This window comes from Pygocentrus nattereri, chromosome 28 (assembly GCF_015220715.1).
Source record: "Pygocentrus nattereri isolate fPygNat1 chromosome 28, fPygNat1.pri, whole genome shotgun sequence".
Lineage (NCBI taxonomy): Eukaryota > Metazoa > Chordata > Actinopteri > Characiformes > Serrasalmidae > Pygocentrus > Pygocentrus nattereri.
In genome coordinates, this window is record NC_051238.1 from 12,496,745 (window position 1) to 12,640,923 (window position 144,179).

At 38.5% G+C, this 144,179-nt stretch overlaps 9 protein-coding genes across 14 annotated transcripts in view; 2 read left to right on the forward strand and 7 right to left on the reverse strand.

Moving 5' to 3' along the window:
• The first annotated feature begins 7,072 nt into the window (after positions 1–7,072).
• c28h1orf174 (chromosome 28 C1orf174 homolog) lies at positions 7,073–10,423 on the forward strand. Of its 3 annotated transcripts, none has more exons than XM_017723207.2 (4): positions 7,073–7,193; positions 7,675–7,743; positions 7,900–8,283; positions 8,973–10,423. In XM_017723207.2, exons 1-4 carry the CDS (start codon positions 7,179–7,181, stop codon positions 9,072–9,074), a joined length of 570 nt encoding a protein of 189 aa, XP_017578696.1. In that variant the 5' UTR covers positions 7,073–7,178; the 3' UTR covers positions 9,075–10,423. The 3 variants fall into 3 exon arrangements, with proteins under 3 accessions (XP_017578696.1, XP_017578695.1, XP_017578697.1); XM_017723206.2 differs by having other exon boundaries at positions 7,074–7,193; positions 7,897–8,283; XM_017723208.2 differs by lacking the exon at positions 7,675–7,743 and having other exon boundaries at positions 7,106–7,193; positions 7,897–8,283.
• A 388-nt stretch (positions 10,424–10,811) lies between these two features.
• dffb (DNA fragmentation factor, beta polypeptide (caspase-activated DNase)) lies at positions 10,812–15,134 on the reverse strand. The gene is made up of 7 exons (XM_017723189.2): positions 14,883–15,134; positions 14,679–14,805; positions 13,435–13,629; positions 12,506–12,585; positions 11,721–11,894; positions 11,487–11,587; positions 10,812–11,234 (listed from the first exon to the last, which is right to left on the reverse strand). The coding sequence occupies exons 1-7, from the start codon at positions 15,117–15,119 to the stop codon at positions 11,024–11,026; spliced, it is 1,125 nt and encodes a 374-aa protein (XP_017578678.2). The 5' UTR covers positions 15,120–15,134; the 3' UTR covers positions 10,812–11,023.
• A 1,287-nt stretch (positions 15,135–16,421) lies between these two features.
• ifrd2 (interferon-related developmental regulator 2) lies at positions 16,422–31,994 on the reverse strand. 2 transcript variants are annotated; one of them, XM_017723209.2, is made up of 14 exons: positions 31,737–31,994; positions 31,494–31,631; positions 28,855–28,917; positions 24,423–24,536; positions 24,158–24,239; positions 23,903–24,027; positions 22,173–22,330; positions 21,163–21,216; positions 20,864–21,042; positions 20,613–20,721; positions 20,064–20,198; positions 19,715–19,843; positions 19,359–19,451; positions 16,422–17,942 (listed from the first exon to the last, which is right to left on the reverse strand). In XM_017723209.2, exons 2-14 carry the CDS (start codon positions 31,537–31,539, stop codon positions 17,862–17,864), a joined length of 1,368 nt encoding a protein of 455 aa, XP_017578698.1. In that variant the 5' UTR covers positions 31,540–31,631; positions 31,737–31,994; the 3' UTR covers positions 16,422–17,861. The 2 variants fall into 2 exon arrangements, with proteins under 2 accessions (XP_017578698.1, XP_017578700.1); XM_017723211.2 differs by lacking the exon at positions 28,855–28,917.
• A 1,537-nt stretch (positions 31,995–33,531) lies between these two features.
• On the reverse strand, positions 33,532–46,531 carry amt (aminomethyltransferase). Its single transcript, XM_017723212.2, has 9 exons — positions 46,313–46,531; positions 41,866–42,033; positions 41,409–41,489; positions 41,006–41,137; positions 40,003–40,081; positions 39,632–39,777; positions 37,875–38,055; positions 37,600–37,755; positions 33,532–35,916 (listed from the first exon to the last, which is right to left on the reverse strand). The coding sequence occupies exons 1-9, from the start codon at positions 46,424–46,426 to the stop codon at positions 35,738–35,740; spliced, it is 1,236 nt and encodes a 411-aa protein (XP_017578701.2). The 5' UTR covers positions 46,427–46,531; the 3' UTR covers positions 33,532–35,737.
• Positions 46,532–48,179: 1,648 nt separating this feature from the next.
• si:dkey-20d21.12 (uncharacterized protein LOC556245 homolog) lies at positions 48,180–54,155 on the forward strand. 2 transcript variants are annotated; one of them, XM_037535607.1, is made up of 5 exons: positions 48,180–48,420; positions 50,047–50,118; positions 50,244–50,381; positions 51,266–51,478; positions 52,279–54,155. In XM_037535607.1, the coding sequence occupies exons 3-5, from the start codon at positions 50,249–50,251 to the stop codon at positions 52,413–52,415; spliced, it is 483 nt and encodes a 160-aa protein (XP_037391504.1). In that variant the 5' UTR covers positions 48,180–48,420; positions 50,047–50,118; positions 50,244–50,248; the 3' UTR covers positions 52,416–54,155. The 2 variants fall into 2 exon arrangements, with proteins under 2 accessions (XP_037391504.1, XP_037391503.1); XM_037535606.1 differs by lacking the exon at positions 50,047–50,118.
• A 375-nt stretch (positions 54,156–54,530) lies between these two features.
• On the reverse strand, positions 54,531–59,588 carry hyal3 (hyaluronidase 3). Its single transcript, XM_017723213.2, has 3 exons — positions 58,689–59,588; positions 58,212–58,301; positions 54,531–54,803 (listed from the first exon to the last, which is right to left on the reverse strand). Exons 1-3 carry the CDS (start codon positions 59,586–59,588, stop codon positions 54,531–54,533), a joined length of 1,263 nt encoding a protein of 420 aa, XP_017578702.1.
• A 2,151-nt stretch (positions 59,589–61,739) lies between these two features.
• Positions 61,740–69,087, reverse strand: naa80 (N-alpha-acetyltransferase 80, NatH catalytic subunit). Its single transcript, XM_017723214.2, has 2 exons — positions 68,908–69,087; positions 61,740–63,052 (listed from the first exon to the last, which is right to left on the reverse strand). Exons 1-2 carry the CDS (start codon positions 68,919–68,921, stop codon positions 62,170–62,172), a joined length of 897 nt encoding a protein of 298 aa, XP_017578703.2. The 5' UTR covers positions 68,922–69,087; the 3' UTR covers positions 61,740–62,169.
• A 1,893-nt stretch (positions 69,088–70,980) lies between these two features.
• Positions 70,981–100,731, reverse strand: prkar2aa (protein kinase, cAMP-dependent, regulatory, type II, alpha A). The gene is made up of 10 exons (XM_037535826.1): positions 98,943–100,731; positions 79,054–79,089; positions 77,637–77,773; positions 77,434–77,540; positions 75,502–75,655; positions 74,925–75,026; positions 74,012–74,086; positions 73,363–73,428; positions 73,016–73,154; positions 70,981–71,982 (listed from the first exon to the last, which is right to left on the reverse strand). The coding sequence occupies exons 1-10, from the start codon at positions 99,193–99,195 to the stop codon at positions 71,858–71,860; spliced, it is 1,194 nt and encodes a 397-aa protein (XP_037391723.1). The 5' UTR covers positions 99,196–100,731; the 3' UTR covers positions 70,981–71,857.
• Positions 100,732–107,996: 7,265 nt separating this feature from the next.
• The window catches only part of mgll (monoglyceride lipase), a 42,321-nt gene continuing 6,138 nt past the window's right edge, over positions 107,997–144,179 (reverse strand). For both annotated transcript variants that reach the window (XM_017723216.2, XM_037535827.1), the window contains 6 exons: positions 129,638–129,744; positions 126,771–126,907; positions 118,130–118,240; positions 115,829–115,918; positions 113,175–113,390; positions 107,997–108,899 (listed from right to left, as the gene is read on the reverse strand). In XM_017723216.2, the coding sequence (XP_017578705.1) occupies positions 108,783–108,899; positions 113,175–113,390; positions 115,829–115,918; positions 118,130–118,240; positions 126,771–126,907; positions 129,638–129,744 (778 nt within the window). In that variant the 3' untranslated portion in view covers positions 107,997–108,782. The remainder of the gene's footprint in view (positions 108,900–113,174; positions 113,391–115,828; positions 115,919–118,129; positions 118,241–126,770; positions 126,908–129,637; positions 129,745–144,179) is intronic.

The window sequence follows — 144,179 nt, forward strand, 5'->3', positions numbered from 1 at the left end:
ATAGAACACATATCAGATGTTGAAAGTGAGACATTTTACCATTTCTTGAAAACATTAACTCATTTAGAACTTGATGACAGCAATGCATCTCAAAAGGTTGGGACAGGGGCAACGAAAGGCTGGAAAAGTGGTATCAAAAAAAACAGCTGGAGGGGCAATTTGCAACTAACTTATATAAAAAGAGCGTTTTAGAGAGGCAGAGTCTCTCAGAAGCAAAGACAGGCAGAGGTTCATCAATGGGCAAAAAACTGTGTCTAAAAACTGTAGAACAATTTCATTAAAATGTTCCTCACTGTAAAATTGAGAAGACATTGGATATCCCACCATCCACAGTACATAATGTCAAAAGATTCAGAGAATCTGGGGAAATCCCTGTACACGATGGACAAGTCCGATGGTTAGTGTGGGATGCTTGTGATCTTCGGGCCCTCAGGTTGCACTGCATTGATAAAAGGCATGATTCTTTAGTGGAAATCACTGCGTGGACTCAGGAACATTTCCAGAAAGCATTGTCTGTGAACACAGTTTGGTGTGCAATCCAAAAATGCAGATTAAAGCTATATCATGCAAACAAGAAGCTGTGGTCAGATTTATCAAAATTCCATAAATTCTTTCTGGAAACCATGGACGATGTGTCCTGTAAACACCAGAGGAGAGAGACCATCCAGCTTTTATGTGCTCAGTTCAACAGCCTTCATCTCTGAAGGTATGGGGTTGCATTATTGCCTATGGCGTGGGAAACTTACACATCTGGAAAAGCACCATCAATGCAGAACGGTATATAGAGGTTTTAGAACAACCTATGCTCCCATCCAGACAACGTCTCTTTCAGGGAAGGCTTTGTATATTTCAGCAAAACAATGCTAAACCACATACAGCATATCACAACAGCATACCTTTGCAGAAGAAGAGTCTGGGTGCTGAAATGACCTGCCTGCAGTCCAGACCTTCACAAATAGAAAACATTTGACACATCATGAAACAAAAAATCCAGCAAAGAAAACTCAGGAATGTTGAGCAGCTAGAATTCTACATATAACAAGAATGGGACAACATTCCTCTACCAAAACTCCAGCAGTTGGTCTCCTCACTTCCCAAATGTTTACAGGCTGTTGTTAAAAGTAGAGGGTAGACGTCGCCCTGTCCCAGCTTCTTTGAGATGTGTTGCTGCCATCAAGTTCTAAATGAGCTAATGTTTTTCATGAAATGGTAAAATGTCTCACTTTCAACGTCTGATATGTGGTCTATGTTGTATTGTGAAGAAAATATGGGTCTGTGAGATTCGCAAATCATTTCATTCTGTTTTTATTTACATTTTATTTACATTTTACACAGCATCCCAACTACAACACAACAGCAATAGGAGAAGGTTGAATACTACGTTGAATACTACACATGGGCATGTAATAAATTTATTAGCAGTGAGAGAACATGACACTGGTACAACATGCCTTTTGTGTGCAAACCTGGAAACTAGTGAGTTGAATTTATTCTTGCTGTTAGTTTAGTTGTTGAAATGTTGTTTGATGTTGAGAGAAAGTTTACATTTTTAATGGATAATTATAATAAATGTGTTCTAATCTGCTCTCCTGAGCACTCTAGCTTTGCATTTGTGTGCTGGTAACAGTCTAATTGCGAACTTTTTGTTGTTTGTTGTTTAAATAGATTATTTACACTTGAGTTTTTTTATTGTTATTTAAAATGGACATATGTGCCATTATGTTTTTTTTAAATTCCAACATATTAAATTGAGTTCTTCAACTGTGCAGATTTGTTTTGGTTAAGATTATGTTGTTTTCTTTATAGCTTTATCCTTTAATAGTAAGTTGAGGAGAATATTTTCATTGATTTTGCATTTCATTTTCCTTTATCTGCTGGATGCAAATCCCTTCTTTTCTTTTTGTCATTTACAGGGAGTAGTCCGCCAACTGTGTCCCAATGCATGGTTGCCAGACCAGACTACATTTTGCTGTTGTTTTCTTCTTTCTTTCTTCATTTTGATGATTTTTTTTTTTTAGAACACAGTCATGTTTCACTATTACAGCTTTGGCTGCCAACAGCTATAGGGTAATTTCAGAAGCTCTGCATAATTCAATCATGAGTAAAGTCATTGAAAGTGATGTGAAATGTGTCATTCCAAAGAAACTCAAGCCAATATTGTTTACAAGAATGGTAATAATAGCAATAGGAATCAGATGCCCGAAGTGTTTAATGCGCACAGCCTGATGACATTTTGCAGTAGTTTTGAGTTTAGTTAAGGTTTCTGTCTAAAAGTTTAAATATATGCAGAGGCTTGTATGACAAGTACCTGAGCATTTTTTTTTGGATTCGCCACCATTTTATTAACCATTTTAATTTCAACATCACATACACAAACCTCAGACAGACAAAGGTGGTGATATTTTTATATCTCCTTCAGTTCATCCCCTTGGAATTCTAAGTTTCTGTCTGCATTCTGAGCAGTTTTGAGACACTGAGCTTCAAAGATTTTGCATTCCAAATAGCATTTGCATTCCAGGCATTTGCATTCCAAATAGAAAACTGATACGTGGAACAAGATTCTTTCATATATGACAGATTCGCTAAAAGCTTACAATATCAACATCCTGTCATATTTGTAAATGAGTTTATTTGGAACAGGTCAAATGCAGATAGAACACTAAGGACTCACTTTCTGCTTGGAATTATAAAGTTCTGTCTGGCAAAGCATGAAAAGAAGCAATGATTTCAAATAGCACAAAAAGTTTAATCGTAATTGGTCATAAATCACAAGTTGTGCCAGAGTGTCTACGTGTATCAGAATGTTCAATTTCATGCTTTCTATGATGATCTTAAGACATTTGTTTTTACTATTTATTCATTTTTATGAATGATTAATGTATTTCTTGTTTTAGGACAAATCATATTTTTCCTATTTAAAAAAGCATTAAATATAAAGGTCAGTGATAAATATTTTGTCCAGTGCAGAGGTCAGTTTTAGGTAGGAACCATTAGTTTAACTTTCCTTTAGGTTAGACAGCAATCAGCTACTGTAATAAACTGTCCCAACAAGTAAGTGTAACAGGTCAGTACAAAGGCAGTGTGAGGTTTTGTTTGATATTGGGAATGTTGACTCTAATGCACAAAATGTCTTATTTTGGAAGAAAGAAGAAAAAGAAAAGACAGATGAATGAATGAAACGAATATTTATGTTGTAATTAAGACCCCATCAATTCAAATATTCACTATTTGATTACCTTTAAGGTGTAACATTTATAAAAATTTAAGACAATACAACTTTTTAAAGAACTTTTATAGAAGACCGGCAGAGTTGCAGCAACATGTTTTCATGTTTCACGAAGTTTTCTGAACTTTTCCCACAGTCACTGAGCAGAGCAGCGACATGACAAAGAAGCAGAACCTGATTGGTCCACTCGTGTGTATGTAAACTACTGATTGGTTTACAGACAGTACCTTATAGAACTAAGCTAGAGTTGGACTTTGGAGATAAAACCTTTTGGTTTTCTACATAAAGAGTCAAAAAATATATGCAAAGTAAAAAAAAAAAAATTAAAAAAAAAAACACCTCATATAATGTTAAGAAGCTGTCACACAATAAGAATATGTAAATAACCCAGTTGTGACAATGTCAGATAGAACCTTAGAATCCAATGGGATGAGTTCTCTGTGCTTTCTGTCCAATGTAAGGTTTAAATATCTGAATAAAAATAACCAACCTCAGTAAGATGTTATAGAACATAGAACTTATAGAATATTTGAATAATGTAAGTTTGGCCTTAACAAGTCCTCATTAAATATTAGACATATTAGTAGCCAATGGGGTTAAGATATATGATAAAGAAATAATGGTCCCCAGAAATAAACAAGGATGACCTAATTGACCCCTCCTTTATATAGACAGTTTTAAAACCAGGTGTATATTACAGACTGTAGGTCTTTGTTTAATGAGCCCTGTTTGCGTTTCCTTTATGATTTCATTTAGGCCGTACATCAGTCTTTTAGCATACACAGCTGCCATTCATTTGTAGTCAAATTTTAATAAGTTAATGGGTCTCCATTTGACAGCTGAGGATATGGTCTTGGCTTAGGTTTTGGGATCAGTGAAATTTAACCTTGTTTCACTGCGGATGGCATTTCACCGTTGTGTGGGCCTCTCCAAAATCTATCAGAACATTTCTAGAGTCAATCAGGACTTGAAGACTTTGCTTTTTTCATTGTTTTCCTTACCACGGCTTGTACATTTAAGTTTGATTCAATTGATTTTTTGTAGCCAACTTTTAGGCAAAATTGTGATTTCTGCTATTTCTTTTCATCTGAGCAGATGTGAGCGAGTGCAGACTGAAATGTCCCCTGTGTGGGCCATTCTGACACCATATTTCTTGAAAGTAAATCCAAAAATACTTTAAAACATTTATCAAAACCTCCTCACGATTAAATAAGCACCTACGAAGGCTGGTGGCAAGTGTACATTTATGAAAAATGTAAGTTTATGAAAAGAAAAAGTTCACTACTGATTCCAGAAGTCATGGAGAACATCCTGGGTGTCTTAAAGAAACTTGTGACAAAGTTTCAGGCTTATGTAGCTGTGTGAACAGAGGCATTTCTGGTTGTTGTTTTTAAGCCTTCCTCCTGTTCTTCCTTTTCCTTTTTATCTAATATAAAGTTATAGCTCACTATTCACCATCACTTGGGTGCAGTATTTGCATGTTTCACTGAAGCTGTACATCGGGAAGGGCAGGATCATTCATTCAACATAAAATTTAACGGAGGCTGTTGGCTACTAATTTACAAAAACTAAACTACAGAGTTAGTAATAAGATCACCAAAAGGGAACTGCGCTGAGCAGAGGTGTGTAGCGTAGCTTTATAAACATCCTGAGGTAAAAGTGTTGTAACTTCAGTGAAGTAATGTCTCAAGAAGTAGAAGGAGCTTAAGCAAGTAGGAGCAACAAGCCAAAAAAAACAAAAAAACAGGTGAAGCAGGAATTCCCTGTAGAACTGCAGTGTAATTTATTAGTACATCCAGCATTTAATAGCATGTGAACCCTGTTTGATTAATAAGGCTGTTAACTGCTGTGCCATTTAAGGTGGCATGGGAAAAATCTATCAAGTAGCTGCTGAAAAAGAAGTTGACTTCAGAGTTGAAAGGCATGACATGAGCGGGTAGCTGTCTTTCTGAGTAAATCATTTCAGTTACATTTAGTTACCTTAAGTTAACTTTAATTAAATTAGTTTAAATTAATCAGAAAATAATTGAAAATGCTAAATTTCCTTCAGGATCAATGAAGTATCCATCCATCCATCCATCCATCCATCCATCCAACCATCTTCAAACTAGAGCTTAATTACTTTTCCTGTTTCACAGAACCAAGAGGTCATTATTGTTTTGTCTTGTTTGCTAATGTTTTTGATAGCTAAGCACAACTACTGAATCATTTAAGGTGGAACAGGAAATTTCAGACAAGAAATTGCGAAAAAGAAGCTAAACTCAGCTTCGTAGTTTTAACACTGGTAGTATTTTTGATATGAAGTTGTAGGCTATTGAAACATCCTACTTAGATGTTTTATTTACAGGTATGCCTGTAAATATGTGCTACAGTAGAATATTTTGATAAGATAGCACAACGTGTCAGAACACCATGCTACAGCCATGTAGCTTAGAAATAATTTTTCTTTTGATATTGATCAATTGACATGCTTAAGAGTGTGTGATATCATTTGAGCCTTTAGCGGAGCAAAGTTAATAAGCTGGCTATTTTTTGGTAAAAAAAATATTTAATCAACCCAAAATGTTGAAAAATAATGCTGTTAAGTACCTCAGTTAGGCATTAAGTGTTTACAGAATAAGAATATATGTGAGGAGAGGAATCTACTAACTACTCACTTCCAATTTCACATTAAAAACCTTCCTTTTGCTTCGGGCAAGTGTGCTCGCTGCCCCCTAGTGTGTGTGTGTGTGTGTGTGTGTGTGCTCACTAGTGTGTATGTGGTGTTTCACTGCGCAGATGGGTTAAATGTGGAGGTGAAATTTCTCTGTTGGACTGTAGGTTCTTAATCTTAATGATACATTAGTATTAATAAATATTACCCCACTCCTAATTGTTTATTGTGCAATGGTCATTGTTTTTTCAGCAGTATACTCACTGGTTATCAACTTTTACCCATCAACAAGCAGGAACTGATAGTCAGTTCACACTAAATCACATATAGTAAAAACTTCCTGCTTAGCTGCTTTTTTGAGGTTGAAACTTTCAAGCATGTCGCTGCTCTAAAGGACTTAGAGCGATGTGGCCTTTTTCATATATATGGTTCTTATGTAGACATGAAATAAGTTGTTGGGCCACAGCTTTTTCTAAGATCTTAGATATAAATGGTAAGCTAGAAATAGGCCTGTAATTTGACAAAACGGTGACATCAAGGTTTGGTTTCTTGATCAGAGGTTTGATAACTGCTAGTTTAAAAGCTTTGGGTACATGGCCCAGAATAAGGGACAAGTTTACTGTAGTTAAAAGAGGGTTTATAACAACTGGCAGTACTTCTTTGAGTAATTTTGAGGGAATTGCATCGAGTGTGCAGGTTGTGCAATTTGCAGAGCAGATAATCTTCTCTAGCTCTAGCTGTGGGAGTGGGTAAAACGTTTTCCTTTTTCTACAACTCTGTTTTGTTTTATATCAGCCAAGTCAGATGACAGCCAAAGAGGCATTTTAATCTCCTCAGACGTCTGGTTCCTATTATCACCAGTCTGACTCTGTAAGTTTGTGTAGAGGGAGCATTTCAAACCAAACCACTCTGAATTATTTTACTTATGTGTTAACTATTTAATTATGCACACATTTTGAAAAAATTGGTGGAGTTCCCCTTTAAGGTTAACGTGTATGTATGTTTCAGTTTTGGGTTTGTCCACATTTACTGGTTATTTACTACAATTTTTAACACATATTTTATGTGTTAATGAAGACCTTTTTATGTATCCGAGACGTTTTTTAAAGGTGTCGATGTTGCGGTGTTAGCTTGGTACCGGACCGGAAGGCGTCGCCCGTCTAAAGGTGAAAAGCCCCTCCAGACTGTTCTGCGTCATGTCGTGTTTGGGCGGGGCTTCAGCTTTGAGGGCGCCTGGCAGCAGAGCCCCGCCAGCGGGAGAGAAACAGAGCCGCTCCCGGTCAGCACCGCTTCTCACAAATGAGGACTAAACAGGTCATTTGACGCAATTCAAACTTCAAATTTACTTATAACTTGTAATATGATTAAGTTAGTTTGTGAGGACGTTAATGCGGCGTGTTGGCTTTAAACAAACAGTCTGATTCTTTGTCCTTGGTTTAGCTTCTGTTTTGTAAACTAACGTAATTTTACTAACGCGAGGTTATCGCGCTATTCTCCTTTTATGTATGTCGTGTTGGCGTTTTTGTTTTTTTGCTGTGTTTTGGGAGAGCAAGCAGGAGATTTAACTAACCTGTGTGGGTCAACGGGTAAGCTTTGTGTTGCGTTTAATGTCAACCAGCTGTAACGGAGATCATGTAGTTAGCCGCGGCTACGCAACTACCGTACGCTAACTAACTAGCTAACCAAAACATTGGACTTATGCTGTTAGTTTTCTGTGCTTTAAACAGTTGCAGGGATTCCAGTAAAGTCCTGGTAAATTAGTTATGTAAGCGATCTGTTCTGTTTTATTGTGTAGGGTTACGGGAACCGGAGAGAAGAGCGCACTGTGTCTTTAAACCGGCTCGGTGTGAAAAGTTCAAGCGAGGTTAGTGTCAGAGCCAAAGCCCTCCGTCTGTCTCCTCCTCCTTCCCCACAGTTTCCGCACGTCGGGGTCTTATCAGCTCTCGCACACTGTAAACACGCTCTCTTTAACCCGAGCCACACTCTTTAACCCCCTGCTGGTTTCTGCCCTCCGCAGCAGCACTGCGTAAAGAGGAGAGCGCTGCGCGGGTTACGAGCCGTCGGAGGAACCGAAGGCAGAAGGCAGCAGATGGCCGGAGAAAGCGGGGGGAGAAAACGGCTCCCCAAGAGGCCAGTTCACGGCGGAGGAGGAGAAGAGAAATTAACAGGGAATTTGAGCGATAGTGTGAAAACTGAGGCCGGACTGATGGCGCCTAAAGAGCCGCGAGGGAAGGAGAACAGTGCGGGGAAATCAAACCCTGCAGCGGGGAAGGGGAAGATGAAGATGGAGGACGCGGCGGTGAGCGGAGCCGCCGCGCAGACGGACCTCAGTGTTTTCTTCGATGAGGACAGTAACCACATTTTCCCTGTGGAGCAGTTCTTTGGGAATCTGGACTCAGTTCAGGCAAGAAACCGTTTTTATTTGCACACAAAACAGTGAAGAACATGCATCGTTAATTATACAAGTGTACGGCTGTTCATTAACATTGAATCAGGAACCCAGTACCGATTATTTCCACGATTAATTATGTCCTGTCTGTTTTTTAAGCCAACGAACAATAAAAATGGGAGTAACAACTACATTTTATTAATGTCCTTTCAACGATCCAAGCAAACCCATACAAGACGCCTTTAAAAGACATATGAAGTGTTTGTCCATCAGGCTTTGGTTCTTTCTGTGAGAGAGACTTATATAATCATGTAAAATATAATTTATCCTCATTCAAATTGTGATCTAATCATTCCTGATTCACTGAGAAATTACTCTTGACCCTTTTTAGTTGAGTAAAGTTTAAATCACACAACAGCCCCAGTTAGACCACCATCTTCATCATTATGATTTATCATCATCATCATCATCATTATTTGACCTTTAGCTGTGGTAAACCGGTATCTGGTCAGTGTCTAGAATTTGATAGTGATATGCATAATTGCAGGCAATTTCCTTTCCACCAGAGAGGTCTCCAAATCCCTGAAATTTACGTAGTTCAGCTTTAAAAAGTGACTTAATAGAGGCCACTAGCAGTATAGAGCTTTAGAAAGTCTCATGCAGTTGGTTATAGGTATTTGATTAATGCTTTTATATTTTTGCAGGACTTCTCACGCAAAGCCACATCCACAGAAGGCATGAGCAGACGAGAGTACAGGAGACGTCATTACTACGCCAAAGAGGACAGTGATGAAGAGCAGACATGACAGACACACACACAGTGGCTGAGTAATACTCTGATGCATCCACTGTAAGTGTTTTCTTTAAAACAGTGTTTTACTAGGGTTTTGTATTGTTTTATATATTCACTAACCCAACCTGGCAAAAAGTTCCCTTTTATAGCATTTTGCTATTTCTGTGAGAGACTTCTGTGTGAGCTCAGTTATGATTGTAACAGAATTATGAGGCTACGAAAAAGGTTAAATCAGAGAAGTACTCATAATGTAATTAGAATCAGTTGTTTTTTTTCCCCCCAGTTTTATCCAAAGTCTTTCAACAAACCAGTGTGTCTACAACTTTCCGTTTACTAACAAAGTGACTCAAGGCCTTGAGAGTGAACGTGTTGGAAATACATGACATTGCAAAAACAGATTAGAAAACTCGATGCCTTGTTCTATTTTTGTAAAAGGAGTAAATGTAAATGTTTTAATGACATTTATTGTTAACATGAGTAGTTTTGGGTAAACAAGGCAAATATACAAACTGCTATTGCATCATGTGATCTGTGTTTGTGCAGACAGACAGCTGCGCGATAAGGGAAACTTGCTGGAGCAGTTTTACAGTCCAGCAGTTTTACACTAGGCTATTCATTTTTTTTATGCATTCTGTGACGTCAACCATGGTAAACACGTTTTAACATGGACAAGAGGTTAATTTTACTAATTTTTACAGAAATTTCCAGTGAAATTTCATTTAAGTGCCTCAGTCTGACTTTTTTTTAACTCCAAAGGAAGATGATCTTTTTTTGTTATTGTTTCTGTTTCACATGGTGCATTTTTGATAGTCTCGGAAAAGCTAAATAAGAATGAACACTTGTCATGGAGGCCTGATGCCTCTTTTATGTAATGGATAATATAATGCAGATGGTTTATTGTTTGGATTTTTGGCCTAATGACACCTGTCCCCTTTATATCTGTTAACCTCTCAAAGGTTTTGATGTGTATATAGTAAGACTTCTAAAGGTTGATTATATTACCAGCATTAATTATATTGGAAATCTGCAGTTGCCAAGAGATCATTTGTATAGTTTTTAATGAAACATTTGCACTAACTTTATATTCAAAGGCTTAACATTAATTTATTTTATATTGGCATGTCTGTATAAATTGTAAGACATAAAACATTTAGCTAGTTTTGGTGTATGACTATAGATATTTGTATATTTTTGTATTAAAATGAAAAGTGCTACTTTTGCTAACAAATACTTTGTAAGATGGTCATATTTAATGTTAAACAATCAGTGTTTTATTCTATTTACACTTTGCAAACATACATTTTTGGCAAAGCTACAGTAACTCCATCCAGACAAAATAAACATGTACAGAGTTCAAACGTGTGCAATTATTGTTATGGTTTAAGGTTAAGAGCATCTTTGAGGACTGTATTAATGTAACTTATTGCAAGTGATCAGCCTTTTTTTGGCTAAACCTTGTGCTGCTTTTTACTTTGAATACTTGGCTCAGGGCTGAGAGAGGGTGAAAACCCAGTAGTATCAGTTGTCATTCAGGAAATTACATTTAGCTTCAAGTAAATATACAAAAACACACTGGGCTCTCCATGAAAAGCAAACCAGTTCATAAATTAAACAAACGTAGAGATTATATTCTGAATTCCTTACGCAGAAGAGTTTCATCGGGATCACTTTAAAGTTGATAAGTTACTCAACAGAATCTGAGGGTGTGTAAGAAATTGAATTTAATAGTTCAAGTTCATTGATGAGCATCAGTGCACACAAACTCCATGTAAAAGTAAAAAAAAATAATAATAAAATGTTTTAAAAAGTACTGGCCAATTAAATAATCACAAGTCATTATGAAAAAATAATTCATAATTTATATAAAAAAAAATATATATATATATACCTGAAATGTACCTGTTTTTTGTTCTTATAAATGCCATCTATTGAATCCATGAGGTGATTATATTGCATGTCAGTTCACTTCTGAGTCTTCTTGGCCCGTTTGTACACTTGGCGTGAATCACATGTTAGATCATGAGCCCCTTTTTTGTGGCAGACAATGTGAACCAGTTTAAGGTTTTCTCGAGTGAACAGCAGTTTGTAGAAATAGTCCAGGTTTATGTCGCTGCTCTTCTTAGCATGAAGTGCTTCAACAAGAGTCGGTATGATTGTTCTCTTCTTCTCAATTCTGAAACAGGAGTTTTATTACTATAAATATATGAGGTAGCTACTATGATTAACCTAAGAAATGTGGTCAGGGCCTTTATTCATGAAGCTTCTGAGATTAGGAGTGCTGAATTAGGGCCTGTTCCAGTCAGTAAAGTCAAAAATTTAACAAAGGAATCTAATGCTGTATAAGCATTCCTACTCTGAAAACACTGTCGCCTGAAAAACTTAGTAATTGATATTTAGAATAATTAGTCTGGGCCATAATACTCACCTGTGGTCCAGATTCCAGGTGCTGAAGAGTATTCTGCTCTCACGGTTGCCGTATGGATTTATTGAATGCAGAGACTCGCACTTCTCTTGATCAAAAGCACCCTGTCAACATAGTAAAAGTCTAAAAGACTGAAAGGTTTATAGTCTCTCGAGAGGTACATATTACTGCCTTAACAGACAAAAATAACTTAGGCATCAAAATATAAGGCATCAAAAAGTCATTTGTTTAGCTAACCTGACAAGAGAACCAGCCTTCTTTAGTGCAGAGTCGATGTAGCCCATTCTCCGTCCTATCAAAGTAATTGCCATTATAACGCACAGATTTCAGCTTTTCGGCCATGCTCGCCACCACCTTCTTATATTCACCTTTCGTCCTCACACTCTGAATAGCCTGAGCATGACCATCCACCTGTAAAGACATGCACAGAAAGCAGATTAAATCTATGTCCTGTACTACAGATCTGCCCAACCTTCTACAATAAATAGAGAAAACACACAAACATATATAGACCTATAAATGTGCGCACACACACACACGCATCCCATTCTACATCCATAGGCATTAATATGGAGTTGGTCTCCCTTTTGCAGCTTTAATAGCTTCCAATCTTTTAGTGAAGCTTTATACAATATTTTGGTGTGTCTGTGGGAATTTTTGCCCATTCATCCAGAAGAACATTTGTGAGCTCAGACACAGATGCTGGACATCAGTCAGGTTCTTCCACACCAAACACACCCAGCTACGTCATTAAGGACCTTTCTTTGTGTACTGGGACACAGTCATACTGAAACAGATAAGGGTCTTCCCCAAACTGTTCCCACAAAGATGGAAGCATAAAATTGTCCAAAATGTTTTGGTCTGCTGAAGCATTAAGATTTCAATGAGATTGTGAGGTGTGTCCCATACATAAGTGTGTGTGTGTGTGTGTGTGTGTGTGTGTGTGTGTGTGTGTGTGTGTGTGTGTGTGTCTAAAACCTGTCAAATAATAGATGGAACAGAAAATAGAGCACAGTCCTTACCTCTTTCAGGTACCCCCGTATCCTTTGTTCACAGTTGTATTTCATATATGCTGACTTGGTCTTAAACCTTGTGTCAATCCCTGGAAATGGATATTTAAGGTAGTCATTCACTCAAGAGTAAACAAATAATCCTTTCAGAAACTAACATTATGTTTCAGGAAAAAAACTATAAGGATAAACTAAGGATAACTACGAGAAGAAAAAAAAAGTAAAGTAAAAAAGCGCTACAGATAAACCTTTTTATAGATTTTTCTCTTTCTTAAAACGTGGTGAAGGTTCAGTAGGTATGACCTTTTTTCCCCTAATGTTTTTTTTTTTTAATTGTTTCTGCACATCAGAACAGCTCAACAAAGAGGTTTATTTCTTTGTACTGACCTGAGCATGCCATCTTATCATGTACAAAAAAGATTGTGACTGACTGCCAATAAAAAAACTGAGTCTGAAGGATCCACTGTCAAAATCATGATATTAATCCGCACAGTGTTAAATGACAATGATATTGCTCCTCTCTGACTTCTTCCTGTGGTCCTAAGAAAAAGTCTGTCACATTGATGTGTTCTTAAACCACAGAATTGTTTGTTTTTTGAGTGTGTGTAGATACTGTTCTTACCTAAGAACAAATCCCAAATAAGAAAACACTGGCGAATGTCAGACTCTTCATGAAAACTGCGTAAGTGGGTTTTCTTTATCCTTTACCTTCAGTTTTAGCCTCCTGTACCCCTCAGCTAATTACTATGGTTATAGTGTCATTTAAGGGTGGGTGATCAGACAAAAATACATGATAATACGAGACATTTTCATGGTACACAATATTCATCTTTTATGAAGTTGACAGAATGCAGCAGATGAGCCACATTTGAAATAACTTTCACATACTGTACTACACTAGATCTACTCAAACAGATAAAATACTGTAATACTGTTAGTACCTTCAAACCATTCCTCATCATCTGCTCTGCCCTCCAGATCTGCCTTGTCTTTCAGATTGCACAAGAGATCCCCCAGGAGTTTTCTTCTTTTAGCAGGAAGCTCTTCATCATCCTGCAGCAGGCTCTTGGCTGCCCTGATGAGCTCGTCTGCATGTCTGTCCAAACACAGCACCTGGCCAAGGTCATAAACCACAGCTGGAGAACGAAAGCAGAGATGCACTCATTCAGTTACATGTGCTCATGTTAACTTTTGGTGGACTTGTACTTTCTTGAGTATTTTCAAATATTAATGTTTTTACTTTTCCACAAGTATTGAATCCCTTTCATCGTGTTTATCATGTTACATTGGTGACAGCAGCTGTGTAGCTTTGCGACTGAATGCCCCTTTTATCATTTGCTTTTAGACCAAGAGACCATCAAAAGAAGAACATATTCCGTTTGGGCCCCATTAGGGCTAAAACAGTTATTGGACATTATCAATAAGCGACTGATTGATCTGTTGATTGATTATTTTCAAAGTAGCATCCAACCTGGAGTGAGTTAACGACTTCACCTGAAGAGGGCAGCACTACACTTCTACTGTGGTACCAGAGGAAAAGAACAACTGCGGCTCAAAGTTTACAAAAGTAGTAAATTCTGGGACCGTGCTCTTAAAACGAAGTCTAACATGCAACATGCTTTCCATGGAAGTGCAGTACTTTCAACTAGCTCATTAAAATGACACCAACATAAAAATAAGCGATGCTAATCTACATATTTATTATTATTATTATTATTATTATTATTATTATATCACTTATTTTCAGCTGTTGCTGATTATTTACTGTAGCTCAAAATGAGGGCAAAGCACCATGTTTTTTTTTCTGTGGCGGTACTTTAACTCTTGGTGAACAGCAGGCATTTACAGGCTACAACGAATTAACGTTAAATTAATCAATCGATTGTAAGACGATTAACACGAATAATCAAAGCGGTGGTTTTTTGCAGTCCCAGTTTCTACACAGAGCACCCAGTACTTTGGGAATGCTGCGGCTGCTTTTTACTTCCTCCTCAAGCTGCTTTTTGGGAAAAGACTTTTACTTTAGTCATTTCACTGAAGTACCAATACCGCCACTTAAACTCGAGCATGGGATTAATCTACACCTCTGGTTTAAAGCCAGAGCAGTGCGTTCTGGGTGAAATGGCACGTCTGAGTTAGTATGCAGGTTTTTTAACTGACGTCTGTTGTCAGGTAAGTTCCTCACCGCCGCTCCAGCTCTGCCCAGCAGAGAGCAGGACCACCTCTGAGTTCTGAGGAACATGTAGGAAATACTCTTCTGTTAACAGCGTCCCGTCCTCGTACAGACAGCACTGCGCCCTGGACGGAGACACCTGCAGACAGAGTCGGCGTTACTGAGTAAACAGCTCCCATCCGCGAGCGAAACACGGCAACCGCCAACTTACCGCACCTGAAATACATCGCATCCTTTCTTGATCAGCTCTTTCAGGGTCGACGCTGCTACTCCAAACTTTTTAGACTCTCCTGTTCTCCTGATTTTAAAAAGTTTCGTCTTTTCTTCTTTTATTTCTCGTCTCGGCATTCTGGCTCTCCGGCTCCAACTGTTCTTTGGCTGATACGGAAGACTGAACCGAAACCGCTGGTGCTGCCACCTCCCGGTGTCCACTGGAACTACAACCACCGCCATATTTACATACGGCGCAGCTAACTTGTCTTACCTTCAGAAATAACGAAGGGCAAATGTTATTCAAATTAGTAAAAAAAAAAACAAATAAGCTGATTTAAACATCACACGTTAAACTTTCACACGTAAGATCTGCATTTTACCAGTGTGAACTGAAGGCTTTGTGTTCAGGTCAGGCGTTAGAGAATGCAGGCTAATTTAGTGAGAACTGAAACCGCAGCTGTTACCCCAGAAAAGTTGTTCCGCTCATTAAAGGGTGAATTCCGGCCTAAAACCAGTGCTTATGTTAATCGCCGTGTTAATCGTCCCTCAGACTCATCGATCTGATAAAATTCACTAATTTTGTCCCCTTTTTGTATTTCCATTTGTCGGTGTTCTCACTACAATACCCAATATGCATTACGCAAATACGTCATACAACCGTTGTAGCCACTTACACACGTCATGCATACTACATTTTCATGCAAGCAATAATAATAATAATAAAATAATAATAATAATGCTGTACTGTGGCCACTTATACACGCACACAGTGTGTATACTATATTTCCAACCGTGCCCATAACCTGTTAAAAATGCAAATATAACAGCACAGTGACTAATTGTTAAAATAATTACACGTTAACTGGATATTTAAAGAACGGGTGTTTGTGTGCAATGAGAAATTAGTGTGGTAATAGTAAAGGTACAATAGGAAAGGTTTTTACAGGTGAAAACACACAAAGCATAAACATTTCTTTCTAAGAACGAGTTGAATTCAGTATATAGCCATACTTAATGTGTGCTCTGTGATGGAAAACCGTGGTTAGCTAAAGACCGCGAGGCACGCTGCCTGTGAAGATGCACGTCGTGTACAGTAAGTTATGTACTTGAATTTCATTCACCGTGAAGACCGAGAGGAGCCCGGGGGTTTGTCCTCCGTCTTCCCTTTCACAGGGCTGTTACACCCACACAAGATCTTTTTAATTATGCATCGCACACAATAAGCATATAAAGTCTGGAGCTGTAGACGAGTCACATGCTGAGAAGTCGTACTGACTATATAGTGTAACTTACCCTCCGATCTAACGACCGTCTCACATCCCTGAGCGAGTCTGATGCGTTTGAACAAAGCAATATGTGTAACAGACGGTCTCCTAGTGTACTGGTAAAAACTGCAGTACATTTCAGAAATTCTGTAATTACAACCCGTGAAAATCATGTGTTACAACAACCATTAAATTTCTACTTCCTGAACATCACTTTCTCGGCATAATGTGTGCTTTTCTCGAGTTACATAAAGCACAAAGTGAAGAAACAAACATCTCACATTTTCAGCGTTTTTATTAGCCATAATTCATTGCATTAGGTTTACCCTTTGGGTGCAGAAGCATTTATGTCTCATACACTTGAAGGACAATTCAACATTTTGGCCTTAATGTAATTATGCATTTAATTCCCTACACTCTATCTATCTTAGGAAAATAGTAAAAAGGTTAATTGTAAAACTATTTAATTATCCCTTTATTTTTGAGAAAAGGCATATTTGGGTTTTCTGTTCTTATTTCAAATATTTCCATGACAGAAAAAGGAGAAAAAGGGTAGATAGCAGCTGCACCATGCAAATGGCTCTCTCTCCTATCCAGACCGCTAATAGATCACCTCTAATAAAAGAAAGGAACGTTCCTCGATGAGGAACAGGATCCAAAGTGTTTTAAAGGAATACTCCAGTGCTGATCTGCTGCATCTGTATCAAAGGGTCCATTTCTGTGTTTATTCAGGGATGCATCCACAAATGTCTGTAGAAACTGACCATATGATACAGACGTGGAAGATAAGATAAAATAAGACTGAAGAAAGCTGAAATATTCCTTTAAAACCTTGCGCTACCAACAGCATCAAACGCTCCTCCAGCACACGACTGGTTTGACAAATGTGCATAATTTGACAAAGGATTTTAAAACTATTCAGGCTGGTCCAGTCAAATCACACAAAGCCAGATGTCAGCATCTGGATGAGAGAAAGAAATGATTTGCTGGCAGTGAGACTTTAATATGATCGTTATCCTATATCCCATGTTCAGGATTAGATTGGAGATGCACGGCCAGTCTGTGTATAAAACATACATAGAAAACTAGAAAGGTTTCCATGGCCGTTTCCCACTCTGTAGATTTGTATACAGCTCATAAATTTCAAAATGTTAAAAAGGCTTTTCTGTTTTCCCAAAACTCAATAAATTAGAAATTAAAACACATTTTAACAGAAAAGCTGAATACAGCCATACGAGGTCATTACAAAGGTACAATATTAAGTTGTTTGTTTAAACCAGCAATATGCAGCATTTTCCTGTTTTGCTTGTCAGCTTAAGTTACAGGACTCCTGCTGGCCACAAGGCAAATTCATGGAGACCACCAAGAACCATCGCTGCACTTCATCATAGTAACAGTACTTTATCTTTTTTTCCTTTTAAAATTGGGAAAATTCTGCATATTGCATTTGTCATTTTAGGCTTTCTGTTATTTTATTCAGTATTGTTAAATAAAACTGAGACATCATACACACATTCACTCATCCTGCACGCACGCGCACACACACACACACACACACACACACACACACACACACACACACACACACACTTTGCATTGTCATGTCCCTGGTTTGGCAGTCGCTGTTTTGTCATTTCAAGTGAGCTGATAGGAGGGGTGTAGTGTTCCTCTCTCTGCATCTCTTTATCTTCTCTAGCGTCATCATTCCAAAACTTCATCACATCACATCCGCTCGTTTGTCCCTCACTTTATTCCGTAGTTTTGTCCGAGCTTTGAAGGCAGCAGAATTGAAAAGATGCTGCAACGAAAGGTGAAAAACACAATCACCAAATATGAGCAGGTCTACAATGAAACAATGAACAATATTATGATTTCTTTTCTTCAGCACTTCACATGATGAATTATGTTCATTTACTTTAGGTCTCTGAAATATTCAGGCTGTGATCAAAATAACTTTTCTCTTGGTGTCCAATTCATAACATGGAATTCTATTTTAAGGGCACTACATTATTCCCACAGTGCACTTGGGATTTGTAGTGAACACCACAGATCACTAAATCAGCTAAATGTATACCTGCAAGCAATGCATGTTTCGTTGCATTGGAAAGGAAACCTAACAGACTCTCTGTGGCAAAAAAACATAAAAACAGTGTTTTTAATGATGCAGAACTAAAGACCAACATTTTTACTGTAGGGATACACTGAAATTTAGGCCACCAAGCATTCCTGGAAAAAATAAAAATCTGAACTGAAAAATAATTATATCACATCACAAAGAATTTTAAGACAAAAAAAAATTTGCAAAACGTCAAAAAAAAAAAAAAGTCAGCCGAGTAGAACTCTTCACAGAGACAGAATACTAACTAGAATACTAGAATGCTAGAATACTAACGCCATCTGTAGCCAGATTTCGAAATTCACTAATTACACATGACGAAGTTTAACAAAAAATGCATCTGATGATGAACTGTTCTCTGTTGTTGAAGACAATGGATTTCATGGCACATACAGTAGACAGTAATAATGGTAGTAAGCTTATGTAAACTTTTTATTTGTCAGTTTACTTCTATTTTAAGCCTGGTGTGCCTGAGTTTTCATTTCAGTGTATCTATAATTTGTTGCCTGCTGTTCATCAAAAATACTGACTTAACCCTACTATTATCTTCGGGATCAAATTGTCCCCATTCAGCCTTTTACATCTCTAAATAAATTATTGACAATTTCTGTTGCTTTGTATTAAATTTCCTAGTTTAACAGGGACAAGTAGGTAAACATTAAATGAACACAATGATGTGTTTTCAATGTCCTGTAATCATTTTCAATGCAGTGACGTCCTTTGGGGTCAGTTTGACCCTAGGCTGTTTTAGCTGTATAAATCATAAGAAATCTCAACATTTTTAATACATTTGTTTTGGATGATATTAAGGTCACTATAACATATATATATATATATATATATAAATTTGATAAATTTAAAAAACTTCCATCTGCTTTAAATTCCAAAACTGTAGTAATACAAGAATCAGTAGTTCACACAACATGGGGGAAAGGAAAACAGAATTTCCACCAGAACATTCTGGAGGTTTTAACTGCTGGGGTGAAATTGATCCCAAGGATAAAATATGTTAGTAAATTGAAGAATAACAGGAGGGATTAGAAAACAGGAGGGACAAGAATTAAAGGTGCAGCCTAGTTCATTTTAGTGAATGGTTACCCTCTCTGTGCGGGAGATCTTGATGGCTTTGACAGAAGAGTCCAGAATGAGAGGAGCTCCGAGTCCAAAAATATCTCTCAGCAGAGGGTTAAACTACAATGAGAGGAGAAAAAGAGAGACACACAATCACATAATCGGTAAATAAAATGGCCAACAATACACAAGACATAAGAGCTGAAATCAACCCTCAAGTCCCATTCATTAGCCTCTCCAATACACCTGACGCAATTCACAAAGGGCTTGATACTGACCTGAAGATGTTTCATCAGTGCTTTGATATAATGCACATGTAATGCATTACTGGACTTTTTAAACACAGATCAGAGTTTGAAAGACTTGCAATGAGTCCTCCTCACCTGTAGATGGTGGCTGACTCCAGACTCAAGCACTTCTTTAAAGGCATCATAAATCCGGCGACGCATCCAGCCATCGATGTAGATCACCTCAACCCCAAAACGGATCTTCTCTTCAGAGAACTCGTCATTCTGCATAGACAAGAGAAAATAGGGAATTACAGTACTGTATTCCTAGCCACAGAAAACAGCAAACACAAAGCATGCCACTCAGGTTATCAGATTACAGTGTTTATAGATTACAGATTACAGGTTATCAGATTACTGACTTGAACTGATACCAAGATATAGGTACTGGATGTGTTTCACACATGCTGTGAGAAAGTCAACTGCCACAAAATCTTTGGTTTACCTCAATGTAATGCAGGACCTCACGGAAGATAGAGCGCTGTTTCCGGCGGTCATTTTTGGCCCGATATTTATTGCCATCTGTAGCCAAACCCTTCAGACTCTCACAGAGCGCGTCACAATCCTCATACTCAAACTCCTACAAACAAATAAAGACCGTACAAATAAAATGTGCTGTAAGCTTGGAGCGAGCCACAAAGTAATGTGTTAAATTTAAATAAACAGTACATAACTTTGCATTAAAATGCAGTCAATGATGTCCCCTGTAGTTGTGCTGGGCAGTATATTTTTAATATTTTCAAACAAATAGTATCTAAATATTACCATGGTAGATATTACCTTGGGGGGATGGGGGGGGGGTGTACTTGGTCAAATAAGCATTTCAGAAGTGGAATAGATTTTTAAAATTTTGCAATACTGTCATCACATAACTATTAAAAAAAAAAACTATGTAAAATCAGTTATACTGCAAAACCCTACTCTTCATAGGACATGTACTTATTTTCACTTAGAAAATCGACACGTAATCTGACCAAGACATTGTGAGGCTTACCTGGTCAATGTCTCGTCGCAGTTCATACAACAGAGCGATGGTCTCTCCCACAGCAATCCGGAAGTTCACCTCACTGCTGTCTAAACAGGCCTGCAGCAGTGGCAAATGACTGGAGTGACGGAGGGAGAAAAGGAGAGGGGGAGGAGAGAGAGAGAGAGAGAGAGAGAGAGAGAGAGAGAGATGAAAACACTGTTGTGTCTGTACAGGGTGCGTTAAACTTGTTGCCATGTGGATTTCTTTGTGTAACTCACTAGTTCACCATGCTGTTAATGCGGGATGCTGGGCACAGGGAGCAGAGCAGAGCCCAGGACTGTAGGGCGGCGCTGTGGAGTGCAGGAGTTCCAGCTTTAACAGAGGGTAAACTGCCATCACCCAGTGGATATGCACCCACAAACAAACTCTCTAAATGCCCCATGCACTTTAACAAGTCCTGAAAGAAGAGAGGGGAAGAGAAGATTTGTTTATTATATTTATTTTTACAGACGTGTCTTTTACAACTACTACATAATCTCTCTATAAGAGATGAGCCTGTGCTGAGACTAATACTTACTTCAATATCGTCTGATGCCGATACATAGCAGCACATGCCCAATGCACGGGCACACTAGAGTAGTAGAATAAGAGAAAAAACAACAAAAATATATATATATGTGTGTAAATCTGAGCCCAGACAGTTTTTTCTTTGTTTTATTAAGTTTTTATGAGTTTTATAAGTTTAAAGCATAAACACATGAGAAAGGATGTTTCACCTAACAGTTTTAACAAAAACATCAAATGTATACAGTTTTCCTCTTACCTCAAAACTACTCAAAAGGCACAGAGACACATTTGGAGTGCAAAGATTCTTTGGTTTGCACTGGCGCTAAGATGCTAATGTTGCTAAGTTACTTATGCTTATACTCTACTAGGAGTGGGAGATTTAGCAAAAATAAGATCACAGCACTTAAAGACAATTTCACCAAACTGCTAAATATGCATCTCAATACATAAAAAAAGTATATCTAGTTAAAAAAAAAAAAAAAAAAAAAAAAAAAAAAAAAAAAAAAATTATGCTGTCTCTAATGAATCATGCAGTACAGTGTTTAAGTAATCACGATTTCTATGATATGATCAGAACTGCATATTAAGACAAACTAAATTGTTTTGCCCACCTCTACTACTAACTAGCTCTGTGCAAACTGTACACTTAAATTACGATACTCAAAGTTTTTAATCTCAGAGACATCTGCTTGTGTTTTTCTTACATGGTCTCTAGTTCTATATGAGTACTACATGTATATAAATAAAAGATACAAAACCTTCAGGATGGCTATGAATTATTATTTTTAGCTATGTAACGTAAATGTTTTCTTCCTTTCTACAGACTGAGCAACATGGTCGGGACTATTTATCAATTGGTTGATAATTATTGTTACCAGCTATGAAATTAAAAGTTGAACGTGATTTTTTTTCCCTTCCCACATGAGCATTTATACTGAAAATTACTGTAATATACTTAGTTTTAAAAAGTATATTGTGTATTATCTATCTATCTATCTAAAGTTGTGGGACGCAACTCACATGTTGGCGAGCTGACAGGCTAGCACAGCTGTCAATCAGTATAGAGCTGAGAATGGGGCGGAGCATCTTGAAGCCCTCCTCCCCTTCAACTCCACCTCCTAGCTGTACACAGAGGAGAGCAAACAGTGTAGCTGCTGCAGCCTGCTCCTCCCCTCCACCTACAGAAAAACAACAACAAAAAAGGCAAAGCATACAAAGTCAATTCAATACACTTTGTCAAATTCAGCGAATATCTCCTCACTGTCTGTTAGCCTACCAAAAAAAAGTCTATTGTTTGTACACAGCCCTGGCTCTGTAATTGTGGAAACAATACTGGCTTCCTCTTTGCATTTTCCTGTTCCACCTTAAATCCTGCAGCAGTTCCATTCTGGCGCATAAATTCTACCGCTGCACCAATAAAGGTGGAATGGGAAAGTTCTAACAAGAAGCTGAGGCACCTGAAGGATAACTGCTGCACCATTTAAGCTAGAACGGAAAAATAAAAAACAAAAACCTGGCGAAAAAGAGTTGAAAGGCATGAAAATGTATGATGAGGTTGTTTCTGCTTGCCAAGTGGGCAACATTAACTTATTTTTGCTGTTTCACTGAACCAATAGGCCAGTACTGTTTTTTTGTGATAGCATTTGTGTGAATGTTTTTTGTGATAGCTACTGGTGAGCTTCACAGCAACAATTGTAGTTTTGCTAGCTCACAATCTAGCTAACATTAGTTATATTACTTGCTATGCTGCTGTTTGTGCTGGGGTTATATCATGGTGTTTGCCTATACAATGTTTGTGAAGAGTATTATGGCCACAAAGATCTTCTAAAACAGTTTGCCAGCTAAGTGTTGTTCCCCTTGGCAATGCCAAGAATTTGGTGGGGCAAAGCTTCTGAAGGGAGAGGTGTATTTCTTTTTCTGTTCAAACAACAACAATCGTTCTCCAGAATTGTATATTGCATCTTTAAATGTAGGGATGTCTCAATCTCAATCCAAAGCCATCCAGGCATATTTGAACTGATTGGCTATGTTAAGCATGATCCGGGTCCAACTTTGTGTCTTGCAGCACGGTCATAAACAGGCATTATAACTTCATGCCGTAATGCTTCTGGTTTAAAACAGCACAAGCAGAAACAGCATATTCAATACTAGGAGAAAGGAGCAGGCTAGTACATGTACTTTAGAGCAATATCAAAAAACATGTATTTGCAGTACTATAAAATGGTCATGTCATATAAAAGTTTTGTTCAAGTTAACGCATCCTCTACAGAAGACACACTTCTACATATTTTACTGCACAATTACTGATTATTAGCTGAATGTATCATGCAGTAAAAAATAAATAAATAAATAATGAAATGTGACTACAAAAGTTAAGGCATATTTTTTAACATATATTTTTCCAACATGGCAATTTTAGCAAATAAATTGTAAATACTTTGTATACTAATATGTGCAGTAAATGTCAGATTGCTCTCTGTAGAGAATGTGTAACTTAAGTGAAAACCAACTAAATTTAATTTGAAACACTAGTGGTGCCCTTTTGCATACAATTATAACTGTCAGCCAAATCAAGTGACCAAGCCAATTTTGAATACACTATAAATAAGATCAATAAGGGTCAATAAGAAGAAATATGCCAAAAAGTAAAGACAACAGTTCAGAATACCACTATAAGCAAACAACAAAAATGAAGTGATTTTTTTTTGCAGAACTAAGTGGCAGCTTAGCAACTCATTTCTAGTTCCCACCTTTCTTCAAGCTCCGCTCCAGGCAGTCGCTGATGGTGAGGCGCCTCTCCAGCAGGAAGTCATACAGAACTCTGGACGAGAAGGCAGAGCGCAAACTCTCCAGTGCCGCCAGACGCACCTTAGCACTAATGACAGAGACAGTAGTTTACTGAGGATTAACAGTTGCATGGGGCTAATAAAACCTGTTTCAACATGTGTGGCATTATTTAATTTGATTTTTTTAGTGCTCATAGTGGTTTAGTGAGTATGTGTCACCTCTTGTCCATCAGGTTGTCAATACATTGCTTTAGTTTGTCTTCTGTTTCCTCCTGAGCAGTCTGTTCATCCACTACCTCACCTGTTCAGCAGGGCACAGGATTAGAGCACTTATTACTAGTTAGTAATGCACAGTTCAGTTCTTTCTCTACTCCTACACAACTGATTCAACTGACTGGCTTAAGTATGTTCTAAATCAGGTGTGCTGTAGCAGAAAAATCAGCACTTAAATGGTACTACTGTGGGTGCATGTGTGTGTGAGCACCTGTTCCCTCGTCCAGCACTGAGGCACTCTCACTGGCACTGCTGTAGTGACTGAGTACGTCGGATGCCAGATCATCATCACTGGCTCCAGATTCCCCTCTCCCTCCGTTTTTTCCTGAGAGAGAAGAATTTCAAAAAAAGAATGAAAAAAAATTCAGAAAAAGAATTTCAGATTATGCCAAAATAAATGGCATAATAATGGCAGGAATAATAAAGGGAAAAGTGGAAAAGCACAAATGACATGAAGAGATGACATGAAATAACACAAGAGTAGGACTATCACTTTTACTAACTGAGTAATCTACATTATGTTGCCGCATCACTCCAGTAACAGTTTCTGAAAAAAGTCAAAGAATGAAAAATGTTTTCAAAGATTCCAACTTCAATTGCAAAATCATAAGACACTATATTACTGTAAGACAGTAGACAGCATTAACTTCACTGTTTTTTGTACATATACACAGACACTGATGCCTGCAACACAATCCAAAACTAAGTTGGGGCAGGGTAATTTGAGACTAGAAACATAGTGAAATGTTCAAAACGTCTTAAATGAGTGAAGCAATGATGCTTGGGTATAAAAGGATATCTAGGAAAGGTTTAGTTAATCACAAGCAAGGATGGGTTGTGGCTCACCACTTTGCCAAAAATGTTTAGCAACAATATTTCTCAATTAACAACTACAAGGATTTTAGGTATTTTGCCCTCTGCATAACATGAAAAGCCAGAATCTGTCATAGTATGAGGAGTAGTGTCCATGGCAATGGGTAACGTGCACTACTTTGAAGGTACCATTAACACGGAAAGTTATATGCCCATTTTGGAGCAACATATGCTGCTCTCTGGGCGATATCTTTTTATGACAACGCCCAAGCACAGCCTGCACGTTAAACAGCATAACTGTCTAATCAGAGAGTGTGGGTACTAGACTGGCCTGCCATACCTCTTGCTGAAAATGTGGCACATTCTGAAGCGCAAAATACAACAACGAAGACCCAGAAGTCTTGTATAATGGAAAAAAGGCAAATCCGTGTTAACAAAAAGGATCTTTTTTTTTTTTAATTTCCAAATGACTGATGGCATTGTTAAAAGGAAAGGTGATAATACAGTGGTAAACCTGCTCCTGTCCTAATGTTTTTTAAATGTGTTACAGGCATCCAATCTGTTTATAAAAGCATATTTCAAAATTGTCTGTTTATCAAAGCCTACATGAGTGATAACTACACATCAGTGCCTCAATGTAAACAGAACACAGGCTATTCTGTCCCCATGCTGCACATACATGCCCCCCATATGCCACAAGCACATGCACTGCCACTGTGCAGTTAAGCTGCTGGCATAATGTACCTGTTGCCCTCTACTTAGCAGTTCTGAGAGTCCACTATGCAATTGTCATTCAGTCAAAACACTAAAATGTCACTGACATAACGCAATCAACAGATGTGAAAAATCCACTCATCTACAGTAACAGCTGAGACATAGAGAAAAACAATCAGCATAATAGGCTAATATTTCAGATTTCTCTTTAAGGTCATAAACTTGTATGAACCAGCTAACCCCTGACACAATAGCTCAGCACACACACGATGACCCCCTCACCTTAATCCTGAACACATTAGAAAGTTCTGAACAAGCAGTAACATTCATACAAGCCCTCTGTCTGACAAACTCCATTCACTACCATTGCTGCTCTCACATGCAACAAACTGTCACCTAGACAACCTTTCTGAGCTCTACCAGCTGCTTTATCAACCATACAGCACTCAGTTTAGCTTATAATGACAAAACTAGATCAACTCCTCCGCTTTTACTTATGATTACAAAACCACACCAGTGTGCCAGGAAATAACTTTAGTATTAGAACTGTCTGATATTGATCAAATACTAGTGACACACTGAAATGAAAATGCATGGCTGAAAGTGAAAGGCAGGACACACTCAGCTGAAAACCCCAAATAGCTGATTATAAATAAATAGTTTACATAAATATTAACTTACCGTTTATTTCTTATGTATGTATGACTAGCAAGTAGACTACAGCAACTACATCAAATCATACTTGACAACAGAACAGCTGGTCATCTGCGGCAATGAATTCCATTTTTTTTGGTTATCCTTGCTCTTTGATCATTTCATAAACTGTCTACAGATGACATCGGTGAACTGGGACTTTCCTTCCTTTGAGCGTATCTGTGCAGATCAGGTCATTTTTCTCTTTGTACCCAAACTGTGAGTGCCATTTTGGGCTGATACGTTTTGACATTTTGGTGTCCAAAAAAAAAAAAAAAAAAAAAAAAAAAAAAAAAAAAAAACTTCACCTCACCTGTAATCTGGTCTCACACATTCAAAGTTCAATCACCACCAGAAGACAAAAGCTTAAACAAAACAGCCTTTTCTTACACTGCTGTGGCTACAAAATTAGCCTATCTATATGTTACTGTTTCATCATGTTTTGTCAGTACAGCTAAAAGAGATCGAGAGACCGTGTGATAGTTCACATTTCAGTATGTTTTCAACTTTCCTTTATCGATTTTTCGATATCGTATTGAACGCGTTACACAATTACAAGTGTACACTCATACTTTTGGACACCTTCACCCTTGAGCGCTCTTAACCTCAGTCTCTGACCAGGCACAGGGCTCCAATTTAGGCCAAAGTTCAACCTTGCCTCCCCTATTTGAAGCACCACACACACAATGGACAAACTGTTCACCACAGGAGGCCTTTCTACTCACAACAGAAGAGATAAACATGAGAATGCAGCATAATGAAACTGTGAACATGAGGTTAGAAAACAAACAAAGGCAGCACAGCTGAGAAAGCTGTTCATCAAGCGTTCAGCTGATATAAGATTTGAGCAGTCTAAAAACTCCACAACAGTTTCCATGGTTACAAAGGGCCCAAACTCTCTAGGACACTACTTCAGTCTGATATGAGGACAGAAGACTAACAAGGCTCAGAAAATTAAATATATTCATTAATTACTCTGGTTCATTTTGTGATATAATCAAAAAACATTCAAAGGTCCAAAAAACACATCAAGCATTCTGAGGTACAGCCGGGATGAGTTGGAAGCTCCAGTGGGGTTAGTGTCAAGTGAACGGCATGACAGGGATAAAACTGGTATAGTGACTTAATTATAATTAGACACAATGTTTACACAATGTGGACCATGCACAGAGTTAGTCCAGGAAATATGTCATCATACAGTGAGGAAAAAAGGATTTAGTCAGTCACCAATTGTGCAAGTTCTCCCACTTAAAAAGATGAGAGAGGAATTGACATCATAGGTAGACCTCAACTATGAGAGACAAAAAAAAAAAATCAGAAAATCACATGTCTGATTTTTAAAGAATTTATTTGCAAATAATGAGTTTACTAGATTTAATGTCCGTCTTGGAAATTAGCCCTGTAAGAAAACTCTCCGCATTAAGATTTGATCAGGGGTTTAAAATGCATTGATTTGAAGGCGACAATTCACCTGCAAAGTCTATACAATGTTGAAGTACTATATTTAATCAGAATAATATCCAAAAATATGCACAGACCTTGAGGTGATTTTGAAACTTAGAAAGAGTTTTGTCTATGTTTACATTTACATTTATGGCCTTTGGCATATGCTCTTATCTGGAGTGACATGCAGTTCTTAATCATACTACAAATTTAGTATGAGTGTTGCCAAAGGACTCTTATTGGTATAGCATGGTGTTCATGCCTGAGCAGGGAACCAAGCCCCTGTCTACAGTGGTGTTACCCACTATACTGTAACAACTGCTGTCTATATATTACATTTATATATTTCACAACCGTAAATAGTCCCTCCCGTCACTTTTCTGTGTTCAGTGCATTTTTTTTTTAAATAAACATTTTGAATTATAGGAAAGCAGCCGACTCTTTGACAGGTCAGATATTCCCCCTGCTAATGATCCAGGACAAAAGGCCGAAGTAAAAATATTCAATGCTGTAACAAATATTTCTCCTTCACTAGATCTGATCTAACAGCCTGGATCAGGCAGAACAATGCAGCTGCCATCTAGTGATCACTCATCCAGTGCCTACAGCAGCACTCTGAAGTTTCTCTCATAGGACAAAAGGTAGTAGTGCATGGTTCTGCAATAATGTTCAAGATCATACATCTGATCTGCATTAATGCAACAGCACATCTTTAAGAGAAGTCTGGGGGAATCTGTATTCATTTGGTTTGTGCACAATTTAAATATTTCCAGCAAACACTGTGTGAAGATGAGCGGCCATCTTTAGGCAGATTAGGCAGCCAGGAAATATTCACAGACAAGCATGAGGAAGATGAACATGAATGGACAGATGGCTGGTTTAGGTTAAAATGCATTGATGTGTGCCAGTATCTTTGGCAGAGAAGGTGTGAATGAAAGCACCAAGTCATGATGAAATCCATACATTGGAGGTCACGCTACCTGGACGTGACAGTGCCGTCTTGGCTGACAGCTGCAACTGAAGCACTTCTTGTCGAAGCGAGCCTATTATAAGGCAATCAGAGAAAAGAAAAGAGTCACAAGACTAAAAGCCCCAGGACAGGAGGGTCTTCCACAGTGAACCTGGTGAATTGACATTTTTGTGCCTTAATAATCTGACAATCCATGATCAGTTACCAAATGTCTCCAACTGGGATAGAACAGACACCCATTACTATGATCATTAGCATTTACTTACAAGTCATACAGCAGTCCCCAGAGTAGAATAACAGCACATATTGCTGAATGTCTATGCTGAAAAAACACTGGGCAACTATAAAATTGTGTTTTCCCATATTAAATAAGACGACTCTTAAGCTGAAAGGGACTTAACAGAAGAGCACTGCTGTAAAAAAACAAAAAAAACAAAAACAAAAACAGAAGGCTTAAACTAGGTTTAAGCAAGATATATGATTTATTATCATTTATTTTATATTCTAAAAATTTGTGTTTTACTCTCCTTACACATTCTTTAGAAATTTCAGTCTTGAATAAGAAGCAAGAATGCAACCCAGTCAGAAACAGTGTCTTAACAGGAGCTTGCAATTTGCAGGAAAAGCCATGTGGCTGCTTGTCAAATTGGAGCCGGTGGTTTTACAAGTCCTGCACAGCACCAAGAGGGGCGTGATAACTGTGGATGTAACAGGCACTACTAATATCACAGTATACCAAAAGTAACTCTTAAATGTGCCACAGAATGGAAAACCGCATTTATATTGGCACTGTGGAATAATAAATTTGGTACAGCGAACAGAAATACTCTGAACCTCAAACGCTGTTGCCTCCTCCTTCAAATACAAATCCTCCAATTGCAAAAGAGGGCAGTAAAACAGGCCAATCCCAAAAACCTAAACTGCAGCATAAAAATCTTCATTTATTAATATTTACGCCCCCAAAATTTACATACACCAGCCTACATTTTAGCCCATGAGGTATTATGAAGAACGAGAAAAGGACAACGGCACATCAGCAATGAAACCTGCAGACTATGTGCAGAAATACAGCGTCCCAGGCTGTGAGGGGATGTCGGCACTTTTCCTATCCTTCCCAAGGAACTAAATGCTCAATGTTGGTGGATGTCCACCTTTAAACAAGAGTGAATTTGTTTTCCTAATCACCAGCTTCTTAAACGAATGTTCCAGTCCACCTTAAAGGCTACAGCTTGTATAGGCGACAGAGTGCCACTCTAGCACCATTTAAGATGGAACGGAAAATTTGTTTAAGAAGCTGGTGATTAGGAAAACAAATTCTCACAGTCTGGTGAACTGGAAGCCAACTTCGGCTCCCACATCTTTAACAGGATCCCTGACAACTTTAATTCAAAGTTGTTAGTTTCCTCTGCGCATTTCACTCCAGACCTTGGACGATTTCCAGGAGGATTCGCTCAGCGTTTGACACCGAAGAGAGGCGCAACTGCAACTTCATTGGCATCACGACCACAAATGTGACCTGTGTTTAACTAGCTGTACCGCAAAAAACCCAGTGAAGCCACATCTTCTTAAAATAAAAACAATAGTGAGCCAACAACTAACAGGCCAGTAGCTAGTACAGGTAATGTTAGCTACTAGTAAGCTCAAAATAACTAGCATAGCTAAATTATTTTAAATAGTATGACGAGCTTATTCATTCACACAGAGGTTCATTTTATTTCCGAGCCTGTTTCTATTTTGACATGTTGCTTTTGTGTGAGACACCAGCACGGCTCATCACATCACACATAAACCGACCAAAAAAGGGACGACAGCTTATTTTCATTCTAGGGTCAAATCACAGGGCTGGGCATGTAAAACCACGTAAAACTCACATACTTTCTATGTAGAGATCAGAGGCCAATTTAATAATACTAAATAAATGAATTATGGCACCTGTAAATGCAAATAAACTTCAAAATAGCTACATCAGTTAATAAATAGTTAGATTTTTATACATGTAAGTAAACGGGAATTATTTATTGACTTACAGCTTTGGGTGTGCGCGTTTTATTTGCTTCTGTGCGCTTGTGTGAGTTTTTTATTTTAAATATCAGGTACAATGCAAAAAATGCAAGGAGAAATTCTAATGTATAACTTACTATAAATTATTTAAAATATCAAATATCTTTCATTCTTAAGCAAACAGTCCCTTGATCAGACCCTAGTAACACGTTGGCCTATATTAGGAATTAACCACAATTTCTTTATTCCTGCCGATTTCTAACATAACCACGTCAGCCGGCCGAGGCCTGGGGTCTATTTCAGTTTGGGGCGTCTAAATATAGTCTGAATGGCATGTGTTTTACCTTGCACAGCGCACTAACAGCTGTTAAACGTCATCTCCCCTCTTCAAACTTGAACGTGAATGGAAAAGAAACAGATGTAATAAACATTATTTTAGCACGGCAGCTGCATAAGTGCTGAGGTGACTAGCGGCAGCTGACAGCCGCTGCTCTGGACTCGGCAGCGTGAACGGCGCCTGTAGCTCCCCAAAAACCTACGTTTCCTTGTTAAAGACCGTCGAGCGTCATTCATTTCTTAGCTAGTGTCGCTGTGAAGGCAGATCTGACCGCACACCGGCAGGCTAACGCTCCCAGCAGGTGAACTTACCTTTGCCTGAACTGCCACCACGTTTCCCCTTTTTGCTCCGCGGCATGTCGTCAGTCGGGCGATCCTGAAGAAGCTACGGCTAGCTGCCCGGCAAACCCAGCAGGAGCCCCTTTTATGGCGCCAACACAAACCGCAAGCCTCAAAGATTGAACAAAAACAAGTGTCGACTAACAGTCAACGGAATTTTCTATCTCCGCACCGTAGAAAGCCGCCCCTAAATGTGTGAAACGACGGACAACTCACAAACTAAACCAGGTTAATCTTGAAACTTGGTCTTCACTTCAGCTCCACGTTGTGGCACCATTAATCTCCGTGTGCGCCCCCGACAACAAACCGCGCCTGACCGAGTGCTTCTCTTTAGGGTGTATTATCTGTGTTTGTCCCCGGGTAACCGATATCTAATGCCAGGCTGAGATGGTAGACTTTTCTCGAAATGTTTGGGACGGAGTATCGTGCACGTTGCAGCTGCAGATTCCACCATCTTCTCCTCGATAGCCGCTCTCAGACCCGGCACCCTCCACCTCGCGTGAACCTTTATGGGTAATGTAGTTTTCGCCTTTTCCCGTTACTATGTTTGAGCCAGGGCAGGCAGTGACCATAAACTACGGTTCCCAGAATTCCGAGCAACCATCAGCTGTTTGGAAATGTTTGGGTCATGACGTAGTCTGGAAACACAAGTTATAGTTTATGTAAACGAGTTTGTCACGATGAGAAACACTGCTGTGATTTTCATGATCGCACTTCAAGAAAACTATAAATAACAGTTATCTGGATTCGTTTAGCAAGTTTTCAAAACACAGTCTTTATGAATGCCCTTTAAAGAGGAATGGAGGTAAAAATGCACACGTGACCACATTTTAACCCAGAACACGGACCAAAACACAACCGGACTAGTAACACTAAGATACTGCACGTCTGTGCGGGACTATAGGGTCATTTCAGAGAACAGGGTCTCTCTTGCTTTTGTTAACTTTAATAAGATTTTTGCTCTTTGATTCTTGCTTTAGTCGACTTCAAGGTCCTTAAGGGGATTCATTCACTAGCTTGAAGTGATGCTGCATTTTCAGACAAACTTACTGATTGTATTGTATTTCATGTACAACTAACATCTGAATTTTTATATATTCTGTTAATAAAGGTAAAATATAAGTCAATCGGTAAAAGGTTTTAGTACCTCTCTTCTGTATCTAACATCTGAATTTTTATATATTCTGTTAATAAAGGTAAAATATAAGTCAATAGGTAAAAGGTTTTCGTACCTCTCTTCTGTATCTAACATCTGAATTTTTATATATTCTGTTAATAAAGGTAAAATATAAGTCAATAGGTAAAAGGTTTTCGTACCTCTCTTCTGTATCTAACATCTGAATTTTTATATATTCTGTTAATAAAGGTAAAATATAAGTCAATAGGTAAAAGGTTTTCGTACCTCTCTTCTGTATCTAACATCTGAATTTTTATATATTCTGTTAATAAAGGTAAAATATAAGTCAATCGGTAAAAGGTTTTCGTACCTCTCTTCTGTATCTAACATCTGAATTTTTATATATTCTGTTAATAAAGGTAAAATATAAGTCAATAGGTAAAAGGTTTTCGTACCTCTCTTCTGTATCTAACATCTGAATTTTTTTATATTCTGTTAATAAAGGTAAAATATAAGTCAATCGGTAAAAAGGTTTTCGTACCTCTCTTCTGTATCTGCACGTATTTAAAATGTTTTGAATCAAAGATGTATCACAAAACTACTGTAAGGCATGTCTGAGGCATCAGGTTACATACCCACAACACATTTCCTGGAAGCTTTACCTGAGGTGGCACTGAGGCTACGCTTCAGATACGATCCTATCACCAGCACTGAACTGAGCCGGACTGTGCTTCCTGAAAGTGTCTTAGGATAAAGATGGTTCTTAAATGGTATAGAGAGCATCACACTGAACACTCTGTGTATCAGTTAAGATGATCTGCTAAGTTTTTCCTTAACATCACACACAATTAATTAATTAAATAAATATATAAAATCTCAAGTCACAGGACAGGTTTTATTTTATTTTATTGTCTACTTTTATCTCTGGGGTCATCTCAAACAAATCGTGTATGCTGAGCAAATCCGCAACAAACACCACCTTCAACATCGTGGAGGCTTGTGACAGCTCTTGTGTGCATATTGCAGCATATATCGATATCAACATTGCAAAGGCCAGTATTGCAATAACGATTAGCAATGTATTGTGCAGCCCTAGTGGTGTGACAGCTGAAGAGGGATGAACAGAGGTTTAACTAGAAGGAAGCCAGCAAGAGCTTTTTAAGGTCAGCTCTGTGGTTGTGATGTCTGCCAACACAGGTATTGCACACAATCTGGTATCCACCATCTCAAGAATTCCAGTGTTGTAACCACCAGAAATAGAGGTCTTCGTGAGTGCCCTTTTACTAGTTTTTGACTAATCAGATCATGTGTTGATAATGATGATGATGGTGTGTGTCAGTACACTTATTTGCGTATGTTTAATCATGTTATGCATGTTGAAATTTTCAAAAGACAAACATTTGAACCAACAGGTTCCAATCTTAAAATAGTGTTAAATGAAACACGACTATCATTAAAACAATATCATTAAAGACAACAGTTTACTGATAATGTTAAATACAATGTTATTGATCTTATTCTCATCAAATATTATTTACTATGTTATCAGTATCCTAAAATATACCTAAGCAAAGATTCATCATGACAATACAGTACTACAAAAGTTTCTAAAGTTTTACTTTAGACCCCCTTTACTTTGGCCCCCTTGTTTGGCTTCACTGTTCAGGATAACACAGGATATGCAAAAAATACAGGAAGTTAAAACTGTAATAGATGCCAAGTCAAGAGATGAAGGTACTGATCCAAAAATAAACAAGTACTTTTAACTGTAAACTGTAGGGTTATTTTACAATTATTCAAACCAAGGCACATTTTACAGGAAACTATGTTATATGTACTCACATTAATGTCAGTGTATTTAGCAAATGTTCTGGTCATTATTATTCACAAAGTTGTGAAGGTAAACTAATATTCTCATTAGGTATAAATGAACTGTGTTCAGTCAGTGGTTGGTCCATGGATAGCAGTAATGATCACTGTATGAAAAAGTGGGTTAAATAGAGTGTGTCCTTCCAAAAACATGTTTCAATTACTCAGAGATACACACTTAAGTGCAAACAGGAGTATACTGCAACAACATTTGTTTTTGGTTGAGCAAGTTCACAGTGCTGTATAAAAGCCAGAGACCAAATTTTATTTCATTTCCAGTCAAAATGGATAAAAATTATTATTGAACGATATAATTAAAGCTAAAATTGATTAAAAGATACATAGAAAATGAGTCTGCAAACAACTGTGCATGGCCTGGTAGACCAATAAACTGTCACCATTAGATGAACAATACTTTCACTAAGCTTCTTTGAAACAAAGGAGAAAAATCAAGCTCCACTCTTGCTTTAAATCTGAAAGAACCCACAGGTGCTTCTGTCTGACTTTACACTGTGAGAAGACTCACCTCATCTCTATGGGCCTGAAAGGATGTGTAGCTGTCAAGAAGCCTTACTGGAAAAAGGACACATAACAGAAGACAATCTCCTGGTCAAACAAAGAAGCCAATGGTGTTATCATAACACTGGACAGACAAGAAGTATAAAAGTATAAAAACTTCTAAGAAATCTAAAAAATATATCTGCAGATTGAAGAAAAAAAAACTGAAAACAAGTCTCACAAAAATGTTATAAAAAGCTACAAAATACTAAAAACTGTATATTATATTTAGTTGTTGAGTCCTCCGCTTAAGTTTGTGTTGTGTTTTAGAATTAAAACGTACTTTCCATTTTTACTAGAAATGAAATAAATAAAAGGGTCTCTGACTTTGCCCAGTACAGTATGTCATGGAATTTAGGTGTGTCATGGAATGTCAAGTGAGATCACCTGATACTTATTCAGCATGTTGGAATCCACGTGTTTCTCTTTGAGAACATAGAACTGTGACAGATACTCCAAAACTGACCGCCACTTCTGAGATGCAGTGTAAATGTGCATTTGGATGTAAAAAGTCCTTGTATGTCCTAAGCATTCACTCTCAAAGCGTAAATTATTTTTAAAATCTGAAATTCAGTGGTTTTGACCTTAAGTATTAGACATCAGATTTGTCTGAAATCAATCACTGACCAACTTCATGTCCAGTGCCTTTCCTTATGATAGGCAAAGATCAGCTCTAGCATCCAGTGTAATAGTTTGTGGGCACGAACGGCATCTTGCTGACCACAGCTGGTGTCATCTTCTTTCTAACCTCCACCTGAATGGGTGTTCCCACTTTACTAAAGCTCATCTCCACATAACCCATGGCCACATTCTGCTTAAGGCAAGGGGAGGGGCATCCACTCGTGACCTCACCTGAAAAGGAGAGAGAAATGAGAATCTGAATAAGACATAAGACAAATCCAAATAAGATGAAATAAAGCACAAAGCCAAAGCTCTAAAAGCAACTGAACAATGCAAAGTTTTGTAGCCTGTCCAGCTAAAACTGTAAATTGTTCTTACAAGCTATGGCTACTTCATCTTAAAGATTCTAGTTCAACATCATGTTCAGATATTCTAAAGAAAGCTTGCAATAACTAATGCAATGGTGTAGCAAATCATATATTTAGCACAGTTAGGTTTACAAGTTTGGTCCCTATAGGGGCATTTCTGCAAGATCTCTGAGTGAATAGGATAACTTAAGTTCTAAGTTCAGCTTGTCCAATAGGAAAAGAGGTAAGGTATATTGCTATTGGATGGTCCTTCTATCGGGCTTAAATTATCATCTTAAACTGAGACATATTGTGGAAATAAAAAACACATACTTTCAGCTGGCACAGGCTGACAATTTATACCTGTATCTTTACAGGCTTTTTCTTACAGTTGAAAGCCTATTAACATTAACATGACTGAAATAACAGATGAACTGATTTCAACATCAATTATGCAACGTTGCATTGAAACAAGTGCCTGCTGTAAGTCCTGGGTACTGCTACACTATATAGCCAGAGGTATGTAGACACCTATCTTAGTTATTGAGTATACCTATTCCTAACAGGTATATAAAATAAAGCACATGGCCTTACAATATTTCTAGACAAACACTGGTAGTGGTAGGAGTTGTGCTGAGGAGCTCAGCAACTTCATGCATGGCACTGTCATACCTTCGCCACAATTTCAGTTAGTGAAATTTCTGCCCTACTAGACCTGGTCAACTTTAAGTGCTATTATTGTGAAACAGATGTGTCTAGGAGCAACAACAGCTCAGCTATGAAGCCTGTGCAAAATCACAGAGTGGGGCCACTGAGTGCTGAAACATGTAGCACGTAAAAGTCTCCCATCCTCTGCTGCATCACGCACTACAGAGTTCTAATCTGCCTCTAGAAGTAATATAAGCACATGAACTGTGTGTTGCTAACTTCATGAAATGAGTTGCTATGGCCAAGCTGCCACTGGACTCTGGAGCAAAAACCAGAAAAACACTACCTACCAGAGTACATAGTGCCACCTGTCAAGGATTTCAAAGGGATAATGGCCTGCATTTCAGGGTTTTGGGCATGACCTCTTAGCTCCAAAGAAGGACTGCGTTAATACTACAGTGTACAAAGACATTTTAGACAATTATATGCTTCCAACTGTGTGGCAACATTTTGAGGAAGACCCTTTCCTGTTCCAGCACAACTGTACCCCTGTGCACAAAGTGTGGTCCATAAAGATATAGTTTAACAAGTTTGGTGTGGAGGAACTCCAGTGGCCTGTAAAGAACTCTGACCTCAATTCCACTGAACACCTTTGTGATGAACTGGAATGTTGACTGCATTACAACATTATAACATAACTGCCTGATCTTATAAATGCTTTTTTGACTAAATGTGGACAAATACACACAGACACACTCCAAAATCTTGTGGAAAGCTCAGAACAGTGGAAGCTGCTATAGCCACAAAGTGGGGAGGAGGACTTTATATAATACCCATGGTCTAGGAATGGAATGTCCAACAAGCTCATATGGGTGTTATAGTCAAGTGTCCACATATAGTGGATGTTTATGTGTGTTACCTATAATTCTGCCATCAGGGCTAAGTATGGGGGTGTGCTGTCTGACAGGAGGGCCCCTTGAGATCAGTCCCACCCTCTTTCTCTGTGTCTTGGCTTTGATCTGTGGAACAATAATATCAGCTCCAGGGAAATCTCTCGCCTGCCGACGCCGTTTACCTACAAACATGCACAAAATATTGTAAACAAAACGCGGTTATAAAAGTCATGCAGAGCCCAGGTACCAAAACTCACACACATGTTTATTCAGAAATACATGAGGAAGAACAACTATGCACCTATAGTCCAGACAAGACTTGCTTCCACAGGTGTCGTGGTCTCATCTATGTCATTGCCATAGAGACAGAGCCCTGCCTCCAGCCTGAGGCTGTCTCTGGCACCAAGACCGGCCAGTTTCACCTCACTGTTGACCAGCAGCCTCTCTGTCAACGCAACCACACTCTCACATGGAACTGAGATCTGTCAGAAACAGGATGGACACAAACACACAGACACACCACAATAAGAGTTAATTAAAACTCATTTACACAATTTTCCACTTAGGCCAAACGTGGTTAATCAGCCGAGACACGTTTGATGTCCAAAGTATGCATCTTTAGTTTTGCATTTTAGCCAAGAAGTAATGTAAGCTTAGACCCTGCTAATTATCATCATCCAAACTGAATTGATACTGCATCCAAACCTGTGGTACAGTCTGACACATTTTAGGTGCGGCTGTTTATAAGTTGAGGGGAAGCTAGCAAGCAAGTATGACTACTTCATTATAGATAACATTACCCAACAATTACCATAACTGCAGGGAAACAGGTGAGCATTAAATACAACACACAGTTATCTCACATTTACAGTAGATGTCCAGGGTGCATAGTACAAGACGGCAATGTTCTTGCCATTTTTTCACAGTATTAAACTGTTTACTACAACTACTCACTAGCTAGGTAAGCAGTCTGTAGAACAGTGGTCACCAGCCCTGGTCCTAGAGATCAGCCTTCCTGCAGATCTGCTATTTCTAAGCATGTTAGATGGCAGGAACTAAATTCTGCAAGAAAAGTAGATCTCCAGACTTAGGTTGTTGACCACTGCTGTAGAAACTAGTACAGCTAAACTGACACCATCATGAGAAACAGTAAGGGAAGATAATGTCTTTACAAACTGGTGTTAAAAATGTAACCCTGTCCTTTTTTGCTTAACTATAGCAGCATGCATCAGTGTAAATGTTTCCATGGTGAAGCATCTGCTAAACATTTGTGATGACCTAAGATAAAGCTTTGTCAGCATGCATGAAGAGGCAAGAACACAAAGTCACTGACAACCTTTTTTATATAAATATATATTTTCAGTGGTACAGAGTTTGTTTTTTTTTTTAAATAATCAACATTTTGGAGAGGCCTGCTTTCTAAGTCTTCGCTACAGCTACGCCCTCAAGTCCAAACCATGTTAATTAATTTTAAATAAGACTTGCAAGACTTGTTCCTGACACTGTATGATATACAGTCATAAGATTAGAAATAACATAAGCCAGTCTGTTTATGATTACTTAATTTTGTGTGGTTTGAAGTGTATGATGATTCAGACATGCAGTTTGCACAATGCTAATTGGTGGGCTATAAGCATCTATTACTTGTTAGCTATGTTAGCCTCATAGCTCCAGTCCAAAACCAAAGAATCAAATATCAGGCAATATACTTAATCATCTTAGTTGATAAAGTTCATTCAGGGTAAGGGGCAAACTGTCCAAATTTTATTTTATAGGGCCATACAATGTTATTGATTTGAGTACAAAAATACATACAAGGGCAAATTTTTTATGTCCAATATGACTAAATACATAGTAGTTCTTCAATAAATACAAACACTCAAAATTCAAAGCTAAATGCTGTGTTTTGACTCATGTGTTATACTCTTAGACACCATTTATTACTGAGTTGCTATATAGTGCAGACTGAATAGATCATGTTTTTGGCATATAGGATGGTTTCTTTCAAAAACACTGTCCTCTTATCCTAAAATTGTATGTATTTTTGCACCAACACACCTCAACACCATCCTCGCCAGTGTATCCACAGCGAGTGACCCTACAGCCCTGGACACCAAAAACTGGGGTCAAAACACTGGTCATAAACGACAGCTTACTGAGATCATCACATACTCCTTCCTGCAGCACTCGAGCCATCGATGGACCTACTCACGTGCACACAGATGTGAGTGAAACATGCATGCTCATGTCAAATACAGACAAACACAGAAAAGTTAGAAAACATAGCAAAAAATATGAACATATGCGGCACACTTCAGACAAGTAATGCAACCTCTCTAATTTAATACAAACATGACTTTATACAAGTTTGCATATGATTCTTTGTCTGTATTTTAAACCCCACATGCATAGCAACAGTTCAGCCTTACCCTGCAGAGCAATCAAACTCTCCTCCATATACTCCAAGTCAACATCATGACCTGCAGCTTTAAACTCCTGCAGCTTGGCCTTCAAACAAACAAAGTCAACTAATCAACAAAGCAGACAGACTATCAACACTCAAGTCCACCAGTTTATGGACATATTTATGGTCAAATGTCAGCTTGAAGTAAAAGAGAATTTGACCAAAACATGTGATTTGTCACTTCTGGTGGGAGTATGCTGTGCATACCTGGCTGCCAGTTCACATTAGTCTACTTGTGTTGTATTGTTTGTGAGTATGCTATAAGAATGTTCCCCTGCTGACCAAGGAGTCCACCCCTACTGACCAACACTCCTCCCCCCCCCCCCCCTTTTTTTTTTCTGGTGTGTCCACTGCTAAGTACATATGGTCATATTAAAATATTTTAAATAGCCCATATCATGCATTTTTCTTATATTTTATATATTCCACATTTGTTTTGGTTTTACATTCCAAAAATGGTCATAATTTAATTTTACCTGACTATCTGTTATGGACCATCTGCCATTTATATTGTGTGAACATTTCATTTTGCCTGAACAAGCAGAAATTATTCAAAAATTACTTGGAATAGAATTGTGTTCAATGTACATTAAAGTAGAGTGTATCCAAAATGGCAAAATATAATGTCACAATGAATACACTGAAGACATTTTCAATTACCAATATTAAATAGGATGCTATCACAAGTCACAACTAGCTAGCGAGTGTAACCTAGTACAACTGATGAGTGTAGCATTTGAGTTTTCCATAAATTAGATGATGGCTATTTTACAACTAATACTCATCCAACAATGATTTTGATATCATGGCAGATATCAGAGATATATATGAACTGACTGGGGAGCAGCAGGTAATTTACATGTAACTTAGCCTTAAAAGAACAAATTGCAGTGTAGGATTTGCCCATTCATCTGTTCATGTATGTTTGTAGTGATTGTTTGAGGAGACTCTACTTATACGTCCCTCACCTGCATGTGGGCGGAGTCTTTGTCTGCACAGCCAGCATTGGACACGACATACAAATACTCCTGATCTGTTTTAGTCACAATCAGGTCATCCATGATTCCGCCTTTGGTGTTGGTGAACAGAGAGAGGGTGCCCTACACAGCCACACACACACACATGCTGACAGTTACAATCTTGCTTTTTGATTTGACTTTCAATGAAATTGCAAGAGGTAAACCCATTAATAAAAAATGTATTAACTGAACCTGGATTTATGTTTTCTGGGAGCTAGAAAAAACCCTGAAATGCTTTTTGAGCTTTTTGAAATCGTAATGATTATATTCATTTTATTTCTATCAAATGCTATATTTTTTTTATAAATTGATAATTATTTAATTAATAATAAAAAAGGGGTATGCGAGTCACCTGGTTGTCCTTCAGTTCTGCGATGTCTCCAACAATCAAAGATTCAATAAATTTTACTCTGTCCTTTCCATAGACTTTGGTCTGGAAACAATAAGACATTTGATAAACACACATCAACATTTTCCAGAACATAAAACAACCTCACAATATCTGGATTGGAATGGGCTCAGGTTTGTTTTCTAATGAGTGATTTTTTTTGTATAGTTAATATTCAGTATCTCTCACTGTTGTAATGTTAACTGCATTTAGAACAGCTGCAGAGTTTGAGTTGGATGATGCAGCACTGAATGAAATTGCGAATGAAGTTCAACAAAACATCAGTCAGTCACACCATGGATGATGAGAGATATCCATGGGTATGGATCGGGTTCAGGCTTCAGTTTCAGACCTGTGCAGACCTCCAACTCTAAAGATCACTAAAGCCAACACAAAGTCATCCAGTCATACACACACGCACCTGCAGCATGTGGCTGACATCGAAGATAGAGCAATGCTGGCGAGTGTGGAGGTGGGAGGCAATGTGGCTGTCTTTGTACTGAACAGGCATGCTCCATCCAGCAAACTCCACCATCTTCCCCCCCTGAGCTCTGTGGAAGTCATAGAGAGGGGTCCGCTTCAGAGATGCCTGCACAGGAAAAAAAACAAAACAAAACAGAGATACAATATGTCACTCATCATATCTTATAATCTATAAATTAATCTATAAATTGGTAAATGCAAAATGTATAGATGAATCTAAAATGAATGAGAATGTTATAATGTAAGTAAGTAGAACCACTTTCCAAGCCATTTTGGTCCATTCATCATGACATTTGCACACAATATAATTTTTTTCAAATTACACCAAAATAATAATATAATAAAAATAGCTGCTGTCAGAATAAAACCTTGTATCTACATTTTTGTCAAAGAAATATGACAAAAATGTAGATACAAGGTTTTATTCTGACAGCAGCTATTTTTATTATATTATATTTTATATATATATATATATATATATATATATATATATATATATATATATATATATATATATATATATATATATATATATATATATACACACATACAAACACACACACACAACACACAAAAGTTTGAGTTTGAACTTTCTTCTACCTCTAGGTAGTCATTAATAATATACTATTTCACTTTACTAACTTCATGTTGTTCCCAAATCACTTGAATTCTTGAATAAATCATCTAAAACACAATGTGGGCCAGTTTCCCAGACATGGATTAAGCCTAGCCTGGGACCTTCTAGAATTTCCAACTGTGATTCACCACTGACACTGAAATTTAGTTCAAGATTAGGCTTAATCCACATCTGGGAAAGTGACCTTATAGCTTTTAAAGTCTGCAGACATTTCAATCAACATTTCTTCTGAAATCAAGAGTTTAATAAGGAGTTTGTCCCCCTTTGCTGCAGTATTCTTCAGGGTTGGCTTTATACTAGATCTGCTGTAAGGACCTGACTGCATTCAACCACCAGCACATTAGTGAGGTCAGGAACTCATGGTGGATAATTAGTTCTAGATCATGCAGTTCCAATGTTGGGGGCCTTTATGCCCTTCTAGTTGAACCTTGGGCATGGTGACCTTAGGATCATATGTGGCTGCTACAGAGTATTCCATTCTATTAGTTTTTTTCTATTAGTATTTGTTTTTTTGGAGATCACAAAAGCTGTGTGTACATAGCTGAACACTTGTGTCAGTAATGGGTGCATCAAAGTAGCTTTAAACATGCATTAGAAGAGTGTGTAGATTCTTTTGGACACAGTGCGTCTTTCAGCATCCAGTTGACAATATTTAAATCTACTACGTAAGTTATAACTGAACATAAGTTAACAAACATTTATATGACAAGTGATTCCAAACCTTTTAACAGTAGTACATATATATCCTGTAAATAAGAAGGAGATTAGCAATGTAGTTTAGAGTTGCTCTCTATGGAGCTCTAAAGGGATGTGTCCTTCTGTAGTTGGCATTGTGACCATATTAGGAACTCCAGAAATTAGCAGGTTTTCAGTAAATTACATTTTCTCTTCAATTGTCGCCAGAACCTCTGAATTACAAGCTTGCTCAGCAGTGGAAATACAAATGCATGCATACATGCTACAAGAAAGCTTTCTGAGCACTGAAATGCCATCACGTGAAAGCAAGCCAACTACTGAACTACTGTTACACACTGTACAACTATATAACAACACTGACTACTCAAACTTCATGTTACCTGTGCCAAAGTGACTTAACACTCATATTTAACAAACCTTGCTGGTTTGCATGGAGTATTTTGTTGTTAGCAGTCTCATTATGTCAACTAAGTGCATATCGGTGTTAGTTTGCATGTAGCAATGTTCACATTTCAACTCCTTGACAATGTCATAATGCAGAGGATCCAGTGAGATTTAGAGGAAAAATGCATGCATGGCAAAACGCATCAGGTTTGGAGAATTTAGTTCGCCACTGCACACAATAGCTGCAATTTTTAAATTTAGACTTTTTCCCATAGGCCAAATTTATGCTTGCCATTTACATCCAATCACCACTACCAATGATATCATAAGTTGCCAATGGAGCATGTCACGTTTGACCGTAAATGTAGCCAACCTGACCGCAATGCGTTCATACACCAACACAGATCTGTTCACAATGCGAGCTCAGGATCAGGACATCAGGATCTGAACACATTCCGATCATGAACAGGTCTTCTAAATGCATACACGGACAACATTCAGATACAGGACAAATTTTCACTCCTGGTGTATACAAGGCCATAGAGAAAACCAGCTAAAACTCAGAGCTGATAATATGGACATTACACTGACACAACTTCAAAATGTCTATTAACGCCATTTCTTTCCATATTAATGAGACAGTAAGTGATTCATTAGGTGGAATCATTAAAAATGTTAACACTCAGGCTAATTTAGTGGTATAGCAGCCTGGACGTTAGACTGTGTGATATCAATGCTCAGTAGAATATTAGGACCACAAGCAGAAAGTTCTCAGATAGGTCTGATTAGCAGTTTTAAGGAAGATATTTCGATCTTGATTTTTCTTTTATTCAAACTTTGCTGGATATTTGATATAACACTAAACATTAGTAGCAGACATTTTACAATATGTTCTATGGGACTTTTTCTTCCCCATTATGAGGAGCCACTGAAGCAGCTTACTGTGCTCTGCAAATTGGAAACTGACCTTTGGGCTCTGGACCTGGCTCTTACTGGTTTATCAGCCTGTGTACAGTCACCTTGATATCAATAAACCTGTTAGGATATTAAACCTTTACCTCAGGTTTACCCTTCACAAAACTACATGAAAGCCATGCAAGCAGCCAGGCTGAGCTTTCAGAAGTCATTGGAGAGAAAGCTACAATCATTACATAACAAAAATACAAAACAGGACAGCCACACTTCAATGCCCTGAAGCATGTCTTACCAGCATTGTTCCTGGAACAACTGACCATTTTGCACAATTTAGCTAGATGACCATGGTTTATACATAGTGTACACTGAAGCACAGTGTAGGAGCATGTATAAATACAACAATATGTTTGTCATGATTCTATATTCTCACAATAATCTGAATAAAATTCTAAGAAAATCTATTTCTATAACCATGTCCTTGCACAACTTACTCTTGACATTACAGCTGGGAGGCAGAAGGAGTGCCAGGGCAAAGTGCTGACGGGTGTTGACTGGTGCTGATGGATAAATTCATTCCAGCAATGCAATTACACCGGACGGCATATTTAATAGAATGTTTTTTCACATCTTTGTGATGCCCACTCACAGTTTGTGACATTGTGATATTACAAAGCAAATGTCTTCTGCAGCTGTGGACATATGAGCTTTTAAAAAAAACAAAAAAAAAAAAACAACATGTGAGAGAGAGAGTGTGAGAGAGAGAGAGAGTGAGTGAGAGAGTGTGTGTGAGAGAGAGAGAGAGAGAGAGAGAGAGAGAGAGAAAGAGTGTGAGAGAGAGAGAGAGAGAAAGTAAGAAAGAAAGAAAGAGAGAAAGAAAGAGACAGAGAGTGTGAGAGAGAGAGAGAGAGAGAGAGAGAGAGAGAGAGAGAGAGAGAGAGAGAGAGAGAGTGTGAGTGAGAGAGAGAGTGTGTGTGTGAGAGAGAGAGAGTGAGTGAGAGAGAGAGAGTGAGAAAGAAAGAGAGAGAGTGTGAGAGAGAGAGAGAGAAAGTAAGAAAGAAAGAAAGAGAGAAAGAAAGAGACAGAGAGTGTGAGAGAGAGAGAGAGAGAGAGAGAGAGAGAGAGAACTGTCTGCATGGTCGCTCTCGTGCTCTTAATTAACTGTCCCCTGGGAAGCAGATGGAGCGCGCGAGTCAAGTTTGAGATGAGAAACTCCACACACCCGCATGTCTTACATCACTGGTGAGGAGTTATACTGATTTATACTGATTTATACTGATTTTTGTTAACTGTAGCTAAATAATACTACGCCTCCACCTGAACCCAACCTCAGTGTCCAAAGGACAGTTTTTTGATCTGTTAGTTTTTCCAGAAATGTTATTTGTAATGTGAACAACAGGCGGACCAGCAAAATGTCTTCATTTAAACAAATATTTCATCTTGCCCTATCATTGCTAGGACATATAGTCCTCACAAGGCTAGCATGACGAGCTCTCTCTCTCTCTCTCTCTCACACACACACACACACACACACACACACACACACCGCTGCTGCTCAGAGTTAATGAACCGTCTCAGCCCGGAGCAGCAACTGTCCTCAACCACTGCAGCGGTATCTAACACGCACCAAAGCGCAGCGTTATAATTAACCTTCAGAGTTCAGCTTTAATTATTAATTATTTAGTAAATCTTCAAAAAAAGCCCTGAGAACCCTGTGAACCACGTTTTTGGTCACACTCCCAGTTCTGTAACTTGCCTCAGTGGTGGAGCTCCGCTCCTGCGTCTGTCCCGCTACACCAAGCCGTGCAGCTCCACTCGACACTCGGTTACTGAGCCCGTAGCGGCCGTTAACGAAAACTCGAGCCAACATTTCAGCCGCGGTTCACTTTCAGATCCTGCAGCTCAGCCGAAACTCGCTACTCCAGTCTGAACCTGTTTGGACTCCGCTCCCATAATTCTGCTGCCGCTGCAAAACAAGCCAACAAGAGGAGCGTGAAATGCGGGGGATCTTGGGAAATGTAGTCACTGTGCTTCTAAACTTACGGGGCTCTGCACAGTATTCGTCCAATCAACGGAAGACAGGATAAACCGACTCCCCTATGTGTTTCATTAAAATGAGAATAATCAGACTTTTAAACCATGATTTATTAAACAGTCTAGAACTTCAGTTTTAGCGAGTAAATGGAAATCGACTGGCTGAAATGTAAGAATTCAGTTATTATGAGCAAAATGAAGGTTTTTAATGGGAGGATGGTGGTTTTTACTAGTATAAACTCAACACAGTTGAACACACTTAAAACACCCTAAAGCTTATGCCCGTGGCATTGTCTATGGTGTCCCCTCTTCCTGCAGCACCAGCATACCAGTTGTTCGGGGGCGGCCCTCATTTAAGGGACGCATACTCCTCTACCACACGACCCTGTGCTGCTCACTGGCCTTGCCCCCTGCTACCTTGGTAGTCTGCTTCAGTTATACTCTCCAGCTCGCACCCTTCACACCTTCAAAGTTCCTCCTTCTAAGCTGCGGCGTTCAGTGTTGCAGGCCCCAGGCTGTGGAACAGTCCTGGCCAAGCTCAAAGCTAGTCTTAAAACCCACCTTTTCCAGATGGCTTTTAGGTGAACCAGTACTGTGATTTTTGTAAATGATGTGTATGGCTTTTATATATTTCTCCGCTTTTTTTTTATTCTTTTCAAGTAAATTTTTTTCTTTGTTATTTTTATTGTACAGTGTCATTGGGTGTCTTGAAAGATGCTTATCAAATAAAATTTTATTATTATATTATCAACAGTTAGGTTTAGGAGTTGGTGTGGTTTTAGGCTTGGAGTTTATGGTTTGGGTTACATTTAATGGAATCTATCACACTCAAGTTCAGGTTCAGCTGCATTTATTTAGCTGAATGTTAGTTAAAGACAGATATCTGAGCATCTACAGAACAATAGTGCACCATCAAAACAAAGTGTTACTGAAATTACATGTTCGATTGCAGTGATGATGTCTTGATCTTCTGAAGAAGATAAAAAAGTGGTAGAGTTTTTCTTTTAGTAGAGAATGTTGTACAGCAGGCCAGTGTGTTTGTGCAGTCAGGTGTGGACTGAAGCTCACTGAGGATTTTCCACAAGGGGGAGCCATAATCCCTCAAGTTGCTTTTGTGTGTGTCATGGGGGAAAAACTGACATGAACTCAAACCAATGGCACTTCGCAAATGTACACAAGCTAATTCTAGTAAATCATCTTCAAGTAAGAGTAATGCCACTCAATTAAAATAAGCATCTTAAATAATTTACTGATGATTTACTGTAAAGTCACCAAAAATGGAAAAATGCATTTTGGTTTGGCAGAGACTTCATGCTGGAGTGTGTTTACGTGAGTTTATATTATTGTTATTTTTTCTTTTTTTTTTTTTACACAGTTTTAGACTTATATTAGTGTATTGAGTTGTAAATCCCTTAAAAAGAACATTTTACCCTACTGTCCAGACACCACTAAACTACTGGGTGTCTGTTGGTTGTCCATTCTAATTGAATCACCATTTGGCCCAGAATCTATTAATATCCATCTCTGCTTCCATTTGGCTGGAGCTATTTTGGGTCCAGGAATTTTGGACTGTACAGGCTGGGGCCAAGCACACAGGGCTAAACTGCTTCATACTCTACACTACAACCGTATTACAGCCTATACTGTTTCCTCTACTGCAGATACAATACAAAAACCTCTGTACCTGCTGAGTTTTAATGAGGCTACCACCCTGACGGCAGCTTGAAGCTTTCCTAGGAAATGTTCATTACGTTGGGGCTTTTTATGGAGTTTTCTTAAATGCCCCACTTCTCCACCAGTCCACCAGACTGATGAAGATGCACTCCCAAGGTGAGATAAATTAAGTTTGACACAGATTAATAGCTTTGATTGAGTCTTAAATACCTGAATTGGTTTGCAGTATGTTGTTCAGTAGCTTACACAAGATATATTTATATATTTTAAGCCAGAAACCATCAGGCATTTTAGAGGTTCTATTCAGTATTTCTAGTACTATATCTAAAATGAAGTTATTAAATGGTAAAATAATGCAATTATTATCTTGTGGTTTCTCATCAGTGCCTTTATTTGATCCCTGTTTTCCAAAAATAAAGTATTTTAAATTTCTACAGTATTAACATTAAATTAGAAGTATGCTATTAATGTAACCGCAACAGAATTGATTTTATATTATTTAAAACATTCATTCCAAATAGGCCTGAGCAGTATGACAATATATATTATTTATTAGTACAATATAATATGCTTTTCTGAACATATCGTGTATAGTACGTATAGAATATTGACCAATTGCATATCACAATATGCCAAATATTGAATAAAAATCATCATGGATTCACAGTTTTTATAGTAGTTTTTTAATGTAGCACAGCTGGTTCTTTTTTTCTCAGTTCCAACTGATCAGATGTCTGAAAAAAGAAATATTGTGATATATCTTGTATAGTGAATTTCTTGAAGTATTACAATATTATTGTTTTTGCAATATCACCCACCTCTAATTCCAAACCTGTGAGTGGTACCACCTTTGAGCAGTAGTGGTACACATTGTAGGTGTAGTTCCTGCAGGAGGGACAGGCCCAGAGCTTCTCTCACTGAGTGTTATATGGATAATATCTGGATCCATATTCATGAAGCATTTCAGAACAGATATGCTGTGTCTGGCTCAGTTTTACTTCTGTGCTTCATAACAAAGTTGAGAACTTGAATGACTCACGTTGTATGACAGCTCTAGAGTGTCTTACTTGTTGGACGACAAATAAAATCTCATGAAATGTCACTTTATAAAGTAGGAGTGGGTGAAAAAATAACACCACAATACTTGAGTACTTTTTCTTTTTCTTACGTTTGTGAGCAAATTGGAACCACCAAAATGCACCAGCAAAAAATCTGATTAGGGGTTACAATGATTTTTTAAAATGTGTTATGACAAAGTTTTTTTTCTCTTGGGTAACGCTACACTCTAGCTAAAGTTGGAAAGGCTGAATGATATGAGTTAATTCATATATTTAGCTTTCTGCTCTTCACTAAGTGAACGCAAGAGAGAGCTACCATTTGATGTTGTAACAAAAAAGTAGAGGGATGTTGTCTAAAAATAAAGTCATTTTCTTATTCAAGATGTTTTAATAGTATTGCACATTTCCACCATTTTAAGGCTTACATGTTTTAATGATCAGGGTTCCCTTGAAAGTAAACAGTTTAAGAGTGAACAAGAGGAAAAAAAATCAAACAGTTGGTAAGAGTAAATGAAATGATAGACATTCAATCACCTGTTTGTTACTATCCAGTTTATACAGTTACTTTATACTTACTGTTTAATTAAAGCTCTATATTATTACTCTTTTAGTTATTTTAGTATTTCTTTGAAACAGTCCTTTTTTAATAAAATAGAGTAGAATAGAGGGTTTTTCTTTCAGTGGTATCTGTAGATACAGCCAATCTAGCTTTCCCATTGGTTAGGACTTCAGGAGCTGAACTGAAAGCATAATGGAGTGATATCACTACCACACTCAGCCCCTCCTGAATGGACAGGTGAATTCTGAAGACTGAAATGGTGACATGTTTTTTGTTTGAAATTAAAACTTCACATCTGGATTATAGCTGGTTCTTGCTTTGGTTCTAATGTGCTCACATATACTCTTTCTCACCCTGAGCAGGAGTGATGGTGAAGTCGTCTCCGTCTCCTTCTCCAGCGTTTTTGCACATCAGTGATAAAGACCTGACTGAGATTGAACTGCACTCTGTGGACTCCATCAGTGACCTGCACCGCACTCACATAGAGCAGCACAGCAAAGGTACTGGACTGTGTGTGTGTGTGTGTGTCAGTGATGACAATGATCAACAGTCAACTAAGCTGAGTTATCCATCTATCTATACAATGATGTTTTTTTTTGTTTTGTTTTTTGAGTAATGAGGTTTTCATGTGGCATGTTATTTATACAGAACTGTGTAGATGAGGAAAGTGTTCATCTTGGCAGTAAATATGTTTTGCCAGTACAAAACATTATGGAATAAATTCAAATCTATGTATATACAGTAAAACTTAACAAATGTTTTGTTTTTCCAAATGCAGTTGATATCTTAGAAGGACATAGTAGGAAAAACACCTTTTGATTCTTGTATCTTGGTGCATTCCAGTCATTGCATGGGTTTTTTAAAGCTGCACTATGTGTGATTTGGGGATTTGGAGACCCCTCTGGTGGAAATGTGTAACTGAATGCAATGTGCAAAGGAACATTTTGTCTGTTATCCCCAGAAAGCAGATGTGAGTATATTTGCTAGTGCATTGAGAATTCTACAAAACCCTGCTGGTTACTCTGCATATAAATAAAAAAAATGCATGGCCACGACTTAGTAAGGCTTGGGATCGAGATCCTAATGACTTTAATCCTTCTGTATTTGTGACATGAATATGCAAAGACACATTATGTGCTCTATAAAACTCCAGCAAAATCCGACCTGACACCTGAGTTTTAAATGATTATTTCATGCTTTACAGGGTGACTCACAGCAACATACACACATCACATTTTTTGGACTTTTCTCCTGACTCAGTAATGCAAAAAAAGCACACCTGGTTTAATTTAGTAAAAGACTGATTAACGCAAACAGGACGCTTAGGTAAATCTAACACACACAACAAATCACAATACATTGTTTATGGTTTATCTTATTTCAGGTGTCAGACCACCTCGTCCACAACCTCCATCCACCAATGGAAATCTTCAGATGCTGGAGAGGCCGGTTGTCTTTCAAACAGGGCATCAGAGGAGAAAGTCTCATTTGAATCAGCTCAGCAGTGTGTGTGCTCTCTCTAGGAGGCGCTACTCTTTGGTGTGTGCAGCTGTAATTCTCATCCTCCTCACTCTTATCCTCATCTTCTGCTTCTTAGGTGAGATAATGCGCCATTTTATACTCCTTATTGTTTTTCTTCCTTTGTCGTCTATTCTTTGATTTAATCTGTTTACTGCCCTGTAATGCTGGGCTTTGTGTGTGTGTGCATATACATATACATATACATGTGTGTGTGTGTGTGTGTGTGTGTGTATATATATATAATACACACACACACACACACCCCAACTGGACACTTCACAAAGTGAACTATACTTAACGTATACTTCCCTTTGTTATTCTCCAATTACAGACTGTAGTCCATCTGTGTCTCTGCATACTTTATTAGTCCCCTTTCACTGTTCTTCAATGGTCAGGATCCCCACAGAGCAGGTATTATTTGGGTGGTGGATCATTCTCAGCACTACAGTGACAGTGACACAGTGGTGGTGTGTTAATATGTGTTGTGCTGGTATGAGTGGACCAGACGCAGCAGTGCTGCTGGAGTTTTTAAACACTGTGTGAATGGTTTCACACCTTCGTTCAAATATTTTGTTGATTTTCTAAATGAAAACGAACACATCCTCTACGGGGAACAAACTTAAATATGGCAATTTCTATTTATTTGCTCTGTTTAACATGTTGGAAAAAATAAAACCTAAAATATTAAATGTGCCAAAGGCTATATTTTTCTTCTCAATGTTAAATTCAGCAAATTCATAGCCGTAACAGTTCAGTAACTCTAGCGGTTGTAGCTGCATATTAGCTGTCAGAGTGACTCAGTAGCTGATGTGGTTTAACAGTTGAGTCCAGTGCAAGTTAATAATATCTGTATGTGTGTTTGTGTGACTCTTCTAGTTCAGCAGAGCAGAGCTCTAACCAGCCTATCAGAGGTGGTGCGGCACAGGCAGGAAACAGCTGACGAACTCTTGCTCCTCCTTCAGGAGCTCCAAGCTCTGCGCAGAAACATGTCTGCAACAAGGAATGCCCACTGACTACACTGTAGCATGTAGAATTACTTAATCATACTGGAGAAAAGATGTGATTTTGTGTCTTTAAAGCAGAGGTTAATGAACTGGAGGTGAACAGATTCAGAACGGTGAGAGAGCAATTAAAAAGTAGAATTACTTATATTCTATACCATAAAATAACACTATAAATCAAGCCTACCAATGCATTAGTAATAAAATGCATGTTTGCATATGTGTTACATGTCCTCAATTAAAATCTGGCCAAAAAGATCTTTTTTTATCTAGCAGCTAGAATTAAAAGATTTACTTTGCTGCCCTGATTTGGGGTTTTGGTTTAGAATGTGGACTAATGTTACCAAGTTTGAGCTTAATGTTTCATATAAAGGGGTCTTTCTTATTTAGAAAACTTTTAAAGCCAGGCCTGTGTCATGAAAACTCATGTATTGAGGGCCACTGTTATGTGACGTGGAACAACTGACCTCTATGAAGCAAAGCTGAGCTTTATAGATACCCTGCTTTGGCCCATGACTAACACTAAATATGACTATATCCTTTTAGATTTTTCTTTTTTAAACTTTGCATTATTAAACCACTAAGAAAGTCATTGAGAGGGGTTTGATGTGAGATGCTTCATTCTTGGAAAACATAGAGTTGTCTTTAGACAAAATGGTTAGTGGTGCCTGATGCCTGAGACGTCATTTTATGATTTTCTTTTTTAGAATTTGAGAGATTTTGTTCTCTTGCTTATTCCCAGGTTTTCAGTGTGCTCTCAGACTTCTGAACCCCACTGTAAGTAGAGTGAAATAACTCTTAACTGTATTAAAGGACTACATTTTATGAAACATGTACATAAGGACCATGCTGTGTTTGGACAGAACCAGTGATTTGTATAAATAAAGAATGATAAGCAAATGCTCATGCTCTAACTGATTTATTAAAAGGTGGCCAGTTTGATTAATAATAATAATGCCCAGCAACAAACAAAAATGTGGGTCCAACCTGGTAAGGGAGTAAAAGACGAACTGATCTCTAAATGGCAAAAAGATAAAACATTTTTTTTCAACCTTTTAAGCAACCTTTTTAGTGTATTATTTTTGTTTTGTACAATTTTAAACTGAAATAAGGAAAGGAGCACCCTATGAGATTTGAGAACTTTTACCAATGTATCATACCCTCATTAGCTTGTTGGTGCTATAGCTTATTCACAATCATTGTTAGGACAGGCTCCTCAGACCTTGTCCCAACAATCAGCAGCCGTTTGTTCTCTCAGCAGCTGCCCAACACTCTGAAAAGTAAAATAGCTGATGCCCACAAAGCAGGAGAAGGCTATAAGAGGATAGCAAAGTGTTTTTATGTAGTTGTTAACACCCGTAGTGTAGTGGTTAACACCTCTGCCTTCTACACTGTAGACTAGGGTTTAATCCCCTGCCTGGGTAAACACCCTACAATATACCATTAAGTGTCCTTGGGCAAGACTGCTAACAGTGCCTTCGCCTACCTGTGTAAAAATACTCAAATTGTATGTCGCTCTGGATAAGAGCATCAGCCAAAATGCCGTAAATGTAAATAAGCTGAATGTAAAAAGAGCATGGTAAAAGGGTAATGAGCCTAATCAATCACCTCAACATCCACAATGGGCTACCTCAAGAGATGCAACCTGAAGGTTTTGCTATGGCCCTCACAGCATCATTGAAAATATGTTGCTAGACATCAAAAAGAGCAGCGCATGTAAGACGGCTCAAGAATCTCACAGAACTATAAGACTTTTGCAGGGAAGAATTGATGAAAATCCCTCAAATGAAAAGACTCTGAAAGTTGAGTACAACTTTCTGCGATACTTGCTGAAGGGTGTTATTTAAGTACTGACCATGCACTGTGCTCAAACTTTTGCTTTGTGCCCTTTATGTTTGTCATTTTGAAACTGTATAAGATGGAAATAAAAAGTAATCTTGCTTAAAATGTTGAAGAAATGTCTTTAACTTCATGCTTTTTGAAAGTCAGGTCATCTTTTTCTCACTTAGCTTTTCACAGTAACAGATTTTGAATTTTGAACAGGGGTGCCCAAACTTTTGCATGCCACTGTATAATCTCATGCACAATCATATTACATCACAGTAACAGCTGGAGTTTGTTGGTGATTCAGGTCAGCTGTTCAGGTGTGGTGGTCTTCTCACAGTGCTCTCCGCTCCACCCTTCATAACACACACATTTGAACACTGACCTTAGGTCAGGGTCAAATTCACTTGTGGTATCCAGCAGGGGGATCAGGTGATCAGAGTGAGGGTCGCGTCTGACACAACGGCCGTTAGCGTGGCACACATCCTCACTGCAACGCGCCACTCCCCGACGCAGAGACTCCACGTATTTCCCTAAAACCGAGTTTATATAGTCCCTGAGAAGAAGACACTGATGCTGTAGAGACAGAGACAGAGAGAATAAGAGCGTAACAGACAGAGAGAGAGAGATATGGAGGGCCATTTAGGGTAAAACACATTGTAACACTTGCACACATACACATTATGTGAATAACTATGCATAGGCTTTACAGTAACTAGGGTGGATAAGTGAGCAAAACACTGTTCAGCGCGCTTAGAAATCATGCAACTGGAACCGGAAGTAGCACTGATGGTGTGTAGACTTCACTGTTTGTTGTGATGCCAGATAACAGTCAGGTCACTGCAGAGGCTGTTGCACTGCTGCGTTATATACTTGGTTCTTGGTATTTCCCATTTCCCTTTTTTGGTTTCCCATTAGGCAAACTTTTTACCTGGTACCAATTTTGGTATCATCTCAATTGAGGTTCCAAGCGAGCTAAGCCCATACCGAAAGGTGACTTGGAAAAAATGCAGAGTGATGATTGGTCGGGGAGATTCATCATTATCACCCTAAACACATATGCTAACATTAGCTACCAAGTTAGCGTACCCTATTGCCTCACCTTTGAGGAACCAGAATACTGTCATCTGAACAAAATTTGTCTCCTTCATGTCATGGCAGTTTCATGTGGTGTTACTATGATGACTAGCTACATTAAAAGGGTAAAGTGCAGTGAAAAATGAAGTAGCTGGTACCAAAAGTGGGAAGAGTCAAGTAGAGTCAAGTCGAGTTAAGCCATACCATGTGGTGGAAAAGCACCATTAGAGGTCACTGCAAATCAATCCAAAGTTTTTTGAGTGGTCACCTTTATCCCATGACACATTTCTATCTTGATGGCAGTGGTCAGTGCTCTGTAGTACCCCAATCTACAGAGCATTAGAGGTCACCAGCATCATCAAAATACCATTTGAGAGAATATATTTTTGGAAGAATGTTGTTTTATTCCTCCAGTTGTTCCAGCTCTTTATAGCAGGAATGAGCGCGTGATGTGTGTGTGTGTGTGTGTGTGTGTGTGTGTGGGGGGGGGGGGGGGGGTGTTTAAATTTGTCACCCTAAACTGCCTCTCAGAAAAAGAAACCTGAAAAACCAAAAAACGTTTTCAGACACATACAGCGGGTGAAATTAGTATTGAACATGTCATCAATTTTCCAAGTAACCATATTTCTAAAGGTACTATTGACATGAAATTCTCACCAGATGTCGGTAACAACCCATCCAATCCACACATGCAAAGAAATCAAACCATAGATGTCCATAAATTATGTGTAATAATGAGAAATGACAGGGAAAAAGTATTGAACACGCTTACTGAAATGTTTTTAATACTTTATACAAAAGCCTTTGTTGGTGATGACAGCTTCAAGACGCCTCCTATATGGAGAAACTAGACGCATGCATTGTTCAGGTGTGATTTTGGCCCATTCTTCTGCACAAACACTCTTCAAATCTTCAAGGTTCCGTGGGCTCCTTCTATGAACTCTGAGCTTTAGTTCCTTCCATAGATTTTCAATTGGATTCAGGTCAAGTGATTGGCCGGGACATTTTAGCAGCTTTATTTTCTTTCTCTGAAACCAACTGACAGTTTCCTTGGCTGTGTGTTTGGGATCACTGTCTTGCTGTCATCCTTCCTTCAATTATATGAAGCGTGCCAGTGTCGTATGCTGGAAAACAGCCCCACACCATGATGGTCCCACCTCCAGACTTCACTGTTGGTATGGTGTTTTTGGGGTGATATGCAGTGACTTTTGACCTCAAAACATGGTGTGTATTATGTCCTCCAAAGAGTTCAATTTTGGTCTCATCTGACCAGAATATACTCTCCCAGTATTTCACAGGCTTGTCTAATGTTGTTGAGCAAACTTTAAACGCGCTTCAACATGCTTTTTCTTCAGCAATGGAGTCTTGCGTTTTGAGCATGCATACAGGCCATGGCGGTTGAGTGCATTACTTAAATTGTTTTCTTTTAAATAATTGTACCTGCTGATTCCATGTCTTTCTGTAGCTCTCCACAAGTGATTATCTAAATTACTGATAGATTTCAGATGGTGTCATGACTTTCCATGGCTTTTTGCACCGCTCTGTCTTTGTGTGTTCAACACCTTTTCCCTGTAATTTCTCATTATTACACATAACTTCATTTATGGACATCTATGCTTTGCGTGTGTGGATTGGATGGGTTCTTACCAATATCTGGTGAAAGTTTCATGTCAATAGCACCTTTAGAAATATGTTTACTTATAAAATTGGTGACGTTCAATACTTATTTCATCCGCTGTATAGAGAGCTCTACTGAATTAATTCAAACTGTGGTCCTGCAGAAAAAAATATTTAAAATACCAAAAGACTTCAAGTATGTAAAGTATTAAATAAAGTATTAAATGCATATTAATAAGCTAGTTAAGTAAGTTAAGTATTTAGACTTCATATACTTAAAAGGCTTATGTTACGATCTACTTTAAATACATTAATTGAGATTATAATAAGCTAAATATACAAAATAATCATTTATAGGGTACGTTGTGTTGGGAGGTATCTGTCCAAAACCCTAACCTATAAATTTCAACTAAAAATAATTACTTACATTTTTTGTTTTTCAATATTGTTTTCCAAAAGATTTTAAACATTTCTTTTACACTGTTGAAAGATTTACATTTATCATAAGTTTAATTTTTTAAATAAATAAAAAAAATGCTGTCCCACATTTTCATATGCAGCAAATGTGTCGCAAAGTCTGAAAATCAGACTGTATCATTAAGAACTGGAACACACATTTTCTGCAAACCTTTCTGTGCTTCCATGAAAAATATTATGATTTTATGAAATATTATGATCTCAACAACTGTTCAAAGCCATGTTTGCTTGTCATGTACTGGCTAGTGTTTCTGAGTTCCACTCAAAATTTGTTAAAATTATCATTACAGAAACAGTAAATTTAGCAATTTCCTTGGTCCTTGGCTCTTCTGATAATTCTTCTCTAGTGGGGAACACCTGGTTGTGGCTGGTTTATGGTGAAATGATGTTCTTTCCACTTCCGGATTATGGCCCCAACAGTGCTCACTGGAACCTTCAGTAGTTTAGAAATTCTTCTGTAACCAATGCCATCCATATGTTTTGCAACAATAAGGTTGCAAAGGTCTTGAGAGAGCTCACTGGTTTTACCCATCATGAGATGTTTCTGATGTTTCTGAGTTCCACTCCAAATTTGTTAAAATTATCATTACAGAAACAGTCAATACCCAAGCACTTGGTAAAGTTTTGGTTGTGTTATGATTGTTTGGGTAGTGACAAAATGGAATGCGCAATCATTTCTTTTAACAGAATAAACATAATTAAGTTACAGGGTCCCTCAAAGCAAAAGAACTTTAGTCTAAAAGTCAGTTAAAAGTGTGAAATGTGTTTTTACTCCAACTTAGAATGAATTTGAGAGAAGGGTCTCTCTCTTACTTTGGACTTGGCAAAAGCCAGATTGCCCCACAGCACCACTCCAGCAGCCCCTAAAGCAGCACTTTCTCTGAGTGTGAAATCCAGGTCCGTCTGCAGTGGCACACAAAAAAAACACACACTTCAGTTACATAATGACCCCAAGAGGAGTAAACGTGAGTCCAAAATCTCCTAAAACACTTCTAAGGCGTTTCTGAATTCCTGCTATTCTCTTTTTGGATTATTTTTGTCTAAAATTAGAAATTTTAAGTTTAAAATTTTTAAAGTAGAAATACCACTTTTTCTTTTCTGTGTGATACCAGCACTGGCTTGACTTTCCCCTTTGTTATGGAAATATATCCTATATCTCCTTAGAAGAGCTTATTTATACTAAACAGCTGTTTTGACTGGAATTTTAAAAATGAATGGTGGTCTCTGACTTTTTCACAGTATTGGATCACATTTCTTCAAGACTGCGTGCGGAACAGCGTGAGTGGTTACCTTTTTTAGAAACTTTAGAGTTTGTCTGAAGGCCACTCTCGCGTAGGGTAGAATAGGAGGAGGCGGAGAACCAGGTGCATGCTGGGATGCCACTCGTAGTGCCTCAAGTATGCGATGTCTCACCATCAGTCGTGTGTTGGGGTTTCCCGCCAGCCCACGCCGCACATACACACTGGGGTACAATGCAGTGGAATGTTGCCATAGAAACTTTAGTCTGTCATTCTTCGACTCGGTTCCAGCTTTGCACTGCCCTGTGTACCCCTCGTCCTTTGCCCCATGATTATTATAGCAACTGGGGAAACCGTAGAACCCCCATAATCCCTGGGGCCTTTCACGGAGGCCAAGACGCAGCGTTTCCTCCATAAAAGATTTTGCTGCTTGTTCAAATTCCATGCGGGCCTTTGAAGTCACTTTCCTCTCTGACATCTCTGGATGTTTTAGCCACACCAACTCTTTAGACAGCCTGCGATAAACCTGTTTGCGTCCAAAGTTTCTGCTCCACAAAGGTCGCCACGCCTCCCAGTCTAACACAGCCAGTCCACTGAAGCTCTTCCTCATAAGGACCTGTAACTGTCCTTTAGTGACAAACAAGTGAGCGTCCAAAATGCCCAGCTGAGGGATTCCGCCGTTCACATACTCGCCCTCCCAGTTGATGTAGGGGTACAGGCCGAGACGGCGTTCATAAAACAGGCTGATGTTCTCACCCACAAACCTCTGTCCTGGGTTGTGTATGATGCCGTACTGCTGCAGGGGCAGTGAGACACCAAAACGCCGCTCGCATCTTGCAGTAGGCATGTTCCACACCACCGAGAAACCCTGCCTCCCAACTGACCCCAGCCCTGCAACAGAGCTGCTGAGAAACATGCTGAAGGTCAGGAGGGTGATGGACCCCCAAGACATGATGGCTCCTCCTGCAGGACAAGCAAATTTTCAGTTTTATGTCTTAAAGTGAAAGGTATGGACAAAATGTACAGGTTTAAAGTAGGTTTTACATATTCAACATATCGCTGCTGTCGGAACAAAACCTCGTATCTCCAAAACGACAACTTTACAGGAAAAGGAAAAAAACATACTTTACATTTAATGTAAGTGAATGGAACCAGACTCTTTCCCCAAGTATATTTTGGCCATTTCTGTTGGTCCATTCTCCACGAAATTTATACACAACGCATTTACACACAGGCAAGTCTGAAAACTGAAATACAAGGTTTTGTTCCAAAAGCAGCAATATTTTTGTTCATTATAGACAACAGCAAGTCATACAGTGCGAGAAATCAAGCAAGTTTGATTTTACATAACCACTTGACACAGTTGTGTGCGAGTTTGAGTATCAGTAATTGGTGGCTATAAGCCAATACATGCAGTGCAAAAATAAAGAAGCAAACTTCGTACACAAGACATGTCTTGGCTGATTGACAAAATTTTGGGGTAAGTAGAAGAATGTGTGAATTTGCTTTTTCACCAAACCATTGCTTTAATACACATTCATAATTCTTGCCTGTTATAACTAAATTCATTAATGTACATGGTCACAGCAGTCCAAACACATAAATGAAGCAAATTAACTGAAATTTTCACTGTAGGAATCTTGTAGCTCCTTTTCAAAGGCTTGTTAAGAGGGCAGTCCTAAACAGACGTCACTGATGGACACTTCTTTTCTTTACCTTTTCAAAATTCTTTGGGGTTTTTTACATGAAAGGAAAAACATGTTTGTCAAGTTTGTCAACTTGTTTATTGAGTTGATAACTTTTATATAGAAATTACTCCTACAGTACAAATCACAATTCTGCAACAACAGAAGGGGCTGGAGCCTACCCCAGCGGTCATCGGGCAGAAGGCAGGAAACACCACTGACAGGTCTCCAGTCCATCACAAGGCTTTATTTAGACATCCAACCAAATTCATATCAGTGTAAAATGATACAGTGAATTGTCTCTGTGTGGGGACCAGTACTGCTGACTTAATTTATTTCTAAACACACACACAGTTTCTAAGCCGCTTCTCCCTCAGGGTCTAAAAACATTTACTTTTTATTTTATATACTTATAACACTGATCAACTGCATGTTTCATTATAAAGAGAGCAATTATTATAGTCCCATTTAACTGGATTTAGTGCAACCAAATATTGAATACAAACCATTTTATGACAGCATTTTAAAAAGGTAGCACTGCTGGTTCTTTTTTGTCTCGTCCAAGTGATCAGATGTCTGAAAACATTAATATTGTGACATATAATGCATTGTGAAATGTATCACCCACCTCTACTACTCACACTTTATCTTAAGTATATATTTTTTTCCAGTCCTGCTGGAAACTGTGCAGTAGCACAAATATATGAAATGCCACATCATGGAAAAATGAATTTTCCAGACATTTTTTTTAAATAAGTTTGTTGTTATTAAAGTTTCAAGACATACCATTTACTCTCCAGACCATACAGGTAACATATGCAAACTAAGCAGATTACCAGCCTGTTTTGAACTCTGTGTTTTAATGATGTCATGAAAACAAATTCATTACATATTTACCTGTTCATTTTAATCAGTCCAGCCCATTCACACTGAAGTTATAAAGGCTTGGGGTGCTTTGGAATGAGGAGCAATACATGGCAGCCAATCAGAACAGAGGTCATTTACATATATCAGCCTTAGAGGCACAGTAACAAAACAGTCTGTTTGATTATAAGGGATGAGAGGGTGGATAATGGACATGTGAAACTACATTATAGTTGCTCGTCATACATAAAACCTCATCAACGTGTGAGCGGACATCATGAGGAAAAATATCAGATAAATGTGAGATATGGGCCCCCCCTCCAGGAAAAACTCACACATTTCATGTGTGAATAAACACTTCATATAACACATCAGATATAACGCATCAAAAAACATGAAGTGTTCATGTGAAAAAACATGATCACTTGTTTTGCATACTTCACGTGGATTATACGTGACTTTTCAGTAAGGGTTTAAAGGTTGAGGCTGGAATCCTGGTTGCTCCCCAAACACAGATAAGAAGTGAAAAAAAAACTCTACGGCAAGACACAGGAGAACGCTTAGTACTCTTTTAATTAAAACAAAATTATGCAAACAGCTGCAGTGATGTGTGATTCAGAGTCAACATGATTACAGTAAATCCAAAGTGTTTAAATAAAATATCTCAAAATATTTTTTGGTTGTTTTTAAGGCACATTCAGGTTGTTTCAGTGTTCTGATTGAATAAATACAAGATGTCCATTTTGGCTCCTATGTAAAAACACCCTGAGACATGAAAGTTCTTGAATCTAAGTTCATAACTTCATAGATGTTTCGTCTTTGGGCAGAGTCAGGGGTGTCCAATCTTATCCGCAAAGAGCCTAAGACTAGCTGATTAAACAAGTGGAGTCAGGTTTGCTCCAACTTGTTTGGAGTGAAAACCTGTAAACACACCGGCCCTTTGCGGATAAGACTGGACACCCCCGGGCTGGGTTAATGACCGTATCAGATGTCCTTGTGCATCCAGAAGATGGGCAGTCCTCGGATATCCGTGTATGGTGTCTGCTCCAACGTCTGATCAACGGGGGTCCATGATGAGGTGGGGGGAGGAGGAGGACAAGGCAGGACAGGTGGGGGGACAGAAGGTGGAGAGTAGAGAGGGGGAGGACAAGAGAGAGGAAGTGGAGGAGGTGGAGGAGGAAGGTGCAGAGATGAAGAAAGGGAAGGAGAAAGAGAAGAAGACAGGCAGGGATTTGAGGCAGGAAACAAGGAGGATTGTGATAGTGGAGGTAGGACGAGTGGAGGAGGAGGTGGAAGAGGAGGGGCAGGAGGTGGAGGTGGAGGACAAACTTTAAGTGTTGTGCCAGCATCATCTCCCCCTTTTTTCTCTTGCTGCCCAGCTCCCTCGTTCTCAGGCATCCTGCAGAACTTGTGCAGTAGCTCCACAGGCATTAAGGAGGCAAGCGTACCCACGTTTTGGACAGGCTGAGACGGGACGAAGCCCATGTGGGAGTAGAAGTGCTGCTTGTCATGGGTGGTGAGGCAGAGGCGGGTGCAGCCCCGGCCTCGAGCATACCGTTCCACGCCCTCCATCAGAGCCCGCCCATACCCCTTTCCCCGCAACTGCGGTTGCACCACCACAGACTCCACAAACAGACTCCTGCTGCCCAGTACTCGGGACACTCGGGCTTGACCTATCAGCTTCTCGCCCTCTAGCAGGAGGAGATTCACAGGGTAGTTGTTACTCGACTGGCGGAGGCTGTGCAGCCTCGCTCCCATGCTACGCTGCCACTGTGTGTTCAGGAGCTCCGCGCAAGCTTCCAACAGGTCCCAGCGCTCGTGGAGAGGGACGATACGGATGGCCGGAGAGCTTATGTCACCATCACACCTGCGCAAATGCCATGGGCAGGAGTCAACACAGGATTCAAAGTTCAACAAAACTTGGGCTATGTTCTTGGCCTATGTCCCAGTAGATGATGATATATTTCAAATATAATGAATGCTAATCATCATAATTGTCACTTCAGCAAGGCAAAAAAGTGGTTTAGTTTTCTGCAGCGCTCAATGCAATCAAATGCTTTGAGCATACCTTTCACATCTTTCAAAGAAACTATCACCACTGCCAGAGAACCACTTCTTTCAATTCAATCAAATTTACATTTAAATTTTATTTGGATACTGCTTTTTAGGAAGAGTGAAGTCACAAAACAGCTTTACAGAAAATGTGGGTCCAGGCCCCACATAAGCAAGACAAGAGTTACGCTGGCAGGAAAAACTCCCTAAGAGCAAAAGTCAGAAATCTTGAGACTCAAAAGTTGAACCCACTCTCCTCAACACTGGATAGCAAACCAATAGCACAACAAGAACAATGTGAATAAAGAATAAAGAGAGACAATGAATATACAACAGTAAATAATAAATAAGGAAAATGAGCCACTGGACAGCTGTATTATAATTAATCAATAACAACTGGTGACTACTGTTAAAATTAAGACCATGATAATCAGTGACTGCTGTTAAAGCCTGACATGACAACACATTAGTATGACTACGTAAACATGTCCCATCTTAAACAGTCACATCTGTATTTGCTGTTTTCAGTGAACACTCTGATAATGGCTGCTTGACTTATAGACAGCTCCCTTTCACACTGTTAAACACGCTCGTGTCTGGCTGGAGACATGCACTCTCAGCCTGACATGCACCAGCAGCCTATTGATGATGTCACTGAACAGATTTGAGCTTCATCACATGAATAACACTGCCAATAAGACAGTATGTTGGGTTTATTAGCAGAAATGCAAACAGGCTTTATATTGCTGAAAATCATGAAAAATACAGGAAATGGTATTCTCCAGCTGTGTTCTGTAGTGATGATATGATTAATGAGATAGAAAAAGAAAACTATGATGATGATGCAAAACCAGCCAAATGTTAACGTGCTGGCGGGCCACTTCTGCCATTGTAGCAGAGAGTGCACGTGATGATGTCACTGGGGCTCATAGTGCTTTTGACTGTTAATGTTAGTTCACATGAATCAAAAACTTTTCACTATAATAATGTTTTGTGTAGTACTCCTGATTTTCCAACATAGGGAATAACAGGGGTGCAAATATTGAAACTGAAATTTGATACAATATTCTTTAATTTCTCATTCGATTGAAAAGCGTTTTTTGAAAATGGAGAATGATTAAATTCAGTTTGATAGACTAAACTGCGATTAGATTTAGCAATGTGATTCAGTGATTCAAACTTCTTTAAGAAAAATAATGCATTAAATGTAAAAATATCAGCTATTAAAAAAATGATCAGCTAAACAAAAAAAATATAGGAAACATCTGCAGTGGCTACTATGATTCTCAACCTAGGGCTTGTGAGTTGTGTAAAAAGGGCCTGCATATTGCTGAGAATGTTTTTTCATAAAATATTTCCAAATAATGATACTGTGGCTGTTCAGCGACAAAGGTGTTTTCTGAGTTCAGCAGAGCCTGCGCTGTGTTTTTGTATTGTATTTTGTATTTTTCTGTATTTTTCCAAATAAAGAGCTTTGTTTGGGTTCAGTGCGGCAACTCCTGCTTTATTTTTATTGTCTCTGTGCAAAATTATGCTATCTAAGAGTAAGCAAGATGTCTATCTGGCACAGCTGAACAGTGGCAATGTTAGCCAATTTCACAAGCTTGTGTATCAGCGCTGGCTTTTCAGAGCTGCGAAACTGTGAGTGTTGACTTTTAGCCAATTTTATTCTTTTACAATCACCGCAATTCTAAACCATACATCAAAATGAATGACTCATAACACCTCTAGGGGTTGGTGATTAGAGGACTGCAGTGTTGGACTGCACTGGTGGGCTTTCACATTCTGTTATTCTGTTAGAAATGCTATACATCTCAACAGCAAGTGTCACAAGGGACTTTGCAGCTTTCTCAATCCAAGACACAGTCTGAGCAGGTGAGTGAGGCAACCACGCTTTGGAAAAGGGTTGCATAAGACATGCAGTAATGCAGGACAAACCGAACCTCATGCTGTAACATAAACCACTGGACTGCTCCAACACCAACATACAACAATAGACTATCCTATAAACATACACTCGTATACTTAATTTTGGCACTTTCCTGCCCATGTTAGTACATATTTTCTTTTTTGGCTGAACTTATGATTTTGTGCAAGTGACAAAAAATATATAAATAAAATGTGTGCAAAAGTGTGTTCTCTGTGTGACCTGCGTCAGCAAACTGATGTGCTGTAACTTTGTTTTCCTTTTTAATGATCATGGAGACCACAGTGTATGAAGCAAGTATTCATCTGACCGTTCAAGGCACCGCTTACACAGTTTAACAGCTTCTGACCACAGAGCTGACGACACAGCACACAGACCAGAATTTGAAAGATCAGCCATGTCAGTGTAAAGTTTGCTGCTTGGCTACAAGTTCAAACCTGAATACTCGTTTAACGCATGTAGCACCTGCTTTTCTGACCCTGAATGAATTTCTTTTTTCTATTTTAATGACCATTAAAGCCAATAAAAAAACCTTCTCAGCTGAGCATTTGCAGCACACTGGATGATGCAGGGCGAGCTGGATGATAACTGTTTGAGAGTCTGAAATTCCAGCTTTCCATAAAAAGGTTTTTGATATTTTACTTTAAGCAGAAAACTAAGTAATTAAGGGGAATTCCACTATTTTTCCAAAATTGTATGTTAACTGGTACACTGTAGAGAAAATGAGTGAACAGTGGTTACAGGAACCTGGGGCTGGATTCACAAAGTGTCTTAAGAAAGGAAAATGTGAGTCGTTTTTAACTTCATTCTTAAGAACGAAGTTATAAAAAGTTGCTCAAATAAATTCTTAAGAATAATCTGCTTAATAAGTTATTTGATCTTCTAAGAACAAGCGGTATTCTTGGAAATATTATGCTCGTAAATGTTTTCGTAACCTCACGACAGTCTCACAAACCTAAACCGATCATGGACGCTGCCACTACTGCTCCTGCCCATCCTCGTCTCTTGCTTTCCACCACCACACCATAATTATCATATATTCTAAGGAGGACTTTTTTGCCTGTTGGCTGTTTCTTCCATCATCACCTCTAGTTCCTGTTTGCTAAAATTTAAATGCTTGGTTTGGTGTTTTTCCTCCATTTTGCTCCTCTGAGCAGATTATAACAGAAATAAAAGTTAATATGAAGTCAAAATGTTTCTTGTGCTGTTTACGGTAAGCTGTGAACCGCATCACAGCCTACATAAGAAAACAATGACGATTTTCTGAAGAATTTTTAAGGAGATAATTCAGATCATCCCAACACATTTGAGAATTTCTGATGTTTTTTTGAGAATTTTCATCATTTCATCATTTTTACGAACATCTTAGAGTTTGTTTTAAGAGCCTTCACAAGTTCATGGGTCAGCCCAGCCAACTGGGATACTCTAGCTACGATTAATCCTTATACACATGTGACATTTATGACAAAGAGCCAATTCTTGTGAAATATGAGCAGATTTCTTTCCTTTTTTTATAATTTATACTAAGTAAATGTGTCACATGTAGTGCATTTATAACAGTAAAACAGAACAGCAAGAGACAGGACCCAGGAGTTCAGATGTCTAGAACATCAATATAGCGCTATAGCTTTATTTACTATATAAGGTGGCCAGTTAACCTACATGTCTTTTACTTTTTTTATATACGACACAAACCATGTCATTGGGTCATGAACTCTGTGAGGCAAATTTAACTATTCAACCAGTGAACATTCACATGATAGAGCTTTTATGGGAAAACCAAAATCATAAATCTGAAAAACTAAGTTTTCTTCAGAAACTGCTTTTCTTTAGAACTCCTACATGTACCGCTGCACTGTGTATGGATCATAAGGCAATGTGTCAGCCATCCGGCAGCGTATTCATAACCACTTCATGTACCAGCTTTCTGTTACGTAGCTTTTAGAGCTCTTGAGACATCTAGTTCCCATCACCACCCCTACAAACAATTCTGACTGTGAAAATTTCTCGAGTATTTCACATCAAAACACTCTGAATAACTGTGTGTACATCTTGCTGCCATAATTTTGAAAAATGAAAAGCAGACAATGTAAATAAACATAAATAAAATTAACGTAAATAAAATGAAATAAACATGACTAAAGCTTCACAACACACACACGTTCCACTTCTATTATAAAACAGTCCAGACTGGCTTTATGTAGCGGAGTGATAATCAGCCCGTTGGATGTGTCTGAATGTGGAATACATACAATCTGTTTCAGTGCCATGTTACATTTTGTAACAAGCCAAATTCACCCATTAAAGATGAATCTCACAAAAATGTAACAGCATTAAACAGAGAATAAACACCTGGTCTTACCTAATGTGATGCACACACAGACACAGACAGACACCGACAGAACTGAGCTCCACTCACACACCCAGAAGAGTGTCTGAGAATCAGGAAGCGAGAGATGAGCGCTGACAGATGTGTAAATCTTACTTGCCTGCTGATCTGAGATCAGATCAAGCCATTCTAATTTCTTAAAATAGCTTAGATTAAAATAATGATGGGCTGGTGTGGGATCTGTGGTTCTCACCGAAGACTTTTTCTGCAGCAAATGATCTCACAAGTGGTGAAGACTGTGGTGAGAAAAAATTAGACTTGTGAAGCTTCATTCACCAGGCCAATAAGCACAGCGCTCACATGCACACCAGCAGCCTCTGGTATGAACAAACTGAAGTGGGCAAGAGTGAAGACATTTGAGCTTAGGACTGGTTTCTCTGACGTGGTTTAAGCCCAGTCTTGGACTAAACTGCAGTGACAATGGTGAATTAGCAGTCTTTTAAGGCTTAGCCTTAACGTTGGTTTGGGAAATAGGCCAAGAACATTTACTGGCACAAATGATGAGATATTAAGACTACGACTACTTGGACAAGCGTTACAAAGAAATATAACATTTATTTCGACAGTAAATGCAGTAAAACAAATAAAATCAGCAGATATTTTAGTGCAGTAGCCCTAAACATTGTGCTCTTCTGGAGTACAATAAATATGGGGTCAAATATGGCTTGGAATATCAGCCAATTCAAAAACCTGTCTAATGGTGGGAATTATTTTAAGGAATTATATTTCATAAAAATACAGATACACAACGTTTCAAGCACATTCACAGCAGCTCAGACTGTTTTAGGAGAAGCACACAGCGAATCAAGTGTCCAAACTTTTGACTGGTGGTGTATGAGCACCACTGTGGCTTTAACTCTTTATTAGGACAAACTAACGGCCTTCGGTCACTCGGACAACATGACCGCCAGACGGCGCTGTCAGCAACACAGCCTGAGTGGAAGGTTTACTCTCCATCTCCTAATAAGGAACTAACTATGGACTCACGCAGGCAACAGCGTTTAGCTTTAAGCCGCTCTCGCCGTTTGAGCACTAGTCACTACAGTATTACTGGACTCGGCGCTTCTATCGGAGGATAGCCGTTCCTGGTCCACCTTAAACTGTGAGGCGCCAGAATGTAACTGCTGCACCATTTAAGGTGGAACGGTAAAATTCCAATAACGTGACTTCAGCCTCGTTTCTGAACGCGAGTTGCAGGTTAGCTAACGTTGGTCAGCAGTCAGAGCTTCTTCCAATCAAAACTCAACACATTAACCGAATTAATCAGAGTTCCGCTTAACATTAAAACAGTAACGTTAACCTGCTCCATCGGCCTCGCTACCAGCAGCAGCTCTGTGTGATACTGTTTACCCACATTTTCATCCTCATTATCTTCCTCTCAGCGGCGGAAAACAGTCACAGGGTGCAGCCAAAAACAAGAACATGTTCCATAAATCCTGAATATGATTAAATGCTTAATTTCACTTCAGTTTCCAGTGTTTATCAGCCTCTACAGCTCCATTGACCGCTTTCAATGAATGAGCAGCAGCCGTCGCCTTCAGTCTTTACCCAGCTGTCGCGCTTCAGTGGGCCGCCCTCTAGCGGACGGGAGGCGACTCCTCCTTCTGCGGCTACATTTTCTCAATGAAATTTTCACGGATAACAATCAATTTATTCCAGCACCGTGTCTATTCAGGGACAGGCGTTCTAGAGTTTAATTCATAATTTCTTGGTGTCAGAAATTCAAATGAAAGTGGCTGCTAAAAAGACTCAAAAATGAACTTTTATTAGTTGGAATAATAATTTGGCACGTATGATCTCAGTTCACACTAGAGCAAACTTGTGTTGTCCCAATTCATTTCAGTAGAACGGTTTATTTGTTACAAGTATGACTGATATTGTCACAGGGCGCCATGCTAATTTAAAAACCAGTAAGCCAAACCAAACATGAAACTGTTTATAGGCAATAGTTCTGCATTTGTACAAGATGCACTTTTCAGCTCTTTCAAAGCTTTGCTATCAGCTGAGCTTGAAGATGCTGGTATACTCTCAGAAGAGAATATAAAGAAGAAATATAATGTACATCTTTTAAAAAGATGGTTCTACCAGGGTTCTTTAATAAAGAAAAAAAAGGTTCTTCCATTGTGACAAAGCTTTTTTCAGCTTTTGTCCATGTTTGCTGCTGAGCTTGTATATGAAGCAAATTAAAGGCTTAATTGTGTTGTAGCAGTTTTGTAGCCTACAAACCAGCAGCGATTTAGAAATAGCAATAGCGAATAGGGCTTGAATAATTATGACTTGGCTGTATTAAGAAACAAATCATTTTGCTCAGAAATATGACCCTGCACATTTTCACTATCAATCTGAGTAGGTCATTCAACTGATACACAGATCATTTAAGATGTTTTAGGTCTTCAGAAAAGCTTGAATCTGGAAATTCGTATGGTCTCGGCAGTCAGAGCGAATTTTGAGTGCAACTGTATGCTACCTAAATGGGCTAAACTGCCGTAGGAGAGTAAAAGTTCTTCGACATCACAAAAATAGTGAATAACTTTTGCAGCTTAGTTTCCATATTTAGTGTCAAGGAAAGAATGTGAACTGTTTAGAATTCCACGCATGTATGACATGATCTTAAAATATAATCTGGTCTTCAAGTTGCAATGAAGAACAATCTGTTTAAATAACACAAAAAATGGCAAATGCATACTAACATGATATCATCCCAGCAGTGAAGCACGGTCATCATGATTTGGAGCATCTTTGCTGTTTGTACTGGACAGATTGCCATGATCAAAAATGAATTCCCAAGTTTATCAAGATATCCTACAGGATTAGGTGAAAGTGGCTGTCTGCACTTTGCGATTGTCTGTATTTGCATGAAAATAATCACATTTTTATGACCAATTAATACAGAAAACTATGTAATTAGGGTACAGAATATACAGAGTGGGAGGAGACTGGCTTGTTTAAGCTTTTACAATGTTTAAATCAATGTTTCTCAACAGGGATATTAAAAAGCTGCTTAGTTGTATTCCCTGTTAGGAGCAGTGAATACAGTAAAAAGTACAGGGCTCTGGACCTCCAGGACCAGGGCTGAGAAACATTTACATTCAGTTTTACATGATATGCGCACTGTAAGACTTACTGATGGTTTTTTCCATGCAACCAATAAAGTTTTAAGTTAAACCATCAAATAATTCCAAAATTAACACTACTTCAATACATGTGAGTACATATAGTGAATGTCTGCTCTGAAACTCTTATGAAATGCATTGACATTACAATCTGACTAGTCAGGTATAAAAGACTGCCTTCTATGTCCTCCCAACTTAACTGGTATGATGTGATGGAGTAAGTACCAATTCAGAAAATACTATGTAGTGACTCTGTTTCACTTCCTCCTCTTCAAACATGATCAGAGATGCAGACCAAGTTAAGAATCAGAACATGTTACCAAAATGTTTGCTTTATTTAATCTTCGGGACAACTCATCCAGAATGACCAAGAGAAGAAATAAGCACTAGATTCTTTCTCACATCCTCCAATAAAGACTGCCAACGGAGTCAAAGTAAAACAAAAATAATCCATATATAGTAATAATAGTAATAATAATACATTAATCAATACAACGTGGAGTTTGTGAGCAAGACGAGGACCTAACGTCGGTCACCGTGGATACCACCAGCACTAACTCAATGCACCAACAGCAGGAAAGGAAACAAGTCTTATTTTATTAAATAAGTGTTAATCAAAGCTCTGCACTGTCATAAAATGCTTCTAAAACTTTTTCTTCTTTTTTTTGCATTTTCATTTTAGATTTTACTTTAGGCTTTTTGTTTTTCCCCAACATTTTTCTTTTTTTAGTCCACCGAAATCCTCTTTTCATTTTTTTTGAGCGCGTGTCCATGGGAAGGGATGGGTCCTTGGCTGGGTTTATTTGTTGTTTTGTGTGTATGTTGTGTGTGAGTAAGCGTGTGTATGTGTATCTGTCTGTCCTTGTCAGACTGGTTCAGGGTCAGAGCCGTAGAAAGGGTAATGCTTCAATTTCATACTGAAAAGCTGATGTTTTGACTGCGGGTGTGCATATCTGGGTGTGGGTGTGTGTGTGTGTGTGTGTATAGGGGGAGGGGATGGGGAGGTCAGACGGAAAGAGATGGAGCAAAAACAGAGAGAAAAAAGAAAATTCTCTCTTCTGGAATAAGTTGAGCATAAAAAGGAGTGTGTGCCTACAAAATTATGTGTGTGTATATAAAGTGTGTGTTTGATTATGTGTTTCTGTGTGTTCATGTGTGTTCGTATTGTGTGTAAGGCACGACCAGTCTCTATCAGTCTCTCAGATCCATGCTGGAGCCAAACAGAGCCACTAGCTGCTCCTCATAGTGAACGATGTTCCTCTTCATGATCTCTTTACACGGGCCCAGCAACCGCTCAAACGCCTGCACATCAATCACTGTAAAACAAACAACCACATCATATTAACTTACTTCATAAGTTTTTCTTTCCTTACTTAATTATTTTTCTCTACCTTTAATCTGCATGCTTGAGTCACAGTGATTTGGCACCAAGATTGACTAAGGTCAAGGAGGCCAGTATGTAAATGTAAAGTTTATCCTTTTGATATGGTTTGAAAGCAAAAATTAAAAATTTACCATACTACAGTCAGGTTCAAACAGAATTATATCAGATGACAGTTCATGGAAGACAATTCTTTTTCAGGCTATATGTCAAACATAAGGCCCACAGGCCAGATTAAGCCACAACACAATCTTTTCCAACCCGCAAACGTATTTAAATTTTCTATTAATATTGGCTCATTTCACAATGCACTGCACTGCAGTCCCCAGCATGCACTGCAACATCCTAAGCCATTAACAATCTAATTGTGGACAATGGTACACTTCAGTTATACATAGTTCCATGCCAGTCGTATCACCAAACATACTATCTGCAGTTTAGCCTATATAAACACGTTTGCTCAGCAGCTTAGAAATTAAAACATTAATAAACCTGCAGCAAAGAAAACATGTCAGGTGTCTATTTCAAGCAAACAGGCATGTTAAAAAAAAAAAAAAAAAAAAAAAAAAAAAAAAAAAATCAAGCTCCTGGGGACATTTAAATTTTTCATATATCAAGTATTCATATAATATCTCAAGGTCTACTACAGGTGCCTGTATTTTACCGCTCAAGTTTTTGTGTATTTTAATAAACAACGGTCAGTTTGATTTACAGCAAAATGGTAATTAACACTGAAATAAAACATAGGCGTTCTCTGGCCCACAGATTTGTTGAAGTTGTTTTATATGGCTCTTTTAGTGACTGAGTTTGACACCCCTGATATAGTCGGTTAAAACAGTCTTTTATTGGCTTACAGTTGGCTTCAGATTCTGAAGTTGTTTTGTGGGGTGGAGCAGAGGTTTTCTCCCTATATTTGGGTTCAGAACATCTGTGGTTTGATTAAAGCATTACTAAGCACACATGCATACCCAAGCACTTGACATCCCCGATGGCGTAAGCTGAGGCAGCTCGTGGTTTATTGGTGACAAGAGCAAGTTCTCCAAAGTACTGTCCCCTGGTGCAGCGAGTGATTTCTACCTCTGCATTATCCTGCCTGTCTGCTTTCGTCTGAGAGCGAGAGAGAGCGAGAGAGAGCGGGAGGATGTGGAACATGTGTTAATATTAATCTATATTTACACACACTATTTCTCTGTTCCATCTCATTAAAACCTCATCAGTGACCATTAAAGGGTTGGCAAATAAAATGTAAATAAGTTGTTTGGGGGCTTTAAGGTGTTACATTTCTGTTTGCTTAATAATGGAGAGAAGAACTCACTTTACTCTTCATCATGATCTTCACCTCCCCAGACTCCACGACGTAAAAGCAGTCTGCCTGATCACCCTGGCAACATGATCATCCTCATTAGTAACACATCATAGCTCAGAAATTTCCTCTATAAAATTTCAAACTCTTATAACAAGGCCATGTTCAGTACTAGCAACACTTCAAGGGGCCAGTTTTGCAGTATACTTGTATTTTGTTTTTCCCCCACTCATAACGTGTGGCTTTATGTACCAAAAACAGTCATAATTCTTTTTTAACATTACCATTTCCAACCTCTCTTGAGCCCTTAGAATTAAGAAGGCCATTTTTGTCGCTGTGCTTTTAAGACAGATCAGTGTAAATGTTCTGTTCTGATCCCAAAGCACCATGAATTCAAAACAGGCTGTTTCTGAAGTTCAGTTTCCATGTATATACAAGAGGAAGCCAATGTGACATTCTGAAAGCTTAAAAATGTCTATATAGTGGATCCAACTCTTATTTATTAAAATAAAAAACACATGTATTATTCTATTAGTCCCTATAATACAACATCAGTAAGTTATATTACTGTGTTCTCTAAGCAATATACCAATACACAAAGCTCTCCTATGGTTATCATAGTTGCTTGTTTGTGCTAAAGCTTGCATGCACATTAACAGACCTGCATGATGATTCTCTCTCCATCCTGGAAAGTCTTAACTCCCAAAACATCAACAATCTTCATCCTTTCAGATAGCTAATAAGGAAAAGTGGAGAGAAAAGACTAAGACACACAGAGGGACAGTAGCAAATGCAGCACATTCAGTATAATGTCTGTATGTAGAACACATTAATAAACAGTGCCTGATCAGACAGGATTATATAATTTATATGATCATACATTAATTACATTAGATCATAAGTGTCATAAGTCTGCCATCTGTACAAAAGTCATTATTATTTTCTATTAGTTTTTTGGTTATGGTTACATGACTTTCAAAGTCAAATGTGCCTAGTCAGCGATGCCATATGGTCAAATGGCTTCAAGCCACTTAGGATAGACTGGTGTAGATTAATTAGTGGCAGTAAGTAATTAACTTCAGCGTAGGTTAAACAAGAGAGTCACCAGCAGAACAGGCTGAAGCAAACCTTGCCATATATGAAAGGAAACTTGGCAAACATTGGGCCTTATTCACCAATATCCTCCAAAGTTTTTTCTTAAATTTGTTCTTTAGAAAGAACAGATTCAGTCAGATTCATGATGTGTTTTTAAATCGCAGAATTGTTTGCACCTTTGTGCTTTTGATTGTGTATAGATTCTGTTCTTACCCAAGAACAAATCTCAAATAAGAAAGCACTGGTGAATGTCAGTATCTTTGTGAAAACTGCATAAGTGGAAATTCCTTTTTAAGAACAGTTGGTAAATGAGGCCTATGGCCTTTATCTACACAGCTGTAATTTGGATGTAGGTTGGGGATGCTTGCAGGCTTGCCTGCTCCATGTATGACGATCAAACTCATTTGTATGAAGCACAACACTTGCTAAAGTGCTTTTCATCCAAACCAATATGCACTTCAATTCTCTCCCTCTCTCACCTCCAGAGATTTAAGCAGTGGAACAGACTCAATGAAGCTCTCGTACATCCTCCTCTTCTTTGCGTTGTTCTTCACTATGAGCCTACGGAATGTTGCTCGGTCCTGCACATAGACACATTATACACCACCTGTGTAATTTGGCCTTGCAGCTTTCATTTATTATTAGATTGTCTGGGATTCTGGAGAAACTGAAGATTTTAAACAAGTCACTCAAAAACATGACATGCTGAATGTGGTTCTGGTCATACTAACCTACAAATGACCTGCTACACTAGCTTTCTTCTTTTCTTAGATATTTGTGTGAAGGATTTCTCTAGAGAAACCTCTTTTTAATCTCCCCTGTGGCTTTGAGCCTGTGCGCCAGTTAAGCTCATTAACAGTGCCTGTGTTCAGTCTGCTATTCTAGGATTCACTCATGAATTGAGTTTCTATGTAGTAGTCTAGTTTTACCAGCCACTTGGTGGTGCTGTAGCTTAAAACAGCATGCAGGTTCTCTCACTCACACACAAAAAGTATGACTAATTTGTAATGAAGTGTGCATTAATAAATACTCACACATGTACACACAGACACTCACCAGTCCCCAAAGGGCTCCTTCCTGCTTTGCAATGATGGTAGCAGCACGGGGTGTGTTGTACATGAGCGCCAGTTCTCCAAAGCTGCCCTTATTATCATATTGACCAACGCAGCAGCCTACGCCATCCTTCTGCACCACAATATCATATACTCCCCTGCAACACAAACAATAGTGCCGTCACAACACATTTCGTCCAACTGAAGTTTGTTTACACACATGACAAACTTGTCAGTAGCAACAGAACATCCTGAACATCTGACAAGCACAAGTTCAACACAGATGGGTTCTGCCCTAGAAATTAAATAGAATGTACAGGTGAATAACATTTGCTTGTATTGTTGGACGTGTGCTGAAATCAGCATTTCGCTGCATGTTGGTGCCTGAACAAACTACTCCCACACACTGCCCGCTGGCAGAAGCTCACAGATATATTTTAATGAATTAAAGTGCATAGACTTAAGAACTTCAGGCTACCACATATTTTTCAAATGATCCAACATTCAAGCTCCATTTAAACATACGAATGGAGCTTGAATGTTCCAACGTAAACTGCAAATCATAATGCATTTCCCTTAACTAACGTGACGCATGTTCAAGTGAAACGGCATAAGGGAGGGTCTGTGAGCTGTCTGAGCATGGGGGTGGTGAAGGGAGAGGTGAAACATCTCACTGGTTAATATTTCTCCCCTGTTTTACCATGTAAATGATATATGATTTTGGTTAAAATGATTAGGGGCATGAACTAACAAGGTTATTTAAAGAAAAAAAAAAGTGAATTTTGATTTCAGAGCGATTTCAACAGGACCAAACCAAACTAACAATGGGAGAGCAAGGGATACAACCCTTTTTTAATGTAGTTAAACAGGTTAAAGTAAAACATGTTGTTGGCGATCTCATATCCCCTTAGCAACCTCATCTGTGGTCTGATATTGGACAGATTTCTCAAGATTCACCTTTAGGACTTAAGGAAAATAACTTTTCCATCATGGGTGTTTTACAAATTATGTTATATATAGACCTACATCATATACACTACAAATATGTGCACTAAAAACATTTAAAGCTCCTCAGGTAACATAGAAGCCTATTGAATTAATTGTGTTGGTATTAACGTACTAATACTTAACATAGTAGACTGTTACTAGTCTCGCGGGGCCAGAAATTATTTAATAGTGAGTACATCTGTGAGCAAGCATGAGAAATATGGCCTGATGTGGATATGTGAATGTAGACTTATTAGGTAGAGTGTGAAATTTCAAAACCAATCCAATGCCTTATGAAGGCAACGGTGCGCTCATCAACACTGTCCAATGGATTACAAGCCTGGATGTTAGGCCAGTCTCCACTTAGCAACAGAACATCCTGTATATCTGGCAACTCTCCTAATAAGCACATTGAAGTGTGTTTGGAGAACACATCACATGCACTAAAAAAAAAAAATTACCTCTTGTAAGTGTAAACTAGTACTGTTAGCTAATGATAGCATTTCGCTAGCTAGTCTGTTTTGCTGGTTACGTTGTTTTGCTTGCATTATTGTTTTGTCCTCAGGACAACATAACGGCGTAAACTAGATGTATTTGGGGGTGGGTTTTTAGAAAGGCTGAACACCTGTTTGTGGCAGATTCTGCCCCAATCCCACATCAGAGGTTTTAAAAATTGTCCCCAGATGTGTATTCTAGTTACATCACATCTGCATGACTACTGTTATTACTAGCCCTTTCATCTGCTACCATTAACTCCACCGACGGTGTAAGCTCCCAGCAGATTTATTCATAAACAATAAGTGCTGGGAACAAAGTTTGTTTTCATTTGTAGCAGGGATGTGATAGATAGGAGATGTTTGTTTAGATTACTCAAATAATGTTAAAAATATTCAAATGGCATTTCTGGGGACTGCCCCAGATGTATGCAAACACAGACACACATATTTACCTCTCAATGACGTAGAAATTATCCCCGTCATCTCCCTGATTGATTACGTGTTCTTGGGGTTGCACAATCACTTCAAACATGGCGTCCAGCACTTGTGAAAACTGCTCCTGTTAAAACCACAGGGTGAGAGGCGCTATGAGGATCAGAGAGTGTGTCTAAGTGTCTGTGTGCAAGAGAGAGGAAGAGAGAGAATGTGGGTGTACCTGGTCAAGAGCTTTAAACAGTAGTATGTCTTTGCAGGCCTCCTGTAACCTGCATCTCTGTTCGTCTGTTTTTGGATGAACGACTCTTGGCTCAGAGTCTTCCTCATCATCATCAGGATTTAAAGGCTCTGCACACACTGGGAGACAAAACTACCATTAAAATTTAAGACACTGTCAGCAGAGTTTATCTGAGTAAGACAGGGTAAAAAGTACTTTAGAGCTGTCACTACCGCTAAGTAACTGTGCAGTTGTGATTGTTGTAATAATTCAGTTATAAAGAGTTTTAAAAAGAAAAAAAGAACAATTAAAATGGACACTGCCTGTTCTCACTCGAACACTGACGAAATGGCTGTCAGTATTACTGCCTTCAGATAATTGTTTTCAATGTGGTACATCATTGTAGTTTGTAACAATCGACCTCTTGACAACTATTTTTAATTTTTTAGTAAGCCTATCTAGCAGAACCAACTGCATATTGTGCCCTCATGCATAGACCCTCTCCTATGAACATTCCTCAACTTATCCTCAGTTTACTGGAAATGAAATAAATGTACTTTTTCTAACTGATAGCACTGGTCAAGCAATTGTTTATTTGTTCATTAACGGTTAATCAGTAAATTGCTTACATTCCTATGCACTTGACTTTCAAAAAGTCCAAAATAATTTACATTTTTGGACATAAGCATATAAATTGATGTGTGGGGCTCTTTTTCTAACTGTAAAACATATGGCTATACAATATTATATTGTTTCATCAAGTAGGAAAATTTTAATCAAATAATTGCGTTTAGGCTAACTGAATAACTGTGATGGCTCTAAAGGAGCTCATGACTGCATCTTAGTCTCCTGAGCCCTTGTCTTAACCACCCCGCCTAAATTTGCTCTCTCCCATGATGCCTTGGCACATGTCTCAGAATGTATGGGGGGTGGGCTTGTCCCTGCTGGACCATTAACAGTGGGTGGAGCAGAATTGCTCTTTATAGCACTCATTTTAAGGTCTGGGTCAGTATAACGGAATGCACCACCACGGACCATAAACAGACATATAGGCTATATATTAATACATCATTTACAGTCATTTGTTAAATCAGATTGTTTATCTCACTGAAAACAAAGCTTTCAAACATGGAAATTACCATTCGTCATAGAAAGCCATTATTAAGTAACTTTACAAAACAGAACATTAAAACTTCCCCATGCTGGGAAAGACAATTGAAATGTCAAATTAAGAAAATACTTTTAGTGTAACAAACATTAGGGGGTCCGAATTAGCGAGCACACAGGAAGGGGGGTGCATAATTACTGAGATACACACCCTAGGGGGGAAATGACAGACAGAGAGGCAGACCACATCTCTCCGTCTCACACACACTTTCTAAACCACATGATTAGTGCAATGACGTCAAAAACAGCTCACCCGACACTCTCCGGTTAAATCTGCTGGGGGGAGGGGCTGGGGGGAGAGAGAGAGAGAGAGAGATAGTTAATGAAGGTTCACATTCTCTTCTTGGTACACGTAAATGTAAACAAACTATCTTCCCCATGTCCCTGTAGCTACTATGTGGGTGTACTGCCTCTGAGGTCAGTCAAAAGGTCTAACCCAGAGACTGCAGCAGCTTTAAGTGTGTGTGTGTGAGAGAGACAGAACATTCTCTCTGTCTCAAACACACACAAACAGTTAGACGCATTGACATGACTGTGGTAGAATCACTGCCTTGGGGTTCTCTCTCTGTCCATTCCTCCTTTCATTACATTCTCTCTCACCACGCTGTAAGAACCCATTAAATCCATGGTGTGAAAGTGGGCTTCAGCAGTGCACATTTAACCAACAGCGCACACACTCATGCAAAGTGCTGCTGATCTTGTGGGAGCATTGTGGTAATTAACAACTAAGATCTTACATCGTGCATTAAATCTTTTCATCAGTTTGATGAACGAGAATGAGATCAGTAACCTAAATTAAAACAAAAAGAACAGAAACACAGAAGAAAACAAAAAATAAAACAAGACAGCACTTCCTACTTCAAGTGAGTGAATGCATGAAGGTGCATGTGCCTATACCATCAGAAATGAAACCTCATGAGCTGTGAAAAAGGTCACAAGTTCAGAAACTAACCCTCTTTAGTAGGGTCTGGCATCATTGCTTCCAAGAAAAAAAATGTGTCATAAAAGGAAATTCTGGTGCGTGGTCGTCATGCTCTGATCACAATGACTGTCACTTGCAATATAAATTACAAAGCACTGCTAAGCTCTCACAGCATAACAACAGTCCACAGACATTACCAAAGTCAATTTCAGACAAAATCTAAAGAAGCTGGTTGTTCTACTTGCTAACAATGATCATTGTCACATGTGATTTTTTTGTCCCCCATTTGAAAGCTAAAGAAATACATCAGAATGTGACAAAGAAAGCTTTTAAGGATCTTTTTTTAATTGTTATCTTAGTTCTGATTGGCCTATAAAAATAAAATGCCATATCTGGGATTTTCTGAATAACAACCATGCACTACTGTTGTGCTGTGTTGGAGCAGCTGAGGGATTCTCCCTTAGAATAATCTGCTCGAAGCAGACACCCCCACTTTCCCAAAATGAAAAACCCTTCAAACCGACACAATTCATGCTAATGACACATTAAAAACAGACAATTCCGCCAAAAATGGCCAAGTTTGCATGCATGACTTATGTATGTACATCAGTTTGGGTGGGTGACACTGCAAATATATAACTTTCATAATACCAAAAAACACATAGTACTATACTACACATATTGCCCAAAATTTGACACATATGTACCTTAAGAAAATCAGATATCCGCATTAGCCCACCATTGCCATATTGATGTATCCCTAGAGATTACCATATGATCAACCACTGTGTGTGTGTGTGTGTGTGTGTGTGTGTGTGTGTGTGTGTGTGTTAGTGCGTGCACACACAATCCTAACAGTCCCTATTCTCTAACCTCAGTAGCCCAGGCAATTTAGTGAAAGGCAGCCATGAATCCTCTAGGGAAATTTAGAGAGTAAAAATGTTTTGGACTATTCAGAACTTGACTGCATTTAGATTAAATATGATTTTTTTCTTCATTCGTCTGGGTGATGTTAGGCTAAGGTCAAGATATCATGAGTTTTATTTGGGTACTTTTTTTTTTTTAAACCTGTGAAATAAACACCAATGTGTACATGAGAGATTCTCTCGCTGCACGAGTGTGCACACAGATATCGTAGATGAGGTGCTTCAGCCTCACGTGTGAGGGATATCAAGTGCCTGAAGTTGCCATGACAACAAAATACAAGGAAGACCTCCTCATCGCCATAACAACACCCCTTCCAACCCACCACCCACTCTTATAACGACCAAGGTGATCTGACTGAGAAAGCAAGAGAAAACAGTGAAAAGAAATAGTGAGGGTGCGGGGAGATGGATATGGGGTGAAGGGGTATGCCCAAAAGGAGAAAGGAGGGAGCCAGTGCGCCTGAAAGGAGAGCAAGCAAGAGCGAGAGAGAGCGAGAGAGAGCGAGAGAGAGGAACATAAGAGAAGAGAAAGGAAGAACAGGAAAAACAAGAATAATAGCTGTACAGCAGTCATGCATATCAGTTAATTTCATGCACATCTCTTAGCATGTTATTAAAACTGCTGATGGACGACTACAAATCCGGTAAAGTGGAATGTCAGAGTGCAAATAAGCGAGTGAAAACTATCCAAAATTATATTTTCCCCACATTCTTTTCCATCATCTGTCACCGCGATGGCAAGAGAAAGGCATTTTCAACCTGCTACACATTATTAGTCAGCAAAGATAATCATTCCGCAGGAAAGAATTGCTTAAATGGAGTTTGCATGTTCTCCCCGTGTCTGCGTGGGTTTCCTCCGGGTTCTCCGGTTTCCTCCCACAGTCCAAAGACATGCAGTCAGGCCAATTGGACATGCTAAATTGTACCTAGGTGTGAGTGTGTGAGTGACTGTCTGTGTCTGTCTGTCTGCCCTGCGATGGACTGGCGACCTGTCCAGGGTGTATCCTGCCTTCCGCCCGAAGACTGCTGGGATAGGCTCCAGCTCCCCCCCGCGACCCTGACGGAGAAGCGGCTTAGAAAATGGATGGATGGATGGATGGATTTGTCTCACAAATGCAGGCACTTTGTACAGGAGAACTCTCCATCATGAAAAGCAATTCAGAACCCTTTTCTCTAAATAAACCAGGGCGTATGCAGCAATTCCTCTTTAAAGGGCTTATATGATAGTTTTTCTCTTTTTTAAATAACAGATTGACAACGTGTAAACATTGTTAATGCTTTTAAACATAACATTCACTCTACAAGTCGGCACAGTCCATATATAGAAACTTGTCTGCAAAAACAGCACATTTGGAAGGCCTTGTTTTTGTGATGTCAGGAAAACCAATTAATTTAGATCAGCCAATTCAGCCTACAACAGTTTAGCCCTGCCAGTCCATGCTGAACTTATAAGGAGTGTTTCAGCCTGCTCTTTATTCTGAATGAGGCACAGTATTAGGCAGCCAACTGGCACAGGCATTGTTTACATATATCATGCAACCAACATATACACCGCTCAGGCATAACATTATGAACACCTCCATGTTTCTAAACTCATTTTCTATTTTTATCAGCTCCACTTACTCTATAGCTGCACTTTGTAGTTCTACAATTATAGACTGTAGTCCATCTGTTTCTCTGCATATGTTGTTAGCCCTCTTTTACCCTGTTCTTCAAAGGTCAGGAACCCCATGGACCCTCACAGAGCAAGTACTATTTGGATGGTGGATCATTCTCAGCACTGCAGTAACACTGACATGATGGTGGTGTGTTAGTGTGTGTTGTGCTAGTATGAGTGGATCAGACACAGCAGTGCTGCTGGAGTTTTTAAACACTGTGCCCACTTACTGTCCACTCTATTAGACACTTCTACTTTGTTAGTCCACCTTGTAGACGTACAGTTTATGTTGATCATCCTCTAGTACTTTATCAGTGGTCAGAGGACGCTGTCCACATGACGCTGCTGGCTGGATATTTTTGGTTAGTGGACTATTCTCAGTCCAGTAGTGACACTGAGGTGTTTAAAACTGTGAGAGAGAATGTAATAACGTTGTGTTCGACTACAGTCTGTAACTGTAGAACTACAAAGTGCACCTATATAGTAAGTGGAGCTGATAAAATGGACAATGAGCGTAGCAACAATGAGGTGGTCATAACGTTGCGCCTGATTGGGATATCTTAAAGGCACAGTAACAATAACAGCCTCTTTATTTTTGAATAACAAAATGCTTGGAAAAGTTCATATAAAATAAATTGTCTGCTTGTGGTACACAAACTCACTCAAACCCTATAGTGATCATCTAGAAAAAATAAAACAAGAAAAATGTAAACCACTTTCCCTTTAAATGACAGGAACAGCATAAGAAGGGGGAAAAAAACAGGGCTAGACAAATTTAAAATACAAAGAAGCCTTAAAAATACTTGGTGCTATATTTCAGTCAATTCGCTACTGTTCTATCATGGCCTCTCTGGTAGCACGAGTCATGTACAATCCAGGCCTTGAAGGCCTTCACTGAAAGCCCAGGAGAACAAACACTGGTTTCATATCTACATGAATAAGATTTAAAAGCATTTTTCTAATTTCAGAGCTTGCTGAAGTAGCCAGCTGCCTTGTTATAAGTATCTGTATTAAATAACTCAGGTGTGCTGCTGCCTGTAATCATAACTCTTGATGACTTGTCTTGCAGTCTTGGGTATGAATTGCAGTTAAACACACTAAGACAGTGAAAACATGAACATAACATATGGATACAGCAGTATGCAAATATGGATAACAGCTTTTTCAAACACATATTTGACCAGCTAATTATTATATCTCTATACATCTATCACACAACTCAAAAAAAGTTAGGGATATTTGGCTTTTGGGTGAAATTTATGTAAAACGTAAAAAGATCACGCTACAGTGATATTATATTTTAAAAGTAGGGCATTTACGTAGAAGCACGCAATGGTGATTTCCTCATCCCAAACAATTTATTGAAACAAAAGCCAACAACAGTGGTGGATATACCGCAACAAAAAATGTCAATGTCTCAATAACTTGTCATGTGCCCTTGAGCATCAATTACAGCTTGACAATGACGTCTCATGCCGTTTAAAAGTCGACTTATTGTCTGCTGAGGCATGGCATCCCACTATTCTTGAAGGGCAGCCCTCAGGTCATTGAGGCTCTGGGGTACAGAGTTACAAGCCTCTACACGGCGACTCAGCTGATCCCATACGTTTTCTATGAGTCAGGTCTGGAGAAAGTGCAGGCCACTCCATTTGAGGTACCCCAGTCTTCAGAAGCCGTTCCCTAATGATGCGACCTCGATGAACTGGAGCATTGTCATCCATGAAGATGAAATTAGGCCTGTGTTGTTCATGCAGAGGCACAATGACTGGATTAATGATGTTAATCAAGTAGTATGGACTTGTCACTGCATCAATCACAAAGTGTAGAGCAGTTCTGTATTGACTAGACACACCTGCCCACACTGCAACACTGCCACCACCACCTTGCCGTTAAGCTCCTTGTTAGAGAAGAGCAAGTTGTGCAAAAAGTACTAAAAACATTGAACAGTTGGACATGTGCATTCAAACGTTTAGAGAAGGTCACATTAAGTTCACCGGTAAAGGTTAGAGTTCAAATTAGGTTCATCAATTTCACAGAAAAGCCAAATATCCCTAACTTTTTTCTCTAACACACACACACACACACACACACACACACACACACACACACATTTTATATATATATATATATATATATATATATATATATATATATATATATATATATATATATATATATATATATATATATAAATATATATACACACACACACACACACGTGTGTGTGTGTGTGTGTATGTATAAATGTTATATTTCAAAATTGGCAGATGTGTAAATGAAGAGCAACAGATATAGGTAAGATTTTATTTGCTGAACCTAACCCAGATTAAAATGGGAAATCCCCACTGGCCATGCAGTTCAGTTGAAGCCTAACCTCACTGTGCATCTGGAAAACCACGTTAGCATGTGCACATGTGTCTCTTAGCTAGACAGGAATGAGGCAGTTAAAAACAGTGACAATGGTGAGTAGAGGATTACAAAACTGATATAAACTCACCCCCCTCTCTCTCTCTGAGTCAGTCTCTCAAAGTTTGTACTTAGATGCTTTGAGTGCACTGTCGACAGCACAAAGTGTACTGGGAGTGTGCAAGTAGAGATTAAAAAGGGCCTCTTTGTGCACGTGTTTATCTTTGTTGCAGAATAGGTCATCTTGAACTCACTCCTATCACCCACAATGCACTGCTCAGTAACACTGTGGCTATGATGGGACAAAATGGTTGGGGTGAATAAGGGTCTGATGGGTTGTGCGCATTTCTTTGCATAAGGGCAAAAAGTATTTTTTTAAAGAAAATTTACATACTATCTGAATAACACTTTGCATCTCAAAAAAAGAAGGAAGAAACATCAGTAATGTTACTTATTTTAATGCAAGATGATGTAGGGCATGTAAAAGTGTCCTATATCATCACTCACTTTTTAAAAATAGTGTTATATCGTTTGTTAACATTGTTAAAAGTATAAAAATGCACAACTCACTCCCTGATCCATACAGTTTGTACAGGGAAAATGCAAAAAAATAATCCATGTGAATACCTGTTTTTGCGAGTTCATTAAGAAAGAAAGAAAAAAAAAACAGCGCAATTACAAATATCTACTTATGGCAGTTTAATCCCACCAATTCACACTGAAGTTATAAAAATGTTTACACAATGCAATGAACAGCTGGTAGAAAAAAGAAAAAATATGAGAAATTGTGCTGACGACATCTGCCACAGAATCATGTTGTAATGGTCAGAAACGCTGAATATGAGGGCCCCAGTTATTTCTGATGCTGCTCTTGTCTGCACTCACACGAGTGAGAGAAAAACAAGAAACAAAGAGAAATAGATAAGTGCACACGTCATGCAAGTCAGCAAGGAAACCACAGCCTCTTTTTCTTTCTCTCACACCTCACACACACACACACACACACACACACACTTTGAAACTCTCTCTTCAACTTACACAAAAACACACAAGCAAACTGAGAACAGTGCAGGCATGATTAATTACACACCACACTTCAATCTGTTGCAGCTCAATAATAATGAACTGCACACACATTTATGGCCACTCTCTGCACATACGTTATTTTATGGCGCCGAGTGTCTTGGTGTGAGACACTTACAAACAGTGAAACAGACTTTTGTATTTTCTCAAAACCCCAAAATAAATAAATTTTCTAAATGTTCCCAGTGATCTTAGTACTACAAAAATAAAAGCTGTTTGACCAACATTTAAAAGAACATCCTATGTGGTCAGCATAGTCTCCTTTGGGACAATTTTTTTGGTTATAAAATCCAGACTTCCACTTTTCCACTACTTTCCCTCTGTTTTTCTCATACTCCTTCTTTTCCTGTTACGAGCAATCAATTCTAATGTGCCCACATCCTCCCTTTCTCTCCCTCTCTCAGACTCCCCTCACCACTCTGTCACATGCCGCTGTTCCCTCTCCAGCTTTCCTCCCCACTTTCTCTCTCTCTATGGCTTCTGAGACCCATAAAAGGCATTGTGGCCCTGCCCTGTAGTGTGCCAGTGGGTTTAACTCTTTGCTGACTAAGAGACAAGATTAGCTTAACTCAAAGAGGGGTGGGCAAGTACAGAGAGTGGAGAATTTCCAATTATCAATAATATTGGCTAATATTTTGAGACTGTTGAAAAACAAACACCATCAAACAGTTTTAATTAAGCAGGTTCCCAGCATTCTTCCTTTTTGTTTCTGTTAGTCCTCGTTTTTCCTAACAAATGGTGCTTTTCATGTTAGATAGGAGTGTTTTATTAAAATGTTACAGAAATAAAATAAGGAAATGAATTTGGGCGATATTCTACAGAAACTGTAGGAATTTTGCTGATAACAAATCTAGTCAAGGCCAAAGTAGTACTGTTTTAGTTACAATAGTGTTACTAACTTAGAACATAACATACAGCATTGTGCAAAAGTCAGAGGCAATTCTTCATTTATTTATCTTCCAGTCAACAATTGCCACCAAGTACAAACTGTATTGTTTATTTTCACTGTCAGGAAATAAATAAGCAGAAAACAAAAGTTTAACAGAAAATTACACAGACAACTAGATATCACATTTTTCAATGTGTAGTGTGTCAGTATTTTGCCTTTATCACAGCTTCCATTCTTGTCTAAAGACGTTCACATCTTCAAATAAATTTTTTCCACACCTCCAAAGTTCAGTCTTAGAAGTTGGTTACATTTTCTGATTCTCATTATCCAAGTAATCCTAAGCACATTCAACAATGTTGAGGTCTGGACCTCTGAGGTCTGGACGTCTGAATTTCAGCTTTTATTGTCCTGATATTTACACCTAGATGTGTTCAACAAAGACACATTCTCAGGTTAGCAAAAAATAGGAAGAAACAGTTGTAAAGTTGATAACATTACATTTAGTTGCATGTCCCTTGCTTATTAAATTGCATCAAGCCAGTGACCCACTGACCACCAAGCTGTTGCAACATTCTTTTTTCTTTTTCTAAGTTTTTACTGCAGCTTCTTTCAGTTGTGTGTATTGGGGTTGGGGGGTTGTGGGGGAGTTCCATCTTCAGTTCCCTGTTCAGGAGGTGAAATGCATGCTCAGTCGGGTTAAAGTTGGGTGACTAACTTGTCCTGTCTAAAACCTTCCAATTTTTTGTGTTGGCAGTGTGTTCTGGGTCATTGTCTTGCTGCATGATGAAGCCCCCCCAATTAGATTTGAAGCATTTCTCTGTAAATTGGCAGACAGAATATTTCTGCAGACTTTTCAATTCATTCACTTATACCATCATATCACTGTGTTGTCGGATGAAAACCTTGTATCTCTAAAATGGTTACTTGACAGGAGAAGTACAAAAAAAAACACTTTACTTTAAATGTAAGTCAATGGAACCAGACTTTTTTCCAAGTCATTCTGGGTCATTTCTTTAGGGCCATTCCTCATGAAATTTACACGCAATGTTAAGGACAATGAATGCTTTCAAAATGTGTCAAAAACTGAAAAATGTCAAAAATGGAGATACGAGGTTTTCTTCTGACAACAGCAATATGCTCCATCATCAATAAACACTAGTAAGCCCATTGCAGAAGCAGCCATGACAAATAAGCTTGTATGTTTTGGACCACATGCAGATCTTTTCTTTCTCCACACTTAAGCCATTCCATCACTGTGGCAGAAGACCATCTTGGTCTCATCAGTCCATAAAAGTCCACAGAACGTTTGTGGCTCATCTCTGCATTTCTTTGGGAAATTCAATCTGGCTTCTGATTCTTAGTGCTGATGAGTAGTTTGCATTTTGTAGTATGGCAGTATTTCTGCTCTTAAAGCCTTTTAACAGTGGATTATATTCATGTCCTGTTAAGATTGTTGGTGATGTCACTGACATTGTTTTTTTTGCTTTTTGTTTTTTTCCCCACAGCCCTCGCACTACGTCATCAACAACCGCTTTCCTTGGTCGACCAGTTTGATGTCCGATTGTTCAGACACCAAATGTTGTATGGCTCTGATCTGTAATAGTTCTGATTGATTTTCTCTCTTTTCTCAACTTTAACACAGCTTACTTTTCTTCCATAGACAGCTCTCTGGTCTTCGCGTTTATCCTTTTTACAACAAATGCAGTCTTTGCAGGCAAATCCAGGGCTTAAACCAAGAGCAGGCATTCTGAGGTACTAACTGTTTAAATACTCAGTCTAACAGAGACAAGAAACAAGAGGCATTTGTCAATGTGTTTTTGCTCACTTGAAAAATAGGTGGGTTCAATCATAAGATGCCAAGTTATTTAACACTTCTAGATGCAAATACCAGGAAAGAAAAGCTGGACATCCATTATTATCCAAACTTATCTTTTAACCTAAAGCCAAAATGTCCTTCAGTGTATAACAAAAATAAAAGAACGGGCCTTGCTGTTATACTTTGTATATGTGTTGTACAGTCATGTACTACTGCTACTTAAAGTCTGAAATTTCTTTTAGGATGATTCTCTAGGTTCTTTCTTTTTGCCTATCTACTATATCTGCACCTATCTATCTAAAATCTATGCTAACTAACTCTGTGCCATCCTGTGAACCTTTGGAAAGAGTGTAGACATCTAAACCGAATAAAGGAATCAGGGAATTACGCTTCATGCTTGTGCGTTTGTGATGTGTTTAGGGCAAGGTCATTTCATCTGAACGGTATCCTCTGCGTGATTAAACAAGGCCACCATTTGTCTACTTTATCTGCTCTCTGATTGGGCAAGGCTACTGCCCATCTCTGTATCTGCACAGCCACGCTTCCAGCCTGAACGTCACAAGGACACCTGGATCCACCACGATTTCATTGTGGAATAGAATCGAGTTTATCTGATGCATGATGTCTGCCATGACTGTAAGACAAAAGCTTCACCAACAACAGCAAACATGGTTTTGCCATCTTCTAGCAATTAGCTAACTTGTTCAAGGTGAATGATAGTGATGCTTGGTGCTTTCACAACCAAACAAGGTAAATGTTTTCAGTGCTGTGAAATGGAAGCAGTTTTTCTCACAATACAAGCTAAAAGTGCCTTTGCTGAAGGCTTAGACTGTCCTCTTACTCCAAACCACCCATCACCCACCTCTTGTCCCAATGAACCTCTGTACTAATCAGATTATCCAGCATGTCAGAAACAAACTGAAAATGCGTGTGTATGTTGTTAAGAGGTGAAGTGTTTTATAATGAAAAGGATAGAAACCAGAAGGGCTAAGGCAGCAAACTAACTAAACTAATCGTGTCAGAGACTGACACAAAAAAGTCACCTCAACTGTCTTCCCAGTGCCTGTGGATTTCAGATACAGATGCACGACTTGGCAAGCGATTCAGGGGATAATTAGTTTGAAGATGTACACCCTACACTTTACCATAAATAATGTTGTCATTCATTTCTGGTTTGCAGGTCATTCCGATGGCACAATTATTGCTGGTTCTCGATTGTATTGTAAGAGAATTTAGGCTGAAACAAAAAGTAGCCAAGCAACCTCTAACGACACTAGAAGACAAATCACTTTGCAGATCTGAAGTAGTATTTAAGCAGTTTGTGCTTATGCAAGAAGAACTCTGTTAGCTGATTACTTATGCCTCTCTCTACTTTATTACTTTTGCCTATCTCTACTTTATTACTCATTCATGTTGTAAATGTAATGTTTGCTTATGATCACCAGAGTAACAAGAAGGTTAGCTTTGGAAAAACTCTTTTGTAAAATGAGAATTCACCATTCATGATCTGAGCATCGTACGATGAACCTTCCAACAGAAGGTTCATCCACAGTTGATTTTCATGTCCTGAGTTGTTTTAGTGAGTTTACGTGTGTAATTTTAGCTGAAGTAACATCAGTTATTACTTTACTATTCATGTTTCATTTACGTCCGATGTCCATTTTACTATTTTTATTGAGATTTCTTTTTAAAACTACAGATTTGGACAGTTGCCTATGGCTATTATGTCAAACCCCATGTGGAATTATATAGCCTAAACAATGGAGTATAAATGTAGCAGCTTTTTCATATCCTGTCTAAGCAGTGACCTTTACCCACTAGGCTTTCTGAATAGACAACCTTGAACAAAGGTTTATTTTAGCTTGACCTAGTATTAACTCTTAGCAGGTCTTTTATGAAAATAAAATTAGACTTTCTTAGGCAAGATACTCTTTAAAACTGTTATAAATACAGAGAACAGCTTTGCTAAAAACTTGCAGTCTCACATAGATCTTATATTGGCACATTATCTTATACTGGCATCACCTCCTTCAATATCTTCTTTTTTAGTAGATACCACTTAGGCTCGCTCTGTGCTACCTGAGCCGCCAGGATAGGGGCACTGGCAAAAAAGGAAAGAGTGTGAGAAATACAAACAACGAAGGATGAGTTTGTCTTCTCTTCCTCATTCTGCCGTTGCTACAGACAGACAATGAGGAAGTATCAAAGTCCAGATTGTTATCCTGACCTGACAAAAGGGTAGCCATGAGTCTTGACTAATGCACACTTACACAAACCATTACAATACTTTGCCATCTTTTCTGGACAGCAACACAAACAAGTTACTCGTTTTCCAAGCACTGCAAGTTCAGGCAGACACTTAAAATATGTTGTTTTTCTTGCTGTGCATTATAGCTCCACCCAAAACTGCATAACAAAGTACTATTTCATGACCATATATGTTAATTTCCATGTGTCAACATTCTAGAGGTGTAACAAAACATTGTATTGTTCTGTAACATAAAATATTATACTACATCATTGTAGTGTGCCTTGCGTGTTAGCTGAGAATAGTGTGTTAGCTTAGGGCTGACTTATCTCGGGGCTAAAGTGTCAGACTGGTGCACTACACAGCACAGCTTTTGTTAAATGTTTATATGTTGCTATGAAACAAGTCTCACTGGAGTTACTGTGCCACCCTAAAGTCTTAAAAAAAGAGACTCCATAATGTTAACGTGCTCAATAAACTCAAATTTGAAACTAGAGGTGCATCGAAATTCTGCCCACCAAATATTTTTGTCCAAAAATGGTCAAAAATGGCATTCAGTCTTCATTTAAAAGAGAAAAATGGTCAAAAATGTTGTCTGATAATAAAAAAAAAAGACTGAATGGTAACTAATCGCAAACGTTCGAAAGTTGTTCAAATTAAATTTAAATTCACAGTTGAAATGTCAGCTGTGTTTGTTTCTCTGAAGGAGACTGGAAAGCAGGGCGCTCGCGATTCATTCACAACTTTTTTACGCGTCAATCAATCAAACGAGTCACCAAATAAAAACAGCACAAACAAAAAACCACATCGCTTCATTAATATCTACTAGCTCTGCTCTGTAGGCGACCCTGCCAGCCTGCAGTGACAGCAGAGGAGGGGAAAATTCAGCTCCTCACTGCTTAAATACATTTAGGGCATCATCCGCCTTCAAAGAGGGAGATTACAATCATTTATGTATTTAATGCCACCAAGGATTCTTCGGTGATATAAAGCTGAACTCAGCTTTCTAATCGCCAGCTTCATGATCATTTTCCCGTTCCACCTTAAATGGTGATGCAACCTCACATACCAGAACGTAACTGCTGCGCCATTTAAGGTGGAACGGGAAAATTCGCCAGGTAGCGACCGAGACATCAGCATATTACTAGCGATTTTTATGCGTGTTATGAAGGGAATGAACATAAAATGCTATTACGATGGTTCTCTTACAATACAACGGATTTTTACCAGAGAAATACTTACATTTATGTGTCTCTTTGGTCGCTTGTGCAGCCATCATGCTTATGATTCGCAGGGCATTTCGGGAATTTTCTCATAACACTGTTTGTAGTGCGCGTCTGAAAAATCTCCATTTGAAGGGCCATGTAGCCCCAACACTTCTCCCTACCTCTCCGTCTCAACAACAACCGGGAAAACCCTACCCCTAGATGTGAATGCACAAAACAGAAGGGTAGGGATAAGTGTTAGGGGCAAGGGGTGAAATGGGATTGGGCCTTAGTGTTTATAGAAAAGGGTCGGCGATAGGTTAACAATTATCACAAAATATCACAGAACTGTGATCAATGCTGGAATTTTGACATTTTTATAATGCAGATGATACATAAGGACTTACAAAATGTAGAAACTGGATCTACATTTACATGGATTGGCATTACAGAGAAATTTAAATCTAAAACCAACCGAATAGGACTAATTATGCACTCCTTTTAATAAAACATGCAGTTTGTCAGTGTTCTTCAACTACGACAATGCTGTTTTCAGAAAAAACAACACTGTCGTACTTGAAAAACACTGACATAAAATCAATATAATATTAAATATCACTACACTACATCCCCCTAATTTTGACATTAATAAAGATATACTAAAGTGCACATCTAAGTTTGAGGCACCACTCTGATAAAATATAATGTTTTTCTTTCCCACTCCTCATGAACTCAAAACAAAATCCCTATGATCTGGGACAAGAGGAGGAGGTTTTAAGATATTTTATCTGAACTAGAATGAAACCATATGGAGGGAGGGTAAAAATAACTTAATTACAGCTTCATTATATGCTGTCCTAAGGGCAACTCAGATTCTTTTCCCTGGAAAGCATATAGTGCAAAGTCATAGTGGTCCGATTAAAGGTTATGACCCATTACTTTACATCTGTTCAGCACACAGGACCTGCATCACATAAACACAAACACATGCAACAGAAAGCTGCTCACTGGTGCTCAAAGAAACCACAATTTGCCCATTTCATTTGGTATCTAATTCAGCCATCACAGCACCCAAACAGGTTTGTTTCAATACTATGTTCTCACTCACAGAGGTCAGGAATACCAGAACGAGGCTCTCAGAAGCATTAGCATAAACAGGGCATGATTGACTCAGCGTTTGTGGCATTTCTAACTGCAGGGCCAAGAGCAACCTGAAACATTTCACTCAAAATTGGACTCTTAAAAACAAATAGCTGCACACAAGAACTACAACAGACTACTGCAACACACAACTTCTCTACCCGCAAACAAAGACTCTACATGCCCATTATGTGCACGCACACTTTCCACTGAAAACACTTATGGTACACTCACATGCATGCACACACAGCAAATAGAGGACCAGTCTAGAATTCCAACGAAAGTATCTAGCCCATATAACAGCTGCTATACAATACATCCATCCAAAGCAAAATAATTTAATCTAATTTGTACTGGTATTAATATGATTAAGGACATATGACTATATTTCTACACTGAAAAGCTCAGGTTGAATGCTTTAACAAGCATTAACTCAAAGTGGTAAACCTCACTTTCTTGCTGTGAAGTTCACTACTTACAATGTTAAGTATATCCATTATGATTATCAGAAACACGACAAACTGTGCTTCATGCTCACAGAAATAAAACACTACTTTGAAGTCCTTGACATTTTTCTGTTCTCAAAGTCTTGCTTTAAAAATGCACTGCATGCTTCTAGAACTGCTTCAGTCTACAAGGTCATGAGCACTAAAGTGCATTTCTTAAAAAAAAACAAAGTACTGCAGGGCCACTGTTGCACATTTTCTTATATTAGAGTATATTCTTTCCCTATCATTCTGCATTTCACCTGTGGGCCTGAATAATGAGGTCAATCCAGGTTTACTTAAGTCGATTCTAAACAAATTAAGACTACATTAACTAGAACTCACATAAATAAATATTCTACACCCAAAGTAATCCACTCCAAATTACTGATCCCAATTCCATAATGTACATAAAATACCCAAGGATTTTGTTGGGGTAGGACACTGATGTTACAAACGCAAAATTAACGATGCATGGCGACAAAAGAAATTAAACTAAAGAATAACAGATGTGTCTGTCTTTAGGCCCTTCTTAAGTGCTAGTCATCATAATGATTATTATCCATGAGCAATCCATAGAAATGTATGACGCTGATGGTAGAGAAGTTTTAAGGTACAAATGATGCACAGTTTTACTGTAACCACAGTTTTTATTACTGACTCTACATACTTCAAGGAAGTAGTGATAAAAGTTTAATCTGAGAGAATACCCTGAACACACACTTTTACTTCATGTGTATCTCTCCCTGCAGTATTTTCTAACAATGATGGCAAAAACAAAACAGACTGCAGATTGACCACCCTCCCATGCATGTCACTATGTAAAAGGTAACTCATGATTATTAGTCTGGCAACTAACTTGTGTAACTTTACTCTGACAGTCTACTCTTAATATGAATTTATCATGTTTTGTATCAGTTACCTCCCTTTTTATAAATTCACTGTTTTCAAGTCAAAAGGTAAATTAAATCACATTCCACTCATTTATATTTTAGAGGTCTCACTGATTGGAGGTGTGTGAGAGCTCACTGACAGGTGGCGCTAACAGAGAAAGGAAAAACCTCAGAGCTACACATATCAGAAACACATACTCTCCGCATACGCCACAGAATACATTTGATTTCAGCTTTCACTCCAACACTAGTCACTTAACTTTTATAGCATGCTATTGAAGCTAATGCAAACCAGCTCATCTTTCCAAGTTAGCAGCCCTGTTCATCAAATGTTAGGTGCTTTGACATTTACTGAATGATGGCTTGAAAATCGTGCACAAGTGTGTTCACTTATTTGGTGACATTGTAAACTACTTTTTTCAATTCAAATAATGTTAAATGAGATGGTAAAAAGCATCATAAGTGACGTCTATCACCAGCAGCTTAGCTTTTATGCCATTTCTCAGATCTAGATTTAAAAAAATGACAGAGGCCTGGTCCTAATCCAGACAAATTAAAAGTCGTCCACTTTTCTCCTTGCCTATTGCCCACAAGGGAAATCCACATTGCTGTATGAAATCTAATTGGGAAGCTACAGTGTATAATGCTTATGTCACACATTTCTATAGTACTCTGACTAAACCTGCGCTGGCAGCTGGAAGGCACTCTCTTGAATCTAGGGTCTGAAAATACTATGAAAATCTCAGCACCAATACTGAATGAGGAGTTAAAAATTCTAACTGATCACACAGCTGATGTAATTTTATACGGTCAAAAAATATTTTGTTTCATCTATTTTATGGGCTGAGAAGACTATCCACTGTTAATTCAGAATGGTCAAATGACCATTTTAAATGAGCAAATTTCTTAAACTCAAACTTTAGAAACCAAAATAGTCCTAAAATGCTGGACATGTCTCACAGTGAAGGCTGCAGACAAGGTAGGAGAGACCTTCCTAGCACTGGAATACGAACACTCTGCTTCAGTGCTCACTCAAGCACAAATGAGATGTCCTGAGCAGTCTGTATGGACCTGTCATGGCTTCCTGACATAAGCAATGGGATATATTGAAACCTAAATTTACACATTTTAAAAACTAATATATACATTTCGATACATTTCATTACAAACTCTGGTCCTGCCATTTTTCAAACTATTGTGTGAAGGATTGTGGGCGACTGAAGGTCTCAAAGGATACACCGGCTGCATCCTTCAATTTCTCACAAATGAAGGACACATTTCTAGGCTGCATTTAGCAGATCCTACAAAATGGGATGGCTTTTAGCAATGTAAGAGCTGAGAAATGAAGGCTTCCCCAGCAACATCCTTTGTATCACATGAAAACACAACACAAACAGCAAAAGTTTTCACTTTGGGACATGTTGGTGTCACGTCTTGTCCGATATAACAAGCATCGCATCTGGTGTGAAATGGGTTTAACAGCCTTTACTGATTAAATGTAAGGTAGTTAACACTAGCTTCTGAATATTAAATAGAGAAATGAATGCCAGCACAAATACTCAAATATTTAATTATGTTATTCTCATGCTAGTGATTAGGTTTGTATGTATACATGCGTACATTTTGGTGTTAAACTTTTCCAGTTCAGCCTACAACGCAGTTCTTATAAGCAGTCTTTGAAGATGATAACTTCAGTGAATTATCAACAGCACCACTTTCTCCAGTTAAAATGAAATATTTTCTCTGAATACACTGACCGAAGTGCTAATGTGACCTCAACAGCAAACTGTAAAAAGGGAAAGCAGCACACAAAAATGAGCTGAGGCATAATCCATTCAGGTACATATTAGAATATTACACAACCTCATGCAATACGATTAAGAGATTTGCCCACTTGTGACAACAATCCCTCTCTTGTTCCGTCAGTCCTTTTATCGTAAATACTCTCTTTCAGGAGGTGTCATGTTATTGGTTTATGACAGTATGATAAGAGGGAATAATGCTGCCCAAGGGTCAAGTCTAATGAAATCATGCATCAAAAAGGTTTACAATTACATAAAAGTAAAAATATTATAATATTTTAATTTTAAATTGTTCCCAAAAATTTGCTCAACATACCCCAACAACACAAGAGGAGACTATAAGGACTGATACTGGACGCACCTTTCATTCCGTGTTGTAATTTTATGGTCATGGAAAAACTTACCATGCTATTAAGTCTAATTTATACTTTGGGTGAAAAGCAATAGACGGCAAGTGTCGTCCGGCACACCCGTAGTTTGCATACACTTGAAGTATGTATGCTTTGGCGACAGGTCCTAGTGTCTTCTATGGCAACACAAACCTGCTAGTGCATTTCTTGAAAACATGGCAGCTCCATTATATTGAGGTATAATAATGCATGTGTTGGAAAATAAAGCCTTATTCAGCTTCAACCCTGACAATGAAAGTGTTCAAGGCTGAAGTCAATTTAGCTGTTTTTGTAGGTCACAAAACCACTGAAAATACTAAATCTGCTATTCTATTACATAATCACATCATGACGTAACCCTGAACCTAATTAAGGTTTTACAAAACATTTTGTAACACTGCATTTCTTATGTGGCAAACTGGACTGAAATACTACCACTGTTTAGGAAAGAAACTCTAATCAATTTTATTTCAAGGAATGTTTCATTTTGAAATGATCTTTAAGGCTATTTTCTATACTACTACTATCAGACGACAAGGAGCAAAGATAATTTTTAATTAGGTAATCTATTTTCATGGTAGCACATTAATGTTGTTCTGTTGATTAGATTATGTAGTTTCACAGTCATAAGCTTAAATCAATTCTCTTTACAGTTTCTCTCCAATTTCTCATGTCAAGCTATCCACATGAAATCATCTCTTCCTATCCTAGATACATCTCCGCAGAATGCGTCTGGGGATTTTGAAAGCAGTGGATGCTCCTGGTAAACAAGGAGAACACAGACATGGGTATAAACACATGGTGCACAATTACAGAAGAATCCACTCAAGGCTACCCTATATGAATACTAGTAATTTTACTGCACAATAGTACTGGAAAAAAAACAATCCAATTGATTGTTTATACCACAAAGGCTGATGGCAGGATGCCTGCCACATTCATTTAATTGGCGATTTACTTTCAGCAAGTGGGTTGGAGTTATCCCACCTAAGAGGCTTTTATTTATGTGCGAAAGACTCTTGAAAGAAACCACTACAGACCCAAATGGTTTTGCTACATTGTTCATTTGTTGAGAAGTGCAGGCACAATCAAGAGTGACAAACAAAAGTACTTTAAATTGTGGGCTTCTGCAAATGCAGTTCTGCAGAGATCACTACTGCGATCACCTATTATAGAGACCAACTGGTTTCGACTTTGACCAAACTACGACATCATTAGAATCTCTTTTCTTTAAATTTGTAAGCTCATGAGGGGAATCCTTGTGAGACATACCTATGGCAAATGCCTAGTAGGGGTGCAATGACTTCAGTTCAGTATCAAAAACAAAAAAATTAATGCTCGAGGGTCTTATTTGCCTACTTATAGTTAATTTTTTGTGACGTCAGATTCCAAGCTGATTGAAAACATATTTAAATGTGTTCTGTTACGTTTTTGGGGGTTGAAACCATATAAGGTTCATATGAGGCAGTTCTGTGTAATAACTCGACAGATTTGAGGTAGCATCAATAAATTTTAACAAATGCAAAAAAATTTGATCAAATTTTGACCTCAAAATCAAAAACAGTATAAATTCTGGAAAAATACATATACTTCACCCATAGCCTACAGAGCAGTGTGACTTTGTATGCATCGTTACTCTAATATTTACACCTCTATGCTGGTTTTCAGTAGTTATTCAGGTTCCCCTAACGCTTCGTCTGATTGTAATGTTGGTTTTAGTGTGAGCGGTTCACACGGAGTGAAACCCGGGCACACTGAACTGAGAGAGCCGTGCAACATGAAAGAGAATCAGGACTCCTTTGATGCAGGCCTGTGAGCATCTTCTCATTGTAAAAAATCGCGTTAGCATTCTCAATGACCAACTCGCATCCATTCATTCACACAGCCGCTCATACAACCGCCACCAATCCACTGCCAGACGCGAGACATCGCAGCCCGATCTTACAATAAACGTACGTCACCACAGACGCACAACTTATTAACGGGTTAAAGTGGACAAAATGCATCTGGTGGGAGATTTACATCAGATAGAGGGGGCTGCACCCCCTCCACGCTGTCAATCATTCGGATGATTACCATGGTAACGGTGTACGGGAACGAGCGCCACTCTTACACCGACTCTGCTTTGACATGAGACCCCGTTTAATCACCATATTGATCACAAAATACATCAACATTATTACCCACTGTTTAAACAGCTTATGTGTGAAACGCAAAAGATCTCAAGCAGGTTGCTGTAAACTGACGCCATAAGTCTAATAAACAGGCTAATGTTACTTACGCTCGAAGTCCGAGTCGTCCTCGTCGTCGTCTTCGTCTCCGTTAGATTCCGTTTGCATCGGCTCGCCATCAAACATCACCCCCTTGCCGCCGGATTTGGCAGTGGCCCCAGACCCATCTTGGCTCCTCGTATCCCTCAGACGAGTGAAATACTGCACGGCAAACTCCACCAGGTCCGGGGGCCTTTGGCGTAGCACCTCCACGGTGTAGCCTTGCAGCAACTCGGTCAGACCAACCGGTATCTCAATACTCATGGCTGTACGGCGGTGATGTCCTGATCTCTAACTATATGTATATATATATATATCTATATATAGATATATTTTTAATTTCTGGATTGAAACGTACAAAAATATAAATAAACTTCTCCTTATCAGTCCATGTAGTGGCCGGTTTGCAGTACTGAAAACGCTTGCTGCCAATGGAGCAAGCCACCGCTGTACTTAGTGGTTGCAATTAATTAGCTAGGTGGCAATCTAACACGGACTGGAACGGCTGAAAACATACGTCCCAATCCCCTGGGAGGAATTACCAGGAGTGCCAAGAAATACAAAGAAGCACAACTTTCACCAAATTCAATGAAAAACCCAACCCACTAATGGAGAAACGTTTGCCTAGTTTTAATGAACGTGTTGTCAATTGTTCGGCTCGAGTTTCGATATGTCCAAGTCAGTGTGACAATCATATAGCTTAAGCAACAAAAAGTTATTAGACAATGCCTAGCGCGTAAACTTGACAAACAAATCAAGCAGACGAAATACCTCAATGGTTTCACCTTCCTACGGGTGGTTTAAGCTTACGGAGTGTGGATTAGCTATATAGCTAAATAGGTTAGCTTTTATAAGGCCAATGGATTACCTAGCTGAGCACATTAAGAAAGAATGTTTTACTATTAAGTGCCCACTATACAGGCGTAAACTGGTGTGTAAGAGTATAAAACAGTTTCACGCCTATGTTATAATCTTTGCAGGTGCCCTGTGACACCTTCGACAAGCTGCTGAGCTTTTCGCTGGTGTCAAGAGAACTAACGTTAGCAAGAGACTGTTCGCTGGCTAACTCCAGGCAGCTGGTCACGTCTGTGACTTTATATCTATTTGTCAGATCCTCTGCCGCTTGTTTTTCTCGCTCCGTCGTCGTTTGCTCTCTTTACGTTCGGTCTCTTTGCTAGCGTGTGAACGGGAAGCTGTTCTGAAAGACTTACAGCTGATCGGTAGGTAGTTTGACGTTTTCGAAAGTTCCAAGACGCTCACCAGAGGTAGCTGTGTTGCAAGACTGCCTTGCCCAAGAGGCCACCAGGCTTAGCCGCTGTTAGCTACCAGGCTAAGTGCTGTAGCTAGCTGCAGTAGCCAGCCAGAGAGAGATAAGTGGGGAGGGGTGGGAACAGGGTGGCTGATTATGCTCGCTTGTCCTCAGAAGCAGGCCAGTTTCACTTCAGTCCAGTAAATCAACAAGCACGGCGTGAAATCCACCCATAAACGACAGCTAGCTAAGCTAACTAGCGACGCACAACAGGTCGGCTAGCCAACAACAATCTCCCACTAGCCAACCAGCAAGCTACCAGCTAAGCCAACTAGCAGAACCCGGTGAAATCCCCCAAAACGAAGAACTGCCAAAAACTTTCTCCTCCGTATCAGTTCTCCTTTTCCTTCTTTCAGCGCCGCGGTCCGACTTGGATATGTTTGGGCGTGATATAATGAAGTTCCCCCGAAATGTTATTATTTTTTTTTAAAACGCTTTTTTTATATCGCCCGTTTCTGCCTCACGTCGAGGCGCGCGCTCCCCTTCCACTCCACGAGCCGCGCTTTGGGGGCGTGGTCACATACTTACAGCACGGACGACTTTGACTGACGTCCCAAATGGACCAATTACGTCGCAGCCAGCCGAGAAGGGCGTGTCCGTGAGAATTTAGAAGCGGGTGATAAAATGACGGCTTGCGCTGCGCCGTATGACCCAACAGGCTGAAACGTCAGCGTTACATTCCAGCCACCATCGTAGCGGAGTGCTGAAAACCACACCTGGAGAGCAGAGCAGGTGCCTCCCTGCTGCAAAATGGAACAGGAGAGGGAACGAGTGGCTCTCATAAGAGTCTAACAGGTCGAAAGAAGCAAGGAGATTATGCGAACTTGACATGTACACATTACACAATACTTGCATAATTACTTTCTTCAAACTGATGTGTTGATTAATAGGTCGATTATCTGGGGCAGGGTTTCCATCACTATGCTTATCTCGGTATACCTAGAAGGGCTCTAATTTGAGGCTATCCATGTAACACGCTGGGGTTGGATTTCCCTATTGCGTGTCACCGGCGGCGCAAATATAGAGCAGCCTTTTTAATCTCGGGCCTTCTTACTTTGAGGGCACAGGTAAAGCCTGAGCCACGGAGGACCTACCCGCAAATCCTCAGCCTGACTACCCCCCCCCCCGGTTTTTTTTAGCTGCCCCCTGGCGGGTGAGGAAAACTAACATGAGGTATAAACTACAACGTTGACCTCACTACTGGTTAGACTGTCTTTATTCGTGTTAGAACAAACACATTAGACGGGGGGAATATGCAAAAGGGCCAAAAGCACAGCAATGAACTATTCTATTCTATTCTATTCTATTCTAGTCTATTCTACTCTACTGTAGTAAATTTGGTTAAATCTAGTACAACAACGTACAGGATAGACCAAAGGACAAATCTGGATTGGGCCTCCAAAAGCCCAAAGGGATCCAAAGCCCGTCAGAATTAGGGCAGGCCATCACTCAGAGAGAAAGTGGAGCAGTCAGGTACCGAGGGAAGCTCTAGATAATCACTTGAAATGTACCTGGAAGTAACAAAGCTACGAAAGCCTAAAGGGCCAATATCATGGAAAACTAAATTTTCCTCAGTTTTATTTTTAAAGCAAAATGCAATCAATTCCCAGCCTATATAGCCTGTATATGGATAGTAAGCCTCAAAAATAGCCTGCTTTAAATTAATCGTTCTTGTAATGTCACAAAAACCAACACTTTTCATTTATTTTCCTATTCATCTTACAGCAGTTTAGTCCCACCCATTCATGTTAAAGTGTTTTTAGTCTGGACTGCTTTTTGAATGAAGCTCAGCACAGCCAATCAGAACAGAGCTCATCTACATACGTATTAAAGGCACAGCTACAAAACTTCCCGTTGAATCCTATGGGTTAAAGAGAGGCCGCGTAAAAATGAATTACGGCCGTTTTGCTATATTAAACCACACAAATGGCTCACGTGTATAGTAAAACGCTGGGGAAGTGTGGGATATGGGCCGTTACAAGGTTCATTCACTCGATGCCATCTTGGAAGCTCTACACAAGGCTGTGTCCCAAAACTGCATTTACATCCACAGTCTACTCAGAAAGCAGATCCGCGTGGATCCGGAAGCTTCCTAACCTGATGGCATGTTTTGTTACATTTAAATCTATAGGCCTGAGTAAAAGCTGCGAGTGCCATTTGGATGATCGTGACACCTCAGCGAGGGGGCGACTTGCTTTCATTTTTGCCCTTTTTGCCAGTGCGCGTGGGCGAGGATTACCCAAACTACAAGTGTAGTAGGGAGGCGCCATCTACTGTTCAGACTGGGAAGCTGCAAGTGACACCCAAATATGCAATCCACTGCAAAAAAGTGAGGTGTTTCTATTGTGCACATAATCTCCACAGGAATGAGATACGTTACTGCTGAAGGGAGGAAAGTGAAACCAAAACTACCGTGTTTATGTGATGTTTTTGGTTTCTGATGCACGCATGTGAAAACATTATTAGCATTACTCTTTGTGTCGACTATGGCAGTGTTTCTCCTCAGTGTGAACTCTGCATTGCAGACTTTTGTGTTTCCATGCATTACATGACACTAGCGTTTTATTCTATTCTCTTTAATTCATCTTAACAATTTAGCAAAACATCATTCTCTAACGATAGGAGGCAGATAGAACATGAACCTGTGCAGTGCAGGCGGCCTACTTGATGGATTTTAGATGGATTCAGCTTCATAATTAACAGGCATTTTATAGGTCTTTCAAAATTTCAGCATAATTTGATCATTAAGATGTAAGCAAAGTAATTCAGCGTGGTTTAATGTGAACCATAATAACTTGGAACCAGGGGTTGCGATGTTTATTGCCCAAACAGTTTTATTTGCTATCTAAATGACCAGTGACACCACGTCTTTTTTATACGTAATGTTGATAACCAAATAGTAGTAGTCATTTAACTAATAGTTAATGGTAAAATAGTGGAATAGTGGATGATCTAATAAAATTTTTAGTTTTCTTTTGGTGCTGTTTTACCTTACAGCACCCCGTATGTACCTCTTCACTTTGCAAATATAAAAAAGTACATTATTAAAATGATTTACACAAACATGTTTATCACCATGGAACATAGTAACTTTCTGTGAGGGAGTTTTTAGAGGCATTTTTGGATGTCTGGTTCCTCTCACCACCACTATGAATAATTGTGACTGTGAGTTTCACTAAAATGGAGCATTTCACATCAAAACACTCTGAAAGACTTCCATCTTACATCTCAGTGATTGAAATATGTAAAAACTTTGAAAATTCAGTGGAATTCCCCATTGGCCTTATGCACAGGAATGATGACTAAAACACTGTAATCTTGTAACAGTCTTCATTTATTGATCAACTGGCCATAGTAAGTCAAAATTAAACAGTTAAATCACAACATTGTGTCTCAATATTATATTACAGTATATTAGTAGGAATTTTTAAAAACTTTTTACATGCATATACAAACAGCAGTCAAGAAAACATTTCTGCATCTGGCCTCATGAACTCAGGCTTTTAAATGTGTCATGAAATCTGAAGGAGTTGTGCAGTACAACTGCTTATAGTGCTGTGTGATTGGACTTCAAAAGACTGGTCATGAACTTTTGACAGCTGGTCATTAATGATGGTTAGCCGCATTGCCCATGGGCCTTAGAGTGATGTAGTGATGTCAGAACTTGTAGAAGTAATTTTACTCCCAATATACTTGAACAGAATACAGAAATATACCCGCATCACATGGCAAGTGGGATGGCCAGCTGAGATTAAGAGTAGTCTACATTCAAATTAACGATTAGAAGAAAAAACAATTTGACACAATTTTACACTCTCCTCAGATGTAGTCAATCATTAACATTAGGAGTCCAGATTTTAAAAATATTTTTAAACCTGAGATACTGTCAGCACAACACACATTGTCTAAAATGTCTAATCTATGCTACCTTTTAAACTACATTGACAAGTCTGTGTGACCTTAATGAAGTCCTGGATGCAATTTGATTGGGCTGAGACACGTTTTGCCCTTGTTTTTACAGAAAAGGTTTGGGTGACTATTGACTTTTGTTACTGAGTGTTGAGTGTTTGTTAGCAACATTTGCCTCATAGCTACCGCTCCTAAATAAAAATGCAAAATTTGGACACCAAAAGTGTTTTGGCTAATCAACTACATCTTGAGTAAGTGGGAAATCGTATAAACATCAATCCATTTCTCCATTCCTTTAACATTAAACACAGCAAAAGATTTGAAAAATATAAAGAACATTGCTGTCATATAAGGAGTAATGGAATCTTACATAGCAGTGTACAGTTTACTGAAGCCAACTCAACCACTGACAGTACAGAGATTCACTTCTTGGGGCTACACTCTTAGAAATAAAGGTTCCTAAATGGTTCTTGTCTTTTTACGCCTGGTTCTAAGAAGAAAAAAAAAACATTAACTGGTGTAAAGCTTTACATTCTGTGGTGATTCTTTAAACTTTAAAGAGGTTCTTCAACTCATTTACACAAGAGTTGAAGAAGCATCCGCTGAAATGTTCTATAGGGAACCAAAAGTGGTTCTTCTATGTCATCTCTCCAAAGAATCCTTTTCAGGCCCTTTATTTCAAAGAGTGTCTCTCCTACTTCACTGCTAGAACATGTTTTATGAAGCTTCATGAATGCTTAAATAAACAGTCCAAAGTCATAGAGGATCATCGCTTATAGTGTTTGTAACAATTCTCAACTTGTGCACAAAATGGCATCACCCTGGCCTACGTTAAAAAAAAAAACAACTTTTTAAGTAAAACATATCTGATTATAGTCCATTTTAAGTGTCGAATGATGAATCCAATTATACTGAATATATTACTGCTTGTAACTGTTTAACAGGGTGGACTTATTTGCACTAAAAGACTTGCTCCCTGAGACCAGATGAAGGTGCAAGTACAACCTGCACAACGTGCAACACTGCACAGGGAAGAACGTTCAGTTGATGAGCACTGGGTAGTGGTGGAGTGCCCTATGTGGAGAATGACCAGTTAGGTACGTCCACACAATTTGTATGTACTACACACACACACACACACACACACACACACACACATATATATATGTATGTATGTATGTATGTATGTATATATATATATATATATATATATATATATATATATATATATATATATATATATATATATATATATGTACATGAGGTCAGCACCAATCTCTGTTCACCATTCATGAAAAATGGGGAATTAGAAGAGCGTGTCTGAATGAAACAAGGTCTGCTTTGCCACAAACATCACAGCACAAAGATCACGCTAAGATAGCTGAGCACTCTGTAACGATTATGATGTTAAATGGATAGAGTTTAAACCTTTAAAACAGCAGCATATGTGCCCATACAAAAATGTCATATATTGAGAATATATTCGGATACATTGTATTTGCATTTTGGAATAATACTGACAAAATATTGCAATATATTCCATTTTCCTTTTGATGTCTTCTCTGTATGTTTAAACAAGACGAGGAGATACCTGTGGCCCTGAAACTGTCAGTATATTACTATCAAATATTACAGCATGTTACAAAAATGACATGATTGCAAACATCAAATTTTCTCCTTTCTTGTGACAGAGAAGACAGCATTTGTGCACCGTTTAGTCATGTTCAAAGCTAAAAAAACAATTGCATTTCTCTTTTTTAATGCTACAGAGTCTTTTGGAAACCAGGCCCAAATTGTTTATGACAATATTTCATTCATGCAGTATTTTTCCTGGGATGATTCTGATTTTGCTGAGAAGTTTCCTTCTGAACAAAGAAGACTATTTTGACTGAGATTTAAACAGGTATACTTCTGAAAATAGTAACATTCTTTTTTTTTCACTTGAAGAGTATTTACATTCTTGTGCAAATATTCTAAATAAAGTTCAAACAAGACATTTTAGTAGTGCCCAAATGTCTCAGAAAACTATTATTCATAAGAGAGCTTAGGTCAGCAAGATTAATAAAAAGTCATACAGAAATAATGAGTAATTATTTAAAATCTATTTAAAATCTTGTAGTTGTAAAAAGTGTCCCTCATTTCACCAATAAAAGGCCTCTAAGAGGATCAGAAGCAAACTTCTGTAACAATGATTTTTTGCCTACATAAGTACAATTTTATTGGGTGTTATATTTCACTGGCCCTACAACAGTCCACTTCCACCTACGAATGCCATTTACCCCCTGCTGGACTGCCATCTGACCTTTAGGCGCTCACAGAGGTCAAGGACTATTGCAGTGATGTTGCAGACTTTGGAGTAACACAACAATATACATGTAAAACAGATGCATTCATGTTCAGCGTCCTGACACTTTGTAGTAGAACAGTCATGGCCAACCCAACCCCCACATATGGGAACTGAACAGTCTGTAGTCTTTGGAACAGTCATGAGTCAAGAACAAATAGACGAGCCAACTGAAGGCTCAGCCAGTTCAGTGGGACATATCAGTCATATCAGTTTTCATTTCACCATGACAAATTCTGCTCTGTTCACAGTGATGTGTGTTTATATCTATTAGGGACACACAATGATATCGTGATCATATCATATTTAGATTTGAGCAATAATTTAAACTGATATTTATCGCACTCTGGAAGAGGTGAATGTTTTGGTGATGCTAAGCTATTATGCTAAAACACCTGCATTTGCTGCATTTGACATCCTTTACAAATAAGCATTACATTTCTCTGTAATAATTCTGTAACTGGGACAGGCGTAGTCACAATCTCTGCATTGTGTAAGTGTGTATATCTGCATGATGATTGGTACTGGCAGATATGTCAATTAAAAATTTTGATATTTGTATACTAGCATTAGTCATCACTGTCAGAACAAAACCTTGTATCTCCATGTATTTTTTGGCGGGAATTGTCAACTCTTTACAATGTGTTAAAATTTAATGATGAGTGGACTAATAGAAATGCTCTGAAAGTATGTGGGAAAAAAGTGATGTTCCATTAATTTGCATTAAAAATTAAGAAAATTTTTCCTTCTCTTGTAAAGTTACCATATTGAGGGTACAAGGTTTTGCCATACATAAACAGGGGTTAAACTGGGAATTGGAGCATTCTCAGCCTTCTGATCATCTAATACATCTAATTCCATCTAATAAACTGATGGAGCTCATAGCAATATTAATGTACAAACACTATTAGCCAGCTAGAAAGGTGCAAATGTGCCTCTAGCACATTTAATTTAAAACAGTCAGTTGTCTAAACCGTAGGCTAAACATCTAAACATCACAGTTATGCAAGTCTGTCAAATTAAGAAAAAAGTCATGTACATAGAACAGGTCTATTGTATGAACAATGTTTGGTTTAGCTACTATGCAAACTCGGCTCGATACCTCTGTGACAGAAAGCTTTGGAGTTACTTTTGATTTAACAGAATAAATAATGGCAAATAATCTCTACTTGCTCTAATTGCTACTTAAAGATTAAGGCATAACAAACAAACTTACTTATCAAGTTAAAATGTTACAAAATGGCAGGAATGATTCAGTATGGACTTAACATATGTTTGTGAAGGACAAGAGGAAGACATGTCATATAAGACTGAAGTGGCAAAAAACTATCTTTGATAAACAATATGAACTGAAGGTGGTAGAACTCTGTGTGCTCCAGCCCAGTTTAACCCCTGGCTCCAGGGGAAGACCCTGTGTGCTGTGTGTGTATATGTATATGTATATATATGTATATATGTGTATATATATATATATATATATATATATATATGTATACACAGCACACAGGGTCTTCCCCTGGAGCCATGTGAAAAAGAAAATGCATGTGGATGTGTGTGGGTTAAATCCCTGTGACTGATGAGAGCTCAAGGGTGTTCCCCCACAGCCATGCTGCCCAAGCTGGACTCTCTCTACTTCATTCATCTCTCTGAACGACCAGTTTAAATCACTCGGCAGCCATTCTCCTCTCTATTCCCTGTGCTCTCCCACTCTGTTACCATGACATCCTCTTTTATAATTAATTCTTTTTTTTCTGCCAGAGGCTCAGTTATTTCATAGTGTTGCCTTGGTAACTGTGCTGTGCAGAGCATGCAGTACCACTCTTGTATAGATGGGGCAGCAGAGCGCAATGCAACAGCTCTAACTAACGAGAATGCAACATCAAAGAAAAGAACACAGAGAACAATGGGCAGCTGTTTTCCGTTACCGCAGCAACACACAAAGGACAGCCTGGTACCAGGGGCAGCCAGGCTCATTATTTTCCTTCTGACGATTACCACGGTAACATGTGAGCCGCACCCCGTGGTGCTGTAAGCGTGGGGTGAGAAAAAAGACAAGCTTGACACATTAGCCTCTAACAATCCTCTAAGCCAAAAACATCAAAGCTTTGACTCTGGTGCCAAAGGTCAGACAGCACTGACCTCTGACTGCTCACATATTGATAATAATGACTATAATTAAGTTTAGTTGAAGTTCAGCTGGAAGAGTTGTTGTAAAGAGATGAGAGAAGTGAAAATTGTCAGAGGGGTGGGGCCTGGTTAGGCGGGCATGGCTTGTGGGAAGATTGACAGCTAAGGCCCAGAGGGGGCAGGAAGACGCTCCAGGATCCAGGCGCTCACTTCTTGTAGGACAGATTCTGCCGTCTCAGGCAAATCGTGGTGCAGGGCATGGTAGGCACCGTCATATACCTGATTCATGCACACAAACATATGCACAAATATGAGTGATCTTGCACATTCAGAGATCACCACAAACACAAAACCATGCCAACATATGCTATGATCAGGGGTGGAATGATGTGGGTCTTGTGTAAGCACCTGGAATGTATTAAACATGTGACAAATGCATGCTATGTGAAAGACGAGATGTACTGGCTGGATAACTGTGTGGATTACAGCCATATGTACTCAAGTGTGGTAAGGCATGTTTAGAATATGGGCCATACAGAAGTTCATGTGCTTGCTTGGTGAATGGCATGTTTACAATGATTTGGCATGATTAGACGTGGTCACCCATTGCATGACACTGCATATATACTCACTGGCCACTTCATAAGGTAGCTACACCTACCATGTACACAGTCCATTTTTTCAGGTCCATTTATCATATCATCATTTACAGATTATAGTCCTCTGTTTCTCTGCATAATTCGTAAGGCTGTCTGTACAACATTCTTCAATGGTCGGGTCCTCCACAGGACCACAACTGAGCAGGTGTTATCTGGGTGGTGGGTCATTCTCACCAGCTGTGACACTGACATGATGTGTGTGCTATGTGCTTCAGTAATGTTGCTGCAAATCCAAAGCTATGTTTACATCAATTTTTTTTTTACAATAAAAATTTCTTCATCAGCAGGTTATGGGGAAGTCAGGGAAGCTAAAGGCACAAAAGTTGTGAAAAAATGAAATTCGAGAGAAAACGTGTGAAATAAATCTTTTAGCAATAAACCAAAACTGTTTTTCCATTTTTCCAGGAAAAGATGTCATTACTTAAAGCATTTTAATCGCTAGAAGTCAGTTTGAAAGAAACAAGCCACTGGGCAGGAAAATCGTGTGTTTTTTTTTTTTTTTGCATTTTCATTTTATCACTTGTACTTTGTGCAGAAAGTTGATGGGAACATAGTGTCACTGCTGGGTTGAAAATAGTCTACCAACCAAAATATCCAACCAACAGTGACCTCTCGCCAGAAACTAAGCACTGATGAGAGACTAGAGGATGGCTAACACAAACTGCATAGAAACAGGTTTCTAACTTCATATCTAGAAGGTGGACCAACAAGGTAGGTACCTAACAAGTGGACAGTGAGTGGGCACAGTGTTTAAAAACTGCTGTGTTAAGCTTTTGAGTGGGTATGCCACTCATACCAGCGAAATACACATTAACACATCAGCATCACTGCAGTACTGAGGGCGATCCTTCACCCAAATAATACCTTCTCTGTGGAGGTCTTTAGGGAGTCCTGACCGTTGATAACTGGGATTAAGATTAACAAATTACACAGAGAAAGAGATGGACTATAATCTGTAATTGTGGAACTACAAAGTGCACCTATATGGTAAGTAGAGATGGTTAAAAGGAAAATAAGTGCAGATATAATGTAGGTGTACCTTATAAAGTGGCCAGTGAGTGTATGTGTGTATATATAGACATGTGAAATCAAACACTGGGCTTAATTAATCAATGAATTGGGTGGGTATTCTGAAACCGTCTGATAGATATTACCCTGCCCCCTGTTGCCCCATTGTATTTTGCAATGTTCAGAAGGGCATTTTGATATACATAAAAAATTTGCCTCTTGCTGCTTCAGTGATAACAATTTGATGATAAAAATCAGACACTAACGCATAAAAAAATTGTTCTGGTGTCCACTGACAAAGTTCACCACAGTTTAATGAAAGTCTGGCAGTCAGTCATTTTCCATTCATGATTCCTGGTTACATGGGAAAAAATACACACAACCACAAAAGTGAGCACCCTTTTATTATATCTTTTCATTAAAGTAGTCAGTGTACAGCTTGTATAGCAGTATAGATTTACTGTCCTCTGAAAATACCTCAACACACAGCCATTAATGTCTAAATAGCTGGCAATACAAGTGAATACACCTCACAGTAAACATGTCCAAATTGTGGCCAATTGTATCGTTGTCCCTCCCTGGTGTCAGGTCACTTGTTACAGTTACAAGGTTCCAGGTGTGAATGGGGAGCAGGGCTGTTAAATTTGGTGTTTTGGGTACAATTCTGTCATACTGGCCACTGGATGTTCAACATGGCACCTCATGGCAAAGAACTCCCTGAGGATGTGGGAAATAAAGAATTGTTGCTCTCCACAACGATGGCCTAGGCTATGAGAAGTTTGCTAACACCCTGAAACTGAGCTACAGACTGGTGGCCAAGGTTATACAGCAGTTTTCCAGGACAGGTTCCGCTCAGAACAGACCTTGCCAGGGTTGACCAAAGAAGTTGAGTCCACGTGTTCAGCGTCATATCCAGAGGTTGGCTTCAAAAAATAGACACATGAGTGCTGCCAGCACTGCTGCAGAGGTTGAAGATGTGGGAGGTCAGCCTGTGACTCCAAGGTGAGGAGTACTAAGACAACTGTCTCTTGCCTACGGTCAAGCATGGTGGTGGTAGCATCATGGTCTGGAGCTGCATGAGTGCTGCTGGCACTGGGGAGCTGCAGCTCATTGAGGAAAACATGAATTCCAACATTTACTGTGACATTCTGAAGCACAGCATGATCCCCTCCCTTCAGAAACTGCGCCACATGGCAGTTTTCCAACACAATAATGACCCTAAACACACTTCCAAGATGACAACTGCCTTGCTGAAGGTAAAGGTGATGGACTGGTCAAGTATGTCTCTAGACCTAAACCCAATTGAGCACCTGTGGAGCATCCTCAAGTGGAAGGAGGAGGAGCGCAAGGTGTCTAACATCCACCAGCTCTGTGATGTCATCATGGAGGAGTGGAATAGGATTCCAGCAGCAATCTGTGCAGCTCTGGTGAATTCCATGCCCCAGAGGGTTCAGGCAGTGCTAGATAATAATGGTGGTCACACAAAATATTGACATTTTGAGCACAATTAGGACATGTTCACTGTCAGGGGCACTCACTTGTGTTGCCATCTATTTAAACATTAATTTCTGTGTGTTGAGTTATTTTCAAAGGACAGTAAATCTATACTGCTATACAATCTGTACACTGACTACTTCAAGTTATATCCATGTTATTATTTATTATTTATTTTATTTATTTATGTCCCATGAAAAGATATAATAAAATATTTGCAGAAATGTAAGGGGTGTACTCACTTTTGTGAGATACTGTACAAATCTATAACAAACCAACAATGTGTAACAATGTGTTTTTACCTTAGATCTTGTTCAGTTCTTGCTCAGATCTTGTTCTCTGCCTTGACATGTGTATGGCATGATTATGTCAATGTTAAGGAGCAGTGTTTGGGTGAAGTGCTATCTCAGGATTGATATGCTCTAGCCTTAAATCTCAAGAGTATTCTCAATGCCTCAGTGTGTTTGTGTGATTGTATTATTATGAGTATGTGTATGTATATGTGTATTATTATAGGCAAGTTTGTGTCAGTGTATCAGACTGTCTATGTTTAGAAGTACTGACCTCCTTTTGTTTTTAAGTCCTTTTGACTGTATACCTGTTGCTGTGCAGGCTACATTTACACAGCAGGTAGAAGTGGCCCAAATCTGATTTTCTGATTTTCTCACCAAATCAGATTTTTTTGTTCGCCTGTTCACACTATCTTTTAAATGTGATCTGTATGTGACATCAGTCCAAACCAACCTGCATGCACAAAAGAACGTTTCATGTGGCTAGTCCATAGGTAAACAGTCATGACGGCTAGCAAACACTAGTCACTCCCGGTTTCGTCTTCGTCAGAATTACAGCAGCGATTATGAAGTTCCAGTGGTTGACAGCTGGACTCATCACCCCCAGTGTGTTTGAGTTTGCTGTAAAAAGGGCACGTTATTCAGCCATGGCCACTTCTTTGGTTCGTGTCCTCAGATTCTTTAAACCGTTCTTTGAGCTGCAGCTTCGGGCTCCTCCGGCCGCACTCGGCCGTTTCATTCAAAACCTCTTCAAAAACGGAGCAGCTGCAATGAGTCTCCTCTAATTTTTGGTACAGAAACATCAGCCTAAATGTTTATGAGTCTCAGCAGCGCAAAATGATGACAAAAGTCGTATGAATTCCGAACTGGCTGTTCAGACTGAGTCGCATTGCCGCAGATAGGATACGTATCGGATTTCAGTACCACATATAAAAGCGTCTTAAATCGGAATCGAAAATGTCAGATTCAATGCATTTTTTGCTGTTCACACTGCCACACAAATGACACACCTGTGTCACATTTGAGGAAAAAGATCAGATTTGGGCCACTTTTACCTGCTGTCTAAACGTAGCCTTTGTTTATGTGTGAGATGTCAGACCCACCTTTAGTTTCTTGTCCGTACTCTGGGCTTGGTTATGCATGAGATGAGATCCTCCGATGTCACAGAGCTTGTCTTCATTGCCATGGAGAATGAAGAAAGGCCAGGTGATGTTGGGCAGCTCTCTTTCGATGCGCGTGGCGGCAGACATCAGCTGCATTCCAAACGAAACGCGCATCCCTCCATGATAATTCAGCTCATCTGATTCATACGCCTCCACCTGCAGCAAAATAGGGGAACTGCATCAGCACTGTGGCCAGTTTATCTAATATTCTCAGAATTACCTGAACCAATGAGCAACAAGCAGCTGGCTTTTGTTGTAGTGAAAGCTTCCCTTAAGTTTAGCTTGACACATGCACAGAGATGACCATATTGAGAAATGAGCTATATAAATAAAATGTGTTATTATTATTATTATTATTATTATTATTATTATTATTAGTAGTAGTAGTAGTAGTAGTAGTAGTAGTAGTATTTGTTGTTGTAGTTGTAGTAGTACAATAAAGATACAGGGCTTCCACAAAAGGTATTAATTCCTTTAAAGAGTTATGGTTTCTTCGATTTTACTCTTTTCTCTTAAGGCCCACTTATGACATTTGTCTGGATTTATGTACCAAAAACAGTCATGATTCATTTTAACATTATCCTTTTCCGACCTTTTTTATCCTCTAGAATTAAGCTGTTTTTGCTACTGTGTCTTTGGGCTGGTATATGTAAACTTTCCTTGCACCGTGTTATGCCTAACTCAAGTAGCATGAAAAGCTAAAACACTCCTTATGACTTTGTTGTGAATGGGTGTGAAACAGCTGTAGGCTAGGTAAATGTACTGATCTTTGTGACATCATGAAAACAATGAATTCAAAACTAGTTGCTTTTGCAGAAATTTTCATATATGGACCGTTTGAAGGGGGGTGCATTTTGAAACTTTAAAGATGTTTAAATATTATACCAACTTTTATGAAAAAAAAAAGTTTTCATGATATTAGCACTTTAAAATGATGAAAAAGTTTGCAGTTAAGGTACTTTTAACCCAGCTTTAAAGTTTTGCCATTCATAGGTAAAAGAATTGTAGATGCCAGAGAAATTTAAATAGGCATCTTGATCATGTAGGGCTGACACAGCGAGCTTTGTTGATGAGTAGCACTGCCACACCCACCTGTCTACCCGGACCAGTTGTATTTGCTTAACTTTGTTAGACAAAGTGAATAGAATCTTTCACAAGCAGATAGATAAGCTACCAATCAAAATACCTTTTTATGATGGATCTCAATGCTGTGTTCCTGACTTCCTCCTTTCATTTTTATGGTTGCTTGGAAATACCACAAGCATGCAAAGCACCTCTAAGGGCATTATACAAAGCTATAATTCTACCACTGAGTACATTCTGCACAAAATTACACATTATGCTGTATATTGTGAATAATATGTTCTTCTAACGTTATGTGACTAAATTAGAAAAGCCTTGAACATTGACTAGAGGGGTGTAAAGCCCCCAGCACTGGCCAGTGAAAGAGTGGAATTGCGTTCTCTGAAATGATGGAGCTCCATCCAATAAATCTAGGATGAGCTGAAGTGGCGTTTTGTGATCCTGAACTAATCATTTAACAATAGTACCTGACCCCACTAATGTTCTTGTGGATGAATGCAATCAAATAATCACAGTCATGTTCCATCATCTAGCATAAAGCCTTATCAAAACAGTGGCAGCTGTTACTGCAGCAAACAGGGAACAAAATGCCTAATTAATATTAAATCCCTATTAATACTCTATTTAAGGAGAAACAGTGAATGAGTCCACAAACATTTCAAAACAGAGTGTGTGAAATGCTAAATATATCTGCCTTCATTGGGAAAACTGACAAAGGTAGTGCTGCTAATTATACTCTTCTACACTAATGCTAGTCAAAATGTGCCATGAATTGCAATTCAGATGGAGAGATTTGTCTGTCAATGGTTGATGCCTCAGTGACCTTTAGCTTCCTTTGTTTGTCTATGGCTGAAAGAGCAGAGCAGCTGGCTTTTATTGTGGTAAAAGCTTCCATAAAATTCAAGCCAGATGATTTGATTCTCACAGTCATTTATGACAACAGGTGCTCTTTTACTAAGCAGCATGTTTAATTACTAAATCTAAACCAATTATTTTCCTATCTAATTGTATAAGCAGTGAATTGCATAATCCCTACAGCACTCAATACTCTCCATGACTGGACACGGTGCCCTAAAATGATATTTTGTACCCTATAGTTCAGATCCTAAATGCCCAGTCACGGTCCCTGAAACATCGGGAGATAACATCAACCAACAGTTCCTAGCACTGAATGCTCTAAAACTTTAAAAGGGAACTACTCTGCACAAATAACATAATTAAAAAAACAGGGATCAGTGTCATTATGAATCAAACTGAAAATCTGTAAAATATTTGCTTATATTTGTTCTGTTTGTCAATACATCTTTTGACTCACTGTAGCAGCATGGCTGTATTTAAAGAAGTGACCCCATTTAGTTTTTGATAAACTATGTGAATATAATATACATTTGATGTAAACAAGGGTGCAATCTGTGATACCATCTTACATAGTGTTCCTGCAGTACAGAAATGTTTCAGATGCTTGCCCTACTTACACACATGACCTTTCACACACATCCCTAGTACCATACCTGTCTGGGGTCCCGTGAGACCCATTTTGGATCGATGGTGCCGAGAGTGAGGCTGGGAATCATATGGCTGAGGACTTTAGCAAGGAACACCTACAGACAAAGAACAGATTACACCAAAAAAAAAAGAGACATAAATGTAGAGTTCTGGTCCTAAAATCTGTCTCAGCCACATCCAAAATCATTGTAAAATACTCAACAAACACACATCTATGCTTGCTTATAACAACTGCATTTATATTACTGCACACCTATCGAAAAAAAAATACGCTGTGAATGGACTGTCCAGCTGCTCACATGAACCACCAAGTATACTGAAAGATGATGTAAGAATGTGTTTTTTTTTAAGCTACCACACTAAAATATTATAGGCTACACGGGATAAAAGATAGCAAAGAGTCTAAACCACTCTTCCAGTATTAATCATTGTTAGGCTTGTATTTACTGAATCACTCACAGTAAAATGGCCTTGAATGTCTTACAAGCTTGGCTTTTTATATGAATTCTTAAGTAGGATTAATACTGGGAACACAAATGTGCAACAGCATTAACATGGTGCTAACACAGGAAATCACATACAAATTAGCATTATCACTGCAGCTGTTATTTAATGAGCAAAAACTATTGAAAACACTGCTATAATATTTTCACTTTTCTATCACAAACAATTAAAAAGCTGATGAAATTACTGCAATATACAATAATGGGCGACTGAAAGTTATTCTCCTCCATAGTTTCTTGGTGACAACAGCATACTAGAAATTAACTGCTTGTCTTGGTGGACAAATTGTTTGTTGTGATTATTATTACAAATTATAACTTACATTTATTGAACATTAGTGTTAATCAGAGTTTATGCCACCGGTGTTTTATAAAAGCAATAAGCCACTCGAGGCCATGCATTACAGTAATGTTACCTCAAACCCAGGATAATCACAGTAACACATGGCTTCTCGTGGCTTATATCTTGTGCTTTATTATCAAACATCTAAATACAGAGAGCTTCTAAAACAGTGAGGGTTTCTGCACTGAGCAAACTGTTATATTGAATTTACTTGATTCAGATGTGTACATAATTTCCACACAAATAAAATACATTACATCAATTAAAAAATAACTGAAAGACTTGGAAATGATGTACACATTTTAATCAAGCAAATTAAATGCATGACTTTCTTCACAGTGGAACCCTAAACTGGTCATCATGTTCATTTGTATAAATCAATTTACTATATGGCTTAATTCCAGTTTTCTGAAATATTGCTGATTCAACTGTAGAACCTACAGGGGTTTGTTTGTGGGACCACATTTCAGCCTTCCACACTTACAAGTTCTAATAATTCACATGTTAATATTACTATTAAGATTAATAACTGAATATTAATGGGTTAGCAAAGATGTTTGGTTGTGGTCTAGTACCTTTACAGCAGAGTGAATTCATTAAAAAAGCTAAAGAAACATCCTCCTCCATCTCCTTTTCATGCTCGCTGCAGAAGGAGCTGATGCAGGAAAATGTGTCACTTGTCAGTTTTTGCTGAGAGAAAGATCCAGATCATCTTATCTCCTCTAATCAAACCACTAAGTGATTTCAGTATGCAAATTTATTCACTGGAGACTAGCACTCCTTGTAAACAAAGTCTGTTCTGACCAAGGATGAAAATGTCTCAACTTGTTAAATACTGTGGGTATTTTGTAGTAAATAATTACAGCCACTTAGAAAACAATCTTGAAACATGGTGGTTTAGAGTATGTGAAAATGGGCAGAAAACTACAAAGCTGTACAAATGTACCACCCCACTTCCCTAACTGACAACAGGGAGCAATGAGGAAGCTCTGCCATCCTGTTCCCTCAATTACCACAAAGTCTTTGTGTTTTTCTTCTTTAACCCTTAGAAGTCAGTTTTGCCTAGTGATTTTTAAAAAGCATGGTGTAATTTGATGTTATTTCTTACCATTAGGCCATTGAAACTTGCATTCTGTCTAAAGAGTGGTATAATCATTTGCTAAAGTTTGAAAACTGGTGAAATTACACATTTTGTTGGTTGTCTAAGTAACACATTCTCTACAGGGAACAAACTTAAACATGGCATTTTTCTTTTTGTTTTATACAATTTACTACTGTAATCAATTAGTAACATAATTAAGTGAGTCAATTTAAATAGTACTGCAAAGTGACCGTAGCAACTAGACTTCTTAGGGTTTAAGAGAAACATTTCCAAGCATCTACAGAAGAATTTCAAAAGAATAATCATCTCAAAAACATTCTTATTGAACACTACTGGGTGTTCGTGAGTGTTAGTTCACCTTAAAAGGCGTGGCAGATTCAGGGTTCATTTGGATCATTGGGCCGATCAGAACCACGCCTGCAAAATCCTGTGGCCTCTCACACGCTGTCAGAATGGAGATGGCACCACCCTGTAACAAAACACACGCACGTCAGGGAACTGGAAAAGAAAGCACAATATAATACCAACCTGACGCTGCTGTGAGGCCTTCGCTTTAACTGCCACAGGGAGATCACGAAAACAATCCCCTCAGGAAATGAAAACTCCTATCACATCTCAACTGACAACTAACTGAACATTTCTTTCTTAGGCTTACAAAGAGCTAACATGAGCAGTGAGTGACAAGAATCAGTGATTCATTACTTTTCAGTGTGGCTGCCATTTTGTTCTCACTGTGTTCAATCAGTCATTATTAAGACTTTGAATATTCATGAAGGGAGACTAACACTCAAAAGAAGTAGGAGGAGTCAGAAAACAGTTCCCACCAGTTTAAAATGACGCACAGCACTAAAAGACTGCTTAGAGCACTTGCGTGTACACACACACACACACACACACACACACAAACTTGACTTTATACAATGTTGTTCTGATATAGTCACTTATGCAAAAACCTTATCTCCATTTTTGTCATTTTTATGTATTTTTTTCTTACATAATGTGATGACTCCACTCTACTCAAAAAATCTTTTTCAACAGATCAACAGAAATCACACAAAATTATTTGGACAGAAATCTTGTTACATTAACCTTATAAGCTAGTAACAAAACCACTTGTCTCCAAAAATGTAATGTGAGGTAAAAACATTTTTAACTTTAACAAAATATTAAGAGCACCTGGTGAGTCCAATCTATGTGTGTTCTTTTTGGAGACAGCAGGTTTCATTGTGACAATGACAATACGTATGTACAATCAGTCTATGTACTACTATACTGTACTATACTTGTACTATCTCATAGAAATATTAAACTATCTATAATATTTCTAGCACATGTACACACACGCACACACACCCACACACACACACACACACACACACACGCACACACATCCTCTTCCGTGACATCTCATTTTGAACCTTATCACTCTGAAGTATGCGTGTGATGTTGAGGAAAGTCTGTGTTTATTCCAACAGTTCCTCTGGGGTCCCAAGGTGGAGTACAAGGTCAGGTACGCAAACAAGCACATACACATGTGGTGCATACACCATTGTTTAAAACACACTGGCGCGGAAACATAGGCAGTCACACGTATACAAGAGTTTCTATACAAGAGGCTTTAACACAAGCCTAACTGGAGCTACTGAGAGAAAAAGAAGAGAGCAGAGTCTTTCACTGCCTCTCTGAGACAGACACACACACACACACACACACACACACACACACACACACACACTCTATCAGTTCTATTGGGAACAAATAGCAGCATTGTGTTAGTGGCCCCATAATGAGCTGAAGACTTTGAGCTTATGTAAGGGTCTACCAGTCTGACATTATATAAGACACTGATAGACACTGAGAGAGAGAGAGAGACAGAGAGAGAGAGAGAGAGAGAGAGAGAGAGTGAGAGAAACAAAATGAAACGATGGAGAGAGATGAGGAAGAGAGACAGTAGTACAGAAGTAGAGAAGGAGAGAGCAAAAGAAAGAGGTGATAAAAGACAAAAAACTAGTGCTGTACATCTGTGACCTCACAGCAATGTGATTCAAATAATTACAAATCTATTGAGTGTACATCTGTGACAATGATTTGATACATGATTCTTTAGAAATCGATTCAGGGTACATCTGTGACCTCATAAGAATTTGATTTGATTACTGTCTTCTGTAGAAAATTTCAGCAAACATCTGAAACCTCAGTGATTAGATCTGATTGTTTACAAATCTACTCAGTGTACATTTGCGGCATCACAGTTATTCTTTTTGATTATTGATCTTTACAAAACTATCCACTTTATTTGGGATGCTTAAAAGATTCTATACCAACATTTGTAATCTGTCAACAGGAACCTGAACCTGCATGAGAGAAATGCTTCAGTCAGGGGACTCTAATTATAGTGGACACAAATTACGTACAGTTATAAAGTAATTTCATTTCAGCCTTTTAATTACCTTGGGAGTCAGGTACAGGCAGAAAACCGTAAAGCAGTGGTATCACAGCAGTGTTTAAAGGGCACAGCAACTGTGCTTTTTCAGGCAGTAATAATGAAGCCATATTCATACATCCTCAGAAGCTCTGCGCTTTCTTGAGAAGTTTATTCTCGTAACATTCCTGTTCTTGAAGTACTTACAGGTTCACTCAGCCATAGCAACAGTTGCAAACTGCACATTGTCCCAGAAGGCCTTAGAGACACTTAATAGGACATAAAACAATAACATTACAAGTAAGCTCACATTCCTTGCCTTAGCTAAAACAGTAATAGAAGACACTTCCATTCCATAACCAGATATTTTGGGCCAAATCTCAAGACACAGTGGTCACATGAAAAATAAAGTAGATTCAGTGCACATTTGTGCACTGCAGTGATATGATTTGATTATGATTCTTCAAAAACGATTCAGTGCATATCTTTGAGCTCACAGTGATTCAGTTTGAATACAGTTAGTTTAGAAAATTATTCCATGTAAATCTCTGATCTGAAAGTGATTTGATTCGATTATGTTGATTTAGAATATGATACAGTGTACATCTCTGACCTCATGGTGATTTAATTATGATTCTTAAGAAAATTATTCAGTGTACATCTGTGACCTCACAGTGAGTTGATTAGATTATGATGATTTAGAATATGATACAGTGTACATCTCTGACTTCATAGTGATTCAATTCGATTATGATTCCTAAAAAAATTATTCAGACTCTAAAACACAATGCAGTGTATATCTGTGACATCATAATGATCTGACTTGACTATGATTCTTTAAAAAAAACAATTCAGTATACAACTCTGTCCTCACCACGATTCAATTTGATTGCGATTCTTTACAGAATGATTCAGTATACATCTCTGAGCTCATAAAGAGCCGATTTAATTAAGATTTTTTGCAAAATGATTCAATGTACATCATAGTCATTCGATTCAGGTCTTTACATAAATACTGAATGTACATATCTAACCTCACAGCAATATGGTTGATTATAATTCTTTAGAAACATTTCAAAGTAAATCTCTGACTAGAACTGAATAGTGCATATTTATATGTGAATGTTATTAGAATTCTGATTTTAAAAATGTATGCATATGAACAGCCTTAATAAAAACACTGAACAAAAGAGTGAGGGAGGGAAAGAGAAAAAGCAAAGATTCAGCAGTCTGAGTACTGCAGTAACAACAGAAACATTAGACTGGTGAGATAGTAATGGCGAGAAACACCCAAAGACAGAACAGGAAGGCAGTGTGGTTTTGTTGTACACAGCTGAGTGAAAGCTGACCATGGGCAATGGGCTTTACACACTTTCACTATGACAGCCTGCATTACTGGAACATCACATACACGTGTGCACACAGTCACCATCATACTCAGAGGAGAAAGAGAAAATTGTTCCCAGACTCATGCGCACTCTTTTATTCTTGTTGCAGTTGTGAAATCCCCTCCTTCTTCTTCAGATGTGACAGCCTCCAGCTCAAAACATGAACACCGCAGATACTAAAAAAGACCCCCAACATTAAAGGATTAGTCTAACACAAATTTAATGTACACCACATTTCCCTTCATCTAAATGTAGTTGATCAACCAAGACATGCTCAGGGTGTGAAGTGAGCTTTTTTAGGTTGGCACACTGTTGTTTCAGCCATTATGTGATAAACTGTTACCTATTTGCCTTCCACCCAATGACTGCTGGGATGGGCTCCAGCTCCCCCTGCGACCCCAAAGGATAAGCGGCTTAGAAGATGTGTGTGTGTGTGTGAGGCGGGGGGTGGTTTACCTATTAAAATGGAAAAAAGGTGCAGCCAAAATTCAGGCTTCAAGGTCGCTGCTACTGCTGTTTTCACCAATGCAGTTACAAGGCAAGAGGAAAACTGTGTACATTTGATTTGTCACTGAACTATTCCCTTAAGAACACCTCTAACCATCATAATACACTCTCGGAAATGATGTGATAATTAACATGCCTTTTGTTTTCTCACTATTTTAAAGTCCCAGGGAACACAGTGTAAAATGTTTGCAATGTTTGTATGATACTGAAAATTAGTGTTATATTAAACATCCAGCAAAGTTTAAATGAGAAATTTAAGACAGAACGAGGCTATAGTAAAAAACATCTTTAAAATCAGTCCTATCTGAACCACAGTCGGGCCACGGTTCTAATATTCAAATGAGCATGTATGAGTGACAGCCCTCAGGCCAACACTCTCAACCTGCTTTGCCACTTGCGCTGCAGAGGAATAAGTAAAACAGGCTGTACATGCAGGTCGTGTTGTAGACTGTCCCCTGCTGTGTCCATGACTCACTAAAGAACACTATCTGGCTTTTATATAGCGACGTCCTGAAGAAACTAAGGTTCTCATTCACTTTGCAGATTTTTATTGCACTTTACTCTTCCCTGTGCTTTCAGGGAATGCTGGCATGGCCGGTTGAACAATCAGAAAGACTAACAAACAAATAAACAAAACCAACAGACAGATGACAGGTAGACAGATGTCAGCTTAGTTGTTAAGTTTCTCTGTGTAAGGTTCTCTGACTCAAAACCAGAAAGACCATAGAGGAGCACAGTTTTGTTAAAGCTATGTGGGTGGGACAAAGCCATGTGATTGGTGAGGACGCTGCTTATGTAAGCACTACACTCAAGATTAGGACTGGTTAGTTTACATTGAAAAAGGATTTGGGCAAAACCCATCAGCTATTTAGAAAACATTGGAAAGTTATCCACAGGACATACAGGACACAGTACTTTGTAAGAAAACATGGATTTAGGTTCTATGTGGCACCACAAAAGCAAAACATATTTCTAACACAAGTAGTGTGCTTACAGCACATATTTGTATAAAAATTCTGACTACATTATGCATTAATTGTGTTAAACAAACATAAACTGTCTTGCCCTTAACTTGTCCTTAACTACGTGTTGTGTGTTTCAACACAACCATTTTCAGAATGCATGATGTCAGAAGGTTCAAGTGTACAGTCACTGTCATTCTTGACTCTTCAAAACATGTCCTTTTGTGCCTGGTCAGGTAGCAGGTCACTATATTGTGTAATAAGTTGCTATGTGGGTTTCCTTTGTTTTGTCCAGATTTACAGTATTAGTTGGGGTTTGGCTTATGTTGACCTGCAACAGGATCAGCGATGGTTGGTAGGAAAAAATCTAATTTACATAATTTTTCTCTCACCTTAAATCAACAATGACATGTTTAGTGCCCAGAGTTTGCTTCTTCAGTTTTGCACTGGAGCTTATATCACAAAATTATCATTGTGCAAACTGCATGCCTATATTTTTATCATTACAAACTGTTCTGAGTTGTAAAATAATCTCTAATAGACTTGAATAGAATGGTTTCAGTAGCAGCATCTCAAAGCCTGAATACTGTCTGTAGTTTTTCATCCATTGTAAAAAAAAAAATATGTAACTGACATTAAGTTTTTTGCCAAACTACCACTTTCATCATAGTGAGGCTATGGGCTGCACCTCAGTACCTGAATGAAACCTTGACTTGGCCTGATCTGTAGCCCATGGCCTCAAGAAATAAACTGGCAGAGATGACTACAACACAGATCTACATACCGGATAAGGCAAAAATCAAAGGAAGCAAACAGGAAAGGAAGTTTGATTCAGCTTTTTGGACACAGCTCTGATATTCCAGATCTAGATAGGCTGTCCTGCTGTAGCAGAACACCACACTATATGACTGTGTCCAAATGCCACACTGTCTACCCTGTGCAAAATACCACTTTTAGTCTGTCTGGGATACAGAGACTGAAAAGTAAACAATGTGTTCTACATCTTCTCCTCTACAAAATGCATAAGTGCACACACCCCACACCAATCTAAATAGACACCAATAGCTCTGCATGTCAGAAATATTCAATAATGGTTTATTGTTATTGTACCAATTTCCAGCTGCCTCACTGGTTTATATCTGCTTGAGTAAATATTAACATGCTGCCCTGGAGAATTTTCTGTTTGTCAGAAGACATGTTATGCTTAATAAACATTAATCCACACGCACTCATATGCACACCGCTCAGATAGTCAGCTAGTCAGCTGGGTCTTGTCCCAGTTAGTGCACAAAAATGTAGTTAGATGTCATCAGGAGTTATTCACAAATGTGAATTCACTGAATTATTATTGTTATTCACTGAAAAAAAAGAAATAAAGAAATGTTTATATATATATATATATATATATATATATATATATATATGTGTGTGTGTGTGTGTGTGTGTGTGTGTGTGTGTGTGTGTGTGTGTGTTTATATATATATATATATATATATAAAATACACACACACACACACACACACACACACACACACACACACACACACACACACAGCGTTACTACAGTGCTACAGAGCAGTCCATAATTGTAGAACTACAAAGTGCACCTATATAGTAAGTGGAGCTGATAAAATGGACAAAGAGTGCAGAAATGAGGCAGCTGTATCTAATAAAGTGGCCACTGATTGTATATATATACACACACACACACACACACACACAATATGTGTATGCTTATTATAATATTATCATTGTGTTACTGCTTATAGGTATCTATAGAAACCTAACCTAAAATTTGTCATTTTGTTAGAAGCAATTGCTATAAAATGAAGAGGAACTTACAGGCAGCATTATAATTGCAGTAACTGTATGTCTACAGAAACACTGGACATTGTTTTTTTTATAGACTAAAAGTACAGAAAGTATAAAACTATAGAAAACCAAGTATATAATTACAACAAAGTATAGTAATTGCTGTTAAGGTCAGTTCAGTTGTCTTTACATTGCTGTACACAGTGACAGGTGATGTTTACTCACTAGCACTTCATTTACATTCAGGGCCTGCTACTCAGAGGGTACGAGCCACTATTGTGGGGGCTACTCTTTACAGATACTGTAGTTACAGCACTACCCACAACAACACCAATTACATTCTTTAGGGAAGATGGAAAAATTACAGCCTTTAGCTGAATGAAAACAAGTTGTGTCTCCATGATGGAGTTCTGCTGGCATGCAGAGGAAGTCCCTGCCTGGGTGTGTTTATGTGGTCAGCTCACACAGACAGAGCGGTTCTCTGCCTGGCATGTGGACTGGAAGAGGTTTCCTATGGACAAACGGTAACTCATGTATCCCTTAGATGCCACAACAACATCAGAATTATTTCCTACTCATAGCTCATTTAAACAAACAAAGAGATTCTGCTGTAGATTCAAGTGCAGATTCTATATTTAAGTCTTTGTATGTAGAAAAGATTTTTATTATGATTTGAATTTTCTGAAAAATGATTGTACTGTGTACAGTCTTGCTTAGAGGAAAGAAGTGTTTAGTCAGAATAAAATGTAATTCGTTACATAACAATGCAATGAATAAGGTAAGTCACCATGTAAATACACTCAAGTAGCAAATATATTGCTTAATATAAAAAAGACTAGTAAATATAATTATGGAACAAACCATGTTATTAATTATGAAATTATATTAAAATAACTACATGATGCAAATCAAATGTCTACCTGAGCAAAAGACATTGGTACTGTGGTTGATATCTATCATAGAATTTAAAACCCCTTAAATGGCCAGGGCCCAACACCAAGTCTTGGCTTCCATTCCTCAGTCCCATAACTTATAATTGATAATTAAGTCAGTGTGTTTTGCTTTTTGTTATACTTTATTTTTTCCTAGCAGAAAAAAAAATGCTGCCTAACAAGGTAGCATCACCAACAGAGCAGTGCCACCTGGGGCAGTGGGGGTTTTAGTGTCTTGCTCAAGGACAGCCAGGAATATCCAGTCAGTCCTTGGATTTGAACCCATGACCTTCTTGTTGCTAGTGTACCTCTCCAACTTCTTTAACTACGCGACTGGCCATCGCATTCCATATAGTTACATACAGCCTCACACTGAGTCCTAACAGCAAGCGATGCGAGTGAGAGACAATGACAAAATCAAAACGCTCCCGTTATAAACAATAGAGCTGTCTACACCAGAGAGATGTGGTGCGATTCACCATTTTTGATGGACGTCCTGTCTCTATTTTTGGCGCATTGCGCTGCATTACTCTCCTATTCCACCTCTCCTGGATGAGGACAAACTCTTACATGAAGTGAAGAAAAAGGGACTCTCTCTCTTCTACTCTTTCATTAAATTATAAAGATTTAAACAGCAATTTAGAGGAAACTATTTTGAGAGAATTTGGCAGTTGGAGCTAAATGAGTGCTGTTTGTTTTGTGTCACTAATTGATATGGTTACTTAGCTAGTTAGCTAAGTAGACCTAGCAGATGAAACCAAACTGGCCAATATTTTAGTGCAGCTAGGATACTTTTTATCTGAAGTCTCAAGATATTTTCTGATAGGTCCGTAGTTTGTTTACATTTTGACTTGACATGCACTTGACGCTCCCACTGTAGGCGTCCTGCAAGCTTTGCAACGCAATGCTTCAGTGTTACAGTGTAAAAAGCCTGGAAATTTAATGGGTTAATAACCAGAGGAGATGACTGTCTCACCATTGAGTGGCCGAGGATGAAGACTGGCAGACTGGGGTAGCGTCCAGTGATGAGGTCAATGTGCTGCAGAGCATCTCTGATGTAAATCTGGAAGTTTTTAATATTCATCCTCTCCCCTTCACTCTGCCCATGCCCCACTAAGAGCGAGAGCGAGAGAGAGAGAGAGAGAGAGAGAGAGAGCATTAATCAAAATAATCAAAATAATTTCATTAAGGAAAGTGGAATTAAGAGGATGGAAAGGCACAAAGAATTTTTCAAAACACATGCGCTTGCACACACACACACACACACACGCACTACAATAAGTGCAAGCGAGGAAAGAAGCATGCTGGAAAGAACAAAGGAGCAGAAAAAGGGAGTGAAAGTGCAAGTATGGGAGAAGTGAAAAAAAAAAAACAAGAGGAAAATTGCCTGTCTAATGGAACCTCCTATGATTTTCAATAGAAGTGATTACTCACAGTGAGAGACCAGACACAGTGTGTTCCAGAAATCACACACACACACACACTCACTCACTCACTCACTCACTCACTCACTCACTCACTCACTCACTCACACCACTTCGGTGGAACGTGGTGCTGCTGTGAATCATTAGTTACCATGGCGCTCTGACATCAAGTGACATTTTAAACATTCTGATCACGTGCACTTGATATTTGCCTTCAATACGCTCTTTCACCCCTCTTTCTCTTCCCCTATCTTCTCTAACACTTTCTTTCCTTGCTATTTCACCCCCCTCCCGCACTCTCCTCCTCTCTTTCTCTCTCTATCTCTCTAATCTTCATCTCCTTCTTATGCTTTCATTCTCTGTATATCTGGGAATTCATGTGTGTCTGTGCGTGTCTGGGTGTGTGACAGCAGCAGTAGATAGCAGATATCTCGAAGTATTAGTCATGACAGCCACTTCAACTGGAGAGCAGCGTATAATCAGTCAAATACAGCTGTCTGACTGCTTTTCTTTCGTCTCTCTGCTCAAGAGATACAGCCTCATATAGACCCATTAAAGCCCTTTACCCTCTATAGATGCTGCTCCATACTGAGGACATACTGCAGCAAAATTAAAGTAGTTCAGCCAAAAATCTAATTTATATTTCTCCTTACTTTACCCAAATGTAGCCAATCAGCCAAGAAATGAGGTATGAGGCACATGTAACTAACAAGTAATGGAAGCTTACAGTCATCAAATAGTATTTTATATTTAACTTACTTTAAACTAAAGGATGAAAGACTTCAGGCTGCTACTGTTTTTAAACATGCACTATACATTTGTCTGTTTTTATAGATATCATCATGTCATACATTGCCAGAAACCACATACGCAAGGATATCAGTTAGATTTAATGCTGATCCACCCTAGAGGATTTTTCAAATATCCAAAAAATACTGAAAACGTGAGAGATCCCACACATAATTTACAGATTTTTTATCTTTAGTCATCCCTCTGTCATCCAAGCCCCCACACTACAAGATTTGTCCAGAACAAAACACCACACATCGTCAGATTATGCTCACGAATCAGCAGCCGCATCAAAGGTCCCATCTCTCAGAACCTATTTTGTACATCTTGAACATGAATAATGGTTATGATTGCAAATTGGTCACAACTACACTGAGCTGATCAAGGATAGTGATTTTAAACCATAGATTAAACCCCCCTAAAACACCTCTTGATTAAAAAATTGTTAATATTTTATATTATTATACAATATATATTATTATTGCCCAAGAAACCACTAAAACAAAGCACAGATGCACCAATAAACCTCAACATCCATTAGGAATGAGAAGATCTTTAAGTATGCATGATCATGCCAATTGTAAACGCCTCCCAGCTGCCCTGTTTCTAAACCCCACCCCTTCCCGCAACTCTGCAGGCTGTCTCTGAACAGATGAGACAGAGCAGAAAGAATAATAAAAAATAAGCCCCAACTAAAACTAATCAGAAAGGTTCTATCTTCACTAAAGCACCATTTCACTTGCTCAGTTTTGAGCCTTTATCATCTAAACTTGCCGCAGTGCAGCATCAGTGAGCCAGAATTGCTGGTGATTGAGCATTTTTCTTAGGCTAATGCTAACTTTTACCACATCCCATGTTTGACCCTGGTAAAACTGCCATGGGGCATGAGGGTTGAGGAAAGGGGAGGAGGGGAAACAAGCTGTATCTCTCCCTCTCAGGTGCTCATGTGTATCTTAATGAGAGAAAGCTGATGCTGGTTTGGCATCAGCAGTGTGGGCTCATGCTGCTTCCCATGGCTCTCGTCCCCCTGGGGCTCAGGCATTGGCTTCATGATGCCTGTCAAAGCTCTTGTCTCATTAGCATATTTTAGCATATTTTATTATATTGGCCTGTGACAGGTTCAAACTCATTTATGACATACAAAACTAAGCTGCTATGTAACCCGCAAATCACATTTCTTCAGAAGTACTGATAAACTCCGTGTTAAAGTCAGTCATATAATCACAATATGCCATCTGAAAGAAGTTAAACATTTACAAAACACATTTTTGAGTGAATGGGGTCTTCCCGCAATTGGTACATTTTTGCGATAGTTAGAGGGGTAAATAAGCCTCAAAATTCAGCCAGTTATCCTGAACCCCAGGCATGAAAATTGGGTACATTCAAAAATATCCCTTGGGAGGCCACTCATTACCATTCTGTAGAGTGACAGCGTTTCCCAAACTGGCCTCTCTCTCCACTCTCACTTTATCACAAAGTGTCACTCCATATGAAGTTAGACGCACAGCAGTAGAGGTAGGGCTGAAAGATTGTTAACTGTTTTTATATCCAGGTGTCTGGGTCTTGGTCTTGACTCAGTCTCAGCTCTAATAATCTTGACTACAACACTGTTGTTGAGTTTGTCACTCACCATGATCGTGGGCGAACACATACAAGCTGTGTTGGTTTAGTGTGCGAGCAACGTCTGCATACACTCCACAGTGCTCTCCAGCTCCATGTGCAATAAACACCAGTGCCCTGAAACACACAAACGCTCTACAGTCAGTAATTTAACACATGCATACACATACATAAACTCCTTGCTAATAAAATACTACAAAGTTAGTAATATAACACTCGCACACACATGATAATTTCTCTGACAGAAAACTAGAACTGGCTCAAAAATTCATATGCTTGAGTATTATGTTGGTATTCGTTTCATTATTTAGTGTTCAGAAGATTCATCTTTTGCTTTAGACCTCACCAGTATTTCAGAACACTATTGTGGATTAGAGGCTTATTTAGCACAGCTTTGGATCAAACATTTCATATACAAAAATGAATATTTGGTCAAATTGTGTGAAGTCAAGCAGTGCTGGCTCTTTTCTCTTAGATAAGCTGCAAAGTCCTAAATATGTTATTAACATACACAACTTATAGATTAGTTCAGTCTCAGCTGGTGCAATCAGAGAGTGTGATTTTGCTCTGCAGGCATGTTTAATAAGTTCATGTTTAATTTCATGGTCATATTGACAAATATTATATTTTCTCAGTTAATTTCAATTAAATTCAACTTAATTTAACTTCAATGCAACCTTAAATAACTCTCCCTTGCTTTTTAATGACTAACCTCTATCGTATCTACTCCCTCAGCCCTGTCAGCTTCCTTCAACTTCTGTCTCTCCCTCTCCCTTCCTTTAGTAATGCATTATTTTTTTAAGCTTTACAAGAACTCAAGGAAATAATAAAAGATCAATTAAGGTTATCTAATTATCTAACTGGCCTTCAACTGAGCTGTTATTTATTTAAATATATTTATTTCCATCTACAGGTTGTGGATTTGAGGGATTTAAAATTGTGTTATGATCAACACTATATGAAACTATATGACAACACTATATCACATATGACTGTAAACAGCAATATATGGCAAATACTGGTGTCATAGTTTCCAAACTGAAGAGAAATAAAACAACAACAAATTTTTGTCATTATTTTTATCTATGCTGCTCTATGTTGTGAAGTGAAGAAAGTTCACATTAGCTATCTAGCTAATGTTAGCGTTAGCCTAACCTTTCTTCTTTACCTCACATAAACCAAAGTTAACTTGCTAGCTAACAAGCCACCCAGTAAAAACCTGACAGCCAGCTATACTGACCATAATTTGCCTCAAATCCATATTGTACGAGGGTCTGATCTAATTGGCTTACGACTTACGAGGTCTGATAAGACTGGCTTACAACTTCCAAGGTCTGATATGATTGGCTTAAACATATCAGGTCTCATATGATAGGATGAGCTGGGGTTTCCACTTTTCATGTTAAACTGGTAAATTAGAGCAGCAGCACCGCCTCCACTGGATCGTGCCCTGCTATTACAGCATATTATGAATGAGAATAAATCATTTGAACTAGGCTAAAGCTCTCCCATAACTGGTCTAGTAATGTCTATGGCAATAACTTTAAGGGGAATTTCACAGATTTTTACACATTTCTACAGAATTTAATCATTAACATGTAAACAGTGTAATCCAGAATGGTTTGATGTGAAATGCTCCATTCTAGAGAAACTTACTGAGTCAGAATTTCTACCAGTGGTGATGATAGGAACCAGATATCTGAAGAGTTTAGTATCTGTACATACATACATTTATTACATTAAATGGTTAGGAATATGCTGCCTCATGCCTGATACACTGTTTTACAATAGTTTTATGAAGGTTTTCACCTAAAGCATTTCTATTTTTTATTTAAATTAGAAGACCATACAAGGTGTTATAAAGCAAAATAGCCCCCAAAGGAACTTGCGTTTTCAATTTTATTACTATTTTATCAACATTCCATCTGAAAGCATGTGGGTCCATTGGTGCTTTTGGAAAGCAAATAAAATGGCCATATTTGCACTGTAAACATTGCTACCTTTGGTCCCTGTCACCACCACTGTAAAGAAATAGGAGTTGGTAAGTTTTCTTACAATGAACCATTTCACATCAACACACCGATTGAGGTTGTTTTTGTCTCAAACACTGAATTATGCTGAAGATTTTGAATAATCAGAGCACATAGCTATGCAATCCCCTTTAACTGTTATACTCTGAAATAGGGCTGAACGATAAGTCATTTTTCAAAATCACAATCTGCAAGAGTGGTAGTTTTAATTACAGCCAAAATCATCAACAACACTGCTTTACCGAGTTTAACCTAATTACACAGAGCTTCTGACCTACCTGTACACACTCATGCTCTGTGACAACACAGCTGCACACAGCTGGTGCACTATGTCCAGCATTCAAGCTTGAGGTCAGAAAAAAGTGGATGTGCTGCTCTTCTTTGCCAAAAAAGCATTAGCTAAAGGCTGAACACAGTCACAGTCCCCTCCTCACCCCAACTGATTTTAAAACTCACTCCTTTTATTTTAATTATATAGAGAAATGTTTATTAAAAACAGCCAATAAATAATAACCAAATACGTATTCATTTGTTTGTCTGTAGGTTTGCTTGTTCAACACCATCCGGGTGAAGCTGAGTGCATCTTCAGTCCCTTGTTTAGCTGCCATGGGGGTGAAAGATGGAGACAAATAGAAACAGCAGGCCTACTTTATGTTTGCCTACCATAGTTGCTTTACTCAAGATGGAATTGAACTTGAAGCAATATGTTAACAGTGGAATATGAACTTGGCCATCCATTCACCTAAACTGACTTAAAAGACACATCACTGAACAAAGAATTCAGAAGATTTATGTCTTTTACATCTGTCTCTCCTTATTGGACATAACATTCCAGCACATCTGTATCTCGGTTTCTTTGGGACATCCTTTTCAAAGGATGTTGCATAAATTTGTGACTGTTTTTCATAAATCAAAACTGGGACACATTTATTGAAATACATACTTAAAGTTATGTGTATTTATGAAATGTAAATATTTGTGGTTGGTATTATGAACACATATTCAAGCACTCATTCAATTGACCTCGTCACACCAGTGGCCTGCTTGAGACATACTGAATAATTAAAATTTAGGCACTGCATCTCTCTCTCTGACACACACACACACACACACGCTCAATAATGTACACTCACACACTCATATATAACAGCCTAACAGACATACCATATATACAGCAGTGTAACATTAACAAAGACAGCAATGCTCATAAGAGTGAATTATATTTACAGATATAACACACACTCACACTCACGCAGGACAATTAAGTGGGTTGCGTTGGTCATTTTGTTTTCATTCTTGGTGTCTAATGGCAGCCAGACAAGAATTTCTCTACCAAACATGGGTGTTTGTCCAACCGTCTGTTCTGTAGCAGATCCAGCACTGCCTCTCTCTCTCGCTCTCTCCCTCTCTGTCCCACACACACACACACACACACACACACACACACACACACACACACACACACACACAAATTCATATACATATACACACACACATAAGCACAAACACTTTGTCTTTCTTTCTTTTCTGTGCCCACTCTCCTTCCCTCTTCTTTCCGCACTGTCCTCCTTTCCCTTCTGCCTTGTTCTCAGTAAGCTTTAGACATGTCTTAGGTGTCTCTGACTTAAGCACATAAACACTGCATGGCCAAAAGCATGTGGACACCCTTCCAAATGAATGAGTTCAGGTGTTTCAGCCACACCTACTGTTAAAGTTTTATATAATGAAGCACATAGCCATGCATTCTCCATAGACAAATATTGGAAGTAGAATGGGTCGTACTGGAGAGCTTGTTGACTTTAAACATGCCACTGTCATGAAATGCCACTTTAGTTTGTGAATTTTCTGCCCTGCCAGATCTGCCATGGTCAACTGAGAGGGATCTAACTATGTAATGGGTGTGTCTAGAAGCAACAACAGCTCAGCCACAAAGTGTATCCAGCAAAAAATGTGTTATCCTCAGTTGCAGCACTGACTGCAGAGTTCTAAACTGCTTCTGGGATCAACATCAGCACAAAAACTCTATATCATTCATGAAATGGGTTTCCTTAGCCTAAGATCACTATGTGCATGTCGAGCGTCAGCGTGAGTGGTGTAAAGCATGCTGCTATTGGGGCTGTTGGATGTTTTTTGCTCAAGGATTGGGCTCTGCCCCTTATATCAAGTGAAGGGGGTAAGTACGAAAAGGTACAAACACACAAAGACACACACACACACACAGATCATTTGTTGGTTGAGACCACTTGAACTTTAAACCACTATCTGTGGCACATACACATTGGGGCAACTGCAAAGTGGCAAAATCAAGTACTTTAACATGTGTTTCTTTATCTGAATTGCATGCACATGAGCCTAGTGTGTGTGTGTGTGTGTGTGTGTGTGAAAGAGAGATTTTGTAGGTCAGAATCCGATTAAAAGGCTCTATATGAGAGTGAAAACCATGAAGAGAGGGCACCAAGGACAGAGAGAGCATTGTGTGTGTGTGTGTGTGTGTGTGTGTGTGTGTGTGTATGCGTACATACTCATGTAACTGAAGCTCTTAAAATCTAAGGACCTGTTTGTGGGTCCAGACTTATAATAAATAAGATTATGAATAATAAGATTAATAGCTGAATAATGAGCCCTTGGTTCAAGGGATTACAGATGAGTGGAAATTTAAAAGGGCTTTCAAATGAATTTAGCTATAAGCTGTCACATAAAGAACAATATTGGTGATCTGAACTGAGAGATTTTTTATTTCTAGTGTCTCCTCAGTTGGATTTAAGTTTGAGGAGGCTGACATCAAGTGATCCCTCAAGCCAGTCAGAAATAGGGCAGATTTTTCATAACAGCTCCACCCCACACAAACTCTCTACAGTTGTGCCTGACAGGCTGCTGGTGAGCAAGTGTTAACCGTGCTAAATTTATGTTAAAAGTGTGCATGCATGTGTCTCCAACTTTTTTGCTATTCCCTCTGTTACTTCTCCATCTCAGCTGTTCCCATCTACTGCCACTGGATGCGTGGGCTGCCAAGCAGTAAATTCTTTCTGTAGAGTCTATTAGCTAATGTAACTTAGACAACAAATGTGGAATTCTTGAATGATGTGTTGCTTTTCATATGCACATAGCTACTGTGCTATATTGTAGGAAATGCTAATGTTTGGTTGATTGGTAAAATGCCTACTTACGTTGGCCACTAACTTAGCACTGTGTTTACTGCAGTCCCTCTCAATTGAATGCAACTTTACCCCCAACGTATCTTACCCAGAGTGCGTTTGCATGCATATACTAATCCAATAACTGCAGAAAATCAGATTTTGTCAGTAATCTAATGAATGCATTTACATGTAGTAAGATAATGGAGAAACCCCAGGTCTACATGAGTCAGGCAGTAATCATATGTCTGCTTTGCAACCAGCCAATGAATTCCCTGAAGAAGACGTGACATAAATGTAATGTAAAACTCAAACACGCTGCAGCTTTTTAAAAAAAACATCACAGTACTTTTAACTGAAAATATGAACATGCATCCACTAGAAGATGAAGAATATTAAATCCTTTATTTAGTCCAGAATGTAGTTGGTTTCAGCATTTCTCCAAAAATGTTTTGCTGCCATTTCATAGCAACACTGCTTGCATATTTCTGGTACAGCAGTCTGTTTTGCACATCTGCACACTGAGAAACCTGAAAGAAATCAGAGTAAAAGTATATATGGACTGAGAAATCTGATCACTAAGCCAAAATACAGCTCTTTAACAGATTTCATAATCAGATTTCTAGACCTTACTCTGGTCTATGAAATCAGAGTATGCTGTTTATATGACAATTTGAATAATCAGATAACTGCAGAAATTTGATTATCGATTTTAGAGTGAATATATGATTGTAAACACACAGAAAGCATAAGCCATGGCTATGTGTTGTGCAGTCTGAAATGCCCACACAGTCCTGATCAGTGAAGATTTTTAGGCTTTTACTCCTTTTGAAATACAAATAAACCAAATATGATTTTGGTAAATGTTCATCAAGTTACAGATATTTAGGATCATTCATATATTTGTAATATTTGCGATTGAGCTGCCAGCCTTTTTAAACAATAAATCATGAAATAGCACTGCACATAAATTACTGCGCATGTTCTGAAGCTAAAGCTAAGACACATGTCTACGTGTGTGTGTGTGTGTGTGTGTGTATGTGTGTGTATGGACATGTAAGTCTGTTTCAGATAAGCCAGTGGCTGAAGGGACATAAAGAACACATTAAACTTTGCAGATGGGGTCTACAGCCAGCCCTGAGGGTGAAACTACACACACAGAGACTTGCACAGTCAGTAGAAACTATTCACACTTCTAGTCGGCTCACAAAGACTCTCTTCATTGCAGCTACGGATGGGGATGAGAAGAGGAGGGAGACAGAAAAAGAAAGAGGAAGAGAGATAGAGCAATAGAGACAGAGGAAGAATGTAAAGAGCAAGTGAATGAGGGAAAGTAGGAAAGAGTTCAGTGCTAATGAAGCTGCATTAACATTCCAGCTTTCTCTCAGTCAAACACACACAAACACGCACACTGCCCTCATTTCCCTTTCCCAAGATAATTAAGAAGTGACTGAAGACTTCTTCTGTTCCGAAACAACCCCCCCCCCCCACCACCATCACCACGTCCATCATCACTGCAGTCTTAGAGCTCTGTGTGTTTCTGTTTTTAATGATGATTCTTGCATATTTTATGCGCTGTATTTAATTATCCATGTGAATTACACACAAGCCTTATTTCTTCACTGTTTTTACTCTGATAGTGGTACAAGTTCTTCACTTTGACATATGTTAAAGAAAAATGTCACCTTTTTTTTTTCAAAAATTCAGTTATTGAAGTGTAAACATGTGATGTGCTCCATCTCAGTCACACTAATCAATTTTTAGATTTCTTTATAGTGATGGTGACAGGAATCTCTACTCAACTCAACTATTGTCATTTTATTTACAGTCTAAAATGTAACCGTATTGTGAGTTTTTTATATGTAATGCTAAGAATGGTAAAATAGTGCTAAGTTTTCTTTGGGAACTATTTCGACACTAATTTCGCATTTCACATCACACTGCCAAGTTCAATCTATTGCCACCTACCCATGCAGCACTTTTGTTTTACATTACTATTTATCCTACTAAAAAATAAAAGCGCACAATTCAATAATAGTGTTTAAACACGATATTCAATGAAAATATTACACAATTTACTGTCTTAAAAACTTTTTTGTTTATTTCACATTTTATTCTTTCCAGTTGTCATTTTAACAGTATGAAATTTGGTCAGTAGGTGGAGCCGTGCCCTCACTGCTTCACCTCAAACTCCGCCTATGATCGCAGCTATTGGCTCATGAGCTACTGAATGCTGTTATTTTAATGGCTCCCTATCAAAACATCTGCATTAATTAGGAAAAGCTTAATGTAAATGATATGCAAATGACATATTGGTAGGCCAGCACTTGTTTTCACGCGCCCAAATCTCTGCTCGTTTTTTCACATCGTATAAAAGTTTCATGAATCAGACAGATACGCACAACATTAAAGGTGGTCAAAATGTCTTTTTTACACAATTTTGACAAATATCGGACAATTTATTTTTTCAAATGTCAATTGTTAAAATTGCCAATATTATAAGGTTGAGTGAGGTATTACAAGGGGGTGGGTGACATATTACAAGGGGGTAGGTGAGGGGATGCGGGGTGTGTTTGGAGGGGTGTTGGGTGGTTGTGGTGCCACATCACCTTATATCTATATGATCATTAATAAACGATGAGTTGTGACATTAATAGTGAAGTGAAAAAATAAAAAATAAAAAAAATGATAATATGTCCCCTGGAAAAAGGGGTGTGGTGGTATGGCCAATGAATGTTGGCCTGGGAATATAAATATAAAAAAAAAATTACAAGGTTTTGATGCTACTTCAATAATGCAAAGTAATGGCACAAAACTAGTTGAACTCTCTCTCAGGGTGTGTGTATTTTCAGGGGTTCACTGCCCGCTGTATCTATTGAATGATCTGTCAATTATTACAGATGTAAAGCAGTGTACTGTCATTTTTCATCCAGGTTAAACTTTCACCTACATCTTCCTGCCTGGCCTCACGTGACATCATCTTCTGGACAAAAAAACCTTTTTCCACTTATACTTATAAGAGTCAGGCATAAATACATGAGACCAGTAAAAAGCACATGTGAAACACATTTAGTCAAATTTTCCCAAGTGATCTAATTTCACCTGCTCGTAATGATAAAATGGATTTTGCTAATCAAATACAGAACACATTCTCTACCACTAGAGTCAAGAGGCTGTGTGTGTGTGTGTCCTTGTGACTCAGACTTTTTTAGACAAGCTGAATATTATTAACAATATTCAGTTTCACTGACACAAATAAGTTGCTCATTACATATATGGCTGTTTATTATATCTGCCCTCTTTAAAATAAAGGTTTCAAAATGGCTCTTGACTTGTATGTATAGGAACAACCTGTAATTGGCACAGAACATTTACATAATGTGTTTTTTTTTGTGAGTAAAAAAAATCTGTTGCAAAAAGCGCTATATAAATAAATTTTGCTTGCTTGCTTTTTTTCTCAATTCTATAAAAGTTTTTCACCATCACACATCTAATTTACAAAAATGTTTTTTAAGGAATCACCCACGGAAAGATTTTCTAGAGCAGAGGCTATCAGATCCAACTCACAACATTAGGCCAAGAGCAAATATGTAGATCATCTGGGTGGCCTGGTTTGAGAACCACTGACATAAAGAACCAAAAGTGGTTCTTTTATGGCATTGCTTCAAAGAATGCTCTCTAGCACCTTTATTTTTAAGAGTGCGTGGGACTCACTCAGATGGTAACGTTGGTAAATATAAAGTCTATGGAAGGCACAGAGGAAGGCAGCCAGGCAAGATATGATCAAAGTAGTACAATCTTCAAAGCGTTCAGTTTAGTGTTGAGTGTGGACACATGTGTGTGTGTGTTTGGATGCATGTTATAAGGCTAAATAACCTGCAAAGTACTACTCTATCTCAGTAATCATAGGGATTTTGGCTGTTTGGAAAAGACAATGCTTTTTATTGCACTTGTGAACTGCACCACAGAGTACTGTGCAAAGAGATCACTCTTCATTTATGTAATTCCCAGTCTAATGCAATTAAGTAAAAGTTATGCAAGAGATATTTCTCAGCTGATTATATATAAAATAATCCACTTGTATAAGGAAGGGTTCAGTGAAAGTGGGGAAAAAACAGATGTTTCCAAAATTGGATTTTAAAAAATTACTAAATGATACAGAGAAAATGGGACTCCTAAAAACCATGCAAGACCTAGGAGACAATCAGAACTGTCACCACCAGATAAACTGTACTTAAAGCTTTCATATTTGAGAGGGAGGAGAAAATCAAGCTCCACTCTTGGTTCAGATCTGATGGTGTTTCTGTCCATTATTCCACTGCGAGAAGACAACACAACACTATGGCTCTGAAAAGGTGTGTAACTGATAAGCCTTTACTGAGAAAAAGAAACAGACAGAAAATTTGCAGATCACATAATGAAGCTACTGCTGTTCTCAGAACAATGTTCTCAGAAACAACCATTCACTTCAGAGCCCAGTCCTCAACTTTGCTGACTGTGTTTGGGATTACATGGATCTAATGAGAAGAAACTGCAACCAACTTCTAAGACTGAACTTTGGAGGTGTGGATTTCTGCAGATTTCTTTGAAAAACTGAAAAGTAAGAATGGAAACTGTAATAAAGGCAAAGTGTAAGCACACCAAATATTGAAAATGCTGATGTTATATTTAGATGTTGAACCTTCAGTACATTTTTTGTTGAATACACCGACACTAAAAAATAGGTAATTGTATTTTATGGCTGTTCTGACTGGAAATTTAATAAATACAAGGTAGCCTGTGACTTTTGCACAGCACTATATGTAAAAGTCTTCTAAGAAGAAGATATTTAAAACAATTTATTTGCGCAATAAACACATTATAATAAATACAAACATACAAAAAAAATCATACATTACAATTTGTTTGTGTGTGTTATCTTAACCATTTCCAAATCACTGTTTGAGAAAGTCCAGTATTTACAGTTACTAAAATTAAAAAGTATTGGGTCATCTATACATTACACCTACAGGAGCTTTTATGGCATCCCATTCTAAATCCATAGGCATTAATATGGAGTTGGTCTACTCTTTGCAGCTATAACAGCTTCCACTCTTCTGGGAAGCTTTCTACAAGATTTTGTAGGGTGTCTGTGAGAATTTTTGGCCATTCATTCAACAGAATTTCTGAGATCAAACACTGATGTTGGACAAGAGGGCCTGGCTCACACTCTCCATTCTAGTTCATCCCAAAGGTGTTTGATGGGGTTGAGGTCAGGGCTCTGTCCAGGTCAGTCAAGTTCTTCAACACCAAACTCACCCAACCATGCCTTTATGGACCTTGCTTTGTGCATGGCTCAGTGCTTGATTTTATACACCTGTGGCAACGGGACAAAATGAAGCACCTGGATTCTATTATTAAAATGTGTGTCCCAATCCTTCTGTCCATGTAGTGTATTTTCCAATACATGCTTGGGCTAACCAAACCTCCATTAAATTAAATCAGGTGCTGCCAGTTTATCTTAACAAATCTATACAATGACTAGAGTGCAGCAAGAGGTCAGGAACCAAACCTGTATACCTTCAACCAAGATGAAATCTGAACTGAAATCAAACCCAAATCCTGTCATGTTTTACTGTATTTATGTTTATTTGTATTTATTATAATGTGGCACAGTGTTTTTACAAGCGTACCATTGAATTTAATAGTGTAAAATAGTTTTCTTGGCTGATTAAGACTTTTGCACAGTACTGTATATACTGAAATGAAGTATTTAAAATGTCTTCATATAAATTATCTGGTCCTGCATATTCAATAAATCCTAAGTCCTAATAAACCCATAAGGAATGTCATGTTTTTATTTACTATGGTGGTGTGTAAAGCAGAATGGTTTGTGGCCCAGATTCTGGACCAGCACAGTAACTGCACCTAGCACGAATGAATCCACATTCTGTCTTTGAGAGGGGCACTTAATACTCCTGACCTCTAAGAGCACTGACCTTTTGCTTAAGCCAAATGTTCTGAACAAATGTGGACTGTGATTGCAGTCTAATGTGGCCATAGGAACACCATTTAAATGTATAAAGACCTTGTTTTTCCAAAGGCATAGTCAGGATTTAATGACAAAATGGAATATGTAACTTTATACACACGTTTGTGAGTGAATGTGCATTGTTCATTCATCTTACTTAATGTTTTTGAAGTTAAGAGAGTTTAGATCTGTTGGCTTCAGGTATGAAAGATCAACTTGTGTGTGTATGTGCATGTTTCTGTGTGAATTAATGTTGATGTGTCCTCTATGTATCAATCTTCTGTGTGTGTGTGTGTGTGTGTGTGTGTATGAGACAGCTATGTATTAATACACATGCTGTAAACTTCACACTCTTAATAAAGATGATCCTTTAAGGATTTATTAGTAAAGAAAACAGTTCTGAACATTCAAAGAACCCTTTGCATGGCTAAATGGTTCTTTGCATCATGAAAGCATTGTTCAGATTGATTTAGACTGTGCTTCAGATGGTTCTTTATAGAACCTTTTTTGAAAAGGGTTCCATATAGCACCAAAAAGGGTTGCAAAATTGTTCTATACAGAATAATCTACAGCACATTATCCATCAATTTGAAGAAGAACGATTTAATAATGCAAAGAATCCTTTTGTCATGCAAAAAGTTCCTAGAGTTCTAAACAGAACAATTTTCTTTACTAAAGAACCCTTGAAGAACCATCATTTTTAAGAGTATACCAATGGTCTGCAGCAGTAGAACTGATCTGTTGGTTATTATAAAGGTTACTGTTAAAAAGTTTGTAATCACATATCAATAAAAGTCATAAAAGCATAGAAGTAAAAAGTTTACTGATTTTATAATTTGGCAGCCAACATAAAATATGGTAAAGATACACAATTTTTCAGAAAATCATTGAAGTTATTATTAAATATAATCAACATAATCAGGTACTCTGCAAAGAAATTAATTTCCTTTAGAGGATGGCACTGTTGCTAAGGAACAAAGTTACTGCTGAATAAGAAAAAGACTCTTCGGTCGCCCATCAGAATATACTGTGGTTGTTTCATGAACTTTTGCTGCATAACAATGAAAATATGATAATTGTTTAAAGCAAAAACCTTTGCTTTTAAGTCACCAAATTACCACTATGTAGCACCAATCCAATAGCGACCCTGGAGCAATCATGCTTGGATATAAAAGGAGCAACCAGAAAAAAGACCTCGTCCTTCATGCTCAAGGATGTTCAAGGCCCGTCACTTTGCCAAAAAATCATCTTTATTATATCAACAAGGCTGAAAACCACAAAAGTCCTCCAGACAGCACTGCATTAAAAGCCAACAAGCTGTCTTTTAACACTGGGCTCTGGAATACTTTGACAAACCATAGAAGTCATATGTCAAAAAGGTCCAACACTGCTGCCAACCCCTCTGGGCTTGATGAAATGAACTGTGGAAATGTGTATTATAATGATGAGCCAAACTTTCAGGTTGTTTATGGAAATAATGGACATTGTGTTCTCCAGATCAAAGAAAAAATGTTCACAAGCCAGCATCTGTCCTGGTGTGGGGGTGTATTACCTCCCATGGCATGGATAACACCTGTTAAGGAGCCATTAACGATGAAAGAGACATCCATGTTTAAAGGAACATATCTAGCCTTCTAAACGACATCTTTTTCAGGTACATCCATGCTAACTTTAACACCAAGCAACAATTACACATTACAGGATGGATGTTAGTCTGTCTGCAGTCCAGACCTCTCCTCAAGTGAAAATATGTGGTGCATGAAGTGCAGAATATGACAACGACGGCCCCATACAGACAAAAAATTCTGCTTTCAAATCTGTATTAATGGCTATCTTCATAACTATTATAAAGTGTTATTAAAAGCAATAGTTATGTAACACAGCAATAAACATGCTCCTGTTTTGGGAATTCTGGTTTGTAAATAATAAACTGTAATCATCTTTTTATAGCTGTTTTTGACACAAAAATAATAAGAATATATATTTGAGCCACAAGATTTGTCAGAAATTTGCAGAGTCTCTGCTTTTTTAAATGAAGCATTTTGGATATTAAAGAGGACCTAATATGCTTCTCCAGTTTTGAGGGTTTTCCGGAAAAGCGGTGGTGGATGAGAACAGAGTGTGGAAGCTGACCAATCAGAGCACACGGGACTCATCAGGGGGATAGAGAATACTGTGAATGGAGATTCACAGTATTAGAAAAATACTTTATTGTTGGAACACTGATGCAAATAAAGCTATCTTGGATGACCCATCCATCCAACCATCCATCCATTTTCTAAGCCGCTTCTCCGTCAGGGTCGCGGGGGGGAGCTGGAGCCTATCCCAGCAGTCTTCGGGCGGAAGGCAGGATACACCCCGGACAGGATCTTGGTAGACCCCAAAAATAAAATTCTGAACATTGAAAATCTGCATAATAGGCCCCTTTAAGTTTATTATTACTTTTTGCTACTCACAGATATGTAATATTGGACAATTTTTGTCAATAAATAAATGAACAAGTCTAATATTTTCATTTAATTTGGGTCCCTTTATCTACTATTAAGACTTAAAAGTTTTAGCTCCAATTTATACAGAAATATAGAAAATTCTAAAGAGTTCACAAACTTTCAAGTACCACTTGTAATGGTGAAAAAAAAAAGGGGGGGGGGGGGTTAGTGGTAGAAGAGATAGCAAGGATTCCTGGCTTCTTTGGAGGCACACAGACCGGAATACACTCCATGCGGGGTGATTATCTCACCATCACTGTCCAGATATCTCAGAAGATAGCTACAAGCAGACCGGAGGCTGTGCTACAGCAGCTCACCATCTTGCACGGAGGGGCTACAACTCCCTCGCGCATGCGCAGTAGTACAATAAATGTGGCAATCGTTACACACTGTACATGTAAATTAAAATATTCTTATGATACTGCTTTTCCGGTTTAGGAATATTTTAATTATATACTGTATTTGACAGACAAAGAGCTTCATATCCAAGATCTAAATAATGGTGTTCTTCTTTCCAAGCAGCGTTTTCTTTAGGCCCTGAGAGTAAATCTCAGTGTATGACAGATTGTTTTGAAAGGTCTGTTTAAATTCATAAAAATAAAAAAATAATGTTTTTTGTCAGGGTAACAATTATGATAGTGTGTCTGTCTCCTTCTAATCTCATTTGAACTGAAGCAGAACAGAACAAAACAACCAAAACAAGCTGCGTCAGGACTGTAAGACATTCTTTTACCTGATACTGTGATACATGTGATCCTGTGATACTGAGTTTTATCAGTATCATTCAGCGCCAGACTGAAGTTTTTCTGTTGCTGAACATAAGGCATGAAGCCAATACAAACCACGCTTACATGGCTTAATGTTTTGTTAACACATTCAGACGTACACA

What these genes read in the sequence shown, in the direction of transcription:
- hyal3 (XM_017723213.2), bottom strand. Translation starts at nt 59,588, where the DNA reads ATGTCTTGGGGGTCCATCACCCTCCTGACCTTCAGCATGTTTCTCAGC. An exon ending in CTCTAAAGTTTCTAAAAAAG is followed by an intron (nt 58,302 to 58,688) that starts GTAACCACTCAC and finishes GTGCCACTGCAG; the next exon opens with ACGGACCTGGATTTCACACT. An exon ending in TGGCTTTTGCCAAGTCCAAA is followed by an intron (nt 54,804 to 58,211) that starts GTAAGAGAGAGA and finishes CTGTCTCTACAG; the next exon opens with CATCAGTGTCTTCTTCTCAG.
- ifrd2 (XM_017723209.2), bottom strand. Translation starts at nt 31,539, where the DNA reads ATGCCGCGGAGCAAAAAGGGGAAACGTGGTGGCAGTTCAGGCAAAG. An exon ending in AGTGCTGGACGAGGGAACAG is followed by an intron (nt 24,240 to 24,422) that starts GTGCTCACACAC and finishes CCTGCTGAACAG; the next exon opens with GTGAGGTAGTGGATGAACAG. An exon ending in GCCTGTCAGCTCGCCAACAT is followed by an intron (nt 21,217 to 22,172) that starts GTGAGTTGCGTC and finishes CTACTACTCTAG; the next exon opens with TGTGCCCGTGCATTGGGCAT.
- prkar2aa (XM_037535826.1), bottom strand. Translation starts at nt 99,195, where the DNA reads ATGAGTATTGAGATACCGGTTGGTCTGACCGAGTTGCTGCAAGGCTAC. An exon ending in TGTTTAAAGCTCTTGACCAG is followed by an intron (nt 77,541 to 77,636) that starts GTACACCCACAT and finishes TGGTTTTAACAG; the next exon opens with GAGCAGTTTTCACAAGTGCT. An exon ending in GAGAGAGAATCATCATGCAG is followed by an intron (nt 73,429 to 74,011) that starts GTCTGTTAATGT and finishes TCATGTTGCCAG; the next exon opens with GGTGATCAGGCAGACTGCTT.
- c28h1orf174 (XM_017723206.2), top strand. An exon ending in GTGTGAAAAGTTCAAGCGAG is followed by an intron (nt 7,744 to 7,896) that starts GTTAGTGTCAGA and finishes TGCCCTCCGCAG; the next exon opens with CAGCACTGCGTAAAGAGGAG. An exon ending in GGAATCTGGACTCAGTTCAG is followed by an intron (nt 8,284 to 8,972) that starts GCAAGAAACCGT and finishes ATATTTTTGCAG; the next exon opens with GACTTCTCACGCAAAGCCAC.
- amt (XM_017723212.2), bottom strand. Translation starts at nt 46,426, where the DNA reads ATGTTGGCTCGAGTTTTCGTTAACGGCCGCTACGGGCTCAGTAACCGA. An exon ending in AGCGGAGCTCCACCACTGAG is followed by an intron (nt 42,034 to 46,312) that starts GCAAGTTACAGA and finishes TTTCCTGTGCAG; the next exon opens with GCATCTCTGAAGCGGACCCC. An exon ending in GAGTTTGATTGCTCTGCAGG is followed by an intron (nt 39,778 to 40,002) that starts GTAAGGCTGAAC and finishes GCACGTGAGTAG; the next exon opens with GTCCATCGATGGCTCGAGTG.
- si:dkey-20d21.12 (XM_037535606.1), top strand. An exon ending in CATAGAGCAGCACAGCAAAG is followed by an intron (nt 50,382 to 51,265) that starts GTACTGGACTGT and finishes ATCTTATTTCAG; the next exon opens with GTGTCAGACCACCTCGTCCA. An exon ending in CCTCATCTTCTGCTTCTTAG is followed by an intron (nt 51,479 to 52,278) that starts GTGAGATAATGC and finishes TGACTCTTCTAG; the next exon opens with TTCAGCAGAGCAGAGCTCTA.
- dffb (XM_017723189.2), bottom strand. Translation starts at nt 15,119, where the DNA reads ATGGCGGTGGTTGTAGTTCCAGTGGACACCGGGAGGTGGCAGCACCAG. An exon ending in AAGGATGCGATGTATTTCAG is followed by an intron (nt 14,806 to 14,882) that starts GTGCGGTAAGTT and finishes CTCTGTCTGCAG; the next exon opens with GTGTCTCCGTCCAGGGCGCA. An exon ending in TGATGAGGAATGGTTTGAAG is followed by an intron (nt 12,586 to 13,434) that starts GTACTAACAGTA and finishes ATCCATTTCCAG; the next exon opens with GGATTGACACAAGGTTTAAG.